Here is a 144,179-nt window from a genome sequence, read left to right as displayed (position 1 = left end):
ATACCTAGTTTTTGGCTGTGGCTACTAATTACTAAAAATTCCAATTGAATATTTTATGTAACTAGGCATTAAAGGAATCCTCAGAAAAATATTTTTAAACATTAAATTTTGACATATGTATGACTTAAACTATTTTAGAATATTTATAACTTATAACGTTCTGTTCATTGTAATATGCATTTCACTAATTCCAACTACTTTTATACACCCAATTATACATTAAAATTATACCATTTACATAGTAAAGAGTAGCAGTATTTAAACGTATTTATAAAAAACACTTTAAAAATGTAGTCGCAACCGAATTCCAAAAATATTGTTAAACTCATACCTTTTACTGAAAACTACTCATCATAGAAAAATAAGGAGAAATATATCTTAATCATGGGCAACGAAGGAAAAGGTCAAGATGAAATATTAGTACTCTGATGTGCCTATTCTTACCTTCCAAACGATATATGTGCCAGTTGATAGTTTTATGTCAAACGCTCTGGCTTGCGCCAGCACACACACATATAGACACACACATATTCATCTTTAGTATTAGTAGAAATGGAGATAAGGGGAAAAATTGAGATGTGATCTACGATACTTTTAATCTCTGTATTTAGCAGAGAACGAATTTTGACAAAAAGGACCTGAGCATAGCGAGAAAAAAAATGTCCATTATTGTACTGAAACATTTGAAATTCAGAAATCATAACGCTGAATAGAATTATACCGGATTTTCTCAATAAATTTAAATGTTTCCGTCCTGTAAAAGGCAATTTTGGAATTCTTGGATAGTTGCTACGCAGATAACAAATAGTGAATCTTCACAACAAAGCTCATTTACCATGATTACATTTGTCTGCTGAAAGGCTTAAGTGTGAAATAAAGGGCAGATCATCTGCTTTTTTTTACATGCATTATGTTTTTATCACGAAGCTTCTACCTTCCTAAATTGTTCCCACTCCGGAGTGATCGGAATTGTGAAAGGGTTCTCTGTTTCAAGGCTGCGGAGACAATGGCGAGCTTAGCATTGTGTTTCCTGGAAGTCTTTTGTGTTCTGGATATTCAAGTTTGGATGCAGAATTTTGAGAATAAAACAAATCAGAAAAAAGCAAGCATGGCGCCTGAATCAACATTTTTAGAACTACTAAAAGTAAAAAAAAAGAATATTTGTAGAATTAACGCATGGCGTGGCATAAATGCTGGTTGTTTTTGTAACAAATGAAGGACACTTCATCTCATCTTTTCTTTGCGGTTAAAATCTAGCTTCGTGACAGAAAGTATATCTACATATTTTATTTTTCTTTTCAAACTCTTATTTGACGTACGAATTTTGTAAGGTTTGCAGTGAAATATTGCATAACCGATTGAATAGTGGTGGAACACAAAAGACGGATCATTGCACGTAAAATGAGAATCAGTCTTGATGTTTTGGAATGTTTCTCTGAAACTAAGTGTAATGCCACTCACGTGTCACAAACGCATCAGCCATTGGCCATCCTCAGTCACCATCATTATTGTACAGATTTTCTTCCGCGTATCTTAAATTCGTCGTTTTTAATTTTGAAGTGAATTTTAAAAAATCTGAAAGTTAAATGTTTAAAGCAGTTTGGTTGTTTCATCGAGGTAAAGTCTCATTTTAAAATAACTCGAGGGCCATTTGGACCTCATGATTTTGTTGAGAAAATATTGTCGAGCAGATGAAGTTAGCGTAGATAAACCGTTTGCTAACTAAAACCAAAAATAAAACTCGCTCATCTCAACTCGAGATTTTATTCAAGGAACTAAACCTTGCATCTCTTTTTATCCAAAAGGCGAAATGACACGAATCGTCCAGATTTAGGAAGATACAGAAATTATAAGAACATTCTAGAACAAACGAGAAATAACAGAAAGTCCATCAATAACAAAAAAAATTTAGTAACTTGCCCTCCTTCAGATACGAACTGTCGCTATCAGTTCATGGCACTCTACCATTGAGCCATTCAGTCCGCAGCAGGTTTGAACAAGTTTTGTTACCATATGAACGATACCTCAGCTGACAACTCGTCTTTCAAACTTCTACACTACATTAAAAAGAAGACATTAGCTTAAAGATAGCTGCAACTTAATAATATACTTACAGGAGGCATATTCATGATAATCGCAATGAATATATATTTCTCTACAGACTGTCTCAAGCGAAATAATACAGTCACTCAAAATGCAAAAGATCTTATGTAAAAAAAAAAAAAAAAAAAAAAAAAAACCTCTTCTTACATCTGTTATGAGTCATTTTCTGATCTCCAACCAGTTACAAAAATCTCTTATACTATCAAATGATCCAATAAAAAGAGCAGCCGAATGTAAAAAGTTTGTGTCGCCGATAACAATGACTATGAATGATCGAAAGTTGGATTCATTTAAATATTCGACATTTCGTTATTTGAATGGAGAAATAATTCTTTTATTTTACTAAATTGGATCATTTAAAATATCTTATCTTTTAGACAATTTGAAAACATGTTTGTGCTCCTCATTTCAGATAAATGATATCTTAAAAATGTTTGGATCACAAGCATACCATTTCTGTTATTTCATATTATGTTCGAATTCATAATAAAGGGTCTTTGTAAGCACCATTTTGCTCACTCACATAACTCTTAATAAAATGATATAGTATTTCAAAAGCTTTATAATAGAGAACTCAAACCTTGACTGTACGCAACTACGCTATGGCATGTTTATTTAAAAACAAGATTATTTATATATATTACGTTTATCCAGATGTATATAAATCAGTTATAATTTGATCAGTGCTATGAATGAGTCCCCCATCTTTGTCGCATTTATCAAAACTCATTAAGCGAAGATAATAATAATGAATGGATGTTTAAAATATGAATGGAAGTATGTAAATGAGAGATGATTATAAATATGTAAATAGGATTTAATATGTATCAATCATGTGAAATAAAAAAATAAACCGCTATTTATTTTTAAATTTATTTTATATTTATAAATTTATATTTTGGAGGGCATATTTAATTAAATAATAACATGCTGAGTTGAAATAACTTAAATAGATTAAATGAATATCAGTTTTATTCATTTTACATAAAAATATTTATTTCTCTAGAGATAAATGTGTTTAATGGCAGTTAAAAAAAAGGTAATTTTTTTCTTCCCTCGATGATTGTCTTTATAATCAACTGATTTATGTTTTTCAATGTATCTCTAGCTCAAGATTCAAATCTTTCACCACTGTCTGTAACAATTCCTTAACTTTAATGAAAGTGATTATTTAAAATACGTCTACAATTTCCATACCTTTGTCTTTTTTTCTTTTTCAATATCTTTTTTGGCATTCGTAATTATTTCAGGAAAAGAGCTTTCGCTTAGATATTTCATACAAGATTTCAATAAATTTCCAAATATTTCCCGAATTGTCATATTTGAAGCCAAAAGCAATTTTAAACGCACTCGAATCTCCTAAAATTTCGTCTCCCGTTTCCAAGCATGAACACGAGTGCATGAATATTTTTTGGGTTTGCCAAAATGTTTTCGAGTTCAGTCCGTCTCATTCATCTTCGAATGATTTGGTTGTCACTGTATTCTGTGGTAACGATTTTTACACCCCACAGTTTACAGAAATAATGTCACCCACCATCTTGTTACGTTAATAAAGTAGAAAGAGAAAATACCCTTTTGAAATTCCTGTCCGATATTTTTTTTTCTCATAATGTTCCAATGATAAAGACACTCATGCAAGTGAAGATTTAATGAAAAAATAAAACTGATTTTAATCTCGTCAAAACAATAAAAGGTATCGTTACAAATAGTGCTTAAAAGTGGCCTTGAAAAATCATTAAAATGAAAGAAAAAAATGCATAGAAATATCATGCATTTAATACCTTGGAATTTTTTTTTTAACTTTTACTTTTAAATTTCAAAGTGATGCGAAAGTTACTTTTTATTTGATAATGTGCTCCAAAGTTATTGAGGGCAAATACTAACGTTTGATTCATTTTTAATTAATTTTATTTAACTAAAAATTAATAAGAATGTTGAATTAATCATGAAATAATGAATGATCACTTTTTTTCAGTGAGCACCTTCTGCCTGAGACATATCTACACCCAAATTTAGCAGCTCTCAGTCCACTGCTCTACTGTGTAGAACATTGTATGCTACTTGTTACAACTTCCGCTTTATGGAATTAGCATTTAAACATTTAAGTCTAAAACATTATCAAGTTCAAATTTTATCATTTGTTCCAAACTTCATTCACTTCAACTTTATAAATAGTTATCAAAATTATTTGCCGAGAGATTCTGGTAAAGTAATTGGCAGCTGTGCTTTGATATTTCATCAAACGAGTCTACCGCTGCTTCTTACTGTCAAACTTTGTGAGTCTTCCGTGTTTTTCGATAAACTGTATTTCCTAAGTATTTAAAGTGATTCATTTGACAAGTTCTACTATAGAGTATGAGGCAGCTAACACTCTTTTGATCCAATTTGTTTCGAAGGAAAACACTTTTTTCGTTTCGCGATGATGAGTTCAATTTAAGGAAGATTACGAGTCTTATCCGCCCTGATTCACATACCAATTTATAAATCATCTACAAACATTAATTGAAAATCAATGAATCTTTATCAATCGGAACTACATGAATTTAAAAAAAAGTAAATACTGATACTTGTAAATTAAAAAGACAGATAGTGATTTTGCTACGTATTTTTAATGCTAAGTAATCATCAATTTTCAAAATAACTCTGGTATTTTGCACAGAATTTATGAACTACATAACGAATTTGCTTATTTTAATTTCCTTTTTCAATAAAAAATGATTCAAATAAATCTGTAAGAGTCAAATTTTAATTTATTTTAAGATGCTTACCAGCTTTTACCAACAAATTTAAATAATTTCTGAGGAGAATATGTTTTAACAATGTGTCAAAATTTTTGTGGCCAAAACAAATTGCGATTCATTCTAAAATAATGCATAAATAAATCTTTGACCTTTTAGATATAAAATATTGTTTGCATTAATAAATACTATTTTTAACATAATCCCATCAGTAAGCTTCCTTTATTGCAGGTTTTCTTTTTTAGTGTAATTAAATTTCATAATGTCTTATCAAAAGCTAACTATATTTACAATATTTATTTTAAAAGAAATTAATAAATAAAAGAAAAGACAATAATAAAAGAAACAATAAATAAAAGAAATATTAATAAATAATAAACTAAATTGAATAATAAAAGTAAGAAAGAAATTAATAATAGAAATGAAATATTAGTCATGATTTTTGTCTAGTAAAATTCATCAAATTATCAAATATGCTGCACATTTAACCCTGGATCAAAATAAATACATTGCGTTATAGTTTCTGTGTCATACATTCTCATAGTTAATAAATAAAAGGAAAAAAAAATGTTTGACTCTTTACATTCTCAGCACTTTGAGTAGTATTAGAATACAATACTATGCACTGAGCGATTTCCTTAATTGCTTGTTTTCAATACATAGCAACCTTTTTAAAAATATTTCCTCTCTGAGAATGTTTTTTTTAAAAAAGTCTGTTATAAAATATTATGAAAGGGAAAAGAGAAAAACTTGCGTGTTTAGTATACTAAAAACAAGTTATATTTTTTCATCTGCTCATCCTCTTTTTCTTCTCTTTGTAATACATCTATCACATGAAAAATATTCTATATGAATTTCATGCGTTGTTGTGAGATTGTTTAGTTAAACATAGTTTTTCTTTTATATTTTATATCCATTGTCAAATGTCACGCAACCAAATGTATTAATGGATATTTTCTTGCAACGCTTTAAAAAGAATAAAAATTATTCACATATATATGATATTTATCAATTCAAATACTAAAATCAAATCGATCCTCTTTTTAAAAATCATTGAAAAGAAGATAGATTAATTGGAGTTTAATTATAGCAATAATTTATAGCTTTTTAAGTTGAAATAAAATAAAGGCATTGTTCATTTGAAAATATTCATGCATCATACACATACATTTTTACTTATGATACAGATAAATGTATGTTTGTGTCTTCGTACGTTGGCGCTCTACAGGCTAGACTATTTGTCCTAGAACTGCCAAATTCGATACACATTTTGAAACTCTGGAGGGTGGGAATATGCATCTCGAAATGTCTTTTAATATATTATGAATAAAATAATGAAATGAAATTTTAATTAAGAATTAAAGAAAATTCTTGCGTTTTTCCACGATTACTTCGGAAACGTTTACAGATGAAAAATGATTTTCATTTTCTTAAAACTTAAAAATTAATAATTTCTCAATGATACCAATTTTTATACCATATAATATTTTATGCATTTAATCAATTTTTAAAAATATTTTAAGCATATTTTCGAGCAGAATAAGAAGAAGCATAACAGCGATAATACGAAAGCATAAGAATCCTGAGAGAATACACAAACTTTTGATAATAATCACTATTAAAGTTTTCGTTTTTGTTTCACAATCCGAATTATTGTCGATATTAATTAAAAAAAGTAAAGAAATATGTAAAATAGTTAAATTAAGCTTCTGTCCTTAACACAAATCATCAATGACAAAGCAAATTTTACATATATTTGCTAAATTCTCAGAAGAATTCGCAAAAGATTATTAAAATTTGAAATTCTATTCACATGAAGAAAATGATAAATGTTTCATTGATTTAGGTTAAAAATAAGGTTACGTTGTTAACAGGCTAGAAATAGTAAAGTGTATCCATTTTTTACGAATTCTAGTTGTGTTAACAAAAAATAAATATATTCGGAAAATGCATAGTAAATTTAGTAGAACGGTATGAATTGAAATGAAGCTGAAAGATATTTTGCTATATAAATATTGAAGCTTAAAGATATTTTGCTATATAAATATTGAAGCTTAAAAATATTTCCCTAGAGAAACCATTAAAAGCAAATTACATAAAATATTTAATTTAAAATTTAAGGACCATTAATACCGGCGAACTAGCTGGTTAAAGGCGCCTAGTAACAATACAGGGACCATTTTTATAAAGCACAATTATATTAATTTGTTGAAAATAGAATTTTACTTTTTAATTATAAAAAAATTCATTCAGTTTAAATACAATGGAGTTTTGATATAAATGTTTTTCAAAAATTCACAACTAAACCCCCACTATGAATACGAAATCGAATTTTAATCAAATTATGATTTCATTGCTTTCCGAAATATGAAAAATCTTAAAATAACATATTGCCATCGAAATATGTAAGAAAATCTAAAATGCCTAGTATGTTAAATTAAGGAGTGAAAAAAATTCCATTATAAAATTTGAAATCTAGCTTTATGCATATAAAGTAGGTCATATCAAGTAAATTGTGAAATAAATCAGTTTTGAATTACTATTATTTCTGGCGTACTATTCAATATTCTATGTCCTATTAGTGCATGCGTCTACTTACTGTCTTATAGGTAAAAATGAAATAGTAGTTTTTAATAGATTCGAACAAAACTTTCTTAAAAACAACAACAGGTAAATACATTCTGTTACCTGTTGATTCAAAAACATCTTTCTGAAATATCTTATTGAAAGCGCACAGAATTAGACAAGATATTAGTATGTTCGTATATCAATTCTGAATCTAATTTAAGAAATTTCGGTGAATTTTTTTAAATTTATCATTGCGAATGAGGGTTTCAAAATGATGTCTACAGTTAATCATCAAAGCTTGGTATCAACTGCGTCAGTGGGGTGTCATCATCTCATAAATGAATATTGTTGAAAAGAAAATATTTTACAATAATTGATATGCACATATGAAAAATGTCTTCTCGTTTTTATTAGTCAAAATATTCTTCTATCCAATAACGAATATTAGATAATTTTATAGAATTAATAAATTTATTAAATAATAATTCTCATGCAAAAAAAAAAAATCAAATAAGCCTCATTTTCTGAAAATTTCATTCTCGTGAATGAAAAAGCGAATTTCTGAAATAAATGTAACTACTAAATGAAATATGTTGATATAAAAATCACACCTTGAAACAATAGGGTGATTCATTTGGAAAGGGTGGACATAATTGGTATCATTAGCTGGTGAAGACAGCACTTGATTTGCTTCCACACCAAATGAAACAGAGAAATATCATTTTCGATATCTTATTTTAAGTTCCTGCTGGCTGGCAACAAGGGAAATTTCTAGGTAGAATAGAATTCCGAGCCTTTCACTGCGATTGCTTTTTGCATTCCTCTTGTACAAAAGCGCCTACGTTAAAATCCAGCGAATAAAGTAATTATACAGACTTCAATTTAGTTAGATTAATAATTATAGTTCAGTCAGGTATTTGCATTTCGAAGCTATAGGAGAGCTATGGTCAGACGCCGAGATCGATAAAGAGAAGCTCAATGAATCTTCTGCTAGCCAAAACAACCTTGGAGCACCTAGACAGAACTTACGTGGTGGTGGTAGAGAAAATCTGAATAAGCTCCAAAACATAGGTACAGATCATCTACTTGGAGGATTTTCAAGGAAAATGCTCACATTTACGTCTTTCTTGGATGGAAACTCCTAATAATTAGACTAACCTGCAGAGAGAAATCATTGCTGAATCCCTTTTTGGTTTATCATTTTTTGAATAATGCTGGTGAAGATTATAACCAGAGGTTAGACCTTATTTTCTCGACTTATATTCCTAACACAAAATGCTAGTTACAACAATGTTGAACCAGAATTTTTTGAAAAATTTGCCTCTTTATCAATGTAATATTTTAACTCATTTGTGTTGTTTTCCTTCTCACATCTTCCATCCTATCGATTGGGAAAATATCGCAATTCACCATCTTTAGTCCTATCATCCACAACAAATCTTCTTTTAATGATTCTGTCTCTTTACCCATATAAGAATGGTTGCAAGGAAATGTTGCTTTTAGTATCTTCTGAATTTCTATTTCTTCGAAGATCGAAAAAATTTTGAAAACAGAAATTGGAGTTTCATCCAGATTTTTTAAGGGAAAATATGAAAATATCAGATTTACTATCGGAGTTTTTTACTTTTTAAATAAAGTGTATTCATCGAAGATTAAAAAAGCACGCATTCTATATTACTTTATATTCATTTAAATCCATCTTTATAATATTAATAAAAAATTTTTTATAATAGAATAGCTTATCTGCGATTCGTTTAATATTTTTAGTATCTAAATGAATAACAATAAATCTAACTATAATACCATTTCAATAAAAAAAAAATTTAATTTATTTGAATTTTGCAATTTCTTATTTTACAGCATTGCTTTAAAATTTACTATTCATACTGGTCCGTTTTCACTAAACATTGTAAGTTCTTTTGTTGCTGACTAGCTCTATTAAAGCTTCGTTCATTCGGATTCATTCAAAAAAAAATTTACGATGAGTCAATAAATTTCTTGATGACTCTTAGCACCCGGGTTCTTTCAAATAACTTTAAATTTGATTAGAAGTGAAGACTACTGTCGAGGCATATGCCAAAGAATCTTCTTCCATTCTTTCATTACATATATTATTTCCTAAATTTTTTTAGTGAAAAAATATCATCTGCATATTTTTTTAATAATAAATTTCTATTTTCTGTCTTTCTTCGTATATTTGAAAATCCCTGCTAAAACGGAAGATGGTTCCGCTTAGATACATTTTTACTCTCTTATATGAAATATAAAAAGAATCAATCGTGATTTTGTTTCATCTTTACACTTTAGACCTCTTTGAGACCGAAAAAGTTTTCGAAATGACGTCTTTCAGTGTGTCGGTCTTTGAACACGATAACACAACGAGTGACGAATGAATTTTCGTTCGTGGTTTTAATCTGCGTCGTTTTAGTGATAAATGATAATTCTATAACAAAGTTTGAACGAAATCATTATAAAGGAAATCTGTTTTTGTGCTCTTACCTACGTGCACATGAATGTGACAACTCAGAAACGAAACGAAATTAGATGGTTGAAATGGAACGCATGATTTTATCTCTAGAATCGAAGATCAATAGCCTGCGCCAAATTCATCAAAAGATGGATTGTTTTTTCCGTCTGTTCGCGTATGTGTGATAGCGACAACTCAAAAACGACATCTTAATGACGCTGATTTAATTATTCTATCCTTGCGATGTTTCGCTTCATTTACAGAAATTTTTAAATAATCCTGTTCATTGTATAACATGATTCAAAATGACCGAAATGTATTGCTCCTGAAGGAAGATGAAAAATGAGGAACAATAGGCTCTGTTCTTCCAGTCAAGCACACGAACACCAAAAAGAAGAGAATATTACTTAGGGTAATACCAATAAATTCTATAACATGAAGAAATTTCTATTGACCTCAAATAATCACTTAGAGTAAAAAAAAAAAAAAATGCTATTCCAAAGGTGATAGACTCCTGCCAGATATTCAAAACACGGTTCAGTTTAGTTACATTAACGTCCCATTTTAAAGCAACACTACGGCTATTTTGAGATGGACCTCATCCTTTTGAACTGGGGTCAGATGATGAGGACGACACCTGTGTTGGCACCCCCTCTCCAAACTTCCACACCGCACCAGCGGGATGACGTTTGGCACCCGACGGAATTAACGTGCGCCAAGCCCACTTACAGGACGGTTCGTGTCTCGAACCTGAAACCCTCCTATTCCGAAGCCGAGACCTTACCATTAAGCTACCGCAGCCCTCATCAAAATATGGAAACAAAAAGAAGAGAGATTTAGCATTAAATTAGCATTGGGAAAAAATAAACGAAAGGAGCCGTAGAGAAAGACTATTTTATTAATTTTAAAATGCTGGAGATCAAAATATTTTTATTCCAGGTAACATGCGGGTTTACTCTCCCTCCCCAAAAAAGGCATATGATGTAAAAATATGATGATGAAAAAAATGACATATGATGAAAAAAAAATCCAGAGGATGATTATTTACTATTCTAAAAGCAGTCTTTATGAGAATATGTATTTGCTCTTAACATGCTTTAATAATAAAAAAAAATCTAATACTTTTTCCATTCTGAGCTTTATAACCATTTGTTTCCTTTTCTCTGCTTTAATTGCCTTAACTCCCAATGTGCTCTCTTGACATGTGGTTGTAGTATTTCGCTTTATTTCTCTCATAACATAATTCCTTTTATTTAGAGACTAAATAAAAACGAGGTGCTTTTTTCCATAAGAACTTGTACTGATAATTTATTGACATAAAGAGAAAATAAAAAAAGGTTTATTTCCTATTTTTATGGGCGGAAATTTTGAAAGCCAGACAAATAGTGATACAATCTAACGTGTAGAGTTATTGAGTTAAACACTTTGGGTGAGATGAGCTACAGGGCCACTTCCGTGTTTTTTTTACTATCAAATGTTTTCCAGAACTTGTCATTTTCTCGAATAAATTTGCCTTGATACTCGGAATTATAACAGTTTATACACATGAACTACTATTGCAATTGTATGCAAATATACGAATTTGAGGTAAAAAAAAAACTCTATCTTCACCTTTTATTTAAAAAAGTAATACAATAAAGCAGCATTAATGCATTTTTAAAGGAATTGGCATAAACGACGTATAAACGAAAAGACGTGAAATCGAGATTTTAATCAATTCAATTATTACAATTCTAATGCTATCAATATAAATTTCTTTTAAAATAGTGTTTTGAAGTTTTTTAAGATAATGCTAGTTTATTATTGCATGCTTTAAAAATAATAATTAAACTTTAAAATCAAAGATAATCATAAAAATTGTAACTTTATTGCTTATTTTGAGTATTCATTTTCATTTCTTATTTAGTACGATTTTTATGCATGCAGGAAAATGCTTCATTAAAAATAATACTTAATCAACATCTCATGAGTTGATTGCCCAGATGAATCAAATTAAGTTTATTGAATGTGTTTTTTTCTATTGTTCTAATAAATAAAATAAGTTCAATATTTTCCTCTAGAGTCTATGGCATCTTCAAAAGAAGGTTGAATATCTTGTTCTCATTCTTCTTCAACTTCGCTTGAAGTTAGCACCAGACAATTTACCTTCTATTCATTCATTAACTATGAATAATTTAAAAATGATGATACCAGTATCACATTTCACATACTCCCCGACAGTGATATCAAAAGAAAAAAAAAGACGCATTTTTTTAAAAAATAAAAACAACCGAAAAAGAACATTTAACACGTTTTGCGTTATTATTATTACAAAGGTTACGATGGAATCTGGATTATCATAAAATGGGGGTAAATGAGCAACATAAAATCGATGATTTATTGTAAACTTGGAATAAAACTGTAACACGATAGATCGTATCCGACAGATATTAGAAACTGTTCTAGAAACATGAGATAAATGATTGAAACATTTAATATTTTCACAATAATTTGTATTTTAGAAATACGTTTTAAAAATAGGTATAATGTCGAATTATTATTTATTCTAAAAGAAACCTTTAACAAAGTTTTAAAATAAATCTTGATTTTTTAAGAAATATATAATTCAGAAGTTTATAATAAAATCACAATTGGAAAAAAAATTCAATTTAACGAATTTTTAAAGATACTTCTCAATATTTAAACTTTTTGTTTGCTTATGACAGATGCAGAATGTATATTTTGAGTTTCGTTAATCATTTCTTGCAGTGATCCTATGACGGCATGTTATAAAACTAATTTCTGTTTACAATGAATCAACACACAACTACTTTTCTTTTATCCGTATTAAATTGTTTGCGAGTTTGGTTGTACAGCCGATTTTGTTCATTCTTTTTCATCAAACGAACCATCGCTGCTTGTTATAATTCATGCACAGTCAGTCATTTATTTGAATGTATACATTCCAGTTGAGTGATGGTGTTGAATTGAATGAGTGCTCAAAACTGAATCTTTTTTTTTCTTCCATTAATACGTATTCACTCATTGATCTTTACTTACGATAGAATATGATATGATACTTTGAAATTATTTGTTTCTTTAAAAATTATAACATTTTTGAAGAATTGAATTTTTTAAATAACTTATTCTTTGTCAATTATAAACACTGAAATGACGAAAATTTTTTTTTATAAATATAATATTTTTGAGAAACAAGGGAATTAATAAATTTCACTGGAACTTAACAATAGCAAGCAAATCTATGTTAAATTGTAATGTCGCAGTCGTAGTTTTCTTTGCACACATACTATAGACGAAATGACCCGAAATCTATGGAAAGTTTAAAAATTTATATAAATTAGGAGGGTAAATGTGTGTAAACAGGCATCTTTCACATTAATTTACGTGCACTAGTTGGATAAATGCAAATTTTATTTCACGTTACTTTAATATTTGTAGTCAGTGTTCGCTTGGCAGCTTATTCCGCATGATTCATTAGTTTTTATCCTTTCAAATTCCCAGAAAACTTTCTATTTACAATTATTTATCCATTTCAGCATTTTTCGAAATTTTTGGAATTTTATCTAAACAGCTATCTCGCACGCGAAGATCTCTTAACTATATATAGCTTCATGCAAGGTTATCTTTTTATGCTGTTTTTTTTTTTTTTTTTTTTTTTTTTTTTGTAGTTCATTGGTAAATTTGCTCATAAAATAAAGCTAAAAATCCTATCATCTTATAATGCGTAGAATTAAGGTTCAAACTTCCGTTTTTTCCATAATTTTTTTTAAAAATATATACACAAGAAAGGGAGAATAATAATGAATTTCTAATTTATGTTATTTTCTTTTTACTATTTTGCTGCAGTTGTGGGCTTGAAATTCCAAAGACATGTCTGTACACATTTAATCTATCGAGGTCACATATTTTTCTAACGATTAGGAAGAACAAATGGAGAGGGGAAGACGGCAATTCAGATATTAGGGTATTTCCTCTTCATCTCAACAAGGTTCAAAATTATGAAGATAATGCCAAATTTATCCTCAAGTAAGCTAATCATAGACTGACTACTCCGACCCACCTGAAGGCACACGAAAAAACTTGAATGACCGGATCGCAATTCTGGCAAGAATTGGGGTTGAGTCCTAAGAGCCGCCACCGGCCACGGTACAACCCTCCCCTAAGGAAGTACGTCTTGTAATCGATGGGATGTAGCCACCCCCACCTCGAGGGACTCCTCGAGTAGTTAAACTGAGTTGAAACTTGCTAAATAAAAATAAGTGAATTTATATAAAATGGGATGCTTTTAAATTGTTTCGTTAAAATTTTATGTAGCAATTGAGCTTTTGTGCAAGCTCAATGAAAATCAATGCATTTTTTTTATTCATAAATCAATAAACTGACAAAAAAGAAAATATTACGAATTTAAAGAATTGGACGAGATTTTGATCGGAAAATATTGTAACATGATAATGTTAAAACCGTTATAAACCGTTGCATTCTGTGAGCAATAATTTTTATCTCATTAAATTTTGAGAAATGATACGACACCTGACAAACACTGTTATGCTAATAAAAGTGAAAACTTTATTTTGAAATTAATGTTTTCCCCTACCTTCCAATTTCTAAAAAAAAAATCATAGCGATAAAATCGTAGAAAAGTGTAAGTAAAAGTTTTTGGGGAAACAATAGAACTAGTTTGAATTTTTTTACAGTAATAAAAAGCATTATTAAAAACTTTTCTTCATAGCAATTTTGAAAAATTCACGGAATAATGAAAAAATTGCACAAAATTAAAATTGGTATACTTAAAAAATTTTGAAACCAATCACATTAGTATTTAAAATGTTGTAAAAATAATTTATTCACTATAATATGTTCTAAAACTATTGAGAAAATCTAACTCGGGGAAAATCTAAATTTAAATATTAAAATTTTGATGGAAAAAAAACTTTAAGTGAGCACTTACTGCCAAGAATTATATGTGCCAAAAGTGGGAATACTAGGTTCAACTGTCTACCCTGGCAGGCATTTTGAATGATGTTTGCACAATGTTTAAAAAGATTTTGCACCACTTAGTTACTTAACTTCGAGAAAAAAATGTATCTTAAAAGCAATATTATGTTTAAAATGATGGTATTCACGATACAATCAATTCATGTTCTGAATATATAGAATTGAATGAAATCACTGCCAGAACAGAATTACCGGATTCACCTGTCAAAAATTTGAAATGATATTTCGCAAATTTCATCATGAGTATCACGAGTCATATAACATCATCAATGGAAATACGTTGCTCTTTGAAGAATTTCAATAAGTTTTAAAAAAAGGAATCCATGTGCTCGCACTACTCAGTTATTGCATTCCTCTTATGAAGGAGCTGACATCATTTGCTAAAGGACAAATGAGTGGAATGAACATGTATTTTTCGTGAAAGAATAGAGGAAAAGTTATTAAATATAAGGAAATAAAAACAGAGTTAAAAGGTTAATAAATTCAAGGAATATTTCAAGCCGGTTTTCTTAGAGAGTTAAGCCGTATTATTTGCTTGATTTTGATTGAATTTTTCCAAAAAAAATCTTCTATTTAGATTGAAACAAATAACTTGGTTAAATAGATATAGGTAAATAACCTTTAAAAAATGCACTGATTATATGTTACATAAGCATTAAAGGTTAATTATTTTATAGACGATTTAATTTTTAATGGTTTTAAATTATGCCGATCAAATGCTAATTTTTACACTGTTCTATAAACAAAAGTCTCGGATTGAGGCCTATGGATACCGATTTCCAAAGTCTATTCTGCGAAGAATCGAGGTAGACATTAAATCTGACTTCAAGATTTCCTCCAGCTGATTTGCCGTGGAAGTTTTGGGAACTAAGCGTGTCCCTATGCTATGACGCCATGTGCCGTCCTCCTAATCTGATCATGATTCAAGACTATGATTCATTTGCCTAGCAGTTCTCATAATATTTTAAATCGTGATGATAATAAAATTAAACTAAATCTTCACATGGAACAGTGATGATTGTATAGATATACTAGCCGCCATTGGCGCCTAGCTGGCTCACCAGGAATAATGTTTGTGTTTAAATTAATTTAATTATTTTCCACTAAATTTCTTATGTATATGTTTGACGCCCATGATTCACTCAAAAATTATGTTTAAGCTCCAAAATAAGAAATCCTTAAGAGCCATGTTATTTTAATAATCCCAAACATGTACGATTTATTTTGTAAATAACTATTCCTATTGGAGTCGATTCCCGTGACATCTTAAGTGCTATTAAGAACCATTTACCATCCAACTTTCGCAGTGTGGTAACACGATTTTTTTATTCCTCTTTCAAATCGTGTAGTTGTAAAACAGAATCCGCTTTCTTCAGTTTTCAAGGACAGAAAAAATTCACACTGTTAAATATTTGATGAAACAATGAAAAGAATTTGAATTTTATCGCAACAACGAAATCTATTTTTGAAAATTATGGAAAAAAATATTATTTATAATTGCCAAAATTCGGAAAAATGTTGCACGGCATTATTTCATTGAAAGACAATTCCTTGAACTTTTAGATGGTATAACAATCAGCTTTGTACGACAACCTTTTATTGAGTAAAAATGGAATTAATTATTGTGGAAAAATGGAAAATTCTCGTTTAATTTTTTATCATATTGCAGAACGCTACGGTTTATACAAAAATATGCTTCTGCAATTGAGACTAAGAAAGAAATACTTTAAATGCACTATGGTTTGTTTGCATTTTCCGAAATTGTAACTTTACAAGACATAAAGGAAAGAAGTAAATGTTATTTTTCAGGATAAAAAAATGACCCCAATCTACATTTACCTTTGGGAATAATAGCAAATATATTCGACCTTTCTGCCAACACTGGAGGACTTTTGATCATGTGTTACTGTTGCTTGCGCTGGTGCATCAACTGATATGCTAAAATGTGTGTACGGGGAAATTCAAACAGATCTATATTGTAGATGTCGGAGAGCAGTTTGAACAATGAAAGTAAAGGTATCTTTTGAGAAGTAGTTTTTTTTTTATTATTATTATTATTAAAACGTTTTGGAACGTCGCAATTTCGAAAAAAGAGAACAGACAAATGAACAATTTGTTTAATTGCAAATATACAATGGAGTATTTTGTTCTTAGCATTAATGTGCATCAAGTTCTTTTTTGTTCTAAATCGAAAAAGTACTATGCATAGTTGATTTTTTTCCCCTTCATGTTCCGTTTTTGAGATAGGAACATTAACTCCAGAGTTCGCTGTAAGCTGTCTCGTCATGTAGTGTATAGTCATTTTACTATACCTAGACTTCACTGTCATGATGGTAGATGTTGTCGTTCAGAATTTAACGGGGGGTAACGGATTTAAGAGGACATAATTGAATGTTGTGGAATAATCTGGAACTCTGATCATTTTATGAATTTGGGATGCATTGCACTTAATTAGTGTAACTATGCTTTACAAAACTGAAGCATGCAACTCCAGTTCATTATCTAACAGATTACTCAAAACGGAAACAATAAAGTTTGAAAAAACATAGTGGTAGAATATCTTTTATACTTGTTTGTAAAAACAATTGCGTTTATCAGAATGTGTCTTTTGAAATTTTAGTTTAAATTCCCATAACTACGTCCAATATTTAAACTGCCTTTCATTTCTTAAAAGGTATTTTTTGGATAAATTTAGTTTTAGAAATATACCAAAAATTTTATTTCTAAACAGAAAACTTTGGACAATCCTCCATTTAGCTCTAACTACACTGATTTTTATGATAAATCGTCAAGTAAATTAAAAGTATATGCAAAATTTTATTCGATAATAATTTACCAATCTTGGGATAATTATGTAGCGGATTTAGGTATTTGGCAGTGCTTATTATTAGGGCTCTCTCTCAAGGAATGGGTCATTAATTTAGTTTTTATTTTATTAATGCAACCACAGCGTTAATTTTTTTGTTGTCATGAAACAATGGCAGTTTATCTAGAAACAAAAATTAATCAAAAGTTGATTTGAAGGAAATCGAAGATAACTACCAAATTTTAGTTTTATGTAAAAATATTCCCACAACTCGCTGTTCATAATCATCAGAATTATTTGTAATTGAAGGTAAATACGAAATCATTTCAAGAACCATATATTAAGCACTCACATTGGCTTTTAAAAAAACACATGTCATTTAAAAAAAATTTAATCATAATGTTTTATGAACTTATTAACAGTACTGCAGTAAAAGCAAATATAGAATAACAATTTATATGCAATAATCTAAATTTGGAAAGTATTTTAAAAATTTTACAAAGAAAATTGAATAAATAAACCATATGTGAAGTAAAGACGCTTGTTAATTTGAAAAATTAAAATTGTTGTAAAGAGATTTTATTTATTTATTTGTTTATTTATTTATTGTAATCTCATATGAGAATTTAAGTTTTGATAACTTTTTTGGCAGCTGTTGGAATCTACGAGTGAGCAACTCTTTCTGACTTTATTCCATATTCTGTGAAATAAAAATGTGGTGCTATTTTGTGAATTCTCATTTAAGAAATTTCCTTTTAAAAGTAAGCTTATTTATTTGCTTTGCAATTTTATAAGCGGATATACGTATTTCATTTAGGCAAAAAAAAAAAAAAAGCATTAACAATTTTTACAAAGAGAAAAATTAAGTTTTGAGATAAAAACGTGAGTCTTCATTGTTGGATAAGTAGATTGTACAATTAAAAAAATTGTAAAACAACCTCTTTCCGAAAGAAAGTATATATTTTAGGTTTCTATAAAATGCTTCTTAGCAGCATATTTATTATAGAAAATAATGACGTGTTTCTGAAAGACAGCTGTATTTATTTTTTCTTCTTTCATTACGAATATAAAATTCACGAATTATTTAATAGCAAAGTAGAACAGGATGTCAACAATACGCTTCGAATTTCAGCTCTATAGTTTACATTTGCGATCACATAACCACAAGTGTGACACAGCAACTCTACACTCAGCGGAAATATTCCCATTGTAAGCATTTTCTTCGCCCTGGAACACCTGAAATTACTCATTTAGAAAATATCAGCTGCAGCTGTGGGGCTATCCCTCAACGGAACAACCTCTGGACTTTTCGAGAGTGACTCATGCCATTTCCTCTCGCCGCAAAACTCATCCTACGTCGCTACCACTCCGGCCACTTTTCTCCCCCGATGACTCGTCGATCTCTTAACAGGAAATCTCACACCTTCATTCACAGAGGGCAAACAACCAGACAGTTTACCAAACACGTGGTGGCTGGCTTGGCGACAAGACTGTCACTCAAAAAGTCGCCAACTTCTTGTAAGCTGTTTAGCAATCATAAATAACGGATGCGCTATTAAGATACGGACTTGGGCGCATTATTTTGTTTTGGAAGACTTGTACTGTTTTCTTGGCATGCGCGAATACCTGTGGAATCTGCTTAAGCCAGCAACGAAGGGGAAGGATGGAATGAAGTATATTTATGAGAATTTAGGAGAAGGGATATTTTTTTCTTTCTTTCTAAATTTCTAGATTCAGTGGTCCTCGAGTTTCCCACTTCCGTCCTCAGGGCTGATGACCTTGAACACATGAAAATTAACTTAGCAACAAAAGGATTTTGCCCTCTTTGTCATCAGTATATGCATTGTTTTGCCATAGATATAAATAATACGAAGCTTCAATTTGTGTATTTAATGCAAACACGTTCAGAAACGGATAACGAAAAATTGTCAATAGAAAAGGATGTAATAACTTCTTTATTTTCTGTAGTATCCTAAAAAAAACGAAAATTTTAATTTTTAAATGTCAATTTCAATTCGAAATTGGTATGATTTAAATTTTGCGGCCTTGTCCTGTTTTAGAGGATATTATATTTTTTCAGCATGAAAGACGCTTAGAGTATGAAAATGAGAGTAGAATATACAAAGAAATCTCTTTAATGCCTTGCTACTTAGTACCTGATCCCAATAGTGTCTTGGTTCCTTTACCGCTCTATTTAATTCAACTAACATTAACAATAGAGTAAAATGAGCCTGTGTGTTCTGCAGGGCAAACCGCTGAATCTAGCCCAAAGAATTTGGTACGAATATAAGAAAATGAAAAACGGAATGATTTTTTTTAAAGTTTTAATGAAAATTCTGCATTAATGATGAGACAAATGAAATAATTTATACTGTTTTTTGAGACAATATCCTAGTAATAATACTTGAAATATTGCAACATACATTAATATCATGCTATAAAAATAATTTTTACACCATCTGAAAATTTGAAAAAAAAAAAATTATATTTTTAATGATATTAATTGAGTTACACATCTTTTGTCCTAATTTTGACATCTTTTAAAAATATTTTTATGCATGCTTTAAAACAAAACATTTTATTGTTATCATGAATTTCAAAGAAATTGAATTTTTATTTAAATCTTTCAAAAAAAAATTTTTTTATTGTTAAAACTATTAACAAAGTTTGCCTTCTTTGATATACTGATTACATTAGTTCCAAAATAGTTTTTCATTTTCCGGAATTTGGATACTAAATGTTTATTGAAATTTATACAAAATTCAAGGTTACTGAATGAAGAATATTTTTTTAAAATTTCGATTAATAATCTTTACTCCTTTCAAAAATGATTTTTGTGCTTCACCATTATAAATGTCAAAGATCTGATCATGTTAAAAGTCCTTGTCATGGGAAGCAGACAAGCTGCATGTGCATTTCTGTAAGCCACCATATGACCGATTGTCAAAGTATTAAATTATGTATTTATTAGATTGTAAATACTTTAACTCGCAGATTTGACAAGCTATCGGCAATGAATCAGAAAGTCGGAACAAAGCAAAAATTGTTTCACCATGAAATCAAAAACAAAATTCCTTTTCGCATTCGAAAGTTGTTAAATCTTTTATCTTTCAGCTTACCCACACAGACGAAATTCTTAAGAAAGTTACTTTTTACCCTTAGTATCACTTTAACTTGTAACATCAAATATATAAAGAGAAGAAAAAAAAAAAGCGCTTCTACCACCAAATCTTCAACTGATTCACATCTGACAACTTCAAACAATCAGTCAAAAACAAAACATTCTCAAGACGCAAAAGGAACAAAAAATTCAAAACAACAACTTAAGTTAAGGAATTAAAGGCAGAATGGGGAAACAGACGTCACATTCTCTCTCCTTTAACAATGCTTTAGCGAGAGAGTAACGATAGTCTTGAGAAACCACTAGATAAACTTGATGAAAAGATTGACAGCGATCCAGTTCTTTGTTCATTTCTCAGAGGGTAACAAGCCCACCAACGCCATGATAGAATCATCACCATCCATCAGAAACTCTTAATCCCACTTTTTCTTTTTCCCTCGTGTGTGTGTGTGTGTATGTGTGTCATTTAATCATGATATCCTTTGTTTCGTGGCACTGTCGCGGTTTCAAGAACGAAATCTCTAAACTTTAAATACATCATCAACTAGTATATACTGTCTCATAGGAAATGCTTTTAAAACAACTGACATTGTACAAGCTAAACCATATTCTTTTTTGAATAAAAACTATAAAAATAATGAGGAGGAGGGTGGCATTACTTATTGTGAAAAATATTTCCTTAGCACATTGCAGATAAACAAAAATTAGCAGACTATAATAGTATTAAAGTACATACCAACTCAATAATTATATTATTTGTAGCTTATATTTGCCACAGCACCAGCGAATTAATCGAACTAAATGGAACAATCCTTTCTCAGAGTCTCTTATTTTCTCAAATGGCTTTAATGGTTGTAGCTTCACATGGGAAAGTTTAAACTCTAACTGAGAAATTGGTAACAAACTGTTATCTCAACTCATTAATCCCATCAACTTACAGCAACTTTCATTCAATCAGCCTTGACATTTGCTCTCCTTCTAATTGTTCACTTGTGACCTATACAGTAGGTAATCTACCTCTCAATAATGGACAATTTCCTTTAAACATAAATGGTAAAAGGCATAGATACTTTGACAACAACCGGCTGGAAAGATATTCTTTTGCTGTTGCAGATTGAACCCTTTCTCTGTACAGACATCCATGATTTAGGATAAAAAATATCCTTTGTGTCCATCTCAAACTCCAATTTTATATAGCAATAGTCCGGTTACATCGTTCTAAAAAAATAATGTAAATTTTAATGCTTTAATCTTATTGGATACATCCAGCATTGAAAATATACCTTTACTTGTTTTTAAATTGTAAATTAAAGACTCCTGGACCAAATAATATCAGCAACATTATGTTTCAAAATACGATTTTTACCCACCCTTCTAGATCCCCTCTTTCTGATGTGTCTTCTAATGGGAGAAGAAGTTACATAAAATATTTAATTGAAACTTTTAATGATTATTATTCCGGGAAAACGGCTGATTACTAAAGACGGATAGTAAACAATAAAATTAAGTGAAATTCAAAATAAAATTAGTTTCTTTATTTGTGCCACAAGTAAGTTTATGTTTTATAAACTTACTATAAATTTATAAGAAAGACATAAATTTTGTCTTTCAATTTTAATTTTTTTTTATATTTTGAATATTTTTTTAATATGACTCTTTTATTAATTTTTCAAAATAAGATTTTTATTTTTGAGAAATGAATTTTCTTTTAAATAATGGATTCATCATATCCTTTTCTTTCATACTTTGCCCTCTATTTTTGTCTATGGCATTTGCTATTCTATAGAATGCCTGGGTATTATGCATAATGCCAGGGGAAAGCATTTCATACTTTGCCTAAAAATGTCTCCTGGTATTCTATAGAATGCTGGCATTTCATATATTTCAGATAAGACCTTTGAACATTTAAAGCATTCCAAATGTATATAGCTGATAATTGAATTGCATCGGTCATGTTGTGTGTATCTTGTTACTGTGTTATTTATGGTAGGCCGAACCCTTACACGAAGACTGCGTAAATACCACAAAAGGAGGATCGCTTTATTCCCCGACCACTTCAAAGGCAAAGCTGGGTATCATCGACTATACCACAATGATAGCTCCGGATTTGAGGATCGACCAAAAAGAAAAAATGTTTCATCTACTCCAGAAGTTTTCAGAAATTTTCGATCAAGAACGGAAACCAACTCAATGTTAAACACCGAATAAACACAGGCGACCACTTACCTATCAGTCAGAGAGCTTACAGAGTGTCCCCATCCGAACGCCGCATTATCAGTGAGGAGGTAACCAAAATGTTAGAGAAAAACATCATTCAACCATCAGAAAGTCCGTGGTCATCTCCAGTCGTCTTGGTCAGGAAAAAAGATAGAAGCTGGCGTTTTTGTGTTGATTATCGCCGACTCAACAAAATTACCAAGAAAGACTTGTATCCATTGCCGCGTATTGACGACACCTTGGATTGTCTAAAGGGGGGGGGGATATTTCTTGTCTATGGATCTCTACTCCGGTAACTGGCAAATAGAAGTTGATGAAGCCGATCGTGAGAAAACAGCTTTTGTAACACCTGAGGGATTATACGAGTTTAAAGTGATGCCATTCGGCTTATGCAACTCTCCTGCAACTTTTGAAAGGATGATGGATAATCTTCTGCGACATTTAAAATGGGCAATTGCCTTTGCTATTTAGATGACATTGTGGTGTTCTCAGAAACATTCGATGAATATCTTCAGAGGTTGAATACCATCCTTCAGTGTATATAGAAAGCAGGCCTTATCCTTAATCCTAAAAAGTGTCTCAGAGGAGTTTGGAGTACAAGAGACAAAGATCTTGGGACACCTAGTATCCAGTGATGGCATACGATCGAACCCAGAAAAAGTAAAGGCTGTGAAAAAAAGTGAGTGACTTTCCCGTGTCTAGTAATATCCATCACATAAGAAGATTTCTGGGACTTTGCTCTTACTATCGCCGATTTATAAAGGACTTTTGCCATAAAGCCGAACCTCTATAGTCGTTACTGAAGGGGGACACAAAATTCTGTTGGGGACCTGAACAAGTGGAAGCTTTAAATAACTTAAGGAAAGATCTTACCTCCGATCCTGTTTTAGATCTTTATGACGAAAATGCACCAACGGAACTTCACACAAACGCGAGTGGATACAGAATCGGCGCAGTGTTAGTCCAAATCCAAGAGGTGAACGAAAAAGTAATAACTTATGCCTTGCGCACTCTGACGAAGGCTGAAAGAAACTATTCCACAACTGAAAGAGAATGCCTTACGGCCATACGGGCTATAACTAAGCTTCGGCCATATCTCTTTAGAAAGGCTTTCAAGATCGTCACTGACCATCATTCCCTGTGTTGGCTGACAGGACTGAAGGATCCCTCTGGAAGCTCGCTAGATGGGCGCTGCGACTCCAAGAATAGGACGTATCAGTGGTGTACAAAAGTGGAAGAAAACATAAAGATGCTGATAGTCTGTCCAGAAACCCATTTAAAGTCGATGTTTCATGGTCAGGGGACTCCATAGGTGCTACTTTATTCACTAATCTCTCAGAAGAACAGATGAAAGATCCGGAATTGGCAAAAATAATAAGACACCAACAAAGTACCGAAACAAGCAGGCTGGGAAACTTTGAATTAGTCGAAGGTTTGATTTGATTTGATTGTTTTTTTATGGCGCAAGGGCCAATACTGGCCAAGCTGTGCCAATAGTCGAAGGAGTCCTCTACAAGAAGAACTTTGATCCGTCCGGAAGGAAATTTCTACCAGTGATCCCGAAGCATTTACGGTTCAGTATTCTAGAATCTCTCCATGACGACCCTACTGCTGGACATCTAGGATTCAACAGGACGTATGATAGAATAAGAAAGCGATTCTATTCCTCAGAAGCCACCAGGTCATCTCGTGCCTATTCCACCAGCTGCCGCTCCTTTCCATCGCATCGGAATCGACCTTCTAGGACGATTTCCAAAATCTGACGACGGCAACAAATGGATTGTAGTATGCACCGATTATTTGACACAATACGCCATCACCAGAGCTTTACCGACGACGGAAGCTACACAAATAGCCGAATTCCTTCGACTAATTCATAATCCTGAAGCATGGAGCTCCACGAGTTATCATTACAGACCGTGGACAAGTATTCCAGTCCAAGCTGGTGTTCGATATTAATAGACTGTGCAATATCACTCATCGAATGACTACAGCCTATCATCCGCAAACAAATGGCCTCTCAGAGCGATTCAACAAAATGCTAGCAGATATGCTTTCTATGTATGTTGATGTCGAACAGAAGAACTGGGACCAGATATTGCCGTTCGTCACATTCGCCTACAATACAGCCAAGCAGGACACGACAGGTTTTACGCCTTTCTACCTACTACATGGCCGTGAAGCTGAAACGCCGTTGGGTACGATGTTTCCTCTCTGTCCCCACGAGTTCAGCCAAGAAGACGATTACGTTAGCCATCTGATCAATAAGGCAGAAGAATCGAGGCAATTAGCTCGTGCACGAACTGTCGAGGCTCAGAAGAAAGATCGCCGGCATTATGACTCCAAACATCGGATGGTGGCATACGAACCAGGGGATTTGGTGTGGATTTTTATACCAATTCGTAAAATAGGACTTCCCTGAGAAGCTCCTCAAGAGGTACTTCGGCCCTTATCAAGTTTTGAGGCGGTTGTACGACGTCACCTACGAAGTAGCCGATTTCGATCCTAGTTCTAGAAGGCGGAAACCGAAGGAAGTTGTCCACGTCTTACGCATGAAGCCATACCATGACCCAGAAGAACAAGACGACCAACATTCTTATGAAAGTATGGAGGTTCTGGAAAGACACATTTCTCAAGAGACCACTCTCCGTGAAGATGCGACGACTTATACTGGCCCTGTGACTCGATCAAGAACTAGAGTTATAAAATTAAATGTCATAACAGCGAGACGCTGTTCTTCTAAAGAGGGAGCAATGCCGCATTGAAAAGCGGCACATGACTCCCCATGGCCGAATGGTCATAGCACTTATCTCAATATCAAGAGATCGTAAGTTTGAATCCCGTTCGAGAGAATGCTATTCGCTGTTTGTGTAAATATTAAATTCCTTGATTTTATGCTTTCCTTTATTTCATGTTCCAGTAGATTCTGGAACTTTCTTTAGTTTACCAGATAAGTGTTCTGGATTTTTCTTACTGTCCCCAGGAAAGTATTCTGGAACTTTCCCTGCTAATATAAAAGCAGAAGATCTATCAGTCACTGTGTTCTGAGTTCAGAGTTGAGTTAATAAATTAGTTTAGCTCTACTTGTGTATGTGTCGTTGAGTTCCACACTAAAGTACCTACGTGACAATATTGTAAATATATATTCCATTAACCCTAAATTGTACACCTTTTGAATGTTTCTATTTCATTTTGTTTTACTCTTTGTTAAAATCACTAATAAATTCCATAAAAACAAGAACATGTCAAGTTAAATTAATGTTAATAAGCTTGAAAAATAATAATTTTTAAAAACACACATTTATGCATTAGACCATGATATTTTTTATATTGGTTATTTTTTACTGTTTAATCACGTAATCTATTGTTCCTTAAACTCATTCCCAAATTGCCACTAATGCATAACTTATTTACATGCTTATAACTTATTAACATGCTTAAGCTTATATGCTTATTAACTTATTAACATGCATACTTTAAATTAATTCATGATAAACAAATGAATAACTTTAAAAATATTTTAAGCAGTGTATTGTTTAATATAGTAGTGTATATTTTAATAGTGTATATTTTAAACAGTGTAAAAAACAGTGTATTGCCATCGAGAATACTTAAGTGTGCAAAATTTTAAAGCTTTAGCGTATCAGAAAGTGATTGAAAAAACAATTACAAAAATAAAATTTTACAAATATAAATCAGATAAGGTTAAATAAAAGTGTGTAAAAAGAAAAGCACCGATTATTAAACTGCCAGTTAGAATAATTTTTTACGCTTCAAATTAAATTATATAGAACTCTACAATTTCTTAAATTAATTTTATGGATTTACACTAGCCAATATGTAGTACTCGCTTCCATTGTTTGAAATGAAATATGAATGATAAATATTTGTATGATATACATTGTAAGTGCGTGTAAAAGCTATTTCTGGCGCAATATTTCGATTCTCCATTTTTGAAACAGACTCACAAAACAGGTTTCCCATCGCTTCAAAAGAGCACGTCCTTTCATTTCATACAAAAAGTGAAGTTTCATTTGCTTGATATCTTTTGCAGACGGAAAGACAAATTTCAAGAGCAGAGCGTGTGAAGGTGACGTGCATCTCGGATACAGACTTGTTAGTCCGAATCATTCGTTCCTGGGCAACCGCGATGTTATTGCCAGTTTGAAATTGAATACTCATGTAGAAATGACTTCAAAAAGAAAAACGTGCTTTTCAAAGATCTGTTTCAGGATGGTCACTATTACTAGATAATATTTTCTATGTATCAGAAATAGTTATTTGGCACTTTCATTTCATAATAATAGATAGTCGAGAAATATCTCAACGTTTTCACAATAATTAGAATAATAAATCAATGCAGTTCAAATGAATCCTTCTAATGTCAGTGTTGCAATAATCTTAAACAATAATTATTTGTTTAGAGAAAAAAAATGCACCCTATTTTGCCTTTACAAGAAATGGCATGAAATCACTACAATAATATTCAATTGCTGTAATATATTTGAAATTCAAAGCCATCCGATATATATCATAGAATAAAAGTGGAAACCAGCAATAAAATAAGCGGAATTATTAAAACATGCAGTTCTTATTAAAGCAATATAGTACAATGAATTCCAAAACTTTCCGCATGAGAGAAATAAATTGTTTTATAGTAGTTTCTACTCATTGTGATTTCTTTTTTTAACTTTTAAACAAGTATTAAAAACTCCTTCAGGAAATCGCTCTTTACTTTCCATTAAACAAGTTAAAGGAATACGAAATTTATATATACATTTTCTTAAAAAAAACATTAAATTACATTTTCTTCTTCTTTTCTTTTCATATTACATTTTCTTAAAAAAATTATTCAATAGGAATATAATATATATCATCATAACGCAAATTTCATTTAAATTGTATTTCAAGAGAAATGTATTTTATAATCTTGTAAAATAGAATAAATCTTTTACATTGTAAAATAGAATAAATATAAATGATAAAATTGATAAAATATATTTTAATTTATTTAAGCATATCACAAAAATTTTATGATTAATTATTAAATCACTTTCATTGATTAATTATTTTTATCAATTTCACTAAGCCATGGCTATGAATGTGATCTGTGTTTTTGCTTACTTGCGGATTTTACAACTTAGCTGATTTACCGGGAAAACGATTGTATTTAAATTCAATTAAATCTCTTGTGCATAACTTGTTGTTCATTGCTCACTGAACAAAGTAGTTTTTCAAATTTTGAAAGTTTATTAAAGCCGTGTTATTTTAATAGTTTTACGCATGTCTTATGCATTGTATACGTTTCATGATGGTTTAAGTCACATGGCAGCATATTGTCACTGAAAATTGTCCTATTGTTGCCTTCCAGTTCATCTATCTTTTGACTGCACATTGTCATTCACAGTAATGTAATCTCACTTCCTTATTCTCATATAAATTGCACAAAGAATAAGCATTGGCTTTCTTTTTTAAACTTTCAGGAATCACGTAAACTTCAAAAAATCATGAAATTAAGTATTTTTGATACGATTAAAGTTTTTTGAAATGCATCGCAAAAATGCAAAGTATTGTTAAAAATGATGAAAAAATTATAATAAAGATATTTGCAAAGCATAGTGGGAAATTTGAAACCACTAAAGAGATATTATTAAAAGATAATTCTTTAAAATTTTAAAGTGGTATAAAAAATTTGAGGGCAAAAATATCTATGGTTCGCTCAACAAAGAATTTTTAGGAAAAATCCATCCGGTGTGTATATAGTGGTCCACCATGCTCAATAATAACCCTATAAACTCGGATAAGGTATTATTTTGCACGAATTTCGGAAACATGGTAACAAAATACAGATGAAATGTATACAAAACAGCATTGGCAGAAATCCGCGACACACAAGCAGCAAATCGTCATTAAACAAAGGCAACACCTCAATGTGTTCAGAGAGAACTCGCTGGTGATTAACAGTCTATTTATCGGGTATTTATAACCGCCGTGAAAGGGTAAAGGAGCTGCTAAAAGGATATATCGTATCTTTGCTCCTAATCGAGATCTCGCCAAAATTTGAGTCACAAAATGTCGCAAAATCCGTCGCTAAGCCCGAGAGTTATTCATTAGAGTTATCTCCGAATATCTCTTCCTTATTATAAAAATAACTGCGCAGGCAAGTAATATTAGAAATTCGTAGCAATATTTTTAAGTATCAAATTTTGATTAACGTTCATTTCAGTCCGTTATAACCGTTCTATTCAGTTAGCACTTGAACTATTCTATTAATCAGCGGAGTCCAGTCCTGTGATATAATTTCATTCACAATTTAAGTTTCTGCCAATCTTTTTCAAACTGCACGTTATCTTTTGGGATAATTTAGTTTTCTCTTCATGAATTCCTCATGTAAAGTGTGCAGATAACTGGATCTTTTATTTCCTATCTTAACTTTCAACAATGGGTCGAAAAGCACCAAATAAATATTTTATGAAACAACGAAAATGCTTTGAATTTCATTAAAAATGAAATTGGTTCTCTAAACTTAAGCCATTTTAAAAGAAAATATCATCAAAATTCGGGAAAAGAATTGCAAGCAATAAATTAATATCAATAAAAACATAATATTTCAATTCAAAAGCTTTAAAACTGAGTTTTGCGCAATTATATTTCGGAGAGCTTTCACTAAAATGATTTAAAATTTCGCTTAGTTAAAAAAAATAAAAAAAATTTCACTTGAAAAAAAGTTTTAATTAAGTATGTACACACTTGAAACTTCGAAAATCGTTCAAAATATCGAATATTTTTTTTTATTGCTTAATAATGTTCTCTGATCCTTTAGCTTTCAAATGATACCAAGATGTTGTCAATATTCGAAATATTTCTCGAGTTATAATTATTTTTCTTGAAGTGCTTTTATTAAAAACTCTAGTTATGGTGTGTTTAAAACTCATTTTATGAAGAATGATATTTTTCCACTATGTTGCTTCATTCAAACAATCATAACTCAACAAGAAATTAACGAAAGACAGTTATTTATATATCAAAATAATCTGTATGAAATAGCGGATGTTTTGTGCCTCAATCAAAGTTATATTTATAGAAATAAATTTTAATAGCTATTTAAAAGTTAAAATTACAGAAAAAATCTAGCTTTTTCTATTCATCGTTGATGAAAAAATTGTTTAAAAAAAAACTATACATTTTTATAACTTGTTAGAGGCAGACAACATGAAGACTAATATTAAGCATCATTTCCAACTAGAATTGATTGTCTGTACAAATTAGAATTTAAGATATAATGTTTCAAAAAATAGGCTAATTAGCTCATTAAATATTATTTAATTAATTAATAATTAGTGTAATTTGGTTTTTTCTCACTGAAATGAGTTTAAACATATAATAATAACCTACTACGAAAAAACTGGATTTTTAAAGTTAAAATTTTTAAAAAATCTTCAAGTGTGTACGTACACCTCAAAGAATTTTAAAAAATTCGCTTCGAGGTATGCATTCTTACCCTCCGAAATACATATACGCCAAATTTTTTAATTCTAAATCACATGGTTTGTACCATAGAACGCCAACAAATACACACATTTTCCTTTATTGTTAGTAAAATTATATAAGATCGTTATTTTTATTTGAAGGAAAAAAACTAATCCAGAATTTCATGTGATTTTGATTTTATGATAATTCAATGATCAAAGCTTTTTTGTATATAATTTTGCTATTCATATTATTGAAATTGATTTCAAGACAGCGATAAAGGAACAGCAAAAAATAACACATGTTCCTGCCAAAAAATAGCACGGTAACTTTTTTTTTTTTTGAATTCAGATTTGTTGCTCAGCATTCTTGAAGGAGTTCACGATGAAGTCTGAACGAAAGGAATGGTCTAAAAATGTCTAAGCAAGTACCTTAAAATGGACATTAAAAAGAACTGCAAGGTAAAAAGTCATCGCATATTTGTAAAATTTCTGATAACATGGCCAAATAAAAAAAAATCTTTTATTCCAATTTTCAAGTGTTATCATCTCAATGACAGATTATTGGAGAATTCAGTAAGGTTTTATTTAACATTTCCAAATAAAGACTATCATGGGAAGGATCTAAAAGCAAAAGGAGAGTGTTAACATCGTGTTTAACCTCTTTGATCAATTCGAAACGGAAATTTAGTAAGTTGCGGGTTTTACATGCTAGCAAGTAAGGCCATTTCATCAATGAAAATAAGTTTCGATGCTCTCATAAATTGAAACAGAAATGCTTGAAGAAGTTGACTGTTTTAAAAAATTTTCAACGACATTAAAAGGAATTTATGTTAAAAGCACTGATATATTGAATTTATCGTCCCTACATACGTAAAAATAAATCACTCTTCCTAAATTCAAAACTCAATTAAGAATTAAAAATTCGAATTGAAAGATAAAAGAATTCAAATTAAAAATTTTGAGTAGTTTTAAAAATGAATTCCCGCAGCTTCTATTTCTTAAAAGAAAATTATGGACTGGTTCTATTCAAAACTCTAATAACTATTTAGATTGAATATTTATAATATTAGAATATGTAGAAAAAGTATCGACATGATTTTATTTAAATAATTGCTCCATTTTTTTAAATTAAAATTGAAAATGTAGAATTTTTTAAATTTGTAAATAAATACATGAATAATAATTTGTAATAAAAGATACAAATCTGAGCACAAAAAGTTTTTTTGAAGAAAATATTGCGCATTTTTTTGAGAATTTTATAATAAAATATTTAATCTGTACAAACATAAATTTTCATATATTTAAAAGAATCAATTTGTTGACTTTATCATAAAAAATAATTATATTTCATAGCATGACCAAATTGTTTTTGAATGTTGCATTTATTTCCTGCTGTTAATAATGCGCAACAATATTTATGTTAAAAGAACAGATGGGATCAAAATTTAATTAATTATTTCGTTAAACATAGTTATAAAAATTTAAAAACTGCCGTAAACGTTTACATTTTTCTGTCACTTTTAAATAAAATTTTTCTAGAGAAATTTATTTGAATAATATATTTTTCTAGGAAATTTACGAGCTAATATATTTCGCTCTCTAATGAGCTTAAAAATATAATTTACATAAAATAAATGGAACGATGTTTTATCGATTTTCTAAGATACTTTGTGAAAATATTGTTGTTTTATGTTAAGCCTCGCAGTAAAATGAAGAAAACAGAGTATATATTTTTGATTTCCCCTCTTTGAATAATTATGTTTAAATATCATGCAAATCTACAATTTTGGTATCAAGACTGCATATCAGATTTAATTTATTCCGCAATTTGAGAGTTTTTGTTGCTGAGCTCACATACTACGTAATTTTGCATACACCTAAGAATATACAGACATTCAGTGAAATCATCAGTGTATTTGGTCCAAAATTTAATAAAGATTGTGCGATAAGATTTTTTAAAAAATTTCAACAGGTGGCTGTTGCATTTTTGTTCCATCACATTCATGAGTAGACTAAATGACAATGACAAAATGAGTAGACTGAAAGACACATAAAATCCTCATAACAAATTTTGTTCATCTAGTTTGTTCTGTTTTCGAGTTATCATTTATTTAAATCGATTTCATTCCAAATATGGTATACTATCTGTGATCTTGAATGCTTCATTAAAAAAGTATCTGTTGATAATATCGTGTGCAAATTTTTATCAAACATTTTTAAGACTTCTATAATCATTTGAAACAATCAGAAATTCATTTTTTTTAACGTCAGAAAATAAATTTGTTTTTAATTTTCATTCTGTGGGCTTTCTAAAATATTCGAATTCCAGATTTAATTCCAACTTTATATTTAATTAATTATACAGGCTCTCTAAAAAACTGCTCCCTTCAGCAGGTTCTCATGCTCTGAGCGAAGGGATAAAAATCCTTAATGCTTACCAAATTTTTTTAAAGATACCTAAAATTCCCTTGCCCAAAGAGACACGTGGCAAAGAAATCCCTATCAAAATCTCATAGCAAAACAGTGAAGGGAAAATTTTTGGCTTCTTTTGCTCTTCAGATCTTGTTTCGCAATGTGGACTGACGTATTGATGCATCGCTTATTCTATGTATGAAAATTATGCCTCTCAGAATGAAATAAATCGAAGTTTCAAAAGTTTCTTCTATTCGGCCACGCAACTTCTAAAATATGTGTACACACACACATACAAATTTTTAAAAAATTGGTCATAGATAAAATTACTCAAAGATTAAGATAGTATTCTTATTACTTAGAGTGCGGGCTGTATTTGTTACATTATTTTCTTTTCTTCAAATGATTTCTCTGGCCAGAAAAGTAACATGGTAAATGAAAAGGAACAAATCTTATATTTAAACCATTTCTTGCTGAAACTTTTCTTAAAAATTCAGCAATTTTCTATGCGCTTATTATTATTCATTTTATAATAAAAACAATTATTAAAAACACATTTTTATTAACGTTGCGATTATCTTAAACAATTCCGTCTATTTAGATTTTAATTTATTATACATTATAAAAATTGCAGAATCATGAAAAAAATTAAATTCTTTAATAGAAAGTTCTATTCTTTTTTGTAGATATTTTTTTTCTTTGTAGATTTTTTTTAGATATTTTTATTCAGGCTCCAGAAAACAATTTTAAGTTCTTCAGGATCCCTGAAGACAAAAAGAATATTTAAGTTTAATATACTGAAATTCCATAGAGAGTTTTTAGAAGAGAAACATACTCAAATTAAAGAAAAATTTAATAAAAATATTCTGTCAAAGTCGGTTCTAAAGGAAAATATCTCAAGTTAAAAAAAATACTTTCAAATGTAACTGAATGTTTTTCAGAGACAGTGCTTATTTAGAATTCGTTTATTCTTTTTGGAAAAATTCCAAAGTCTAGCAAATTTACTTCTTCTAAATTTAGATTTTTTTTAATAAAAGAGAAAATTCATATCATTTCTTTTACGAAAATTTATTCATGCTCTCTATTATTCGTTTATTATATTGTACCTCTTTCAAGAATGAAAATTACATTTCAAACGAAAAAAAAAATTACACTTTTTTTATCAAGTTTCCTTTTTCCTCATTAGATATAACTTGAATGCAAAGTCGTCAGTTTATAACATTTTGCAGGAGGAAGTTGATACATTTTCGTTTTCGTTTAAAAAACCAAAATCTAATAAAAAAAAGATTTTTCTGAATATTTAAAAAGTAAAGCTTAATAAATCTTTCACCAGTAAAATAATTTCGTGTGCTTTTCACCTCGTTCTTCTCCATATGTTAAATTAAAAATTGCGTTTAATATTAACAACCCCACATCAACAGTATCAGAACTTTAAACATAAAATCCCTCGTAGCCCTTCTAAAATCATAAAATGCCGACAAAATTTGCTGAGGGATCAATTTTGAAACAGAAGTTACGAAAAACAAGTCCTACTCAAATATTTGAGGAGTAATAGACTTTGCCTTTAGTGATATATGAATGCTAATTGTGGAAAGGCTTAAGGATTAGATGACTTAATTACATACTTTCTTCGGGAGGTACAGAATCTGGATTTATAGATAACAGTGATTTCGTTTCGGCATTAAGGTGGAAGTTTGCCAGATTTTGTAAAAAGTTAAAATTAAACAAACAAGCAAATTTCATTTAATCAGAAATCATTTCAAAAACAACTTTATTTTGTTAATAAAATGAATTTTGATTGCGGAAGACATTTAAGTAATGGTGGTTAATAAAACATTTCCTTTCTTTGAATAAATCACTATTGTCTGGGATAATAATAAGAACATTTTATTGGTAGAACTTTGCTTTACAAAAATGCTTGCCGACAATTGTTTTCGACAGATCTCATTGTCTGCAATTCGAGACGGCGCATTGATTCTGGAGAATAAGCAAATTCACGAAAGTGAAAACAATATGGGCGTTGAACCTCAGGATGATTGATTGACGTCTTACACTTTCACCTCATTCGATTATGGAGAACCGTACATCTCTCGCACTTTTCTCAATATCTTATACAACCGTCGGTTATCCATTTTGTTTCGGAGAGTAATAACCTTTGCCCATTTTCGGCCAAATTTGCCCATTTCTTTTCTCATGCGCGTCTTGAATTCAGCCTTCATAAGTCCTGAAGATTTATAATTTAAAAATACAGTAATAGAATGAACGTGTGTGTGTGTGCCTTGTAGCTCTATAGATTTGATTGTAAGTTTAAGTTACCCAATTTAGTTCAAACATATTTTGGAGATTGGAAATGTGATCATAGGAACGATTTTTTTTTTAAATTTAGTAATTAAACATTAACTTTTAAGTTTTGTCTTCTGAAAGTAACTTTTAAAAAATAACCTTTTAAAAATGTAACCCTAAAAATAATTTTTTTTCTTTCATTTTAGACAATTTTTAAAAATATTTTTATGTTTAACTTACAATGACACTTCTCTTTGTTGCAATGTCGTATTTTTAATTTTTTTTGGGGCAATGCTAAAATGATTTTTCGCTTTCTAATTTTATTTCATAATTATTTTACGGAATTTTTACCTAAGCCTATTCGGTAATCAGTTACTTCAGTTATGGTGAACTATCTTTCTCATTATTTATTTATTTATTTATTTTCATTAGAAGGTTTCAATCAAGCCAATGAATTGTTGATTAGGTTCTCTTCATATATGCGAATAGTGCCATACCACTTATGAAATGAACAGTTTATATTGCTTACGGAATCAGAAAGTGAAAAAAGAAATATAGTTGCTGCAAAACAATATAAAAAGTTTTTTCGTCTCAACTCAAGATTTCCTTGCCAGTATCTTTCCTCCATAAGGTAGAAGAATGTGCAGTGCAAAATGTTCCAATGTTCTAAGATAAAAATAATCCAAAGAGAATGTGATTGGTAAAATAATGAAAATGCTAAATGCATTCAAAATTTCCAACAAACCACCGGGGATAGCCACCCCAACATTTTTCCGCATGCTCTATAGTAAATATATTAGACCTCCTCCTCCCGCATAAAATGATGTCATTTTGGGTTACGCTTTGCACAGCACTGATGAACAATAATTCCGAAATATTACTTTCTCCGTAAATGTAGTATTTTTACTGAATATAGCGGGCTATCACCGTCTTTTCTTAAAGGCAGACTCATTCCTGACATGCGATTAATATACAAGCACCTGAAAATCAAACGTGCATTATTTTACCGACCAAAGGTATTTGAAATCAAAATTTGACTCAAAAAGAAAATTCATTAGGGGTCATTTTTGCTCCTGGTCTTCATTTCCTACGCACCTTTCACTTTCTATTTCAGTTTTTGAGCCATATAAGAAAAATAGTGGATTTACATGAAATAAACAAGTGTTTAGTAAATTGGTTCGATATTTAATATCGATATTTATGATAATAAATATGAAAGATTTTAGAAAAATTCGATTGTATATTTTATCAAGATTTTAGCCGTTGTAGCTCGGCTTTAAATCCAGGACAAAAATGGGAGATATAGGGCAGTGTTTTATGATCACATGATCCCTCTGTTGCCCTCTTTCGTGAGACTGATTAGGTAATCTCTTCCTGAGCTATAAGACATACATGATGTCTTTATTTGTACCCTTTACAATACACAATAACAATTTTTCTCTTACCTAATCGCTTTTTAGAATGTAGCTAAAAATGAAAAAAGTATAGACGTTACAAGCAATAAAAATTTTGTTATGATGAAACATGACGTAAATAAAATAGGAAACTACTCATCGGATATTTGTGGCTGCTTCTTGGGATAGGATTAAATCTATTTCGTAATAAGTTCGAATCACAAAATCAGAAGGGAATGGGGTAGTTTCTCTCAGTCGCAGATGCGATCACTCATTAAATAGTGTCACACAGTTCACTTATTTCTCACAGTAAAACTGATCATTTCTCTTTAAGAACGCTAGGAACATATTTCAAAGTTTATTTAAATCAGAACTGTGAAGAAAGAAACCAAGATTATTATATTTGGGGAGGAGATCTTCTTGCTTTTAAAAAAACATTAGAGAACGAAAAAAAAATTATTTTCTCTGTAGTCTATCGTATTTTACTCACTGGTTTAATTTGAGAGGTTCTTAAAATATATTTAATGTATCGCTTTATAGCTGCATAGTATTTGCTAATTAATTAAAGCTCATAAATTCAAAACCGAAATAAGTGGTGTAAATTTCATAAATATTCAAAATAGTTCCATATTTTGAGGTTGAGTGATAAAATAGTGCTGCTTTTTTTTTCCGAAAAAAGGCAGCATTTTTGTCTTTATTTAATATCGTAATAGTGTTATTGAAATTTCAATAAAGTAATCTAAGCTCAGTCATTGCTCAGTAATTTAAACTCTATTTCTTTATTATTCGGTATTAAAAATAAGGTGTTTAATCATTATTCTAATTTCGTTTTTTATTTTTTCAATTATTACGATATCGATTGTTGTAATATTTTCTTCGATTTCACACTACGAAAAAAAAAAAAAAAAAAGGGAAAGTATTTTTCCTCAATTTCCTGCTCTCCATATAAAACTGTGGACCTTGGATAAGGCCGCGAATAGTTATGATAGTTATGAAATAAAGATCTTTGGCATGAATGTAGTATTTTTACTAAATGTATCACGAGTATATGTAATTTGCACGTCTTTTTGCCCACGAATGACAGCAAAATTTGACATAAAACTACTATTGTAGTCACAAGATATACCTTTTCCCGTATTTGATATTGGTCAATTTAAAAAAATCAAGCAGAATACAAAAAAAAAAAAAATCATAAGTATGTATTTATTATAATTAAAATAAACCGTTGATATTATACACGAATATGTTTAAGTTATAACACTTACATAAATATTTATAAAAACATATTAGTTTAATATTTCAGTTGATTCATCCATATCAGCTTCATTAATTTCATAATGCCAATCAATTTCAAATTTGTTGTTAAACTTCTTTAATTTTTGTTACGCTGAAACAGTAATTTCTTTCTTTAAAGATTAAATGCCAGCAACAAAAAATATGCAATTTTATTGAAACTAAATTTTGATCCATAAACAAAATGGGCATAAACTGAATGCTTTGCAGCAAATGTAGTCAATGATTTTGGTCCATATATTTAACTTTTGATAAGATGTTAAAAAGAAGGACTTTCTAAAAATATATAAATTATTTAAGATTTTTTACCAATATGGTCAAGAATGAAATTGATTTAAATAATTATTCATTATTTAGCTAATTGTTATTTGTTAAGTAACTGTTTGATTTGATATTTTTGGAAAGGAGCTATTATATTGATTATAAGGTTCCAAGCTAAACTGTAAAATTATGTTAAGACAATTATAAATGAACAAAGATTGATGAAACTTTTTTCGATCAAGACTAAATAATGTTTATTCAAGTTAATAGCAAAATATTATGGTGATAATTAATATACATTTCAGAACTGCAAAATACTGTTACAAATCTGTAATGTTGCTTCCCAGCACGGTTAGTTCAATCACTGGAAAGACCGTTTTACGATCCACTCTATTGGATCGGATGCCGAATCAGTGATCTCAGAGTTTGGTGACAAACTCGGCAAACATTTGACGACTTTGGCGACAAAAGAGTTAATGAATCTTCTAGAATTTTGGCGATAGATACTGTGATATGCCTTTTTGTTCCAGAACCTTCTCTTCCCGGCTTCGGAAACTATAAAAGACCGGTAGTCTCAAGCATAAGACAGTCGTAGAAAGGGTAGCCGAAAGGTTTAGAGTGGCATAGTGGGACAATGGCGAATAGTTGTATATCAGTCCAGCGAAGTGCAACGTTGTGTGGAGCTCAAGCGATTGCTGAATTGTGCTGTGTACCGAGTGTTGGTGCTGAAGTGTCTTCAGCTTGGTATCATAGGTAATATTTCAAAGGTCATCAGACATCTATGTAGAAGCAGCATCGAGTCGTGTGAGGAGTAGCCAGTTGTGTAGTAGGGAGTCGGCAGTTGGATACAACTAAAGCGAAGAGACAGTGGGGAATTGCAGGCGTTTGGAGAGACTATAGAGAGTAGCTAAGTAGATTCCTTCCTCCTACTGAATTCTATCTGGTCGCTTTGTGTGCTGTGGTTGATACTAGTACCGATTACTACTTGTAGGCTATTGTTTGTTGTAAGTGTGCTGCTGTGTATTACGTGTGTATGTCTCGGCTGTGTATTTGTTGTCTATGTATTCTGTCTTCGTGTTTAATAAAAGTCCTCGTTCATTATTGAGGCCTGCTGATTGTTTTCACACCATATCCACTACAAGCGAACCCATTGACTTTACAGATTTAGGTGAATTGAAGTTCCGTAATAATACATTTATTAGAAATGAAGAACATATTTTTCCGAGGATACTTTTGCTCTAAAAAAATAAGCAAAATTATCCTCTTATAAAATGTACAGCTAAATATATATACAATTGGAAATAAGAATAGTTATAGCAGCCGTTTGAATTGCTGATCTTGTATGAAAAATTTACCCTGCATAATTCTGAAATATAAATTACCACAATAAGAAACACAAGAAAAGGTTCCGTTACAACCATAAATTACATATTATCTAAAAATGTTAAATCTTTTGGAAATAAATAAATCTGATATATAAAACGATTTTATTATCATTAAAATCGCGTTCTAATGGTTATATCAATAATTGTATGCACTAACTAATAAGATACTGCATAAAGAAATGACAAATTAGTAATTATGATACCTTCTTCTGAGAAGAAGAATTGACATTTGTTTATTAAATGCGCTGTAAAAAGAAATACATAAGCTTCGGAACTTGTGGAAAATCTCTTAAATGATAGATGTTCATATGATAAATATTACGACAGATCTAAACCTGAAACAAAAATTTGCTCATGTAGATCATACAGAAAGATAAACGAAAATCTAATATTTGCAAGATATAACATAACTACCTTTTTTTTAAAAAAAAAAAAACCAATTAAAATTATTGATTTAAATTTATCTGAGGCAGACTGCCGTTTTTAAAATTGGTCAAAAGAAAAACGATTTAAAAAATTAATGAAGCAATGAAATAAGTGTCAACAATTGAAACTACTTTTGAGAATCATATTTAGAAATTATTTGGGTCCATCTAATTACACAATTAAGATGCTTTAAGTGGTTAGATATTCATTTGAAACCTAAGATAATAATAAAATAAGATATAAACAAAAAAAATTTTAATGAATGTAAAAAATTGTTTAATGTAAAATTATTAGAATAGTTGAAATTCCACTCCCAAGACATAAAGTTTCGGGAAAAAGAATATAAAGATTGCAGTTAAAAAAAACAGGATGAAGAAACTGTTTTAGTATTTGCTATAAGCACCAATTCATATAAGATGCAGCTCAGCATTAACTTTTGTATGAATTAAAAATGTCGAAATGGATATACAGTAGCTATTTCTGTCATACTGAGTTTTTACTTTTATCAGTTATTTTAAATATATAGTTGATGGATAAACAGATGGTCGCCAAAGGCGGCTTTTTTATATTAGTTATCTAAATTATATGCTTTTTAAATTTACTTTAATTTGCCTCGATGATGAAATCAATTTTTAATGTACCATATAAGTCGTAATTTTTATTTTTTGTGCATCAGTCATTATATATAATATCAGTCAATTAGTTATATTAAATTAGATTATTCACTGTTTTCAGAAGTGGGTAATTTTGCAGATTCAATAAAAGTATTTTCTAATGTTGCAGAAGATTTTCTCTAAAACTTTTTTGTCCAAAACTTGAATGTATTTTATTTTTGCAAAATTTATTAAAAATTAAGTGATTTGTTTATAAAAACTATAAATATAGTTTTATTAAAAATAACGTTATAGAAATGAAGTTACTTATTTTCAACTGTCATTCAAATATGAATATAACTGATTTTCAGGTGAAATAAAGATGACAGACTATACATTAATAAAAAAAAAACTAGATCACTTATAAGGGCTTTCTTTGGGATTCATTTTAAGCTAAGAAACGAATTATTTATACATTAATTTCGCAACCTATTGAAGACATGCTGGCACAGTAATCGAATTAAAATGCTTCGACCATTCATAGTTATTGTAAAATTTGAAATTTCAAAATAGAAGAGACAAGAGCAGCAGGTAAGTTATTTACATTCATCTGAGTGTATAAAAGAGATTTCAAAACCGTGTTTATGATGTTGAATGTTGATTAAAATACTTCATTTGGTGTTTCTTTACCAGTTTCTGTTTGAACTTTGCTGCGTCCTTGAAATTCGCTTGTTAGGAGAGCGAGAGTGACTAATAGTCCCAGAACTTGTTTCTTTCTGCTGCATCCCGCTGCACTGCTCCATTACTTTCCAAAATTAATAGATACCTGAATATTAATCTGATGAGACATCTTACAGGAAATGCTATTTTTGTTTTTTTATTTTTCTTTCTTTTGAATCTGTGTTTTTGAAGTTACTTCACGGAACTGAACTCGTTTACTACGCCCTTGCTTGTGGTTAAAAGACCCCACGTGAAAGTTCATTCATAATGAAAGCTCACTCCTACTGAAGAAGTATTTATTCGATGAATTCATTCCTCAGAAGGTTGATTCGTTTTTCTCCCCCCGTAAAAGTTGAACAAAAAAAAAGCGAACGAGGAAACTTTTTTTATCATTTTGAAATTTATTTGTTTTGACAAACGGTCGCATTTAATTTTGCAGGATCAAATGAATAAAATATCTTTAATTAAAACAATAAACATTTCTGATGACGGTGCATCTGAAAAGATAAAAAAAAGTCTTATATTATTATCTAATCTTTTTTTTTCTGATAAAATATATTATTTGCATTTAGCATCGCGTTACATGTTGCTGTTTTGAAACAGAAATACACAATAGGTAGGTATAATGAATAGATGAGATTCATAATTTGTTTGATTTATTCTTCTCCCCAGTTAATGCAGAAAAATTGATATAAGAGCGTATTTCAAAATATGTTCTCTTTTTTTATTTCTTTGATGAACAGTTCGCTTCATCTGGTAAATTAATCCAAAACAAGTAAAAATTAAGAATTTTTTTAAATACATATTAAGTAGCAAATCAAATAAATATATAACAAAATTATTGCAAAATGTAGTAAGAAAAAAAGAACAATTTAAGACAGGAGAGGAAAAAAAAAGGAAGATAATAAAGGAACGGAAAGTTTGAAATAATGAAGAATACCTCTTTATTTTTACAGCCCCAGATTTCAACAGAGGTTATTTTTCCTCATTTATAAGACTATAAACACTCGTATGAGTCGAATTTTTGAACAATATTGCGGCGACAAACGACTCTAATAGATTTTTTTAAATCTAAATTGCTGTAACAGGATACGATTAGCATATGTTTTTTTATCTGCAATAGTGTGAAACCATGGAAAATATATGAAACTGTCAGATAATTTCACAAAAACCAGCGAGAATTTTCTGTACGGAAAAATCACGCTGGTTTTGTGGATCTAGAGAGCAGGTAACTACTTTCGCACTTGTCAGTAATGAATGGTGCATTCCGTTCTTTCCTCCTTATATAAATATCCACCTACCTGTGACTTATCTCTATGAATTCGAGAATCATAAGCATTTGGCAATCGATATCTATAACAGTGTTCGCGGTGGACTGGGGCCGCGGTGACCTGGTGGTAAGGTTTCGGCTTCGAAACCGGAGGGCTTCAGGTTTGAGATCCGATTCCACTGAAGAACCGTGGTGTAAGCAGGTCTGGTGCACGCTAAATCTGGCGAAAGTCCCCCCACTGGTGTGATGTGGAGGGGTGGATGATAGCTGAGATGCCGTCCTCGTCATCTGACCGTGGTTCAAAATTAGGAGGTGCATCCCAAAATATCCCTAGTGTTGCTTTACAACGGGACGTTGATATAACTAAACTAAATGTCCGAGGAATGTTCCCTTTTCGAATACCGTATACATTGACACAATATGGCGCATTTTATACTTCGTAATATAATGATGAAATCAGACATCATTTTTTCATTTGACTTATTGGGTCCTAACCGGTTTGTTCCGCTTTTTTGGTCATTAGACGACATACGTATTTCATATGTCTAAATCAAAACATTTTTGCGTTCACATGCACGTGAAGGTACAGGCAGACAAATAAATTCGCTTTTTTTTATTTGGTCCAAAATTTGATGCATTTCTAACAATTCTTACAATTAAATTTTGATCCAGATTTAATGATAAGACCGATTCGTTCATTATTTGACAGACTTCTCTGGGAAGGATTACGTACAAAATTTGGTAGAAATCTGTATCATTTTTGTGTAAAAATCAAATGAAAAATTTCATCCATCTAGTTCATATTTTATTCACACGCATAATTTTGTTTTTTCCCTTCAATTGTGTTCTGTTGTTTGTGTTTCGTGGGAAACAAAACAAAACATCGTTACCCGTTTTTGAGCTATCTGCCGAATTTTTGTGGTGATGACGAGAGGCTCCCATTATATATTAAAAGAAAGTAAAAAAGAACCATTTTTGTTTAGTTATGGACAAGCATGACAACTTGGCGGCCAAAATCGCGATGACATACTATAATGGGTTTTTCATTCCAAAGCCGAAGTTAGATAAATGTGTATACATTTCAGGGTTTTATTTTTTCGTGCAGTAAACTGAGGTTTTTTTTAGCAGTGTGTATTCTCGAATAAACAAAGAAAGAAAGTAAGAAAATATTAATTCGGAACTTAAAATTTTAATGAACATTCATTGATTAAAAATTTTTTAATATTTTATGAAAACTTCATTTTTAAAGATTTTATCACTTCTACTCAAAAATGTAATAAATAAACTATTTTATCAATTGATTTAGTTTAATGTTTTCCAGAATGAACTTTTAAAAGGTTGTAATGTAAATGATGGAGGCAAAAATCACTGCACACTGTACTGTCTCCACGATTCAAAGATTATATCCCAGACTTTTAAGTAACGTGGATTTCGCGAATGAATCAAGATATGCATTGGATTAATGAAATGCTTGAACTCGAGGAATGTTCTCCTCAGGGTTGCTGTCATAACGTGACATGACAAATGTATTTAATTTATATAATTTTAAAAGGGCCATACATGCTATTCTCGAATGTGAGAAAATATTCATCTGTTTGGTTTAGAAATATGAAAAGGAAATGAAATAAACAGGAAAAAACTCTATGGGAGGGGTTTATTCATAAATTTGCTTTCTTTGTCTTTATTTTTTTGGTAGATTCGGCTTCGCTAGGACGCCAGAGATGCAAAGAACAAAAAATATTCCAATGAAATACCATCTCTACTCATAACTCTACAATTATATGAGTTAAAGCATCATTGCTTTTAGATTTTATCATGTAAATATTCTTCGATTGGAAATGTGCAGAATCCCTATTTCATTTTATTTGAAAATGGATGTATGATATTCGAGTTTGGTTTTTTTATATTTAAGTTAAAAGTGTCGATAGTTGAATAGAATTTGCCAGATAGTAAGGGATGACATTCACATCCATTTTAGATATGTATACAAAAATCATATTTGTTGCATTTTAAAATGGGTGCACTTTTTTCGAAAAAAAAAACAAGTTATTTTCAATAACATCTGATACATCTCAATCATTCAAAAATAGATTATTCCATCCTGTGCTCAAAGCAAAGTACCGCTTGTTCTTCTAAGAAGAGCTTTTCCAACTGCTTAATATTTATTTTACAAACAGTGCGTGAAACGTTCTTAAATTTTCCTCTAAAGTGGGAGTAGTGGTAAAAGGACACGTATGAGATTTCAAATAATCTTATCATCTAATTCGACACAGTTTTTAAAAATTTATTTATTCCATTCGCTTCTGGTCTTATTTGAACTCATTCATATTGAATAAGCCTTTCAGCCATATTATATTTCGAAACTGACTCTATAACAGCTGATGGGATGAAAAATAAAGTGGCTTAAAAACTGGTTTACAATTTTATTACACACAGCAATTTTGAAATCTATTAAATAGGCAAGAATAAAGATATTTATTTCTTTATTTGTCACTTATTCCTCGTTTTAAATACTGTTCTAGAACGGTTCTGGCCATTTTGAATGACGGCCAGACGACATCTGAACATACACCTGCTCTTCAAACTTTCACACCACACCAGCGAAATAAAGTATGACCCAGAAATATTTTGCACACAAATGGCCAAAGTATACTTCAGAGTTTCGATTGCATCGGATCTCGAACTCACTTCCCTGTTGTACCGAACTTGAAGCCATATTACCCAGCCACCACAAATTTAAGAAGACGGGGTTTTTTTGCTTGATACTTCCTTCTTATATTTCTACAAGACTGATTAAAATATTAGATTAATTAAATATCAAACTTAAATATAAAGTTTGTTGAATTCAAAAGAATCATCTACACAAAACATTTCTGCCAGGCAGAAAATTGAAAGGAAATTTTACTCCTCCAATTTTGAGCTTACTTTTACTTTGTATTCTCTAAATATGCCGTTCGGCTATTTCCTTTTTTATCCAATGCTCAAAACAATTCTTTCATTTCGAGGGCAGTTAAACTGAAATCATCCCTACAACTATTACCGTTTTTGTTCTCATATATACATGAATACTTAGTCCGAAGCTTAGTTTAGTTTAGTTATATTAACGTCCCATTTTCTAAAGCAACACTAGGACCATTTTGGGATGGACCTCATCATTTTGAACCGCGGTCAGATGACGAGAACGACACCTGAGCTAGCACGCCCCTCTACAAACTTCCACTTCACATCAGCGGAGGGACGTTTCACCCCGACGGATCTAACGTCCAAACGAAGGTCCTTCGTTCAATTCGAACCTAAAATCCTCCTGTTCCGAAACCTTAACACCAGGCCACCGCGGTCCACTTCGTCAATTAGTTTAATACAGAACAACAATTTCTGATAATGACCTTCATAAGTAGAATAATTTTATTTATTGAGTTGTGTGTGTTTTTGTATTCACAGACAAGCATCCTTCCGGGGGTATGTTTTACAAGCTGAAGAAGATCTAAATCTGGAGATTCATAAAAATCTTAGGTACGCATTAATAAGCGATCGTAGAGTTTCCTCATTCTGTGCTTCGTATGTGAGAGAGTCAAATGTGAAATCTGGCTCAATATGCAATGATCTATTCACTTTTATAAAGAATTATACATCCAGAAAATTTACTAGCGGACAAAAGGAAAAACATACATCAGCAATTCATCAAAATTGTCACTTTTTGCTGCTTTATCTTTTTACTACTTTCTCAAAGTATTGTAATCGTCAAACATTCGACCTCGAGATTTTGAAGATTTTTTATATTTCGATTTCCTTGAATCTGAAAATCATATTTTTGGATTATCTCTGCTTGTGAACATGTTGATCTAGATGAATGAAATTTGCTATGTGGTCTTAATATCAAATGTGCACAATTTTCGATTGAATTTTTAACAAAATTCATTCACAAGATATTTTTCAGCCAGTCCTGATGCAATTAAATCCCGTAGCAACAAAAGAGCTAAATAACTAAAACTTCGTACATAGTTTTAAAATCTAAAACTTAGATCCATATAAAATCGAGAGCCAAATCCAACGACAAGTTGAAATTCGCTTGATTGTTCATCCACGTAGATGTAAACAGAGTAACACAGAAATGTAAAAACTTAAACATATAAAATTTCATAAGTAATCTTGGTAAATACTGTGTCAAATTTTGTGTGAATCAGTTGGGAAAAAAAAAAGACGTTCAAAATACTACACGGTTTCCTTTACTTTTTTATGAAACACAAAACTGTCAGGTGTTGGACTTTGACAAAAAAAAAAGTAATTAAATACACGGTGCATTTATTGTCTAGTCTGTACTCCTCAATTTTCGCGCTCGAACGTCGTAACATTATCAGTGAATATACGAGAAGGTTTCGGGGAAATTTATATTTGGAGCTAAACATTTTATACCTGGTGCAAACATATGCAACTGCTAAATTATATTTCAATTCTCACAATGCAAATTAAATTCTGGAAATGTTGCCGTCGAGATGATGCAGATCAGCACAAATAACAGAATTTGAATGTGAGTTTGTCTAAATAACTTAAATTGGTAAATATTTTGAAGTATAAATAACTGCCGATTATTGTTCCGCCAAAAATATTTTTTCACAAAATATTTAAAAATTCCTGATTTCTCGTAGAGAGAAAAATAAATGAAATACGAAACGAACGTTCTTCTCTCGGGTTTCTCATACATCAGCATCACGGTGCTTTTTGTATTTAACCGGGTAATAGAGTTGAGAAAGCTGATCATAAATTCCTGCTATCTTCCTATGACAAATCTAGTTCAAAAAGTCGATACGGATTTGGTGTCAAGATGACATATTATTTATCAAAATTGTTGTATTTTTGATCTATCGCTTTTACATAGGCTAATTCAGACACACCCAAATGCAGAATGTGTCCAAATTCTGGCAAAGATCTGCAATACTAATAGTTAAAACATTTACTAAATGTCATCAATATAGCTCAATTCGTGTTTGAAGGGTCGTTTTCGCCTGCATCTAAACGGTCAGGCAGAGAAACTTACTCAGAAATGTTAGTTTACAAATCGACAGAAATCATTGCCAAAATAAAATCGCATATTAAATTTTATTCTTCTAACATATTGCATGTTTGTGTTATGTTGTAAAGCAGACATATTTCGAAATGGTTTTTTTTCTTCTTAATCAGGAAAGTATAAAATAGCGATACACATCAAATCCTAACATTTTTTGACGATTGTAATCATTTCTCTTTCCATATTTCGTAGGCGAGAAAGTAAACAGAGAGGAGGGAAAAAGAAAAAAATTCAGTATTCATTCATTTCCCATAAGATTTGCACTGGCTTAAGAGTTTAATTGTAAAGTATAAAAAAGAAGGAAGAGTGGGGGCACTACCGTTTTGGAATGTTGGTTATAGAAATAATGAGACTCACTGGGAATCGCTTTTCAAGAATATGTATCATATCATCGAAAAAAAACGAAGAAGAGTGGGGTGCTTATCAAGCTTAGATGGCATAAAATCGCTTCTATGTTGATATTGTGCATCATTCAGCACATGGATACTTCTTTACTTTCCCTATTTTAAAGTATTCATTAATCCATAAAGATTATTAATATCTGGCTGAAAATACCTTTTTCTTTCTTGCTAATGAATGAGATTTGTAGTAGAGTACTTTTAAAAAATTCCGTTATGCATTTTACGTCTCTAACTGTTTGTTTAGAGAGTACCAGTTTCTTTAACTTAAAATTGAAATGAGCGACAGTAAATGTGTAAGTACTTGTTTTACATTCAAGAAGAAAGTAGATATAATAGGTTCAAAAATTCAAAACATATTTTACAGGACTGATATATAGATTCAGCAAAATGCAGTTTGTTTTTAAGTAAAAATAAAAAAATATACAGTAATAATACAGTTAACAGTTTAATACGGTTTTTTACAGTTTCAAAATACAGTAAAGTTTGCATTTAAAGATTAAATATAACAATCAATTAATAAATTTTGCCTTTCATTTTTTTAAATAATGCTTCTGGTTTTTGTAGAGTCCTTGTAAAACTTCAGAAAGCTTAGAAATATTTTCATTTAATTTATTTCGTAATATATATATATATATATATATATGACAAACTTTCTTAGATAGTTAATTATACAGTCAAACCTCTCTCAACGAATGAGCGATGTTATGCAGAGCGAACAATAAGGAGACCCCATAAAGTCACTTTCTGAGTCGGCCTGTATTGATCTGAGTTTAGTATTTGATTGAAAAAAAAACTTACATTTACATGGAAGAAGTTTTAGCTGGATAGCGTTGTTGCACGTGATTTCGGGGGGTTTTAGCAAGTGCCCGTTGAAACTTAATAGACAAGATTTTGTCTCTTACCTAGAATTTGGGGCTAGAGGTGTGTGGCAATGACATAAATTAATTGTTGCATCAGAAACTACCGAAAAATTTATAGAGCTGCATTCCGTGTCACAGCCAAAAGCTGCGGAGGGGATTTGGTCAGGAGAGGAAGAAACGGTCAATGCAGCAGAGCATGTGAATAAGAGAGATCCAATGAAATAAGAGAGATGCTGAACGCATAGGAAATGATTGCATCGTATGTTGAGAAGCATCACTCTAAAAGTAGGTACTAAAAAGTAGGACTAATCAAATTCTCTATTCGCTGTGTTTCATTTTTACAAATTTGGAAGCGTAGTGAAAGATAAACGTCTTTAGACAAGCATGCACGATAGTAATGTTTCAGCATGCCCATAAATAATAAATGACATTATTTACAATTTGTTTGAGTATTTTTTTGATAACTATTATAAGACTATTTATCTTATTTTGCATGAATTCTATAGAAAAATTGTTTCCCTTCACAAGATTTGGGAATGAATTAGGCTCGTTAAGTGAGATTTCAATGTATTTATAAAAGTAAACTTTACTATTACACAACGTATTAAGCATTTTCCGCAAGAGGATGCATAGAAAATGAAACTTTTGAAAATTCTCTTCTGTCAAAACCATAATATGCTTACACAATATCCTAAATATTTTAATGTAAATTATAGGTATGTAGAAATATATATATATATAAAATTTTTCTTTTTTTAAAAATTCTGAATAGTATTGAAATCAAAAATCTAATTTCAAGATTTTGATTTTAAAAAATCTCGAGAAATGTTAACGGAGTCAGATTGAACCATTTATATAATTCTATCTGTTTGTTTATCTAAATCTAACAATCTAAATCTAAAATTCAATAAGCTAAATTCGTAAAATTTAATATGTGGTCGTTAAATTTTAATTGTATCTGTGTATCATAATGTTAGATTTAATACGTTTAATGGGAAAAAATACTTATCAAATATGTCATTAAAAATTTCTTTCATTAAAACAAAAAGTTCCTCATTTCCATCGATATTTTATGCAATGCAAACTTCATTTACCTTACATCTTAATGCTTCTTACACATTTAATGAATGCAACGCATTACTGCTCCATTTAGAGCTGCCTTTACTTAATATTAAAGTAAAAATCATCGAGCTAAAAAAATGTAAGGTAAAATAAATTTTTTTTAATTCGATGAATTAAGAAACTTTGAAATGACATCATTAAGAAAACATTTTTTTTATATATTTTAAGGTGGAGTAAAAACCATTTTTTGTTTTCACTTAATGATATTTTATAAGGGACATTCTAAATTTTGTATAACCTCTCAAAAAGAACGCTTCAAGAATCAATCGTCATATGATAAGCATTTTGAATCAATCGGTGAATCGAGATCGCTTATAGAACAGTTTCATGATCAGAAGATTCCTGGTCAGACCTACAATATCCATTGTATTCGAAGCCTTTAAAGCATGGATTCCAAAGGGCATGCAGTGGGCGTTGGAACTTTCCATGGGGACGGTAGTGAATTTAGAGCTAAATCAAAGATGCTAAGAGACTCAAGAGAGGCGACCGTGGTCTACCTACGTTTATAAAGAATTAATACAATAACATGCTCGTACATACAAAACAAGAAAATTTAATTTCTTATTGGCAACAACTTGAAAGTTCTTAGTACTGATTTTATGGCGCGCTTCCAGGATATTTTAAGCTTGAATATTTTGAGTTGGAACCTTTCATGAATATGGACACAGCAGTATCATCCATTTTATGAGAAAATTTCAAAGATCTTACAACTAATGAAGAACTAGAAGTAAAATTCGAAAATGGATAACCAGGATTCTGGCTTCAAAAATCGATACCTAGATTGTGAGTAAGAGTGCAGTCATTTTTTATTGTTTTTCTTTCATTGTGTTTGGCTGAACATGTGTTCCGTTCACTGGCTTATTTACTGTCCAACACGAGGAGTTTTGTATTGACAAATTGTTAAAACTCGGCTATCTCGTTAATTTTTCATTTATTATTGATTTCTTTGTTTATTATTATTAGTTTTTATTTCACTTGATGTTAATTGCAGTTCCTACTTTATGATTCTGAATAGATAGACAGACAAATAAAGATTTAGATAAAGTGTAACAATACTTAATATTTGGTACGATTAATTATAATGGAAGAACGAGCGTTGGGATTTTTTTTCATGTATAACGTGAGGCCATTCAGAAAACGTTAAGAACTTTTGCTTTAAAACATTGAATTTGTTGATGGCTTAGAAATTTCCGGGATATAGCAGAATACAAATTTAGTTGTCATTGAAGTGTCTCCTTTCCATCTAACCACCATTCAAAAATACGATTTAGCGCACTTCATCCTATAGCGCAGATGCATAATTGAAATGTGAGAAATCAGGTCACTTAGAACATTCTCGATAATCGAAGCTTCATGTACCATTAGCGCATCATTTTCACGTTCGCGTCACACAGTTTTTTATTCCACTTGGGGGCGATTCTAATGTCACCGAAGAGAAATGAAAGAGGAATGTTTGTTGGACGAAGGCATCCAAAAAGAAATATCCACAAATATATTTAAGCACATACACATGACAGTACACCTACATGCATGAGTTAAAGCGCATAATTACATATTTACAAATAATGTGTTCCGTTGTTTTGGCTTTTACGATTCACAACACAAAGGACTTCATCCTTCGTCTGTGCTTAAAGGATAAATGAATGAATGTAAGAAAGTTTCGATTTCGGACGCGTGTCGTATATCCTCCGTTGGACAGCCTTGAGACGCGACATCACATTTGTGATAAAAACATTTTTTTATAATATAAATCATTTTATAATTAAAAAAGAACAAATAAAAAATATCAACTATTTACTCCCATTGGCTTTTAGAAGTAATATTATATAGAATAAGTTTTATTTTATGAGAGAAAGCATCTATTTAGAAAAACTAGAAAAAATTTCCCATCAGAATGACTTTAAAAAAATTGTAAATACAAATATTTAAACAAAGATTTAATTAGAATGAATATATAATACAATAGAAACAATAATTTTGAAATCGAGGAGACATTTTTAATCCAGATTTTCAAACTAGCTTTCAAAAACAGAATCGCCACCAGAAAAGGTTATTTTATCACCAAATTATACAAAACGTGTTCATAAAAGTGATAAACATGAAGCGCAGCTACATAAATGAATAATTTATATTAGTACTAATAAATATTGGGTTTATTAAAATGAGTTCTTTTATTTACATAAACTAATTTTATATAAATTCCTAATAACGATCGCCTTTTGCGGACTCAAATGAAATTTTGATAGCAGTTTATTATGCTTCATGTCATATAATTAAAACTTTCCAACTTCTAACGTTCCTGTTTTTTGAAATATTATGCGACAAAATAGGCACGTAAAGCATTTTGATTCATATATTTATAAACTTCAAAGAAATAAACAATGGTTATTTCCTTAGATGTTTTAAAATTCTGCTGAAAAATTTTGCTTGCTAAACTTTATGCAGACAAAACCTTTTTTTCACATAAAAAAATAAATTTTAAAGATTTTATACATGTTTATACTTTTTAATTTCATGTTTAAAATTTATTTCGCTTTTATTTTTCCTTTTATAGAACTTTAAGTTTATCTGTCATTTAAAAATGCTTATTTTTGTGCTTTAGAATTAAAGATAAATTTCCACCGGCCTTTATTTATATATATTGAAAACCAATAAACAACAAGCTATGCAAAATGTGAATTTCGACATACCTGGGTATCATGCTAAGAGTTCAAAGCTCTTCAAATGTCTGAACACCCGAGTCTTGCCTCAGAGGACAAAGACTCCAACCATGCAAACCACAAGGCTCAAAATGTCACCCGTCTGAGAAATTAAACTTCTAACATCTTTTTCTTTTCCTCAATTTTGGTAAAAATTTTGAAAAATAACTGCAATCTATTATTATCTCATCCATAACATTTTACAACCCGATGTATTCTTTTTGAGTTCAAAGCCTCGCGTACCTATATTTTGAAAATAAAAAAGATAAAATAAGCATAAAAATGTATTGAAATAATGTGCATCTCCTGTGTTTTGTTGTTTATAATATCATTCCTCAGAAAAATTTACGGAAAAGAAAATGACGGAAGAATTTTTTATTATTTTTGACAGTCGTCTTTATTCACGATTCATAATTTCCTTGAAATTGGAGAAGATTCACCCGGGCACTCGATTTTCCCCTTCTCACGCACGCAGTACCACTTAAGAGAACCATAATTTACGGAGAAAAACGTTATCTTGTGATCTCGCCAAGCAGTGGCGATAAGCCGCTGAGTTTGGCACTCGGGTGTATAAAGCAGTCGCTGTCAAAAAGCTGCGGACAGCCGGAGTTCCAAGGCAAACCTCTTTCAACTCTACTAGGTGGTAGGTTAGCTGCAAGGCGCGGGAATAGGGTAAAGTCATTCACATTGTTACTACTAGTCAAAGGGGTATGCTAGCAATGATGGACCTGTGCAGGTTTCAGTTTCATCTTTTGCGCGTTTTTGCGGCATGTGTCATCTTTGTTCATTTTAATTCATTGGTTTCGGCTGCGCCGGTAATTTCTTCAGAGATTCAAGCCATGGTAAGTTTTTTCCATTAAAAATGTTTTAATATAGAGATAATTTTTACAAAGTTGGAACATAATCGGTAATTAATTCTTTGAGTACACATTGCACAGTGCACTGCTTTCATCTACTGCTTGGAAGGAACTTTTTTTATGAATCCTGTAACTGTTTTTATGAATGTAACAGAGCTCTCTCCTATTATCTCTCTATATGAACAACTTTCATTGCTATTAATTTTTGTGAATTTGATTAGTGATTTACAAATGATAAAAAAAAGCATATGATTATAATAAAATTTGTCAGATAGCATTCAGATACATCTAGATACATTTGTTTTTTTTTATATATATAATATTGACCGTTATAATTTATGATGTAAAAATATTGTAAATGACATTTAATGCTTAAAAAATAAAATGCTTTTGGTGTATTAAAAAAAAAGATGTAAATGATATTAATCCCTTCATTTTATTATAAAATAGAAAAAAAATGTCTAAGATAAATATTAACTCTGAACGCAAATTGTTTTTAATAATCGTATAAAAACCAGAATAATAAACTACTTCTTTTAATGCTAGATTGTTTTGAAACATAAATTCACTCTATTAATGCATTGCATATGCAAAACAGATATTTTCCATTTGATGTATTCAGAATTTTCACGCAATTGCTGATATAATCTTCAACGAGATTAAAGATGAAATTTCAGGTCGCTAAATAAACTCTGGCGATTCCAATATTCATTGTTCGGTTAAATATCTTAGTTCTTTGTAGCTTGACTTCTTTGTCGTCTCTAATTATAAGATAGTGAACATGATGTTTCACATTGTTAAATGCCCTTTGCGAGGTGCAGGGAGAAATTAGAAAATTCCGGAGTCTTCGAGGGCATTGTCAGCATGTTGATTAATATATATTTCGTAATTATCAGTTTGCGCCTATAAATAAGAAAATAAAAACATACAATATCTTGTTTCTCGACCTAGAGAAAATGAATAAGTAATGTTTCTTAAAGTTTTACAAATATTAATGGGAGCATTGCTTTCGCACTTATACCGTAAAAAAATTAAAAATTGCATTTAAAACGCGGTACTGTGCAAGATGCTTGCGACTGACAGATGTCGGCCATTACTGTTAATTTAATTGATTTTCAATTTTATGTAAAATTAAGCTTATTAAATATTAACTTTGATTTTATTGGTAATTGATGATGATTTTAACATAATTTATTTCTTCGCTTATAATTCTTAAGAACAAATTCATTATTATTATTATGTAAAAGAATATATAGATAGAAAACAGGAAATAATAAATAGTAGAATAAGAAATGTTTACAAATACACTTTAGTACAATACACTTTCAATTAACTCATATAAACATGCTTAACACATACGAGCTGATAGAAAAACGTTTTAATATTAGTATAATTGTATGACTGTTTTGAAGGCATTATCTTGCTTGTTCTCAAAGGAATCAGACATAAGCTAAATCATAATACTAATGATGAACATTTTTGATGGGATGTAATCGCATTAATATACCCATTGTATAGCCGAATGTTTTAAAATCCCTGTTATAATATATAAATGCTTATTGTAATCGTCATTGTTAAAATTTAATGTGATATCTTTTTAAGACTTCTGTCGAAATAATAAATAACCCGACGCATTTTTTAAACTATTAAAAAAGTTAAACTCGTATTCCGTAATTTTCTAATTTAACACAGAGTGTTCGTAATACGTCCTGCATGAAAATTGAACTGCCGATTTTATTTGCCCTGAGTAAACGACATTGCCTTTTAACGCACTTTAACAATAGCTTAGATCTTAATTTAAGAATTTCCCCTTTGGCTAGTTTGTGCTGAATTTTCATTACTTTTATCATACCTTCGCTCTCTTGGATAAAAAACAAACAAACATTTTAAACCATATTTTTTAATAATAAAATGAATTTAAATTGTATTTTTATTTGAGGGTTTATTGCTTTGGTTTAATTTCTTTCTTCCTAAACATTTGTCACTGTAGTTCAAAGACTCAGCTTAGTGAAATGTATGCTACAACAATACTCCTACTAATGTTGATATGAATTTGAATTTTGATTTTTCATAAAATTTGTAATAATGAAGGCAATGAATTTTAATTTTAATTATAATAAAATTTTAAAAATGATAGTGATCTTAAATAATCTTTATATTTTATATGTAGTATTATTAAAACTAGATACATCCTATTTTATGTGAAAACACTTTTTAAAAGATTAAAATTTCGAAATAAGTTTTTTTACGCTTATTTTTCAAACCAGGAAACTATTATTGTATTAAAGAGAATGTACGGTAAAGAGGAAACTTTATTTATGAATCGGTTTTAGTATTTGACTTTTGAAAATTGAATTCTTTTTTCAATATTGTTAAAGTATTATATTTATTTAATTCGTTTTTCATGCAGAGGAGCCCGAGGAGAAAACAAATTTGATATTTCTTGTTAATTTTCATCATTTAAAAACTCCAATAGAATTGGAACATTAACATATATTAAAAAAAATGTGAAAAAAGGCAAATAAAATTGAATGTATACGTATTTTTTATCAAATATTTTATATTTATACGTAATCCTTCTATTGGAAGGATTTAATATACGGGCGAAAACCTTCCTTTGGCAATATATCACTCACTGTGCGTTCTGTTTCGTAACACCTGTCAGTAGCAAAAAGTAGCATGAAAATTCGCATCGGTCCTCTCCAACTTTTTATGAATGAATAGGCGTAGTACTACCATTTGCGGCAGAAAAAAAAAATTGTAACTCGAGTGCATTGTTTATCCATGTGTTTGATCTAAGTCTTCAATGAATGAGTCAGCAATCGGTGAGTAAAAGTCAAAAGAGTTTAATCGAGATGGTGTTACGCAACGCTTTTCTGCTGATCTTCTTTCGGCGGGTCAAAGAGAATGACTCAAGCCGCGTTACTCATCTCCGGTCAAACCCTATAAATATTACTTAACATGTTATTTATTGATCTCCTTACGGCCTTGATTGACGAGGCCGATATCCATGTATTAGTCAGAAGAGAAAAACTTTGTATATGTTACTCACCTTGTTTATGTTAGTGTTTAACTTATTACTGCGGTTTAAAAGAACTTCTGGACACAAAATACACTCACCCTATGAACATGACAGTTGCTTCGATAAAATAGAAATGCAATTAATGCATTTAAATACCTGAAGGAATTAATACACCAAGAAAATTCAGTAACTTATTATGCCAATTTTAAACTAGAATTTAAGTTGTTTTTTGTTTTGTTTTGTTTTTTGCTTGCTTACTGTAAGATATTGCTTTGAGAATACCATCTTAGACGAAAGCTTTTCAAATCTAAAATGTATTTATATTTTAGCTTTATTCATTATTATTTGATGTTTTGATTTAAGATTTTAAAAAAAAATTTGGAACAAAAAAATTCGAGAATCAAGTAATAAAATCTTGAATATACTTATCATAAAAATTCTAACCTAGTGACAAGAAATGACTCCTTTATATTCAAAGAAACTGATATTTTTATATATTAATCGAGCCATTTATAATTGGATAATAGTTTAATAAATGAAAAATTTAAATATTTGATTTAAAATTAATGTAATGATCGGTAAAAAAGCTATCTGTTTTAATGAACTTAAATGGGAATTAATACCGAGTGAAACATTCAGTTTTAAACAATCGGGCTTATCTGCTGTGAGATAAGGGTAGTTTCAACCATTGAAGCTTATTTCGACTATTATTTTGAACATCTTGAACATCATGTTGTTCGCCTCTTACATTTTGCCTCTTAACAGAACAAAAAAAAAAAAAACTCTATGGTTAATTAGCTTTAAGTTAAGTCAAATTTAAATCAAAAACGATTTTTGAAGCGGTTTAGTAGAAGGTTATATAATTAGCTTTTCAAGTTAAGATTATCTTTATTCGTTCCTGAATCTGATGGCGTGGTAAATTATTTTAGAAATTTTATAAAACAAAAATAAAAGAACTTGTCATTGGTAGAATTACTATTTCTTTAATTGTTAAGTAATCAAATAATTCTGTATTAAGATAACAAATTATCTTTTGTTATTTTAAAAAAACATTCGATTCAAAATGTATAAATTTCATTAAATTTATTTATACTTAAAATAAATTCAAAAATATGTGAGAATACTTTTATAATTAAATACTTTTCTGCCAGCATATTCTGTAAAAAATTTGCGTTTTACGAATTATGAATTTTTGCTTTTTTAATTTATTTTGTCAACAAGAATCTCTATTTTTTAATTTTGATCTGGAAACAAAATGAAAGCATGCCCTTGTGAAAGTAAATGTGAGAAAAAGAATTTGTATCGCTCCGTCTCTGGCAACAACTGCGTTTGATAAGGAAATGACTCATTATCACTTTTCAGCTGCATGACACATAATTAAATGATGGTTCATTCGTGATAAATGATGGTAGACATGTCGAACGGCATGCAATTTAATCCGGAGCTGTTTGTTATTTTATGAAAAGTTTTGCTTAGTTTTTCTCAATTCAACGTTCTAAAATTTATAAATCCGTTGTAAATTCCGAACATCTTTGACTTTTTTCATCTTTGAATTTCCGATTCTCAAAAATATAAACATTAAGCTGTTATTTTCAATTCTGATTGTCTTATTTTGGTTTAAATTCATCCTTTAAAATTTTTTTCATATGAAATCCTTTTTTCCTTTGGCAAGAAGACTCTTTGGCGAGCCCTCCTGCCGTGTTGGCGACATTCATGCTGTGAGGGACGTAATGAATCGCGCCAGGCAACGAAGCTTTGACCGCTTGCAAAAGAAAATGGTTATTGTGTATTGGGTTTCTTCAAGGTCAGTTTTTAAAAGGAAAATTTTGAACTTACATCCTCGTCACCCTTTCGATCCGAAAATAGGTTGTTTACTTAACAAGTAATAGTTTGTCAATTGCTGCTTTTAGTTTTAATAGGAAAATAAAGGGAAACACTTTTTCCCCTGTTTCATTTTTGCAATTTACTTAACGTGGCTTTTCCATTTGAAAAATCTAATAAAGAATAAATAGCTGAATTTCTTGAGGTGGAAATACAGCATTCGCATTCAGCTGCTTGTTTGTACACGAATTATTCTGAATACTGTGTATTTATGTATTCATAAATGTGCTTAAAATTATATTTTAATTTATAAGCAGGAACGCGCTGAAAATTCACGATTCAATTTATTAGGCCTATTGTAAGTTAAAGCTCTAAATTGACTTCTGCTTTAATCGTAATGGAACGTTAAGCTTGCAGATGGTCAGATCTGTTTGTATGCATGCATTTCGTAATGACTCAAACTTGCATACTTCACTAATAGCTGGACATTTCACTGTGATGGATTGATCGTGCATTATGTGCATATACGTGTTATATCTTGCGTAGTATCGGGTGTGCAGGATTGAAAATATCTGCAGAACATGCAAGCGATACTCCGATCTAGCCGCCGAAGAGCAACCCCCTCCTAACACGAAGGAACAAACGACACTTAATGGCAATGGACACTTGGAAACAACCAAGAACCTGTAGAGAAATCGCATATTGATAGAAAATAAATAATAATAATAAATATTACATTTTACATTACATATTAGATTGTGAAATATTAAAAATGCATAAAATGCATTACTGTACGTTAATTCTTTACATTTGGAGAGAACTGAAGACAAGAGCTTTGACAAAATGTCCCCAAGAGAAGATTTAATGTCTGGAATTTTCGAGTTCTTCGACGTCAACAGAAATCCATTTTTTTTTTTTTTTTTTTTTTTTTTTTACAGTCTGTGTCTGTATTCTCGCCATAGTGCGCAGGTCTTGATCACGTGACTTATAGACCCTTCTTCGGTGCCACATTGACGTGTCGAATTTTTATCAAAGAAAAAAATCTGCAGGACATAACAAATATTTTTGAAAAGTGTTTTTCCAAGAGTTTTGGATGGACAACAAATCTAGCATTATTTTTGTGAAATTTGGTTTCAGCACAAAGAAAAATGTTGTGCTCCACTCCACTGTCCAACGCCAAAACTTCGCATTTGAACCTTAAAGGAATAAATCTGAGAGCTTATCTATGTCTCTACTTTTTCTGGAAGTACCTGCAAATTGAGGTGTTCAGTACCCCTCATAAATATTGAGAATAATGCGCTACGGAATTTTAGGCTCGCTGCAAAGAAGTCCTCCGATTCTATGACACGAAAATGCCAAGCATGTGCTAAAACGTGAAGTGCACGGATTCAGATTTATCTTGAGCGTTCTACCCTCTCATAAATTGTGCACTGGATAATGAAATATCCTTTGATTTTTCTTTAACAAAACAATTCAATGAATATTTACCAATATTTTAATTATACACTATGCTTATGACGAGTTAACTATAAAACCCTCTTTCATAGTATAATTCTATTATTATCGAAAGTGATTTTGTCTTCCTGAGCGTGCTGGAAATCTTACATTTTCGAATTTGTAAGCAAGCTTCTGAAGGAGGCCCATTACTCTTGCTTTGTTATCACGCAAACGCTTAATTTATTCTTTATTCTGATGGAGATTACCTTAAAGGGGATGTCAAGCTGGGAAAAACGCCGGTGCATGGCTCTGAGAGAAAACAGAGATGCAATAAATTCGCTTCTTTGACTTCAGGTGCTAGAGCGTTAATGCAACGATGTTCACTTTGGTTCAGAACATTTATCTTTATAGACCGTTCTAGGGAAGAAAGGTATTTCTTCGTGACTATGTTCGTGGAAATTGTTCATTCTTATGTGATGAAAAAAATATTTAGAGAATTGTTTTACATTTTCGAACTTCTTGTCATTGCAAACTTGGAATTCATTTTATTGAAGAAGATATTTGCAGAGTATGGGCAAAATGAAATCTGTTATCTTTAGCCTCTCATGAAAATATTTAGCTTTTTTTTTCTTTTATTTGAAACTCTCTTGTTCATTATTCTGAAAGTTCCTCAACACTAAAAAATTCTACGATAGAAAAGTTTCTTTAAAAAAACTACAGCTTTTTTTATATTTGAGTAAATAACCGAGTTTAGTTATATTAACGTCCCGTTTTAAAGCAACACTAGGGCTATTTTGGGACGGACCTCGAAATTTTGAACCTCGTGCAAATGACGAGGACGACACCTCAGCTTCACTCTCTCTCTAAACTTCCATACCGGGAGGATGAGTAAATAACCAAATTAACTAATTAAAGCATTAGTAACATTTATAATAAGCCTCTAACTGATCTAGTTCTTTTTGTTAGAAAACATCATTATTTATTGTTCAAATCTTGAAATTAGTTTTGTGGGAGAGACAACAAAAGGTCATCAGTCCAGGACACCTGAAAAGAAAGAAACGTTTATTGCAAACAAGATGTTAAAACTCCTTGTGTTTGTATAGTTTTTGCATCTACATAAAATTGTACTCTTTTGTTCTATAATATTGTTTTTTCTTTCTCATAATCTGCGAGAATTTTTTTTTTAACAAAAAAAAATCTATGTTCTAGACAGACAAATATATAATAGTAACATTTTATTTACATTGTAAAATCAAAAATTTTCATTAAGTGCCAAAATATTAATTTTGTGAATGACGGGAAAAAATTTTGCAAATTAAATATTTGTATAGCTAAAATAAAAGTTATCTTTGTGGTGGTATGTAGATTATCTGATCCGTGCAGGAAGCAACAGGACGAATGTTTTTAGGAACATTTCTTTTAATAATCACATTCACACACTGAACAAAGACAAGACATTCACGCGCGTGGCTTCACAGTTCAGCATTACATCTCATTCTAATGACAATCGCAATGCACTATGGGATGGCCTAATCAGGCATCGTCATCTAGTATCCAAAAGAGAAGAGTAATGCAACTGCTACATCTTTAAATTTCCAATGGAATGGATAATAGTGGTGCATCAGCATTGCCGTACCATTTTATTTTTGGTTTTTGCAAAAGATTCTAATTTCTTTTTCATATTTAAGTTTTTATGGTTGTGTATCGTATTCTCCAGCCTTTTTATAACCATTTCCGGTTTATTGTAACTCAATAAGGGGGAATTAACGCCGTGATGTATCTATACAAATTCACCCCTCCTAATTGTTGAGAATATTAAAATTTAGTAATTCTCTAATCTTTTTCTTTCTTATTGATTTCAGTAAAGATTTATAATTTCTTATAAAATGAGCATTTTACCTTTTTTTTTTTTTTTTTTAAGAAACTCTAAGCATCTTATCCGGTTTGAATGTAAGGAAGCATATTATATGGTGTTTATCTTTTGAATGTCGTATGGTTTAGTTTTCATTATACAAGTTTTTTCGCTTTCAATCATCATGAGGCATGTTTTGTGAATCGCAGTCAAATGACATGGGCGCCATATGAGGCAATACTACTTTTTTAAACTTCTAGGCCTTCTCAGTACGATAACACTTGATCCTCAATGTCGGATTGAGCATTCATTAAGCCAACATACATGATAGATCTTCGATGGAATAGGTTTTCCAAAAATGTAACCCTCTGGTTCCGAAATATTAATATAAGAGAAATATAAAAAAAAAATATTAAGATAAAAGTATGATAATATACTATATACCCTTTGCTGAAATGTAAAGTAATTCCTTAGGTAAAACGCTGTTGTTGGAAATGCTTTATTATTCTTGACTACCACTTGATAGAAATACCGTCAAGTGACCACATGAACCTTTTAATTTCAGCAAACTAAAAGTAAATCATCTGTGAATGGTTGAAATGTTTCTTATTTAATGCGATCGAAATCTATAAACAAATTTGGCATGGCATGGCATGGAATCTGGACAATAGGTTCCCAACCCAAATATAATATTCTTCAAACCACTATGATTCATGATTATGAGATAAAAAAAAATTATCATTCCGCAAATAGCTTTAAAACGGGACTTTTTAAATGACTCGAGAAATGTACTTATTCCTGACCCGTTTGCCTCTTGATATATAATGGCACGTGGTACTCACGCGTCGATCTACTTAATTTTTAGTATTTAAAAAAAATCACTTGACCAGGCTTAAGCATCCTTTACATTGATATAAGAATTGAAATAAAATATTCGTTTAATTCCAGTGTATAATCTAAATAGTAATTCAAATAGATACGTTCGTCTTGCGATTAACACAATTGCGGATATGAATACTATAGCATTCATTTTCATTGTGATACAAAATAATATAAATGCTAAAATTTTCAAATGTATGATCACTTTATCATGCATTCGATTTCACTAATCTTTAATCTTTCTAATCCACAGTGTATTTTAGTTTGTTTAGGTGGCCGCGATGGCTTGGTGGTGTCTCGGCTTCGGAGCCAGTGGCCTTCAGGTTCAAGACCCGATTCCACCGAAAACCCGTCTTATAAGCGGGTCCGGTACACATTAAGTCTATCGAGGCCAAACGTCATCCTACTCGTGGGACGCGGAAATTAGGAGAGGGGGTGCCAGCTCAGGTGTCGTCCTCGTCATCTGACCGCGGTATTAAATTACGAGACCATCCCAAAATAGTCCTTGTGGTGTTTAAAAAGAGCAGGACGTAAATATAACTAAACTTACCATTTGTTTGGCGAATTATGGTTCTTGCCCCAAATCAACACTAAGCAAACTGAATCGTTTAAAATTATATGCACTAATAAAGGTTAATTGATATTTTCCTTTTTATTTTGTCATTTTTTATGTAGTTAAAAATGTCTATTAGATTGCAAAAGAATAAATTCTTTCTTTCAATACTGCGTTAATCTAATTGAATTCAATTATAAAAGTACGCATGTCTGCTACGGGACTGACTGGAAACGAAGCATACATTTTTTCGTTTTCTAGAGTTTATGAAAACGTTTAATATTTTCAATTTCGTCATCTAATCTGAAATGAATTTGGTTTCCACTTGCACAGTGCCCAATGCGCAGCTTCGGCATTTGTTTACGGTCCAGATTTCTTAGACTCTCACCCTTTCCGACAACACATGTCTCTGCAGTGAGAACGGAGTCCAAAAGCAATGGGCGTAATGACACTTTTAAGGCGTAAAAGAGAACAAGCCCGGGATGCCGCAGGAAACATCGACATCAGTCTTACCGAAGCGACACACCTCATCGAGTTCGCGACCTTCCGCGCGGAGCGACGCACTTTTTCAAAAACCAACGGTTTCGCTCGCTGCCTTTTTCTTGTTTGGTGTTGAGTCTTGGGCTTATTATCGGAGTTGCGAAAGCTTTGTTTCCGAAGTTGAGTACGTTTTGTCAGATGGGTGTTGGTGGCGAAAAAAGTCAAAGGCATAAAAGCAAGGAAATGTTTTGTTTCTGCTTTCGATGCGGGAAGAATATTTTTAGTTCTCTATTATTTTTGATTATTTTTTATATCAGTGAAGGGTGTTGGTTTGATGGAGTATTAGACCAGGCTGTTTGAACTTCGGATTAAGTTAGAATAATGAAGTTTTGACATCAGGAATACTACATTCTGTAGCCCAACAAAAAAAAAAAAAAAAAAAGATTTTCTTTTTAAAATTATACAACGCATATTTCATTTCTGAGGTTAACGGCATATCTTTAGACTTGTAATTAGGCAATGATTCTTTTTCTTATATCTATATTATATTGCTTTATAATATCAGTAATATAACTGAAATTCCATTCTAATAGGCTAATGTCATCCCCCCCCAGAAAATAGTTCAATAACGTTTTCTCATTAAAAGATTAACTATTATGATGATAATGGTGGCATTTGTTTCGGTTATCTTTGTGTTTAATATTTGCATTGGTTATTGAACAATTAAAAAATATCATAAATGTCACAATCTTCGTCAAATTTATTTCAGGTTATTAGTTTATAAAATTTTTGCTTGCATATTTATTCATTTTTTTAAATTTAAAAAATATTGAAATTTGAACAAAAATAACCCTGATGTCATCACTAATTTTTCGCAACAGATTCTTACGAAAATTTGCCTGAGAAATCTTATTGTTGCCCATTCAGCTGCCTATTAGTGATAATAAATAGTTTTAAAAAAATTGACTTGTAGGTAACGAGTGATTTCTCCCTTCAGAAAGTGGAACTACATTATGAAAAGGAAAATATAAATTACTTTCGATTCACCATTTTAAAAATCTTTTTGCATTCGTTTAAAGTCGATGGTCTGAAAATCATGATTAAAAAGTTTCATTTCTCATGATATCAAAGGTATTTTTGAATCGGATTCCATTTAAATATACAATCTCTTATAATCGCTGAAACGCACATTTAAACTGTTTTCTTCTGTAATGAAAGTGCTACTTGTGTTTCATTGTTGCGAATCTGAAGTGTTAACCTCAAGTAGCTCGTTGAGGGCGAGCCAGTATTGCGCATAAACTAATTTGAACACACGTCCCTGTCTTGAAATTTGGAAAACTCTCTTCACAACAAAGACTCAACGAAACTAGTTTTAAGACTCGAAAAATGTGGCTTTTTATCTGGCTGCGGGTTTCCTTGTCAGAAACAAAGAACTTCTGATAATGCTCTTATTGTGAGGAAGCGAGGAAAAGCTGTATGGGCAAGAACTCGTGGAATGACGTCTAGTATTTAAGTGAAAAGTGGCCATGGCCACTTTTCTTTCAAGGTTAGAGAAGAGGGGGAGAGTTGAGGTTAAACCACTATGTTAAGTGCAACGAATTAATTATCTGATAATAGCCGACTTTTGAAAGGCATTTATTGCAAATTCTAAAGACTTTAGATGATGTTTTGCTTTATTTTGTTCAGCTAAATTCAGATTGTTTGTTTACTTTTCATAAATTGCCGTTAAGTGAATGTTATCATATCCATCAACAGGTAACCTTCTGGGAACAGTGTGGATTGTAACTCTATTTATTAATGGACAGGCTGCCATTTATTTTAATTAACGACTGTGAACTAGCGTGAAACTTGTAATATCACGATCCCTGTGATGTTGTAATTGTTTTTTAATTTGAATTTCATACAAACAACAAGTATAAATTAAAACTATTGACTCATATCCATTAATATTTTATTCGCTCCTGCATCACTTTAGAAAAAATCGTTGATAGTGGAAATAATATATTAAATCTCAGCTTTACATCAATAGAAGCTTGGAAGAAGAAAAAAATCGATTATGAAACTGTTATATTCGAAATAGAATATTTTCTAATGATGTAAGATTCGGCAAAATCGACCATCACTTTTTTATGCTATTTTAACCCATCTATGTTCCAGTATCACGAAGTGGACTATCATGAATAATCCGAAATTTTGAGCTCTTGTCCGTGATTAAAAAAAGTCGATTAATCCCGAATTTGAATGAAATCCCAGATTGTCTTGAATTTTGTGCCTTAATAATGCTCTTATAGAAATTTAAAAAAATTGATTTAATTAAAAAAAGAGTTATGAAAAGTTAATCCATACATGGAAAGCAGTCATTCTAATTTTATGCGAGAAAGAAAGTGATTTTCCATAAGTGGCGTTAATAGTTTGTCGGGACAGCCTTGTTAGTCTACTTTTCATTCCTATTTCAAAAATTCTTCCGTGTCGAAATTCTAAGTTTAAAGTTTATTCATTTTTTTAAATGTTAATTAATAAACTTCATTTAATATATATAAAATTTGAAATCTGCAGCATTTACCTTTTCAGCTATAGAAAGTTCTCTCTATAGAATGTTCAGTGTCAATGAATAAACTTGAAATTAGAATATTTAAAGTTAATTGCAAGTCATTATCTGTTTGCTTCCCTTCCGTTTTCTATGATAACCTTTTAATATGAATTATTTTAGTGGTTTTGATGTATATTATTTATTTGTTGGATTTCGTTCACTATTTTTCTTTAAACCGAATTCTATAGCATCTTGAACGGAAAAAAATCTGGTCACTTTAATTCTGACCATCTGTTTGTCCAAAGAATGGCCTTTTCGTAATAAATCCCATTCAGTCAAATCATTAAATTACGATTACTCTATTAATAATATTATATAAACCAATCCAATATTTTCATTAATTGATGCAATAATTTTACTAGGAATATTTTAGAATATTTCTTGTATAATATTTCATTTTTGCAACTCATTTACCGTGTTGGTTTTTGTGCCGCGCCTCATCTGCAGCTGCGAGAGTGTTGTCTTCAGAATGGGTCGTAAATAATTTAGACTTCATTACTTCAATTGATCCGAGTGCGCAGTTTGGCATGCAGATGATGTCACCATTGGCAGCATTTCCATCCACCCGCAAGGTCACGGATTTTTATGTAACATCGCATTTTGAGTTCATTGCTGATTTTCTGCATAAGTAGGACCCCTGCCCTGGCGAACTCAATTAACTTCGACATTGCGATTCCGAAAGCATTTACTCCTCCCGTAAAATGCGTCTTTTAACCTTGGGAAGAACCGCAAATGTCGAAGTGAAACAGCAGAAGTCCTTAATAAAATGACACTTTCTCTCTCGCTCTTTTTCTTCAAAAGATGTTTAAAATAATTGGTTAGTAGGTAATGATAGTAGGTCGAAATTCTGTAGCTACGCAGAGTCCTTTTTGCATTCATTAATGATGAGATTTCGCTAAATAAATATTTAAAACATAATTTAATACAGCTGAAACGTGAAATTAAAAATAGTGCATGCATATCAATGAAATGTGAAAATAAGTAAATAAAGATAAGCACAAATGAAAAAATATATAAAGAAATAAAGACCTCATTAATTTCGACGAAATATTTTTGTTCGTTATCGGAATCTGTAATTATTTCATTATTTATAAGCGCTGAAAAATGTCTTGCCATCAAAACAGTATTCGTCTGTTAGAAAAATTTAGAAGGTTTTTGTTTATGCATTCAAGGCACTGTAGATTTCTATGTAAGAAAACGGTTTTTGTGTGTATTTGTGATAAATTTTGCTAATAAATGTTTTGAGCTGGAGTTAGTATTATTCTTCATCGAACGCAATAAATATTAAATATCATTAATTCTAATGAGCTTCATAATTGAGAAATACGAGTTTAATTTTTCCATCATTCCGTTTTCCTTTTTAAAAGTACCCTGCTTCTTTTTCATATTTTTAAATGCAATTCTACAGAAACTAGTTTTAAAGGATTTTTATTTAAAGGATTATAAAAGTTTAATTATATGTAATTACGAAATAACGGTAATTTTTTTATATTGTCTGAAAATTCAAATGATCCCTTTCAGTCATTTACAGAATCTTTGAGGAAACAAAAGAAATTACATTTATAACGAATTTTTAACATTTATATTTTTTCTTTTTTAATTCCTTTTTATGCATAAGGTTCGAAAAAAATGATTTTAAATACCTCATTTGAGTTATTTTCTGATTGAATTATTTTATTTTTCCAACTGTAACTCTTATTTATCACTTCAGTTCATTTCGAACCATTTTAAAAATATGCTCCGAAGTTTAAAAAATTTTTAAAGTAAATAATCAAGTTAGGAGATGAAAAATGTTCTGAATAGGAACGATAGCCTGTATATAATAAAAGAGAGGATTTTTTTCATTTTCCCCCTCTTTTTTTTAAAAAATCCTAATGGATGCTTTTTTTATAAAAAATAAAAATTTTAAAACATTCTGGAGGCTAAAAATGAGCTCTTCAATCGTAACATATCTTTGAATCTATTTAATTTTATTTAAGTATGAAAAAAATCTAACAGTCTTATCGTTTTTCCTTATTTCTGTATTAATAAAGTATTATCGAAAAGATCGTCACAAAGTTTATAAAAATGCTGGTCCAATTAAAATTTATTTATTCTTTTATCGACACAAATGGCATAAAAAATTTTCAGGTACCTACAATTCTCAGTGCAATGAATGTTACACTACTAACTGGGAAAAAAAATACTGTACACTCAGTTACTGGGAAAAAAATGATTGAGTGGTCGTTATTTTATGGTTTTGAACGGCCAGAATTCAAACAATGATACACGTTTAGTATAAAGACACTTTTTTAGTTTCGGACTTACAGTATCCATATATATCAAACGAACAGGTTAACACTCTCAGAGATAATTCCAAAAGTACGCCTTTCGGAATGTAGCGAGATCTAAACCATAGAGATTATTAAAACTTCTAGATAGATTTTATGACAAATAGAATACTTTCCATATACTAGAAGGTAAATAAAGCTTCATGTGATAATCAGTTACATTCTGTGTTTTGTTATTTTCCAGTACGGTCTATAGGATGCAATAATCCGGGCACGTGAACAGATGAGTAATGTATTGAATATTCTTTTTATGAACCGAAACTGTTGACCAGCAAGCACAGTTGTTTCACCGGGGTCAAGGTAGAACGATTCCGGTGCCGAAAGCTGTCACCAATCCCTTTCCAACTTGTCCATTTATGAGGGTAATCTAAGTATAAAAAGCACTCGACTGTAACAACCTCACTTGCATGTTTCTCTCTTTTCGTTGTAAAACATTGCGACAAACTTCTGCAATAAACGTGTCCAGCTCTCTTCTGAAATTCTGCTTCCTTTTGAACTTTTATAGCTGAGGTAGAAGAGGAGGATTTGATTTTTATTTGAAGCAGACGATTTCAGTGAAATCGCCGCTTGGAAGAAAATTTCGTCGTCATTGTTTGTTATCATTGTTTTTGCCATTTTAAGTATATCATATTCTGAGATTTTATCACCGAGAAGAATAAAGCAAAGAATTCAAGGTTTAATTACATAAGACGCGATGGATCATCTACGGTGTGGTTTCACCGAGTAAAAGTGACACCATAAAAAGTCACGATTGAAGTATGCTCTTAATTGAAAATTTTCTAACATATAATCTTGATATATTGTTAAAAATTGGACACTATTTAAACATTTTGTTTTCATATGAAGCCGAAAAATATGCACGTTAATTTTCATTAATTAAAATATATTATTTTATCATTCAATCTGTTTTGAAATTAAGTTGTAAAATCATCGTTACTGTTACTATATTGCGAGAAAATAAGCCAACTTTTTCTACTTTAATAACAAGCAAAACTCGCACGGCATTGTCCATGACAGGATGAACGCCAGCGCAATCAAAACTACAATAACATGAAAATTAAGATATGTGAAAGTAGTAAGGAAAAAATAATTAATTTCACACGAGTTTTTTTCCCTTCGCGACAATGTCATTCATGGTTAAAAATCGAAAAAAAAAATGAAATTGAAGTAGCTACTAGCTAATTAATTCTACAGATAATTAATACTACATATTTTATTAGACTCGCAACTGAAAGCTTACAGATTTAATTAATTACAAATATACCTAACTAATTAAATTTACTTAATTAAAATTTACAAAGTTATAATAATATTTTTATTGATACTATGATGTAAAAAACTTTTTCGTTAAATTCTTATTATTGAATGATCCATCTCATTTGTATGTAAATCATGCAAGTAATCTCATGGCTATTTCTTCTGCACATTTTTTTTTTAAATTAAGCTCTCTAACTAAACGTACCATCTCTTACATGACTATTTCTTGTGCCGTTTATGCTTTCCCGATTTTATCTCAAAGACTGCCTTCAGATCTCGAGTAGTCAATTGAGAGAACCCTCCAGAGTCTATGCACCAAATGATTTACTACACGAAAGGAAGGCCACTTGAACAGAACAGTGAATTTATTTACCTTTAAAGGCAATTATCTTTGCCATCAACTTCTAGTAATCTTTGTCATTTTGCTGCGACAACGAACCCTTGACATTAATTCTGTAGACTCTTGTGAATTTTCTACGAACTTGATGTTTCTTCTTTTTCTTTCTTTTTAAATCTCAGTATCCACTTTCTCTAATGAAGGACACTTACTCTACAAATAAAATAAAGATTTAGAACCTGAAAAAATGAGCATCCGATACAATGTACTTGTTTCATGTCTTCCTTAGAGATTAGGACATAGGTTCAAATATAGTAAACAAGCGAAAGAATATAAAACCTATAAGTAAATGTAATTTTACTGTTACTACTCAATGCAATTTTAGTTATATTAATGTTATTATGAAATCTATTTTTTAAATGGGTCTCTTAATTTTGAAACCTATCGGATAACGATATGGCCCAACTTCCACTCGCACCATAAGTATGACGCTTACATTTAACGAATTCAACTTGTACCTGGCCTGTACACACGAAGGCCCTTCGTGGAATCGGGTTTCACGTTCATTATTACCCGGTAATCAAACGAAGGTCATTTCTTGAGTAAAGAAAAAAAGGGATTTGCTCCATAAATTGTGTGAGCAGTAGAAGAAATTCTTTCAAATATTATTTATAAAGCATCAAGATTTATGCACTATTATTTTTTTGATTACCATTTTGACACGAAAACTAATACTTGTAAATGAAGAACTGCATTTGTTATTGGCGGATTGTGTTGCATTTCCGTCAGTCACCGAACGCTTTATTAAAATGCAGCAATGTTGGGTTTTAATTCCTATTATTTGGGCTTCTTTCTATCAAAGCATCCAAGTGACAGACAGATCCAAGTTTGGGACAATATTAAAATTTTAATTTCTAAGTGCATCGTCATAATCTTTCTGTGCGCATTAAGTGCATCTTTCTAAGCATATTTCAAATTTAAAAAATAACATAATTCAAAAATTATAGAAATATATCGCTTTTAATTTTCCAGTAATAAATAAATCTCATTTCCATGAAGGAACTAATATTATCGTGGCAAGATTGTTGGGACGGATTACTCAATTGCGCGCGGAAATTCCAACTTATTTCTACTTCCTAAAGCATTTTGGATGGCACTTCCTTCCGTAGAAACAACTGAATGAATTTGCCAAAGATGTGGAAACTGCCGAGGAAGTGCGTCAGAGATCCTTTAAAATGCTCTTCAAATTCGAAATTTATATCGATAACAGCATGATAGGATGATATATGCACAATTCCAATTTTATTTCATCTTTTTAACTTGAAAATTTCTTTTTCAAATTTTCTAGCATTTTAGTTTGCAACTTGTTTCAATGGAATGATTCAATGATTAATAAATTCAGCAAATTAACATTTTTTCCCATTTAACTTATTGTAGTCTGTAATGGTTTCATTAAAGTCTAATACAGCAATATAATTTTTCCCTGTAATTTTTACAACGTAAAATACAAGTCAGCATATTTAGATATGTAGAGAATTTTTGGTGTGAATATCGTTGTCACAGATTCTTTTAACGAATAAATATGTATATATTACTCAAGATAAATCGATATAATAGGTGCAATGAACTTTCTTTGAATCCCAGTGGCAGAAGGTGTGTTTTGGTAATAAATAAGTTTTATACTGGTAACTCAAAGATTAAGAAATCAACACTATATCCTTAACAACTGTTATATTTATTCTACTTAAATTCGAATGCCGTAAAAATAATTTAAGATGGAAATGAATAAACATTCAAGACGTGTGTTTCTTCTGTTAAGTCTTCTATAGTGTTAAGGCATGTATGATTAGTTTTTACAAATTAAGTAGCATATTTTTTAATAAAAGAACAATGAAATAGGGTTATATATTGGCAGAAAAACACTAAATTTGATACAAAAACTCCCCTTGACCTAAGAATTCTTTATTATATAGCACATTCTATTTAGGATATTTATTATTTTATTTCGTACTTTAATATAAAGGACATTTGATAAATTGAAGCGCTTCTAAGTGATTTTTGCATTTTAAATTATGTAATATTTTCATTTTGCAGATTTGAAATTAAAAATTCAGTCATTCGATGCACGAGTCAGACTCATCATTGTATGTGAAGGGAAAAGGAATCATATTTCTAAGAATAGCGTTTTCGTTGATAAGTTGAATAAGTTTTAACGAAATTTGAATGACTTTTAAATCGATGTACATAAAAGGCATATTTTCGATTGTTTTTCCCCCTTTTTTTAACATATTTTTTTTTTAAATCTTAATGTTATTCATTTTACTCTGATTAGATAGAAAAAGCGTTGTTCACTATAATTTATGACCAAGGTGCAGAAAGTGCATAAGCTCTTGATTTATTTTTTTTCCTTCCCCCTCCCCTTTTTGCCCGAACCTTTTGAGCATATGTTCTTTCAACCACTTGCCTCTTTGTTTATTTCGTCAGTTCATTCACTCTCAAACCTCCCACCAGCAGTTAGAGAAAGCCAATTCTGTCCTTTTGTTCTTGCTGCTCTGTTCTTTTTTCCGTAGCGTGTCCGTGAAAGCCTATAGAACTCTCGCTTCTTTTCTTCTGGGATTCTAATAAGAGGGTGGTCGCTTTTTTCTTCACTGTCTCCATGTGATAGGTTGCTGAGTCTGTGTCAGTTCAATGCTTGGATTCAAGGTGAAGACCGTTGAAGCACGTGTTGAGAGATGGCTTTTATTTTTCTGCCATCATTTGCAGAGAGCCTTAAAACCGACAATAAGGGGAATAAAGATTGAATTATGCTCTCTTAAGTTTTTAATATTTTGCATTTTAAAATCCTTGGAAATCGCATTTAATCTTGATTTGTTTATATAGTGTTGTATATACATCATAATAGATTGAAGGCAGAAAGCTCTGACGATAAAGGCGATTCGCCTTGCTTGCTGTTTTGATTGCCTTATAAGCTACTTCAAATGTGGCTGCAAAACTCGATCGTGATCCGACCTTCAGAGAGGAAGTGGCGCATGGGATGATGGTCTTGGGTCCACTTTGGCATCATTTGAAGCGATCTAGAATACATAATTGGACAAAAAACTATATTTACAAATGCCATCATTTTTTCAATCTGTTGTTTTCATTATTTTCCTGTTGATGCATTTATTTGGAAAACCTTAATGCAATTTACTATCATTTGTATTTTTTATATATTTCTTCCTCCTATTTTCTCTTTCAAACACTGTTGATTGCTTTTGCATTGCATTTTTCATCGCGATGTTTTTAAAAACAATTATATAAGACGCCAATCATGATGTAAATCATACATTATTATGAAAAGAAAGTAGGGATAGAATATTAGATGTTTTATCAAAATATTGCTATAGGGAATGTTTATTTCTTTAACTATTTTCATTTTTGTATGCATTTTAAATTTATCTTTCTCCATTTTTTTCAGAACAAAGTGAAACTTAAGTATATTTCAACTTTTAAAAAGTCTTTAGATATAAATACTCCTACTATCTGTTGATATACAATTATTAGATCAAGTTATTCTAATAAAATTGGATGTTTTAACGATACAACTATACGATATTAGTATATTATAAAAATGAAGATAACATATCGCGGGTATTTTCCTAGGCTGGTTTCTAATCATTGAATATTGGCCTTTTTTGTAAACAACAATTTTATTTTCGAGCGCAGACAAGTAAATAATTTCTGAAAATATGTAAATCTAAAAAAAATCTGATAATAATAGTTTGTAGACGTCCCATTTAGTAGTACTGTATTTGTATGGTATTTCTCATAACTAAATCAGAAAAAGTAAGTAATTTTTTATGTATAAAGTCCTGTTAGAAATGACTTTATTGGAAAAATATTTTTGCTATAGTAAAAAATACAGTGTATTATGAAAATTTAAAATTCCAAAGTTTGTATGTTTTATAATGCAAAAGTAAGAAATTGTTATTAATACGTCTCGATACTAGAAGCAAGAAAACAGATTCGTTAAATTTAAAATCATCCATTGTGCATACTGTAGTAGAAATATTTATTATTTAAATTAGTTTCTGCTTATTATTCTACGCCTATTTACTTTCAAAACTGCTGTCATTTTGTTATCTATAGTGTTTCCAAAATATTTAGGAAACACATTAAGCAAATATCTGAAATTGCTTAATGAGGTTTTTTTTTTTTTTTTTGGATTATATTCAACCTGTTATAAATGCTCAAATATTGCGATTAAATTTTAAAGATTATAGTTTATTTCTCTTGAGTACAACTCAAAAATGTAAATTGCTTCCATTCGTGCATTTCTTTTGTTCTTATCACTTAATTTCTGGTAGCAGTTCACGGACGAACTTTCTGTTTCTCATCCAGGACGGTATACACAAAGATTTAAAGTGAAAATGTGTGATGAGTCATTCAGTCCATTGTTTCCTGAAATCAAAAAGAAAAATCGTAAGGAAGTAATACTATATAATTATATTTATTTTATATTATTATTTTAAGAAATTGCTTATTGGTGGCTTTTTCTAAATACGCTGCTCATCAAATTAGGAACACATTTTAAAAGAAATTTGAAATGGTAATAAAAAAGGAGAATTAAATGAGAACACCAGAAAAGTGAATATTAAGCCAAAAAGACCTTATTTGATTATGTACTGAGAAGAAGAATGTCTGACCAATACGCCATGTCTCTTAGTTGGAAGTTCATCTGAAGGGAAAAAAAAATGACAGCGAAGGCAGTCACACTCATATTAATGTTGAGTTTTTAGTGAGGAGTGCACGAGATAAGCTCTCAACTTTCCATCCATTATCCGTTTTTAGGCCTAATATGTCTCTCCAGATAGCGTTTTTAGCAGTCACTAGTTGGGCTTTCATCTGGAATAAAAAAAAATGACAGCAGATCCCATAAGGACTGCTACACAATAGGATCCTGAGTTGACTGTTGTCAGTCACACTCATACTAATGTTGAGTTTTTAGTGAAGTGCGCTAGATTCAAATTCTCAACTTCCCATTTATTATTACTCTTTAAGATTAATTGCAATAATATCACCAAATTGCGCTTTTGGCAGTCTTAAGTGACTAGGCACATAATTGCAGCTTTTTCTTCAAGTGTAATGTGGCCCGTTTCCTCATTACTAATATATTAATTACTATTCCATTACAATAATTGAATGTTTATCTTATTTTAACATAATTATTCTACTTTCTTTTGATTTGTCATTGGCTTTTCTGATGCTTTTGTTTAATCATAAAAAAAAATACAATGCTTCCTTTTTCTTTAATCCTTTCTTCATTTTGAAATATTATCTAATTTGTTGACAGCAGTTTATGAATCATTGTTTCTAATGGCACTTGTCATAGACAAGCTCACTGAATTTAGAAGTCAATGATTTTAAGCCAAGGGTGCTTCTCTTGTTTTTTCTGTAGCGCCATCTAGGACCAAGAGTACGACTTAGCTACACACACGTCACAACCTTTTTTACGGGGCGGACTTCATTCACTCATCCACAGATCGTAATTTAGACCTGAATCAGAGAACGATCACCTCTGATCCAGTATCCCCAGTGGTATTACTCTCGACATGGAGGACTTTGTGACCACGACAGGTTTATACGTGCGCCAGCCACCACACACACATAGTCTTCGCCGGCGGGGTTTGAACTCGTAACCTAAGGGACGCGAATCCAACGCCCTACCAACCAGGCTATCCCGGCCGTTTATTAATCGTGCTCATGTTTGATCGTGTGTAAAATAAGTGGATGAATTATGGAAAATGCTGACTTTCGTTTTTATATATGGATATTTTCGAAATTCTAAGGAGATCGTATTTGTTTTTCGTTTCAGATGTACCTTCAGAAATATGGATACATGAATGAATCGAGTTCCAACTCAGCCTCCCTCATCAGTCAGAAGGCGGTTCAGACGGCGATCATGGAATTCCAGAGATTCTCTGGATTGCCGGAAACAGGTAACATTTCAGTCCGTTTTCATCGACAGGCCAGCGTTTCATTTGTGCTTTGAGACTTCTGTACATTTTAAAATGGTCGCCATTATAAGCTACCATTTGCTATATTTGTAAATTGCATAGTGAAAACAAAAAATAAATAAAAGTAAATATTATTATATAAAACTGCTATAAGACAGACAGACATTTCTTCGATGAATTTGATCATTCTGGTTTAAAACATTATATTGACACAGAGTTTCAGATTTTTAAGTTCCAAAGCATCTTGTTCATTTTATTATTTGAAACTTGAAACCGTCTTTATTTTTTTGTCGTTTTCTCTTTGTTCAAAAGGCAAACTCAATTAAAATACGACAAGAAAATTCGTTTCATCATTTATTGTACGGAATATAAAACAAATATTGAAATATTCCCCCATGATTTTCATTTACGGTATATTTTAATAGTAAATGCGTTATTTTTTGAAATAGTATAAATAAAGTTTATCATTTAATGTCAATATAATAACGAATTCTGCAAAAAAAAATTCAAAAAAAAATCAATGAAATTTTATGTATTGTTTCTTGTTTAAGAAATCGCGTACGTTTAAATTTTTTTCAAGAAAATATTGTAATTGTAATTGTATTTTAGTTGCTTCATGGTAAGAAGAATGTAAATTTATTATTGAAATGAAATTTATACAGAAGAAAATCTCTGAAAATTTGAATAAATAAAATAAAAACATTTTTTTACGTTAAATTTTTTTTCTTACTTTTGGCATCAATTACATTTGCCACTATTTCCATTTTCTATTTATTTTCCTTTCCTATTCCCTAAAAGAAAAATTAATACCCTAATTGTATGGTTTATAATTAACATTACTGAACTGACAATTTGTTATACGTCTTTCGAGGTTTACCGAAACATTTTCCCCATAATTCTCACGAGAAAATTTTGATGACTTCAGTTATTAACAGAAGAAAATTAAAACTCAATATGTGCCGAATGAATGAATCAAAAGAAATCAAAAACTTAATTTCTTTTATATAACAGACATGGTGTCGCCTCTCTATTTTAAGAATAGGTAAAATTATATACTCGAGCAGTTTCTAATATCTGAAATGTACTTGTCTTAGACTTCATTTAAATTTTTCATTTATCAAGATAATTTATTCACTTTAATAGCGCTTTCTACTTCATATAGAAAGTTGAAAGAAAAGAAATTTAACTCCTCCTAAAATTTGTGATGGCATGCAAACTTACAAAATACATTTCGTTTTGTATTAACAAAAAGGAAATATGTCTGGCAATGTACTTCCTATTTGAATTTCGCTGTATTGTGAATCTTTTAATGTATTTTGAAATACATTGTGTCTGCTTGGGCTTCAATGCCAACCTTACATTTTTCGGTGGTGCTACTGAACCCATTCAACATACCCCTTATTTCCATATTGCTATGGAATGGAGATGGGCCGTGGTGGCCTGGTGGCAAGATCTCGGCTTCAGAACTGGGTTTCAGGTTCGAGATTCGATTCACCGAAGAACCTTCGTGTAAGCAGTCTGGTGCACGTTAACTCCGTCGGGGCCAAACGTCTTCCCATCGGTGTGGCGGGGAAGTTTGGAGAGGAGGTGCCAGCTCAGGTGTCGACCTCGTCATCTGACCGTAGTTCAAAATGACGTGGTCCGACTCAAAATAACCTTAGTGTTGCTTTAAAACGGGACGTTAATATAATTAAATTAAACTAAGCTACGGAATTCAGTGCACATTTTATTTTTCCTTTCTGTCAATTACAAAATTTCAAATAACTTATAAGAATATTGTGCTTTTTCAGGAGAACTGGACAACACGACACTTAACATGATGAATATGCCCCGTTGCGGCGTGAAAGACAACGTTGGACATAGCGGGTCTGCCCGGAGGAAGCGATATGCCCTTCAAGGTAAGAAGGATTGCGTCACTTTCTCGATATTCGATACATGCGACCGGTTTTGAAATTTTCCTGCCGCACTTCCCTTATTGACGTAATCGTCCATGCAAATTAGTCTGCGACAGTGTGAGGGGAATCTGGGTTTCTAGGTACTGACGATCTGTTGACGAAACGAAATTGGTAATGAGGGGATTGAGGAATTTCATGACTGATGGATGATCGTGAAAATGTTAAACTGAAAAATAAAATTCTGACCAGGATGCTGTGAAGAGTTTTGAGAAGTGCGCCTCCCATTTTGAACTCTACCCTTGTTAATGAAATGTTCGAGATATTGCTTTCTATTGCGTCGAACGAAGAAAGCTGTTTTCCCCATCACGTATATGATTAGAAATACTTATAAATAAAATATCTATAAATGTGCCAAATGTGTAAAACTTTTTTTTTTTTTTGGAAAAACCATAGGAGAAATTTGTAATATTATATTTATATTTTTCTTAAAGCGATGATACTGGTCGGATGATCAGTTACAAAATAATCATGGGGTTTAGCTATCAATAATGAAAATAATTCATACCTAATAACAATAGAAATATATTAATTTTTTAAAACAATTACGGAAGTTCTTTTTACTTCGCAACATGGGTAATTCAGACAAATTCTCCCCAGAAACGATTATACGAATTATGGTCCATGTTCGTAAAAGCAATGTTAAGAAATTCATTCAGTATAGCTGGAAATGATAGCACATAAACGATGTTTTACAGTTACTTTAAAAGAAGAATAATTAACGTAAGATTTGGAAAATCGCAGAGAAATCTAAAGAGGAATCAATAACATATGAAAATGTCATTTGATGCACTAAGTCTCCCTTCTCATTTGACATGAGAATACGTTTGAGCTCCATCTAGTGGAAAGGAGTGAATATGCAAAAACTAAAATTTTAGCATCTGCTTTATTATTTTTCTCCGATTAGGATTGAAAAAGGATGTATATGTATGTATGTATGTATGTATGTATATATATATATATATATATATATATATATAATAAATGTGTGTGTGTGTGTGTATATATGTATATGTATGTATATATGTATGTGTATGTATATATGTATGTATATATGTATGTATATATGTGTGTATGTATAGGTATGTATGTATGTGTATAGGTATGTATGTGTTTCAAAACGATTGATTTGCAGTTACCATGTCCAATGTATAATAACATGATGATCGCTATCATTTAAAAATGTATAGAAGCTTTCACCTCTGCGGATATATTAATGCAGTTATCGTACCACTAAGCTATTAGTTTCACTACTTTTTGGTAGAGTATCTGCAGGGCCCATAATCACCTTGTAGATAGTTTTATATACATACTGTACGACATGAGAAAGAGCTGAAACGAAATCGGTAATCTTACAAGCAATCGAAAGGGAGGCAAGATGTTTTTCTTCGCCTTTATCTTCATTTCATATGGAAGTATAAATTTCGTTTAATAGTGATTTAAAATAAATTTTATGAATTAAAATGTAAAAATATACGATAAAATAGATATTTATTTTCTTTTTGTTGTAGAAATGAACAAAATCCATCCAGTTCAGAGATATAGATTATACTTTTTTAGCATTTCGATATTTTAATATTTAATATATGGTTATTACTATATTTAGTTGTAAAATTATAATTGATTTGTAGATAAATATATATAGAAATTTTGTTTGGCAAACTGCTACTGATAAAAAACATGCTTTGAAGATATTATTTCATTTTATTATCCTCCAGTTTTTTTAAATCCTTTTTATTTTATTTTATTATAAAATTTCTTGTTTTTATTTGTTAATATTTCTTATTTAAAAAACTTTGAAATGCGTTTTAGTACTAATGTTTTTTTTAAATGCATTAATTGAAAAATTAAAAATGTAGTCCCAATTATTATTAAATTTATTTCTATATCAAGCATTACTCGAATTTAATGACCGTTCCATGAATCATCAATTTATACTTGATGTCGGATAGAAAAGAATTTTTCTTTAAAGAAAACAGGGTAAAAAGATTAATTCTTTTTACCTTGCATTTTCTTTTCAGTAATATTTTCCTTCGCGCAAAAATTTTGATAAGGAGAAACCATCCAAAACAAGGAAATCTTATTAGAATAATTTCCTTAAGGCACATTCTTTTAGATAGAAAATAATTACTAATATATGAAAATTACGTTCAAATTCTAAGAAAAAGTTGTATTTAAATTTAACGTAAACATTCTTAAAAGTAATAAAAATTGAAATTTTTCTTGGAATAAAGGTTTATGAAACAGAATATTTTTTTTTCGATAAAAGGTATATAAACGTTCTAGTTAAATAAGACTCTATCAGAAGGAATATTCCTTTAATCTCGAGAATAAAGATAAAATTAAGAATTCGAATTAACAAGATTTTTTTTTTACTTAAAATTGTATTCATTACTTCTTTTTATTTGAAATTTAGTAACTTTTATATTCAGAAATAATTTCCGTTTCTGGATATTTTTAATTATTTGCGTGTTTATTTTACATTTTAGTTAATATTAACTTTAAAAATAGTGCACATGTTTATTTAAATTTTATCAAAAGGTTTTATGTTTACTTATCCCTTTTATCAGAATTAAATAAATTAGAGTGCATCAAAAGATTATATCAAAAGCATATTAGATGAATGAATGAGATTATTTTAAAGAATTAAAAAAGAATTGAAGAGCCTCGCATCTTGTTTACTAGATAATCGAATAAAAGGGCTAACAAAATGTGACATCCAGGTTTTCTAACAGTCTGCTTAACATTAAATGGCTATCTTCGCTTTAATTAATAAATGGAGAAAGTATCCCCTTGTGAATATTTTCTTAACTTTTTTAAGAATTGGAATAATTTCTTTTTAAATAGAAGCATCACTGATTTTAGTCTTTGAAACAATATTAAATATTGAATGCTTTTTCACACAAAATTTCGGTAAAGTACGACTTTGTATTTCATCATGATTTGATACTTTTTGAAATGAAATAAATGGAACCGATTCAAAGTATATAAGAATTCGAAGACTTTGTTTTAACCTTGAAAGTATGAGGAGCTAAACTAAATAATTCGAGAAATAATCAATAATATATTTCTTCCCTAATTGGCGAAAAGGTGATATTTACACTAACTTGAGTTAAATATATAATTATTGATCAAGTGTTTTATTAAAATTTTGCATACTTTTAAGGAAATGCTTCAGCTATTTTTTAAGCAAGTTGATACCGTCATCGAAAAATTTAAAACTTTTTGTAGGATTTATTGAGTTTTGTGAGAATCTTGCTTTCATCTTGGTAATCTTTCGTTTCAGTCCAACTGAGCTGCAAAATAGTGTCAGCTTGGCTACTCAGCTTCAAACTTGGTCCGAATTGTAATCTAAATTTTTGTTTCTTTCATCAATTCTTAATGATGAGCAATAACTTACTGTATTAAATAACTGTCCATACTTATTAAAATTTATATTTCATTAGATTGTCAATTACACTCCTGTGAAAGTGAATTGTGAACTGAATTTTTGTTTCTCATATTAATTCTTAATGATGTTTAAACATAGGAATTCTACGTCAATAGCTCCTGTAAACTAAAATTCACACTTGAGTTGAGAAAAACGAATCCGTTATTGAAACGAACTTTGTGTCATTTTATTGGAATAAAACATTTTATGCGTATTCTGGATGCCCCCTATTTCAAAAAAGTTTTCGAATCTTCCCAGGAACATAAAACTCTGATTCGAATTACTTTGCAGACTGATGCAGTTTTTAATTCGACTGTTCTGTAAGGCGAATGCCAATCGGCGTATTTAATGTCTACTTAAAGATTTATTTAACTCATTCTGATCGGATGATACCATTTGGCATCGTAAAAGTAATCTGCTTTTAATAATAACAGATCCTTATGACTCGCAGATAATAATCAGCATTACGCAGGGGCATTGTGGAATTTTGCTTGTAGAATACTCGGCGTACTTATGATAGAATACTCGGCGAAAATCATAATGCGCGTGGCGGAGAATATCTATATGAATATAATTAAGAGAAATTAGCATAATATTAAAGACTTTTGAAACGAATTATTGCTGAAAAATGTATAACACCAGATATAAAATTTTCATTTTTCCCAAGGAAACAATGAAAATACTTCTGAAGGATGAGTCAAATAGTTTAAATCAATAACATTATTTATCTGTTTTTAAAACAATGTCGCATTATCCAATGCATGATACCAAGGAGTCCAATCTGCAACATTCAAATATTTCTGTGAACATATTTTTGCTCTCGTAGGGATATCGCTTTAGCATTCATACTGCAGTTATGTTTCTAGATGTATAATTTCAAATTTAAAGTCTTTCTAAATTGTGTTTTTAATATTTCATTTCTGTTGTTGCTTATCCTCAAAAGATGAGACATGTGTCAGATGAGCACCAGTAGGTTGTTGACCGCCAAAAAAAATCTATAATCATAAGGGGATCGGACTTTAAGTCTCCATTAGAATGTCCGATGCAACCCAGAATGTGATCCGGTGAGGTTGAATGGCCACAGCAGTTTTTACAAGTGGAATGGATTTTTCTGCCACTTTCAAAGGAAAAACGCTTAAGGTGGCCACTTTTTAGTCTAGACAAAGCAGTGTGAGAGCCACGGTCACATTTGATTTCTTAACTAACAAATAATAATTTCGGCAGAAGGGAGTTAGTCAATCTAAACGTAATTTTCTGTAGTTGTATTTAATGCCCATCTAGATATTGTTTTGATGGTGCTTGTAGTATTTAATGGCTCGCTTCACAATGAAGACTAGATTTTAAGCTATATAATATTATATAAATTATTATTAGGGCTTTATCTATTTAGCACTATGTTCACATCTAAAAACTATGATTTAATTATTTAATTAAAAACACAGTTCCAATCTCCTTAGCTAGAATCGAACATGCAGCAGCTACATGAAAAACCCATCTCTCTCTTTCTCTCTCACTCTCGGGTTGCGCACAAGCCCCTTGGTCTCGCTATCTTCGAGCCTGCTATCTTTCAGCATAAAAAGAAATATAATAACGCTTATCTCTAAAATTGCTCATTCATCCCATCTGGATTCTCTAAGTACTATAGTGTTTATGTTTAAATGACTGTATTTGCGTGCAACTATCTGTGTAATAAGAAATACGAGACATAACAAAACACAACAGTTTTTCATTTTTTTTTCCGCTATAATATCAAATAATATAAGCTATATTTTGTTACTGTGTGATCATTTCTTGCCAACAGATTAATTTACTTTAATGCATTGTGACCGCGTATTTTTAACAATGCTCTTCTACTTCACGTGGAAGTAGTATCCCTTCCCCAGTATACGGCCTAATGTGGCGGAAGGGTAGGCCGCATAGCAAAGAAGCCGGATAGACAGAAATTCCGTGGACTCATTTCTTTGCTCACAAATACTAGAAGACATAGTTTTTATACCGAAACTCACTGTTTTAATATGTATTTTCTCGCTTCTTATTGAGTATTAAGTCCTCCGTTTATCTCAAAGCAAGTAGAATGTGGGTACGGTCCAGTGAATCATAGAAGAGGGTGTCGGTTTTCGCTGCTACAGTCTGATTCTAGTCGCTGTTTAGCGAGTCATTTCTCCTCCATAGTGACTTCAACTTTGTTTCGTTCAGCACTCATTTTGATATCTTCACTGTGGTACATTTAAAAAACATTAAGCATACATCTAGAACACTTTACAAATATTAGACATACTGTGCAGTTATTATCAGGAACAGTGGCAACAATGGAGGTCCATTTCACACTGAACGGAACAGTGAACAACGACCAGAACGCTGTTCTTTTCCTGTCACATCTTATATTTTGCACATGGCACGTACAAGGATCGTACACTTCTAGTGGTTTGGCAATATTGCCAATACAAGTCTAGCTTTCCTCGTGTAATTACGATGAAAACTAGGCCGGATAATCGCGAATCGGATACTCGGGAGTGTACTGCATTCTAGAAAAGGGGGGATTACAATTGCAATATTAAGAAAAATAAGATAAAGGATTGATGAAAAGAATAATAAAGGATGGATAATCTTTTACAGTGCAGAACGAAATTTCTTGTACACAGTAAAAACAAACATATTATCTACGTCAAAAAAAACAACAACAACAATGGAAATACCACAAAAAAATTTCTTTTTTTTATGATTCATAATTTCGAATCAGAGGCCAGCGTCACATCCCAGCGTGAAGAAAAACGTGCAGCGGATATCCTTCTCCAACCTATTCTTCACATTCTTCGGCCTAGAGTGACCACTTTTAATTTTCTTTTTGTTCTTCTTACCTTCGTTAAATTAACATAACGCCCGTCTTATTTTTTGTTCGATGCAACCCTCGGGAGCATCCCTCGCGACCTTAATATCGCGTTTTCTTCGCCTATGACGTCAGCTCGTTTCCGTCTGCTTTTCGCCGTTTTGTTTTCTCTCCATCCGATTTATCCCCGGATTTGGAGTGAGTCACCCGTGTCCATTAACTTGGACATCACGTGGTAATGACAAAGCAACCACTTGTTTCATTGCTATTACTCCTTAAGTCATTATTTTGACAGTTAGTTGGAGCAGTGTACTTTTATGCTGCTATTATCGCCTTGAGATGAATGAATCAAACTTAGGCAAACGATATCGTTTTAAATTTTTATTCTATTTCTGCTAGCGGAATGAAAGAAATGTTAAAATTTTATAATATCCGTGCATATCTTTATTCTGTAATTGTGTTGCTAATACAGCTCTTGAAGAATTAAATATTATGGCCATAATACCTTTGTAGATTTTTATACTATATATATTTGAAGCAGAGTCGTGGCCGATTAGAGAAAGAAGACACTTTTGTAATTTAAAAACTTCGCTTTGTTTCATCCCAGGGGGCATAATTTATATTCAAGCTAGAGGCGATGAGGTACGTCAATCTACAGCGCGACACAAGAGCGAAAAAGAGTAAAGAGGGACAGAAATATTTTTCCGGGTCATTATATATATATATATATATATATATAATATGCAGTGAGATTCTGATAGGGATTTCTTTACACGTGTCAATTTAGGTAAGGAGGAAATATGTATGTTTTAAAAGAATTTGCTTGGTTTGACAGTTTTTTATCCCTTTACTCGGAGTGCATGAAAGTACAGATTTAAGCATTTTTAGAGAGCTATATGGCGCATTAACTAAATAAAGGTGGAATTGGATCAGAAAATAAAGAGAACATCTTAGAATTAAGTTAATATGAGCTAAATAAAGATAAAATATTTGAAAATTATTTAGGGTTTTACATTAGATTTATATATATCTCAGTTACCATGTTATAAAATAACTTTTTTTAATGATTAGTAAATTGTAGTCAATAGTTATTCAATCGGGAGAAATGAACGAAAAATGAACTAAATCATTTTAACATTCTGCAGATATTTTTAACAATTAAAATGAAAGAAAATCTCAAAAGGATGCACAATCTTGAATGGTGTCTGAGAGAAGACATTCGACTGAAAAGGGTTAAAAAAAGAAATGTTTTTCATGATTTAAATGTAGTAAAATATTCGTTTATTGTACTTCATTTGTATGTATGTATGTATGTATTGAAATGGTCTTCTTATTATACATTTAACATCTTATGTCACAGGTGAGTATTTTGTTTTAGGATGTGTAACCCTTCCTCTTAACACGAAATAATTTAATCCTTATATTTGATTTTTATTATAAATTGAATCAGTGGATTTTCAATCGTGCATTCTTCATACAGTTTTCAAGTAAAAATCAGTGGTACGCAATATCCTTTCCTCCCCTCAGCTAACATCCTTGGGCTCCATAGAATGTCGGAGTGAAGTTCAGTAAATTTGACCACTTAACTTCCACGATCTCGCTTTTTTTTTTTTTTTCCAAAGTTGAAATCTGATGAACAAGAAAATCTACCCACATGTCGGAAATGGGGTTTTTTGACATCATTTCGCCTACATACTCTCTTAAACCTGTAACCTTCTAAACGACGTGAGGTCCGCGTACCTACGATGTGATGCTATTGTTGTCTTCCGGTTAGATGACTGCAGTCTCTCACTTTAAAGAATATCGCGAGTTGCTAAATCTTTCTTAGTAGGCGATTTGAATGATAACTCGGCAATTCAAAATGAGCTTCCTGTTCTACAAACTGTTGAAAGATACAAGTTCTTATGTCGTAGAACTATATATAATACTGTAATTTTTTTTTCAGTTGTTACATTTCCATTTTAAAGTCTTATTGACAAAAATATCTTGATGATCGAATCCTCTTTTTATTCAGTTGGTGTTTTGTGTGATAACATTGGAAACTGCATTTTAGCATGTACGTTGTGTTTGTTGAATGATGCAAGATGCTCTTTCCGAGTCACTTCTCTATTTTGTTTAAACATGGTCTTTTATGTAGCATTTTATGCTTTGGAGAAGTAAAAAAAAAAAAAAAAAAAGAATGCAATAGGAGATATAATTTTCTCACTGCATGTAAAGCATTTTCCCAAAATATAGTTAAAATCTATTAGAGAAAAAGGAGATTTTTTTTTATACCAAAGGGGAGGGATACTATTAAATGACTTAGAATGCTCTTAATAATAATAAGATGGATAAATTATAATATTGAGTATTTCACTAAATATAAAAAGTTATCATTTGCTCAATGTAGACAAATGAATATCCTTAAACCTAATTCATTATTCAAAACCGTAGAAAGTAATCGTGTATTTAAATCATTAACATGAATATCCTTTTACGAAAAGGTAGTGAATTCTCTTTGTTTCGTTTAATTGCACGTTTGAAATAATGGTTAAGAAATATGTTTTATTAACTTTGAAATTACAGTTTTATTAATATGAAATATTAACTTTGAAAATATGTTTAACTTTATTTGTAAAATTAGTTCTTAAAGATTATGGTTTCTGTTTTGTTAATAGGGTAAAAAGATGTAGAAATAACTGCTTTATTGCTAAAAAAGGAATAACAATTTACTCAAATGTGCAATTCTAATGATATATTATTTAAGTGTTAAATGTAAATTTATGAGACTTCAAGAGCAGAAAGTCCTTTATCGGTATGTATTGTGCTCGTAACATCTTCGAGTTTGTAGAAAATTCGTGAAAAGAATTCTTAGCAATTGTGACATTGTTGTTTAAAATTTGTGGTTTCTTAGCACGTGTTGTATGAGATGAAACTGCGTCTGCAGTAACTGGCATTATTTACCTAAAACTTAACCTCAAAATTATTAGCTTATGTGCCTTAGTGGAGGCTAGTTAAGTGGTGCGATAACTCATTAAGATGAATCACCAACCACACTTCTGAGCAGAAGACTGAAACAATTGTTATAAACGATTTTATTGAAAGAATTCATTGTATGGTAAAAATAAATTGCCTTTTCAATTCTGAAAAATTTTCAACTCTTTATGATCGAGCGGTTACAAAACTAAAGAGGAAATGAGTTTTTTTCCTCCCTGTGCATTATTCATCTTCATCATTATTCGTTATCTCTATGATACGTCATCGGTTTATCGAAGGCTGTCTATGAATTCAGATAATATTTGCTATATAAATTATAACGATTTTTATGCCTTAATGTAAATAATTAGCGATTCTTATTTTTAATCTGTGATGATACGGGTTTGTTAACATGTCGTTTTAAAATTAGTAAAACTTTCTTCGAATCCAGAATATGCTGAAACTAAATTCATGCAAATATTTCCTTTGAATTCCGAAAACCACAATGATTGGAAAAGGGTACTTTAAGTATATTGTGTGTGTTTTTGTTTTTGTAATTTCGTAAGATTTGAAGATGTATCTAAATCCTATATATTAACGTATATTTTTTCTGTGACATTTTCACAAATCGGAAGTGATCAGATGTCATTTTCTACAGTTTTATGATCTTAATGTCTTTTATCTGCGTTATTATTGATACTGAAAGATTAATTTTACAAATGTTATATATTTGAATAAAGATTTTCACATTTCAATTTTTTTTTGTAATTTTACTAATTATACAATTAACAAATCGAATATCGATCCATTATGAGAAAATGTAACCATTTCTTATGCGGTCATTTTTTTCTCTCGCAGGAAGCAAATGGCGCGTGACGGATCTCACTTACAGAATCAGCAAATATCCTCGACGACTGAAGGACAAGCAGAAAGTAGACAAAGAAATCGCCAAAGCATTCAAGGTAGCTATCTGCCTGCCTTTCGATCTGCCCACTGTTTTCGCTTTCAGCCACCCATCCTTGTGCTGAACGAGCAGCTGTTATGCGAAAGCATAACACTGCATCACAATTGTGTAGACCACAAGTTTTCCTTGAAAACAAAAAGAGCTGAAAGTTAATTAGCAATTTTTACTTCCGCTTTGAAAGCTTGAGGTTAAAAGGTGCATTTCATCATCTCGTTTGTTTTTTTAGTGAGCCAATGTCTTAAAAATAAAATGAAATTTAATATCTTAATTTCACAATCGAAATTAAAATTCAATTACATCGGATAATACCCTTACCAGTTTTTAATAAAAAAAAATATAAATATTTTTTGTATCTAAAGTGAAGTGTGAATCCGTGACATTTTATAAAAGCATTTCAGTAGAATTATTAGTATTTATTGATTTTAATTATTAGTGCTTCATTAAAATTGCATTTTTTAATTATTTATAAGTTTCTGTTTAATTATTTTATGTTAACTGTTTTTTTTTTTTAACTTTCAATAATATTTATTTTCTCTTGTGTATCTGTCTACTGATTTTTTAAAAAAATACTGGAGATTTCAGTAATATATAAAATTTTTAATTTTAATTGAATGACTTTGAACATTTTTCTAAATTTGATTCAGATATCTTTTGTTTTTTGTAAATGCTTCAAAATATAATTTTATGATTACTAGATATAATTAATTTGTATTCAAATTGTTTGTGTGATTTATAATTTATGAGTTATGATATTGTTTTAAAGAAAATGGTTCTGTAATTACAACTTATATCAAAATAATTTTCATATTTATAAGCTTCAATATGCCAAAAAAAAAAAAAAAACAATTATGTTCATCTTTATCAACAGTAAAATAATTTTCTATTTTACCTTGTTGTTCGAAAACTCGGTAAAGCTTATCAAGTTCATCGCAGCTATTGTCATGTTGATATCATTTGAAATGTTGAATCTGTATTGGTAATAAAATGCACATATTTAATGTTTTATCATAATTGGATAATTTTTGTTTCCCATGATCAACATTTCTTCGATTCAATTTTTAAAGAAGACTCCGGTGTCTACGTTCTTCAGCGATAGTATTTCTCTGTCAACCTTGAACAAGCAATGCCATAAACACGAAGATTTTCCCTTTTAGTTCATAAAAAATTCACCGCGTAGACATAATCATTATCCCATCTTGTCCTTCTTCCTCCTACATCTATTAAATGCCCGTGACAGAAAAACCAAAGGTTGAAGACCTTCATAAAATATTTAGCATCGATCCTTTCAATTTTTCTCTGGGTAAAATTGCAACTCGATTGTTCGAATCCACCGAGGAAGCTAAGAATCGAAAGCTGCAGACCTGGAGGATAATTTTGCCATTCACGCCATTAGGAGCTGTGTTTCCTGCCTCTGAGTAATGGACTGTAGCCTGATTCGTTTTCTGTTTTTCAGCTGGAGGTCAAACTTGAGTAGCCGTTTTAACTGGTATAGTTAGGAAGGAGCTGAAATTGCTTGCTCGGTGACCATACATTTTCGTCTCGGTTTCTTCATTTTCAACAGAGAAAATGTCATATTTCTGTATGCATATATTTTATCTTATGATTACAATGGGGATTTGATTATTGAAATTATTAATAATTTATTTGAATTTATTAATAATTTATATAAATTTCTTTTCTAAATGTTAAATGTTAGAAATTTTGTAATCGAATGAAATTCACCATTCACTTCATCAGTAAAAATATCTGATCCATTCATTTATTAGCTTATGAATTTAAAGATGAGCGTATAGTTTTTTTATAAGGAATAAAATTAAATTGCACAGAAACAATTTGTGATCAATTTTTTTTAATAATATTACTTAATTATAAAGCTACGCCAGTGTTTGAGTTGAATCTCGCAATTTTAATTGAGGATCAAATAATCACCAAGATATTTTAAATAAAGCACTTTTTTTTTATATTTCTTCTGCAATATGAAAATGTGTGACCTATGTCATCGGATTTAATACTTATACATATTTTATGTATAAGTATTTTATGGAAACAAGACACGAATTGCGATCTCAAATCTGAAGTCTTCAATAGTTGATTATAATTTTACGAAACGGCTTGCGAATGTTTTTGTAGTTTAATTAGTATCCCATTTTCAAGTTTTAGTATATGTCTGGCCCAACATAACCATCTTTTGCGACCTAAAATCGTGCATCAACCGAGTCATTTTGAGTTGCTCGAGGTATATAGTAGAAGTAAATGTTTTCAAGTTGCTAGTTAAAAAAAAAAAAAAAAAAAAAATACATTTCTGATATTTTCATCGTTATTTGTATTAAAAAAAATCCTATACTTTTTTGTCTGCTTCTTAAATTAAATAGTCTTTTTAATATAAAGTTTTCCGAGAAGTGGAAAAAAATCATTTTTATTTCCAGAACTACATTTTGATGTAAAAAATTTCTCTGCTTAAAAGATAATGTATCTATTTAAAAGTTTATTTTAAAAGGCTTTATCATTGTTCAGTTATCCGATTCCATGTTCAAGGTATTTCTGCTTCAGGCGTCCTTTACTTGTCACCTCATATTGGGAGTTGTTGAACCGTGCTAATACATCCGCCTTACCATTTATTTAAGTTCTTTATTTGGGCTGTACGTCGTTAGGGTGTTAATGGAGTCAAGGATCTTTTGGTGGACATTAAGCTGATATTTTTAATCTGACACGTGTTAATAGAACAGATCTATTGTTATGATTTTAAATGTGAGAAATCTAATTCGAAATTTCGAAATCTTTTTCTTGGAATTGTCGGTTATCTATTTTAATACGCGAGTGGAGGGGATTACTTTAGCGCAAGAAGTCTGTTTGCAAACATGTTAGATGAACTATACTGTGTTCTGTGCTTTCAAAATATTCATTTTGTATTCTGTGAGTTGCTACAATATATATATATATATTAGTCGTGTTATTCTCGTTAGATAATCGTTGTCGACATTCGTTGCATTCACCAGTATTCATGTGTTCGTAGCATATAGCTAAGGCACATGAATCGATGGAAGGAGTTTGTCAGTTTTTAAGCATCAATAAAATGTGATATTGCAATGTGCTCTGTGGCAACGAATGGCTTGTTATTGTTGTAGGAGCTGTAGAAAGTTTTTGTTGCACTTTCTTTCGGAACCCAAATGAGAACCAATTTCCTCTGAAAATACTCCATGAAGGTAGTCTTTTACTATACTTTATCTGTCTGTGCCCACTTTAAACAAGAGAAAATACTTTATTTCCGCTTTATTATGAGATACTCAGACTTTCATAAGGTACATTAAACCATGCAGGATTACCTTACTACTTTTGTTGTTACTTTGCCGGTATATTTTACATCGTGAGGTTAGAACCTCCACCATTTTTCTGTTTCAACTAGTTTTAAATTATGTATATATAATTGTTATGTTAATTACACACTGAGAAATAAATCCTCTTTCAGTTTGCTGAACATTTATATTTTGCTCGAAGCATTTCCCTAGACTGAAGGGAGAATGTGTCAGATAATATGGTATGTGCATTCTACTGGCTAACAATTAATACCCTTATTGATTGTAGCACCTAGAAAGGGTTGTCTTCTTTTATTAGCAAACATGGCGCACCTGTTTACGAAAAAATAGAGATGACACCTTCTCTTCGCACCCGGCACAAACTAGCCTCATTCTAGAGGCGTATTAATGAAGTCGGTTTATATCTAAATCGCCCAAGCTATTTCATTTCGGAATCCATTGCGTATCTTTGATGTTGAAAACAGATTAGACGTCACTGCCCAGAGTAAATACATCTTATAGTTAGACATTAGAAGATGTCCGCAGTCTCGCTTATCATATGACTGATTTCACCACCGAGTTGAGTTTTCGAGCACAGAAACTTAACAATGAATTTCTCTTGAATAATGCCATCGTGTATATATTTTCATCTTTCATCATATGACAATACCATTTATTTCGTACAGGTCTGGAGTGATGTCACCAATCTCAATTTCATCAACACCGACAAAGGACGCGTTCACATCGACGTCCGTTTCGAGGAGGGGGAGCACGGTGATGGAGAACGCTTCGATGGACCCGGAAGAACGCTGGCGCATGCGTTCTTCCCTCAGTATGGCGGTGACGCCCACTTCGATGACGAAGAGAAGTGGACCATCAACCAGTATTACGGTAAACAAATGCTTTCATTCAGTTTTAATTATTCCTTCGAATAAAAATAATTGCACGGTGTTTTTTGATGCTAATGCTATTTTAAATGCTAATTGCAGTAAAATTATGGGATGGAATGGAATTATAATTTTTAGTCTAAAAATTTTTAAACTGTAGCTAATCTGAAAATTAACTAATAAAGCTTTTAAAATACGTATGTCTTAATGCTTAAAAAATATCTGATAATATGTACGTATTATGTATCTATCTTAATATTTGTCTTAATACTTATATCTTAGCACATCTTATGAAAATAGTAATATTTGTTACATAAACTCCTTCATTGCAGCATTCTTTACTAATATTATTTAAAATATTATTTGAACTTTTTAAAAACTATTTCCTTTATTTTCTTCCAATCCATTAAATTTCAAATAATAATAATTATAAATAAATCCAAAATGTTCATTAAAAAATAACTTTGCAAGAGCAATGCTTGAAAACGAACTCTAACAATTTAAAAGAATTTTAATAGACAACCAGTTATACAATGCATTACAATTACACAACAACAATTCCACTTTTAGCCAATACTTAAATTTACAGCTTAACCTAATGAATTCTCGAAGTCAGTAGGTTTACATGCTCCACAGTCTTGCATCTAGCATCGTACTGCCATACTTCGGATTAGCGAGGAGTTTGGCGCTTGGTTGGCGCACTGGCATTATTAGAGTGTTAGTTTTAAATTTGTTTAAACAAATAACTTCCTTATTCTTTCTTTATTGGGAATTTGAGTTCGTTAATCTCGTATATTTATGTTTATTTAAATGATTTAATTAATAAGTAAAATTCTTAATACATAGGTTCTATAAGTGAGTTTGCTTTCACTCGCTATTTAACTATTATATTTCTCCCTAAATATATTATTCACGGATTTGTTTTGGCCGCGACAAAACTTTTTCTCTCGACAATATTCTTGTCGGACCAAAATAATGTTTTAAAACTTATCATTTAAGAACGAACATTTCACTCCATGAATTTCAGTCCCATTTTAAGGTTCATGATGAGCTGATGATGAAGTCTCGATTTCAGAAGCGAGATTCCATTTCACCAGGGCCGCAATGGCCTGGTGGCCTGGTCTCGGCTTCGGAACCGGAGGATTTCATGTTCGAAGCCCGATTCACAAAGAACCGCCGTTTCCAGTGCACGTTAAATCCGTTGGGGGCACACGTCCTTCCGCTGGTGTGGTGTGGAAGTTTGGAGGGGAGGTACCAACTTGGGTGTCTTCCTCGTTATCTGCCCGCGGTTCAGAATTACGAGGTCCGTCCCAAAACAGCCCTGGTGTTGCTTTCAAACGGGACGTTAATCTAACCTATCTGTAATTTTGAGTTATTAAAAAAACTGTTTGCAAAAATGTTTACTAATCTGATTGCAATTGAATATTACCATTCCATATTTAAAGAATAATTCTGTAAATATGCTTCCCTGTTGCTGAACTTTACAGATTAGAATTTCAATGTCACTATGTATAAAAGCTGACCCTGATCAAAACAATATTGGATGGGGAAATTCTACTATTGGAGTACTAAAATAGAACACGAAAGTGAGATGACTGCAAATCTAAATAAGCTATGAAGCAACATTTTAAAACTAGAAACCGTTCTTATTTATAATTTTTTTTCATTTTTTTAAAAGTTTATTTTATAATTGCAAAAAATTCAGGTTGTTAAACATGTTTGCGATTAGCTTCTTTCAGTTGTCTTGCAAGAAAATAAAGTCAGAAATATGATAACTAGCAAAAATTAAATGTGCTTCCTAATCCTGTTAAATATTTCCAATGTAAATTTATTCACGTTTTAATTTTCATTTCCAAATTCAATCTTCATCAATTCATTTTAATCTTTTAATGAAAAAATTCTATTGTTTAATTATGATTATGCATGCTATTTTTAATGCGCATGTTTATAACGATCCGTCTATGTCATGCCACTCATTTAAATATCTAATTAGTTTTTTTCTTCTTAATTGTATTTTGAACGACTAAATTTTCAGTTCCATTAACTCAAGTGTTTAATTATGCAGTACATTTGTCGTCTAAACGTTTTAATAAAAACAAAGCTATCGATATATGTGTGAGCTTAAATCTGAATATTTGATTTCTGAATTCTCCAGATATCTCTGAACAGTACAGAACTAAATCATGTTAATATAGAACAAGGTCCAATAAATAAAATGAAAAGAAATATGGCAAACTATCTGGGAAAACTTTTTAAAAATTTCATTACAAGACAAATTATTACTTTTATCACCAAAATAACAAAAAAATGATTCATATTTAACAAAATTTAATTATAGAGTACAAAATGCACTAACTACTATGTTGTCGAATAACATACAAAACTGCTGGATGTCGTAATAGCAGCTGGGAACAACATCCATTTTCATAGGGAAAGAAGCACTCTGCGAAACGCATTTTTGATTGTAATTGTCAATGGCCAAATGATAAACACCAATTAAAAACAGGCTTTATATTAAGGCAACTTAGGCGGATAGAGAGAGGGTTGATAGAGAACAGTTAGGGTAAAAGCCAATACTAAATATTGCCAAGAAATACAGTCTTAATATAATTTTGCGTTGAACCAATTGTATACAAATTTGTCGTAAAACCTATAGTGCTATTATCAATAATTCATGAAAAAATAAAAATAGAATGTAATTATGAAGAATGGCATTTAAAAGTTTTCTTATGGGGTCGAGAGTATTTTAAACATAATATCCATTTCAGTTTCATATTTATATTTGAACTGTAAATAATAGCAGATAATTTTTCTTTCTGAAAAAATGGATCTACGTGCACAACGGGGTTTGAAAAAAAAATTTAAATACCTTTTTCTTCATAATTTGGGTTTTACTGTTTTTCGAAACAACCTAAAAATATTTATTGGTTCGTTTTTAATTTGTGTCGCAAAAACTGCGTAGTTCTTGTTTATATGACATGTTTGGAAGATAATAGATTTTACTGTTACTTGAATATAATTTGTTCTTTTTGCAGGTACCAATTTGTTCCAAGTTGCCGCTCACGAATTCGGTCACTCCTTGGGTCTCTCTCATTCCGATGTGAAGGCTTCTTTGATGGCTCCTTTTTACCGCGGATACGAACCTTCATTCAGCTTAGACGAAGATGATATCTTAGGCATACAAGCTTTATATGGTATGTGTGTGTGTATACATACAACTTTTTTTTTTACCAGAATAAAACATTTTTTAAATTGTAAAATGATTAAACATCCAGATTAACAAGGACAATCCTAATTTTCGACTCTGTCGTGAATAAATAAATAAACTCAGATTTTATTTCTCTTTTTAAATTTTTCAGTGAATGGTTCATGTTTAAAAAAAAACTTTAATTTGAGCTTTTGATGAATTCTTTTTCCGAATTTTTCTTATATATAGAATATGCCAATCCTACTATTATCAATATGTATGAAAAGAATGAATGAGAAGTAATTGTTGCAAAACATATTACTTGTGCTTTTTTAACCTCTAATTAATTTAAAATATTAATAATATTGTTCGGAAACTTCTCTTGTTAGGTCTTTCTTTCCCTTATTTCAATTGAGAAAAACTGACTTTAGTTAAGACGTAGGAAATTTACTTGAATTTTCCAGAAAAGGACTAAAAACTACCATAAGGTGAAAAGTTAACATCTAAATTTATGAATCCTATTTTAACTGTTGAGCTCCAGTTCCAAAATGATGTATCATTATATTTCTTAAAACTATGTATATGACATTTGTATTACAGCGTTTTTTCTTTTAACTATTAATGTTAAAAATATTTGAATGTTAGAAATAAAGAGTTTAATTTAAGAATAAAAAATAATTTTTTTAATTGATATTGTTTATTTATTATTTTAATGTAAGAAATATCAAGGTTCCGAATTTTGCTAAGTATATAATTGTTCCGAATTTCTATATAATGATGGGAAAAATAATTCAATTTATGATTTTAGAAATTATATTTGATTTTATATATAATCAAATTACATATATTTACCACTACAAAAATCATCTTGAAATTTTTTTATAACTTGAAAACGATGTATCATGTTTATTGTATGTGATGATGCAATATTATGGAACGCTGATCTAATTCCTTCCTTCTATATCAGGCCGTCCCAGAAAGGAGGTAGTAGCGCCAACTCCTGGTTACAAACCTAAACCAACTCCTGACTACAGCGACGGTTCCCCCGATTTGTGTCAAGATGCATCCATCAATGCCGCTACCACTACCGAAGATGGAAGGACTTACGTTTTCAAAGGTAAAATAGTTTTTCGTTTGTAACTTATTTAATAGGTCTCCTCTCGACCTTCTCATATAATAGGTACTGTTTAATTGATTATAGCAACATATTTAACGAGATTAACGAATCTCGCACCAGAGGGAGATTTCTCCCCTCAACTTTCTCGTAAACTTCGACATCAGTTTGCATTTTGTCTTTAGCATTGTCGTTCAATGAATAAAATCGAAAATGTGTTCTAAACTTATACCCCTAGACTAATTGTCTTTAAAATTAGATACAAGCATATAGTTTCAGTGCTAAGACGATTTGCTAAATTTTATTTCACCAGGCGATTTGCTAACCCAGATTCATTGAATTATCATTCTCGTATACACAAATAGACCAGGAGATCGTTTCATGAATTTGATTCAGAAGTTTACACAAATATATAATTTTGAAGTGACATATGCGTAATTAAATTAAATCACCCAGCTTATTTCTGAATTATTGCATTTTTTCACACAAATATAACTAAACCGATAGATAGTCCCTCTTTAACTGATCTAATCAAAAATGTAATATAAATTTATAATTTTAATGATAAAACCATATTCAAATTCCGTCTATCTAGCTCGCTGAATTCCCATGCTCATGTACAGAAAGAAGACTAATTGTTTTTTGCCGATTATTCAAAAAATGCTGTAAACATTTTCCTTGCCGTAAATGCATAATATTTAACACTTTCTTTAAGGACGACTGAAAAAAATTTCACCGTAAAATTCGAAATGCATAACTTCTTTAAAAAAAGAAAGAAAATGGAAGCGAAAATATATTCCAATAGCACAGAAAATAAAATTGGCGACTTCTGAAATAGGTAACAACTTTTGGGAGATGTCTCAATCTGAATTGAATTCTAAGTTTCTAACCTATAAACAAAAGAGAAAGAAAATGAGGTTAACACAATCAGAAAAGAAAAGGAAGTAATTAAGAGTTTTTTTTCTCCTTATGAACTACAAATAATTTTTTAGAACCTCAATTAATTCGCAATTTTGTCGATAACATTTAATTCTCTTTTTCCACCTTCATGATCATCCATCATTGTCTATTTTTTGCAATAACAAAGTGTAATAAATTGTTAATTACGTTATATTTGTGAAAAATGCATACAAGTTCGAGATGATTATATGTTATAAATGTGTTATCTTATATGTTTATGCATGAATTATTTTATTTGAAACTGCATCGAGTAGTGCTGATTTTTGAATATTCTTCTAGTAAATCCTTCATTCTATCTATTTATGAAATCTGTCAAATGTGTATATTTTATATATATATATATATATAATATGTATATATATATAATATAAAATAATTTAAGCAGTTTAAATTAGCATCAGCTGATTTAGTTAATAAAATACCCATAGGCTTCATGTTTTGAAAATTAAAAATAGCGTTGTGTGCATTTTGGAAAGATTTCCAAAATGCTATTTTATTATTATTTCCAATGAATGCTGGATTATGTTTCCATCGTTATTTATTATTATTTCCAATGAAAGAAAATGTTTTGTGGTTTACATTTTAACGCATTGTTTAAATATTCATGAATAGACTTAGATAAAACATTCATTCATTGATATGTTTTAAAATGCTACATTCTTCCTTGTAAAAACCAGCAGGGCCGCTAAACTTCCATGCTGCTCCTCCCTAGACGATTCAGTCTTTTGTTGGAATACCTATTAAAATATATACATAAAACAATAAACACAATTCATTTTATTGTTCAAAATTTATTGATTTATTGATATTTACACCATTTTTCACAGAATGTAATATTTTTTGTTTGTTTATTTTGTCATTTTCGGTAGTCAAAAATATTGTTAGATTAAGTGACTTCTAAAAGGACTATGTAGACAACATGTTTTGCATAAGTTACTTTTGAAAAATATAAAAAAAAAGTGTGAGGAAGCTACGCATTCATGACGATTATAATATTTATGGAAATATCAACGTAGAACTTTTTTATAGAAAAATGTATTTCTAATGAATGCCTTATTTTCATAATGCCATTCATTTACAGTAAGAATTGTATAATTTTCCCGTTCAACTAACGTTAAACGCTCGTGTACGACCCGTTCATTAATAGATTATGGACTCGCCACAATATCTGTGATCTTTAAATTTTTCTTTTAAATTAAATATTAAAGAAAAACTGTGCAATTTAAGATAATCTGAATCGTGAATGTAAGTAAAAAAAAAGTCATTCTCCACTGATATTTTATGTAAGTATTGGATTAAGAAAACAATGATAGCAGAAATCTTATGCGATTGCAGTATCTGCATTGTTATTCAATTAGCAGTGTAAGTTTTTTTTTCTTATTACGTTTTTTTTAATAACTGAAATGGGACATATATATTTATTGATTTTAAAATGAGTTATAAACGAAACGTATGCCAATTTGTGAATATATTTCAATCAAGAATTTTCAGTTCTTTTCTAAACTCAGGTGCCGCGTTGGCCTGGTGGTAAGGTCTCGGCTTTGGAACCTGAAGATTTCAGGCCGATTCCACCGAAGAACCGTCGTGTAAGCAGGTCTGGTAAAATCCGTTGGGGCCAAATGCCCTCCCACTGGTGTAATGTGGAAGTTTGTAGAGGGAGGGGCATGCTAGCTCAGTTGTCATCCTCATCATCTGAACGCTGTTCGAAATGATGAGGTCCGTCCCAAAATATCCCTAGTATTGTTTTAAAATGGGACATTAATATAAATAGAACTAAAAAATGAATTCAAAACTCAGGACGGTTTTCAAAATGCAAATGGCTGCTTTAGCATTTGTTGGTCATCTTAAATTTCAGTTATTGAAATTTCACCTTTTGAAATCTCAGGTGATTATTACTGGGAGGTGAAGCAGACGGGCATTGCTGACGGCTACCCAAGGAAAATCAGCGAGGACTGGGGAGGCTTGCCCGGCAACTTGGATGCGGCTCTCACCTGGACGAATGGGAAAACATTCTTTTTTAAGGTATCTATATATTTAATTACATTTACATCTATACATGCAATTCTGAAATCTCCTCTATCAAAAAGATGCTCTTTGGAGAGTCCCACCTGCTCACCCTTGATACTTTGATAAGAGTCCTGGTTGGGTCACCGCCTGAATATCTCTAGAAAACAGCAAACGGCTCTCTCTCTCGTTTTTTGAGTGGACACACCAAATCCCTCACCTTCCAACACGAACGGAGGATCTTTGCTGAATGTTTTTGGTGCAAGGCAGATCAAGCCTTCCCCAATCACATTCTTAAATGTTTAAATTTTACGATTTTTTGAGATTTTAAAGGATCCACTATTGTTTTTGGACTTTTTAGAGATCTTTGGTTTCGTGGAGGTGGTATAGCGCAGCTATAACAAATGGGATTAGAAACAACAACATTTAATTATCGCTAATGTTTAATTGACTGTGCTTAAGATTCAGATTTATTATTAATCATCATCTAATAATCGTAATAAGCAAAAGACGATTTTTTTAAAAAGTTAATTTTTTATAAACGGTTTATTATTCAGAAATCGTACTTCACTTTATATGGTTAAATTCGCATGATATGATGACAAATAACACTTAAGCGCTTTTGACTCCTTTTATATTGATTGAAATCATATGTATTTGCACCCTGATTCTATTTTCCGACGATGTGAAATATGCAAACGCTTCTGAATCCTTTTATATTGATGTATCAAAATCATATACATTTGAATGCTGATTCTATTTTCCGACGATGTGCGACATTTAACACGAGAAAAAATGAGAATGAACAAAGTTCTTAGTTACAAAATGGCACTATTTCAATATTTATCATTTACGATTAAAATTTTGATTTAAACCTTTAGAAAAAAAATGTAAGCATAACATTCCTTGTTAAACTTTTCATTTTACTTTACGAATTATATTAAATAAGTCAGAATGGAAGAGGGTTTATTGTATTTAAAAATTCAATAAATTCTTAACTTCACATTTTAAGCAGGACACAATTTTGAAGAAACGAATTCCGAAGTAAACCGCAAAATGAGCAAAAAGGGGTGAGAAATCAAAACGAACATGTTTGGCAACAATTTTAATTACAATAGAGGACTTACGCCTATTTTTAAGGCTTAGTAAACAATGGACTTCTGTACTTATGATTTTTTTTGTTTTACCTTTTTTTTTGTGTGTGTGTGTGTTCTAAAGCATTTTTTTAAAACTTACGAGTGAATTTTTTTAAACTATGAATGAAAACTAACAGATAATAGAGAATGACACTTTAAATATATTCAAAGATTTATTTAAGACCTAACATTCTTTTGAATGATATTTTTACATTCCCCGTTTGAATTCAGAATATGTATCCATTAGATCTATTTTCATCATCAATAAGAATAATTTTCATTAAGTTTTAACAACCTTTTTCTATTAAAAACATATTTTTTAATTATAGCAATAATTTTAAACCAGCCTAAATGATACATATTATATATATCATGCTTTATAATAACGTGGAAATATCCGGAAATTCATATAAAGAAACTAATCTCTTGATCAACATTTAACTCATGTGGGCACTTTTAAGGAAAGTCTTAACACCGAATCGAGCCTCAGTCGACCTTTTACTGCGCAAGATACAAATCGAAATCGCAGAGCTTCATCCAAGGTACTTTAAAAAAATCAACCCTATTATTAGCATCTACCTGTTCTTTTGTTAGCGATCTTCTTTCATACAAAGATAAATTCTCGAATTGACTTGCACCTTTTTCTGTCCTACAAAATATATAATTTAAAAAAAAAAAAGCATGTTTTGGCATCAATGGAGCGGCAATCAAGCAAATGAGTAATAGTTTTTTTATGGGAGGGGGACGCGCCAAATGCTTTCAATCATTATTTCGTTCTTCCCTCCCCGCTAACCTTTTCTTTCTAACGCTGGACCTTTTCCAGAAAACCTCGGGAGTGATATCAGCTTTCGGAATACACAACAGACAGTAAAAAAAAAAAAAAAGTTCTATTTCTTGTTTTCCAGGAAATGAACTACTGGAAAATGTAGTATTCGAAATGATTTTGTGACTCGTTACTAGATAGTAAATGGATTCTTATTCGTTCCTGTTTGCAGAAAAATGAATATTGGAGGTTCCGAAACAAGAAAATGGATTCCGGCTATCCCAAGCCGATTTCTGTCGGGTTCGAGGGAATTCCGAACAGCATCGATGCTGCTTTTGTTTGGAGCGGGAACGGGAAAACTTACTTTTTCAAAGGTTTGTATTAAGTCGCAATATATTTGTACAACATAAAATAGAAAAAAAGAGAAAAAGAAAATAAAAATATACTTGATTTTTTTTAAATTAAATTTTAACTCTGAGAATTTTGATTGCACTCCTTACATTTATGATACTCTTATTAATGTATTTATTGGAAGTTGGAGTATTCTGAAAATAGCCTTATTTATTAGATATAAACGCTATCTTTATTTATACTTTTTAATAATGTATCGGATTTAAAAATTTCATAATGAAAGAGGACAGATAATAAATATTTTAACTCAATACCTATTTATTTTAATTTATTATATCCATTTTTAACATTATTTTAAAATATTGTTAAATAATAAGACTTGAGTTTGTACCAGAAAGATTTTTGCTCATCTGAATCTATTTGTTTATATATGTACGATTCTCATGTATAAAAGTAGATTTTCTAAAATGCAACAATCGATATAACAAAGGCATTATATTTCAAAAGACTGATTTCATTCATTTTTTTTATATAGAATTACCCATCATTGTGCACTATCAAGGGAAAAGATAATTATTTTAAAATTTTCAATTTAAATATTCAAATTAGGTGCAACTGTTTAAAAAATAATTCTCAAAATTAAGACTTAATTTTCTGCAATCTTTTGTCACAAATCAAAAACTGTGTGTTAAATTCCTTTCAATGAAATGATGGTGATGTTTGTTAGTATTAAATTAAGATCCACTTATACGTTTAGTGCACCTACTCTTTTTCCGCAAACATGATAATTGAATAATAAATGACGAGCCACAGGTTATCAGCTTGACGTTGCATTTCTTAATGAGTGTGTGACCCAGATCTCTATTGTTCCAAGCGTTTATTGAAATAAATATTTTCGCAGGCTCCAACTACTGGCGCTTCGACAGCCGCAGCGAGCCCCCCGTCAGCTCCCGCTACCCGCAGCCCATCAGCAACTGGGAGGGACTGCCCAACAACATCGACGCGGCCTTGCAGTGGGTCAACCAGAAGACGTACTTCTTCAAGGGAAGGAGCTACTACAGATTCAACGACAGGCTATTCTCGGTACGTCACTCTCTTCTTGAAAAGGAAAACCACCCTGCGAATGAATTATACTTTATTCTCACTGACTGATTATTCATAGAGTGGTCTTTTTGTAATTATTAATTAATTCTGCTCATTGATTCTGCTTTACTCTTGCAATCAAATGCAGAACGCCATAGGGCTTCTTAAACTGTAGGTTGAAAATGAACTGGTAGGTTCATTGTAGGCTGCTTGAAATGAAATTAGGACAGGTACAAAAAAGATGTGCTGGATTTCACACACCTCTCATCAATTCGTATTTACATACTCACATGTGTAGCCAATTGTAATATAACTACATATAAACAAATGTGATATAAAAAATAGTTTTTAATTTAAAGTGAGAAAAATAATTTTAACTTTGAATTCTTAAGTAATTATTATTTATTGTTAACACACGCACACACACACATTTAATATTTGTAGTAGGAACCAATATAAAGTATCGCGCTTTTAATGAATATGACATTATAAATTGAATTTGACAAATATTGCTGTTGTATAGTGGATAACATTGACAGATTTGCAACAGGAATGAATGATTATGTTATCATTTTTTCTGTTGCGCCAGTTTCGTGTATAAAATATGACGAAATCTGGGGTGGAACATTTTCAATGACCACTTACGTATTATTGTGCAGATTTGATAAGCGTACCGCACGAGATATTAGTCTTGTTATAAAATGGCATAAAAAAAAACAAGTCCTTGCATGCAGCTTATATTAAGACCAAAAATAAAGCTTTTTTTACATTAGGAGGGAAATCGAAAGTAAGTATTATGTATGCATATGTGGCTGTTTTTTTTTTTTTTTTTTTTTTTTTTTTTAACATGCAGATGGACAGACATTGCACAATCAAGCCTAATTTAACGAACACAGCATAGAAAAGGTTACTAAAGGAAACTTTAAAATATTGTATTTAAAAAAACACACACAAAAAATGCCGTTTGTTCAAAATCTGGTTGTTGGTACTTCTTTATATCGCCAACAGATGCTAAGTCTCCATGCCGCCTCAAGATGATCGTTAATGTACATGATATGGTAACATAACCTATAAAGGTTAGAAAAAAAATCTATGCATTCCGAAATAAAAAAAAAAAAAAAAATTTAACTGTAAGCCCTTCATCTTTAATAATGACTACTTTATTATCATATTTGCCTTAGCAACCATCTTGCTTTTTGACACTGGCGACTTGGCATTCTTTGGCGAAATGGCGTTGCAGTGGATTTCGACCTATGTAATGCTTAAAATACCGCCTTTTGTATTTCCAGTAACAGTGCATCTCATAAATGTACAACGTTTGAAGTACATATATTGTAATTAGTAAATACAACTATGATAAGATAAATTCGCTGTACAATAATGTATTTTTTTCTAACAGGTTGACAAAGCTGATCCTGCTTACCCTCGCTCTACTTCGGTTTGGTGGTTCGATTGCAAAGCTCAGTCCGCCAGCAACGAAGACATGACCAAGGCTTCCCTCAACGGTGGTGACAGGCATCCCATTTACATCGGCGGGGACGACAACATCACGTCGTCGACTCAAATCCCTGTGGAGAATGACTACGTGGACGCAGATGTTGTCGACGGTTCCGAGAAACTGGACGTCGACCTGCAGCAGAGTGGTGGCGATGACTTGTCGACTCCATCTCCACGGAATGAGGCCCTGGATGCCAATTCCGCAGCCTTCTCTTGCGCAAATCTGTTCCTCTCTTTGCTGCTGGTGGTTGTTCTTCAGGCCCACAGGCGGCAGATCTTATGACTTTGAATGGCTTTATGGAAGTGTCGCTAGTTCCGACTCGTTTTATTTCGTGCTGAAGAATCAGGGCGAACTTTTTTTTTTTCTGTTTTGATTTTGTGCCATTCTTTAGGGGGGGAAAAGCATACTGTGTGATGAAATCTGGAAGAATTGCGGATTCATTAACTATCATATTGTGTTTGCAATTCCCAGGGTCGAATTATCAAGTAGGCAATTGCAAAAGGGTTCTGCAATGAAGGGGAATAATTTGGATTTAATTTGAGTAATTTAAGTGTGTGCCTTTCAGTTGCAAAGCCTGTGCACTCAAACTTATTCAAATTAAAATAATGTGTTGTTTTAAATTTCAGACGATTAGTTTGAAATCAGTGCGATCCTTATTATTGTTATTATTTATATTTAGCTGATTAATTTACAAACAAACGACTTTTGCAACTTTAATATTCGAGTATGTAAAGTGCTTTTTAAAAAGTCTGCGATATTTTTATCTATTTAATATTATATTCAATTTCAAATGTTTTTTTATATTTCAAATGCTGAAATCTACTCTTTTTTATTATTTTTCGCAACATTGGTTGCTTAACAATTGCTTATATTAACATTAGATTGAAATCAATAGAGAAATATCTAGTTCTTAGGGAAAAGGACCCTCCCTCCTTCGAAACTTTCATCACCCAAGAATCCGTATAGCGTAATCCGACCCTGGCAATTTTCTTTGTATTTGTTCTCAATTTGTTTGTCTATTACTATGGTATGCATTTTTTTCTCTCACTTTTCCAGAGTCATACAAATATTTTTTATACTTTGATTGTTTGTTAACTAAGTCTTTGGATTGTTGGTTGAGGGGAAAAGTAGTCGCATCTTTCTGAAGCTGATTTGCGTGCTAATATGTAATGTATCAAAAAGTGTAACAGTTTAAATTCTCTGCTCAACATATTAAGACTCAGTATTTCAATTATTCTTTATTCTGCTATTAAACAAGTTGCTGGCAACTATTGAAACATTCTTTTGACAATTAAGAGTGTTTCTTTGCTGTTATTTTCATTCGCATATTTTCATAGTGCCAATTTATTTTTGAGCATCGGTTCATGTCGCCATCTATCGTAATTAGATTGTACTAATCAGTATTATTAAATTTTATTCCGCTTCAATTTTTATTGCATCAGATCGAGGCTTCTTAAATTATAAGCCCCAATACCAAGTAGGCAGATAGAAAACGTTGTTTCTTTAAATGTTTTGTTTTAATAAAAAAAAAAAAGACTTCGTAAAATTATCCCAATTTCCGATATTTTTATAAGAAGTATTACATATCCATTTAAATTGAAATTTTTCATTTAAAACTAATTAACGCGTCGTTTTATTGTTTATATATTAATTTTGAATTCGAGTTAAATTCTTTGATTGAAAATAGTTATCTACTTGAAAAAGAGACGTGTCTTTGAAAAAAAGTTAATGAAGCCATCCTTTACATCATAAAAACCATCTATAAATTCAAAAAAGATCAACAGGTTATTTTATTTGATTTTATCTAAAAAAATAATTATCTTCCTATTGGTTTATTTATATGTGTATGGATTTATATTCGATTAAATTTGAATATACTATTATAGTTAAATACATTCATATTCACGTTTTTTACAATTGACATTTGGATTTTCAGGTTTTTTCAAAATTTGATTCATTTCACTAATAAATATTTCATATTTGGTAGAAAAGACCCATTTTCGCCTTTCGGTTTTCATGTTAGAATAATTGTGAAAGTTGAAATCATTCATAAAATTCTTTGATCTTTAGATTCAGCTATGGCTAAATCTTTAACTATGGAGCAATTGAGATCAAATCAATATTTTTCGGTGAAAAATCATTTACATGTAGTCATTAAATACATTTCACACATTTATTAGGATCTCGTTATCATACCTGTTTAAATAATTTTTTTTTCAAATAAATCTGAGTTTAATTTTTTTCAGTTCATTAGGAGTATATAAAAAAGCAGAACAGTTTTGTTAATTCATAATTTTAAGCATTGGAACAAATTGAACCACCTTTTGAATTTATCTACATTTTATCTACACCACCACAAACGTTATGCTTTGCATTCGAAACTTTTATCGCTGCATTTCAAATTTTGTACGAGCATTGTTTTGTTGCTTAAACAAGCACTTGTCTTTATGTTTTGATCTGATTTTTTTTTTTTTTTTTTTTTTTGGCATCTTTGTTCTTTTAAGTTTATCGTATCTAACAGCGAAATCTGTGATGTTCGAATTCTTGGAAGGTAGTTTACCCAGTGTTTATCGCTTGGACAATCGATTGTTGAGTCAACAAATTTTGAAAGTGAAATGAATGAGAATGTGAGAAATCAATAAATGTTATTTTTATGACCGATGAACCATTTGTTTTATCTAATGCAATTTCTGAATGGATTTTGTGTGGTGATCGAGTTTGTTAGTGATAGACGCGTGTGTGTTTGATGCAGATGTTGGAAAAGAATCGAATGGTTCGAATGTTGCTTACCTAAAATTTAGTTGGTTAGATGAACCGTCAACCAAAGTAGCTTGTTAACAAATTTTAACCGCATAATATCTTTAAACATGAAAAAATAAAAATTTGCAATATAAAAATTATTTTTAATATAGCAGGCAAAATTTTAAAGATTTCAGTAATTTAATTTTCTTAGATAAATAAAAATGTTTATTTTGCTTAATCTTTAAAAAAAAAAAAGAGAATTATTTGCTTCAACTTATAATATTTATTTAACGTATAGAATAAACATTTAACACTTTTTTCATATTTCACTTATTAAAACCTGTATGAATTCTGCTATTTTAATTTTAAAAAATGAAAAGATAAAAGTCTAGTTTTATTGATTTAATGATGTTTGCAATACAAATATCTTATATGAAAAGTACCCGTATAGTTGGTTATTCAATAAACATGTGTTTGAAATTTTTAAGTAGTTTTTTTCGAACAGTCATTTCAATTCGGCGTATTATTTCTGTGAAGTAATATATTTTGAAATTGAAATTATTTTTTCGATAAAACACATATTCATATCGGATAATTGTTACGCGGATATGCATCCACATATGTAGGATAAAGCAATAGTCCTATTATTTCTAGTCTTATTTAGATAAGCAACATTCTTCCTGTGTTTTTAAGTTTATTTCATACTTAAATTGTTTCCGAAGGTGCTTCACTCGAAATTTTGTTCATTTTCAAACAATATTTAAGCATTTGATGAATGCGAGTTTGGATACTTCGATAAGCATTTGATTCGGCAACATTCTGTATTCAAGTATTTATTTGTATTTATCTAATGATGAATGTTATGCATTTTTCCTTCGTTAAGCATTCACAAAAATAACATTTCGCCCGTCCTCCGAGTCGCCTCGACTTGAAAAATGGGCGAATTATTTGCTGCACAATATTTCATTTTCAAGGATGAATCCGTTACATTCATCATGTACTGTCAATTGTATATATAACTTATTGTACATGAGCACTCTTTACTTGTTATTCGTCTGTCATATTTCCAATAAACTTATAAAATTATGACTGTGTCGAAGTGTCTTCTTTGGGCGATCACGTACATAACTTTGATATTAATAGAAGAAAACAAAGGCTCATGACTCGCAAATCTTAAAACAAAAGATATTTTTAATTTTTTTTATAATTTATCATTTTGCGCAATATATTTTTGTGTTAAATATATAAAATCTTAATTTGCGTTAAATAAATTTTATATTTCCCGCTTTTTAATTTTGTTTGAGACTGAAAAAAAAGTTAATTATACCAGTTTTCTTATGGAATTATTTCTAATTATATCTCCTGTCTAGAAAACAAAAAATATTTCCTTAACTTACCAATGCAAGAATTATAAATGTGATTTTAAGTTCCTAATTGGAGAAAAAAAATTTAATCCTTTCTTTAATCGTAGTTAAAAATGCAGTAGAATATTTTATAACATTGTGTATTTTTGAGTCCAATTATTTTTTGAAAATGCAAAATAGCAATAAAGAAACGAGATTTTATCAAGCGACGAAAGACGGTTTATCACAAATTTTTATTTGTACTTTCTTGAAAGGTGAAAGATTAGAAAATATCCATAAATGTAAAATGTTAAAAAAAAATTACAAATTTAAATTTATTAGAGAATCATTATTTCCAAATATTCATGCAAGTTCTACATGTATTGAAAATATTACTTATTTTTAAAAGGAAATCATATAAGCTGTTAATTTTTTATTCATATACATATTATAACTTGAGCACGTTCCTTATAATTAGATAAATATGTATGATTGATGTAATTTAGGTTTCAATCTAAGAAAACAAAAATATTCTTAAATGTTATATTTTATTATAGAATCTTTTTGCCTAACATTTTATTATAAAGGCCACTTCATTCATGCAGAACATTCAATGCAAATTCTTCAGACAAAATTTGTTGACATAATAAATTTCAAATTGATGTTTCACACTACTTATTCGGAATATGAATGAGTCTTTCGCTGCATTATATATTGCAATAGATTAAATAATAAAACATGTATTAACTTTTTTTTTTAAATTAAGAAATGGTGAAATCATATATTAATTGATGTTCTGGCAGAAATTGTTCGCAATAAACTTCTTTGACATCTGCACGAAGTTCCGTTCTTCTAACAACACATGCAACAACGTCACAATTACATACAACACTTCAAAACTTTCCTTGTTGCTGAAATATGTCATTTATTTAGAAAACTTTAATATCATGTATTTGATTGCGAGCAAAGGATTTTATTTTCTTGTTCAGAATTCCACTGCCAATCTGAAATATCTTTCATTTCTCCATTTCTCTTTCCTTCTTTATTAAGTCGAAATTACAATTGCCAATCAAAGTAAAACAGTACGTATAATTGACAAACTTCTTTCGAGATACAAATAATGTACTAACAAGCGAATATTTACATTTAACGTTTTTTTATATTGAATAAATTTACATTTTTAAAACAAAAAAGTTTTATTTCAATTCGGGATAATTTCTTCTAAATGAAGAAAATAAATCTCTGCAAATTTTGAAGACAGAAGCGTGAAAATATTGTGCCTGCGTAGATGAATGCGAGTTAAATATTTTTCTCGTTGATTCGTTTACACAATTTGGGACATATAAAAATACTTTTTTTAAACTTTTTATTATCTAACGCCACAAAGTCAAAGTGATTTCATACAATTCTTCCTCCCCCTAATATTTAATATAATAAAACAATTGTATTAAAAGTATATATATATATATATATATATATATATATATATATATATATATATATATAATATTATAAAGTGCAATGTTTACTAAAACAAGGATTTTCTCCAATTTTTGTGGATACTTTGTTTTTTTTTAAAGTATGTTTTAATCATGAAAAGTATCAAAAACTTTCAATAAACAGGCAGGCATAGGGTCGAAATAGGCCATACTTGAAAATATTAAATTCTAGTACTTATTGCTCGAATTGCTTTCCCCTGTATTTCCCATTTATTTTTATGAATTATTGATTATAAATATCATAAACGTCAAACATCTACGCTTATAAATACTATATTTAGAATAACTATATAAATTTAATTAAACAGTTAAGAATCTGATTAATTACACTTGCCAAAATGTTAAAAAAAGAATCTGATTAATTATAATGTTAAAGTTGTTCTAATATTTTATAATGCTGAATATTCATAGTTTTTAAGAAATTTATTTATTTCGAAACTAAGCTAAAAACTTATTTAACCCCCGATCTGTCTGCGGTTCCTTTCCGCCAGAGAACTGCCAGAGAACAGAATTTGAAAGGCAAAGTGCTCCACCATTCACTAGTGAAAGTAGTCTCCCCAAAACTTTCTCGCATACTTTCTAATAAAGGTATTATCACAGAGAACGCCTTGTCTGGCATTAGCGTACATTAGTTACAAAATATTAGTCTTTGGCTTGAATTTAGCATTTTTGCTGAGTTTATCGTGTCACCCTCGTTGGGTTTTTTTGGCGATTAATCCCTGCACTCTTATTAATAGTATCCGAAAATCGAATTTGTGTTTTTGCCGCTTTTTTTTTCAACCTTTTGAAACCAAAATTTGGCACAAAACTAAAATTGCAATCATAAAATCACAGACGAAATTTGATATATTGAAGTCATGAAGTTTTTGAGTTACCGTGTTTTGCATACTTCTGAAAGTACAGACCGACAGACGTTCATCTCCTTTTTGGATTTGGCTCAAAATTTGATATGTGTCTATAATATAGCGACTAAATTTGCATACTGGATTTCATCCATCTAGCTCACATCATTTTATTGTTATAATGTTAAGTTATATTCGAACAGCCGGACACGCAGACTTCCTCTGAACGAATTTTGCCCAAAATTTGATGGAAATCTACAAGTTCGGTGTAAATACCGCATGCTAAATTTCATCCGTTTAGTTAAAATCATTTTTGAGTTATCTTTATCACAAGCAGGCAAACGGACGGACATTTTCTAAAAATGTGTCTCAGGGATGTGACAGGGGAAAACATGAGGATTCATCAAAATCTCGAGTTCAGATTTTCTGACGTTACAATATTTACTTTGTATACGAGAAAGTAAAATGGTTTATTTAAATGGTAAAATGATTAATTAAAATAATCAGTTATTCAAATGTTTGCGACTGTTTTATTTTCACGATTGAACGTTCAATCAATCTGATAAATAATAAATTATATGCATTATGATACTAATTTGACTATTTTGCGAAAGACTCTTGCATCTTTTGCGTTCATACTATGAAATAGCAATGTTGTATTATGCTGCGAACCGACCCTTGACCCATTTGAGGACGTCGTTCTTATCACAGTGCCAACCTGAGAAAATCAAGTTATCTGTTTCAAAATAAAGTTCACATTGTTTGAAAAGGCATTGATTCTTATCGCAGGAAAAAGCACTTGAAATGCTTTCACCTGCCATTTTTTTATCATAATATTTATATTAGAGAGAAGATAACATTTTTAAGATTCACGATCCTCGATGAAAAAAAAAGAATAACATTCTAAAACCTCAATATCGTTTTCAAACGATGTAATTTTTTATGCTGGTCAAAGTCGCTTTTTACAATAAATTTTCCCTTAACTGATTATTCAGATTAGTTATTACATATTATTATAATTTAGACCACATTTTATAATTATGAAAACTGGTAATGGCCATTATGACAAGTGGTAAAATAAATAATGATCACATATTTATTTTTTCAATGGAATATTTTTTTTATCATTATTCTTGACATTTTTATTTTCATAAAAATACAATAGAAAATACTTGTATATGGTGGATCCAATTATTATCAGTATTTTCTATTTATGTATGTATCTGCGTAATTATTTTTCTCTGCATTATAATTTATAATAGATTTTTAAAAGAAAATGAAAATAATATTTGGAAACTTATAAATAATAAATGTATGAAAATAATAATTATTATTTATTAAATCGACAATATTTACTCACTCAGTTAAAAGGCAAAGTAACCATCGTATAGCTAGCTGAGAACTGTGAAAAATTTCCTAGATGGATAGATAATTAATTACCTGTTCATTTCCTAGATAATTATCTCAGAAATTTTATTGATTCAATTAAAATTCCTGAGTCACTATCATCAAACTGTTCAATGGCAGGGTTGAAAACTGATACGAAGGGATGGAACAAAACCGTAAAAACTGTTTGGTTTAAAACAGGTATTGACCTCTTTATTATGTCATTCAATAGCAACCATTAAAATTCTTGTGTTTTAAAAAGTACAAAAGCGTTTAAAAGTGTTTATGTATTATTTTAGTCTACCTATACGGTACTAGGAATATTTTTTGTACAGGAATCTAAGAAGTCTGAATTATTACATTACTAGTTCATCTTCGCATTTCATGCTTGTACGTGGTTGAATGATAAATGCGATCAGTATCCAAGAAATATCAAGTTAAATAATTTTTTTATTTTAGAATGCAATATTACTAAAAAAGATTCGTCATTAGAAAATATTAAAAAAACATTAATTCATTATTTAACGATAATTAATCTTTTCTTATTCCACTACATCTCTTTTTTTCTTCTTTTCATTAGAGTATAGAATTTACGAGTTGAAAAATGTTTCATCTTATTTAAAGGTTAAAAAGTGTTTAAAATATTATAAAAAGCGTATTAAAATCAAACCGTGCATTCATAAAAACATTAAGCAAATAAGGATGAAATACTTAAAAAGAATTGAATATACACCGAATCAAAATTTAAATCTCGCTAAAAATAGCTCATAATTTGTTCATTCGGTTATTTTATATTTCACAAAATTTTAATAAAGTTAAGATTTTTACTTTCGTAGTTTATTAAAAACGCACTGGCTCTTATTTCAGCATGTAATTTTTCGGAGAGATATTTTTCAGCGCAATTCCAATTTTAAAAAACTTTTTTAAAAATATATGAATTATTAAATTGTATGGCTGTATACTATGCAGTGGGAATGTTTGTTGGCAATTATGAGTGAAAATGCTACAACATCCTTAAAATTCTTTTTGGCATGCGAATAAAATATTAAATTTTAAAATGAGGACATTCCTATTTATTATTTCCTGTTCAGGGTTTTATGGCCTAATTGACATTGCGCAGCAGGACTTAAAATGGTGGGAAGAATATAAAACTGCATTAAGTATTCAAGTCATGAAAACTATTAAAGCACACGTGCGGGTGCGCTATCCAATTGTTTGCTTTGACAAGGAGAAGTAAAAATTGAAAGCGAGCATTCAATGATTCCTGAAAATATTAGCTATTCGATAAAACACAATCGCAGCTATTTAACCGTTAAAATTACCGTTTATTTTTGTAATTTTGTATTAAGATAACCATTTATTTTTGTAATAAGAAAACCATTTATTTTTGAAATATTGTAATAAGAAAACCATTTATTTTTGTAATTTTAACTTTTTGTTACAATAGATGCAATTAAACAACACTACGTTAAAGACATATCTTAATGAAAGTAATTATGGCTATTTACACAAATATTAAAGAATAAAAAAGTCTATTATAATAATGATATCAATTTCATTTTTAATTATTATATTCGTTAATAATTAAAAATGGCTTAGCTTTTGGTAATAATTTCGGAAATATAACAGACACTTTTTTAAAAAGTTAATTAAAAAATATAAACGACAACCAGAAGAAATTAGCTGACACATAAAAATAGCTTGCAATAATGAACGATAAATTATTTAGCATGAATAGTAACTAGTTGGACAGTCCTTAGATAGGCAGTACTTAAATTTACAGCTTAACATAATTAATTTCCGAGGTCGGTAGGCTTAGATGCTCATAGTCTTGCAGTGCATTGTACTGCCGTACTTTGGATTGGCGAATAGGTTGGCGCACTGGCATTATTAGAGAGTGGTAAAGTTCGAGGGGATTGGTGCATTGGCATTATTAGAAAGTGTTACAATGGGATTTAAATCCGTTGATTGTGGAGGAGAAGGCTGCTGAGCTTTGATATAGTATAGCAGCCTGAGCTTCACATTGCGAGCAGTGCGTTTAGGATCAGTGGCCTGAGTAAACCAAGAATCAACTCCAAGGTTTAAATACTGTGCGTTCTGTTTCAAATTTTGTTTTAAATTTGATTAAAAATTAAATTTTTGATCAAAGGAGATTGGGAGGGATGAAATTTTAATTTCCCTTAATTTTCTATTAACTCTATTACCTTAAATCTATAGTGGGGAAAATTTGCCTTTTATGCTCATAAAGAATAATTGAAAATTTCGTTGTAATATTGCAATATCTTGAAGCGTCACAAAAAGCTTGAAATGTGAAAAAGAAAAACTGACACATTTTAAAATGGGCCTTTAAATTTATTTTTTCGATCTCAGTTTGGTAATAGAGAGGAAAAAGTGTCTTTTAGGTTCAATTTTTTTTTAAAATTTGGTTGCAATACTTTAACATCTTGAGGTGCGCAAAAAATTTAAAGTTTGTAAAAAATTGAAAAATTTATAATACAATAACTTAACTTTATAATATAATAACTTATAATTTATAATACAATAAAAATTTATAATATAATAATTGAGTATATAATTTAAATTTATATACTCAATTTTGGGAGCCACTGTATATATATAGCCGATTCAAAAATTATATTGACGCGGCACAATTGGCATAAAAACACAACTGTTAATTAGTTTTGAATATCAAGTAGTCCTGGATTTGAAAGTTAGCGATATATGATTAATGGAAGTTTGAAATTAAGTTTTAGATGTGCATTTTGAAATAAGAATTCGGCTTCCATCGTCATTGAAGATTTCTTTGGTAACCAGAAAGCAGGTTAAGGTCCATTGGATAACAAAAATTAAGTCTGAAAATTGAATAAAAGGATTTGTTAGCTTGATATCTAAAAGATCTGTTGCGGCATAAATCGTAAATATTTTATTTAAAAGTAGCTAACGATTATTTTAATAATTATAAATTTTATTTTGTAAATAGTTGTAAAATTCAGATTGGCAACAGTGATACTTTTGGAACTTGTTGTTTAAAAAACGATGCTAGAATGTTGAATGAAAATAAGGTGATGTAAATTTGATAATATTATCTATATGTAATATTTAGTTTTATAGTACGTTGTCTGCATTTTATTTTTGTTGATGCACGAACACAACAATTGGTGACCCTGGTTTTACGATGACAACGGATAGCGAACATTCTACGACTGAAACAACTACTGTTATGGATGCCGAAGCAAATAAAGTAAGCATAAAAATTCCACCATTTTGGTGTGAAAAACCAGACATTTGGTTTTATCAAGTTGAAGCTCAGTTTGAAATAAATAAAATTTCTACTGAAGAAACTAAATTCAACTATTTGGTTTCCCAGCTTGAACCGAAATATGTTGAGCATATATGGGATATTATTAAGGACACTAAGCCTAATAAATATGCCCTGGCGAAAGAAAGACTTTTAAATATGTTCAAAGAAAGTGAAAACAAGAGAATTCAGCGCATAGTTACTGGAATAGACCTTGGCGATAACAAGCCAAGTCAGCTTTTGCAGAAGATGAAAAATTTAGGAGCGGACGATTTTTCAGAAAAAGTGTTGAAATCTTTATGGCTGGATAAAATGCCTGATTTTATTCGAAATATTCTTCTTGTAAGTGAAGAAGGTTTAGACAAACTGGCTACGATGGCTGATAAAATTCATGAGATGAAATCGGAAAAGGAAGTTTGTGCTGTTTCGCCAAATGTTAACTATACTGATGCTTTATTTGCAAGAATAGCTGCTTTAGAACAAAAAATTGATTCACTGCAAATAAATGACCGTTCTAGATCCAAATTTATAAATCATCGCCGGAATATATCTCGAAGCCGCAGTCGTTCAACTAAGCGATTTAACCAGAAAGGTAAATATTGTTTTTATCATTTTAAATTTAGCGATCGTTGCCGACCTGAAAAATGTTACTCGCCATGTGCTTGGGGCGAAAAGGCGGGAAACTCCAAGATGCAACAGGATTAGCGGCTACCGCTGTTGCTGATATTAATGAAAGCCGCAAGTTTCGTTTATTTGTAAAGGACAAAAACACAGGACTGTGGTTCTTAGTGGATTCAGGAGCTGATGTTAGTCTTATTCCTGCAACTCATCGAAATAAAACAACAGATGATTTTAAACTATATGCGGCGAATGGAACAGAAATTCCTACTTATGGAATTAAAATTTTGAACTTAAATTTAGGACTTAGAAGAGAATTTAAATTTCCTTTTATATTAGCTAAAGTTGATAAAGCAATAATAGGAGCTGACTTTTTGAATAAATTTAAGCTTTTAATAGATATTCATAACAAACAACTTATTGATGGAATAACTAATCTGTCCGTTCGACACCACGTAACAACAATATCTGTTGATGATGTTATTAGTACTTTGGATAAAACTTCTAAATATGCTAATTTGTTACAACAATATCCAAATTTAACTAAACCTAATTTAACAGTATCTAAATTTGAACATGATGTTGAGCATTTTATCACAACAAAAGGACAACCTACTTATTCCAAAGCTAGACAACTGGATTCCAAGCGATTACATATAGCAAAACAGGAATTTCAATACATGTTAGAAAATGATATTATTCGACCATCTAAATCACAATGGTCCAGCCCTCTTCACATGGTGCCTAAGAAAGATGGTTCCTTCCGACCATGTGGGGATTATCGACGTTTGAACGCTCAAACCATACCAGATCGTTACCCTATACCTCGATTAGACGATTTCAACCACATTTTAAAGAATACTCGAATATTTTCTAAAATCGATTTGCATAAAGCATATTTCCAAATTCCGATTAATGAAGCTGATAAGAAAAAAACTGCTATTATAATACCTCTCGGCTTGTATGAATTTAATGTAATGAGTTTTGGTTTGCGTAATGCTCCTTCCACCTTTCAAAGATTTATCAATGAAGTATTTAGAGGACTAAATTTTGTTTTCCCATATTTAGACGATGTTTTAATTGTGTCGACTACAGAAGAAGAACACGTAAAACACTTAAAATTAGTTTTTGATAGATTGCAAAAATATGGATTGAGACTTAATATTTCTAAATCTATTTTTGGAGTTAAAGAACTGGAATTTTTAGGATTTTTAATTACAAGTGAAGGATCAAAACCTCTTCCTGAAAAAGTTAAAGCAATTCTCAATATTAAACTGCCAGAAACTATTCATCAACTACGGACTTTCCTTGGAATGGTTAATTTCTACCGTCGTTTTTTGAAGAACGCCGCTAGTACTCAAGCCATTTTACACGAATACTTAAAAGGATCAAAGAAAAAAGATAATCGGAAAATAACTTGGAACAAGGAAGCCATTGAGCAGTTTGAAAAATGTAAAAAAGATTTGGCAAATGTTGCTGTGCTATCTCACCCAAATCCTGAATTACCTCTTTCATTGTGCACAGATGCTTCCAATACAGCAGTGGGTGCAGTTCTACAACAACTTGAAAATGGTAGTTGGAAACCAATTGGATTTTTTTCCAAGAAGCTTAACCACGCACAACAAAATTACAGTGCATACGATCGGGAACTTCTCGGAATTTATTTATCCATTAAATATTTCAAACATATTCTAGAAGGAAGAAAATTCACAGTGTATACTGACCACAAGCCATTAATCTACGCATTTTTGCAAAAATCCGATAAAGCATCTCCACGCCAAATTAGACAACTTCAATATATTTCAGAATTCACAACAGAAATTAAATACATTACAGGAGAAAGTAACGTGGTAGCGGATACTTTATCAAGAATGGAGGAAATTGCCTTAATAGATTATGAACTAATTGCCAAGGAACAAGTACAAGATGATGAATTTCGAACCTGTCAAAAATCTACAAGTTTGTCATTTAAAAAATATCCCCTTCCATCTGGAAAATATTTATGGTGTGATACTTCAACACAGCATATTAGACCTTATATACCAAAACATTTTCGCATGAAGATATTTCATCAATTTCACGGATTGTCCCATCCGGGAATTAAATCAACAGTAAAATTAATTTCTTCAAAATTTATATGGCCAAATATTAAGAAAGATGTCCAGCAGTGGGCGAAGTCGTGTATTCCATGCCAAAAGTCTAAAATAACCCGCCATACAAAATCAGTATTGGGTGAATTTCAAAAACCATCAGGAAGATTTCGAGAAATACATATCGATATTGTAGGTCCACTACCACCTTCAAATGGTAACACCTACTGTCTAACATGTATAGATAGATACACGAATTGGATGGAAGCTATTCCGCTGGAAAACATCTCTGCGGAAACAATATCAAAAGCTTTTTATAACAACTGGATAGCAAGATTTAGAGTACCTTGGAAGCTTATTACTGATCGTGGAACCCAATTTTCATCCGAGATATTTCAAAATCTGTCAAGAATCTGCGGCATTAAGCTTTCACATACTACAGCCTATCACCCTCAGTGTAACGGAAAGGTAGAAAGACTACATAGATCAATAAAGGCTGCTTTAAAAGCCCACAATAATGTATCTTGGAGTGAAACGTTACCAACAGTACTTTTGGGTTTACGAACTGCGATCCACGACGATACTAATTATACAATAGCAGAAATGGTGTATGGAGAGAATATCAAACTTCCTGGAGAATTCTTTGATGCAAATATACCACATATGTCACCAGGAACATTTGTAAATGATTTACAAAATGTTATGGAATTGATGAGACCAAAAGAAACTCAACAAAAAAGTCATCCAAAAATATTTGTGCACAAAGATTTAGAATCAACTTCTCACGTTTTCCTTCGCATTGATAGAGTACGAAAGCCACTCGAACTCCCTTATGAAGGTCCATATTTTGTTATCAGCCGTACACCAAAATATTTTACTCTGAGGATAAAGAATAAAGAAGTGAATGTAACTATAGACAGATTAAAGCCAGCGTATCTACTACCACAAGAAAATCCTGAAGAGCAGCTTGCAACTCCAACTTGTGTGAAGATTACACCTGCGTCCCAACCAGCTAAGATTCAAACCAAGGAAACTGTATCTCAACCTGATCTTAAACCAGCCTTAAGACAATCTCGAACTGGTAGAATCATTAAGACGCCATTGAGATTCAAAATTTAAATGTTGACTTTTTTTGCCTCCTTTATGTTACTACTAAAATATTTACTTCCTACTTTCTAACGTAACGTTCGTTACTGGTAGGGGAGTATATGTTGCGGCATAAATCGTAAATATTTTATTTAAAAGTAGCTAACGATTATTTTAATAATTATAAATTTTATTTTGTAAATAGTTGTAAAATTCAGATTGGCAACAGTGATACTTTTGGAACTTGTTGTTTAAAAAACGATGCTAGAATGTTGAATGAAAATAAGCTGATGTAAATTTGATAATATTATCTATATGTAATATTTAGTTTTATAGTACGTTGTCTGCATTTTATTTTTGTTGATACACGAACACAACAGATCCTTGAAGAGCAAGCGGAAGGGGTGAAATGCAAGCCATGCTCTACCTTCAAATGATATTAACGGGCCAGGAATGCAACAATTTAGTAACAAAAAAACTATTTTAACATCTTAAGTTTAACTGTCCAGTTGCGTATCCCACGTAATGGAAATCAATCTATTTTCTATTGCATCCCGCGTTTTTCGCAGTTTAGTGTATTTATTTTTACGATTACAGATTTTTATTATACCATATTATTATCTTGTAACAGTTCACTTTCTTTGAAAAATATTTGAACTTATTTGCAAATATCGCATTTAAGTAGTGATGTGATTTTAAAAGATTACACAGTCAGAGGGTTAAGCATATAAAAGTCAACCTTCTTATTTAAAATAATAACCATTCAAAGCAATTATAAAAAACGATTTAATTAACAATACTGATTCCTAATCTACTTAACAAAGGCATTATCTTCAAAATTTAAATTTTCAAAATCTTTAAATATGTTTCAAAAATGGAAGAACGTGAACAAACAGAAAATGTGTCTTGAACTTTCAAGCATTTTTTTAATTGACTCGCGAATTTAAATTTCGAAAATCCTTAATGCAGAACTCTGTTTAAAAAGACAAAAAAATCCCCCTTTCTGCTTTGAATGCATTGAAAGGGAGAAAAAAAAAAGAAGAGGAAAAAAAAAAAAGAATTTTAATTTTACTGTATTCCCCAAAGAAATTTCTTCATATTATTCAGCCCCATCCCTTTTAATTTTATATAAAATTTCGTGGGATATATAAAGTTTATAAACTTATATATGCATACAGATCGTCTATTTCGATCTTATCCAGTTTGGAATTGAGCAATAAAAAGTTTACTTTTCATCTAGAAGTGAGAAATGCATTTTTTCATTCCCGTCTGTTATTATTATTATTATTTATTTGTCTCCGGTCTAGCACTTTCATTCTTTTCTTTTATGTAGGTGTGTATTTGATTAGCTGCTCAAACCTGAGCTAGGCGTAAACGTTCTTACTGAATAAAAAAAGGCACTGTTTTTTTAAAAAATAGCGTGTTTTTTGTCGTTTTCAATGAATGCGTTACAACGTGACATTTTGCAAAAACATCCGCAATGTTAACAAAATTTCACTTAAAAACTAGTTTTTATAAAACAAGTTGATAAAAAAGTTTTTAATAAAATTAAAAAGGAAAATTAATTGATAAAAATTGGCCATGAATTAATCAACGCGAAATCGTTACTAAAATTTTTTTTACACTTCATTTAGAACAAAATTTGAAGTGCTCATTGCGGAACAGAATAGTCTCATATTAAAGCAACTCTTGGAGGCAGGGCCGACCATCTGGAGGGGTAACGGATGCTTTTCACTGGGGGCCCACGATTAAGAGGCCACCAACGTGATAAAGAATTAAAATAATGCTCTGAAATGTCATAGCGGGATGCAACGAAGAAAGGAAGAAATTTAACTGGAACAATCGATGGGTTTTGAAATATACGAAGTTTACAGATATATTAGAATTTAGAGCAAAAGTGCAACATATTATAAGCATAAAATACGGTCATTTACCTCAGCTACTAAATTAAATTGCATGCATTACTCTGATAATTCATACTATAAAATGTTTAATATTGTTAGATCCAATCATATCCATGCCAAGGAAGTATCCCTCTGGGTGTCAAGACTCGGTTTCAAAAAAGAAAATTAGCATCAAAAGAAAAGAAGAAAAACTACACTTCAAAAAGTCACGGGCAGATGTGTTTTCTTGTCTATGAAGTAATTCTGGCAATGAAATTTGGCATTGGCAATTTTAGAAGTTACAATTCAAGATTCAACCGATTAAGAAAGTTCCGCACAAACTACACAATGAAGCAATAAAAGTGTAGAATTTATTGATGCAAATAACAATAATACAGTAGTGTCCGAAGTTAAAAGTCTATTTATTCAATACAAGAAATGACATTTATTTTATGTTTAACTCTCTGCACTCGGATGATGACTATCAATCGCCATTCAAAACGGTGCATTCAAAGCTTTATTTATAAAGCTTATAAGTAAAAACAATTGTTCTCGACAGGGCTTTTAATTTAGCCAATAAAATTAAAACTAGAATCCAAAATTTAACTCATTTATAGACGAAGCAAAAGCAATAGCACGTAATTTGAATCTTTCAGAACGTTTTCCTGAAAAACGAATTTGAAAAAGAGAAAAATTATAATTCAAAACAGCAGAATATGAAATTATAAAAAGCCCAGTTGTGGAATTTAGATGCTATTTTTTTAACTCTGTAACTGATACTGTTATTGTACAGTTAGAAAATAGATTTAAAAGTACTTCAAATTAATCACTGATATAAAACTTTAGAAAAACATGAATTAGAAAAATGTTTCAAAAACTTTGCAACTTTTTATAATAACGATGGGTAATCCAGAGCTCGTAAGTTTGCATTAGGGCAAAATAAACACTTTTACCAGATGCTATTTAAAAGTGAATTAAATAAATAAAAAAGTAATAATAAAGATACAACAGATAATGTGCGTAACACAATTCCGTAATAATACAAGACAGACACAACAATAATAAACTTTGTGGTAAATTTAAGTGCATAAGGGATCTGTCGTCTGGAGCGACTACGTAGTGCATGTTTCAATTCGTGCAGCTGTGCAATTACGCTATTTTCAGTTTGCAGTCGATTAAAGTTGTTGTGTGCAATTATCTTTAGAGGTTTCTTGGCGCAATTTTGGCATCTCACTATTATAGCTTTGTTTACGTATTTTTAATCGAAAAAAAGAATGCACAGAAATAACGATACTTGAATTTTCTCTGTACTTCAAATGTCCAACTTTGAGTTTGACTATGAAGGACTGGGATATTAAAGTGAATTTTGTGGTAGAGAGAAAAATGGTATTTGGTAAAGGATTTTCATATGTTAGAGACCCTTGGATTCTGATTCTGAAGATAAAGCAAACAAAATTTTGAAATGGGAAACTGAAATTTAATGTTTAGTTTTTTAAATGCATAGTTAATAAGTTGAATATCAATGTTAGGCCGTTAAATTAAATGCAGAATAAATTGAAAAAATTCATTATTTGTTTTTTTAGTTCACAGTAGCTTCGATTTCTTTCCTCTGTAAGTAAATTATCAATATTCCATTTTTTTTTATCATGAGAATGTTTTTAGACTTAGTACCTTTTTAATAGTGATTTTAATAGTAAAATCGTTCGAAAGCTGCAAAATTTGGCACGTAGTTAATTCTTGGCAGAAGGTGCTCTCTAAGAAAGAAATTTTCAAAATTTCAATAGGATTTTTAATTAAAAATTAATCAAAATTTTAAGCTTTTTCTGTCAATAATAGTAATTCAGTTACAATAACAATGAAAAGCTAATTTCGAAATTAGCTTTTCATTCACCTCAATTTTATTTCTGTTAATTTTTATCCTTAATTTTAATAAATTTTTAAAAATTAATTTTAAACAGAATTTATAACTAGATTTTCATTGTTTTAATGAAATCCAAACCAATTTTATTGTTTCAACAAATCTTTCACTTGTGATAATTATTAACATCATGATTAAAAAATTTTTTTTCTTTTCTTTTCTTTTTTTATTTCACTGAAAATCAATTTCAAAGCTCTCTTTCGTTATTATTAAAGTAATGATTTCAATGAAGTATAGTATCTATCTAGTAAACTGCATAAAGTAGAAATAATTATGTACAAAATACAACGGTTAATACAATCCATCCAGACAGAAACAAGTGGGATGATTCAAGCCTAAAATATTTCTACCCTGAGACGCTTCAAGCCAGAAGTTCGAATTCCCTTTAAGCTTTTATACTACACGCCTTGTTGTATTTTTTCAAGTCTTAGTGAAACGCATAAAAGAAAGCTAAGTAATGTAAAAAGGGACATTAATGAACAATCGAAAACTACTTAAAATAATTTATTAGGATAAATATTTTAAATGAATTCTTTTTATCAAATTTCATTAAAAAATTCAACAAAATTTTAATGTCATCATCGTAGTTACGAATCTATAATATTATTTCCCAATAGTCTCAAAATGAGGAATAGAGATGTTCAAATATTTTAATGGATACTAAAATCTTCCGACTTAAATAAACAAACAAAAAAATATTTCTAGATGAAAACCAAATATAGATTATTGGAAGTGTAATAAAGAGAAGAATGTATCGAGAAATAGCTAAATGATTGTAAGAAAACAAATTTTTGGCCGTCTGGCAGAGCAAAGGCTACAAATTAGAATAAAATGCCAAAAGAAGAACTGAACACTTTCGCACTTAGGGAGAGAAAAATGAACTTGGCTTCGAAGATCTATTTGTTATATGCTTCGTTTGTGATTCGCAGACATAGGCGCAAAAGTAAATTTTAAAAATACCCTCGACTCAGAAATGTTGTTTCTAATGGCACTTGTCATAGACAAGCCCACTGACTTTAGAATTCACTGATTTTAAGCCAAGGGTGCTTCTCTTGTTTTTTCTCTAGCGCCATCTAGGACCAAGAGTACGACTTAGCTACGCACACGTCACAACCCTTTTTACGGGGCGGACTTCATTCATGCATTTCATTCACTCACCCCCATATCGAAACTTAGACCTGAATCACGGAACGATCACTCTTGATCCACTACCCCAGTGGTATTACTCTCGACATGGAGGGCATTGTGACCATGACAGACTTACATGGGCGCCAGCCACCATAGCACACGGAGAGTCTTCGGCCATTGGGGTTCGAACTCGCAACCCTAGGGACGCGAATCCAACGCCCTACTAACCAGGCTATCCCGGCTCTTGACTCAGAAATGAAAGGAGTAACTTATCTATTAGGCATCGCATTTTTTTAAAAACTGCTATTGGTGGAAAGGCAAAGATCCATGAATCGAACGTAGTTCTAGAAAATTCTTACATCCGATTTATACAACTCATATCATCGATTCGATATATTCTTGGATTTGAACTTTTCTCAAAATTTTACAGTAGGTTTAGGAGAGAATAAGAAACAGACTGGCAAAGACTATTTTCCTGCATTTTTTGATAGTGTATATCAATTAAATTTATGGTCTGAATATTAAAATGAAAGCGCGATAATATCTATGAGATCAGGATGTCTGATCCGAGGAATTCCCGAGGTTTCTAGACATTACAGGTCTCGTCTCCCATGAAGGTATCATTGTGACGCTCGCACTCGTCGATTTGAAGAGAAGTTATTCCTGCCGAGCTCTGAATTTGGACAATGAACGCAAACCTATAGGAGAAGAAGATGATATTGTGGCATGGGAACCAATAGTGATTGCCACTTGTCTTCCAGAATCTTTTGAAGTACATGTTCCGATAGTCTTCGAGAATCTCGAAGGACGAACAAAGAGCATTAACAGTATTACGAAAGTAATTTAAAGAATATCAGAACTTGTTTCCAACTTATGACGCTCATGTTATCCTCTGTAATGTGACACTGTACACTGTATAGATTAATGCAGGTGATTATTCATCAATAAATCAATACCAATAGCATTTGCCCTTTGCAAAAAAAGAAGAAACTGAATATTTAGTTAAAGAAATGGTAAAGAACTTACTAATTGGAGAATGGTTAGTTTCTTAGACTTCTCTTACAGTGCTTATGAAGAAGAAAATTGGGTCATCAAATTTGTGGGTTAACTTTAAAAAACTAAATGAAATTGCGAACAATTGTCCTCCTACCAAGAATAGACGATACCTCAAATACTATGAATTAGAGCCGATAATTCTCGACATTAAACTTTAAAAACGGATACTGACAATCAAGATACGATCTGAGATATAAAAATTACAGCCTTTACCATCTGACAAGAGCTTTAATATTTTATAGTAATGCCATTTGGAATGTGTAACGACCTGATACATTGAATTATTAATAGAAACACTATTACGTGGACTTTTTTTAAAGATGTTTAGCATATTTAGATGATATTTTAATAATTGATGAAAACATTTGAAGAACGTTGAAATAATATTCGTAAAGATTTCAGAGGACTGCACTAAGTTTACCTTAAATTAAACATGAAGAAAAGCAAATTCTTTCGAAACGGGGTTGCTCATCTTGCACGTTATATCGACGGAAGGTATTAAAAACAATTCGGGAAAAATCCTACCACTATTAGATTAGCCTTGTCTAGAGAAAGTTTACGATTGCTACAGTTTTTTTAACTTTGCATCTATTTGTTAGAAAATTCTCTGCAGTAATAAATCTTCACATAAAGCAACTGAAGCTAAGGTGAATTTCAGGAGAGGAGAATATGAGAAATCTTTCAGTAGTTTTAATCAAGTTCAACAACAAACAAATTTTCACTTGTTTTAACCTAACCCTTAGAATGAAAGAGATTTCTTCTCGGATGCGGATGCCAGGAATAAAGGAAGAACCAAAGAGTTGAAAATGAAGAACATGCATGTCATAGCTTATTTCAGCAAGAGCGTGGGTAAATATGAAATAAATTACTATGTCAAAAGTAGAATTACTATTCATTGTTAAATCTATATAGCATTTCTCTGACTGCCTCAGTGGATAAACCATCTAATCATGAGCGAATAGAAAAATTATTGTAACAAATAAGATTTTAATTCTCTCATTAAAATCGAAACATTTCTGGACAAAATGGGAATTTTTTTTTAAACCCCAAATAAAATCTTAATTTACCGTCTTAGCGGGAATGGCTCTGCTCTTTTTATTGGCATAGGTTTCATCTATGGTACTCGGAAAAATTCATCATCAGACATGAGGCGAATTCAGAGCATTATATTTTTGATTGATTACCACAAAGGATTAACACCTTAAAATACTTGCCGATGCACGAGAAAAACTTTGATTTTGGGATCATCAGCAAAATAAAATCACTATTAAAATGACCGAAGCTTTTATTATTAACAAAAGTATATGTGAAAGTTTCGAAGACATTGTTTAATCAACCAATTTATTAGTATATTTTTATTCTTAACATTCAAAATTTTAAAATTATTAATTTTTAAATTTTATCTAATCCTTATTATTATTTCAGATTTTCTGAAGGTTTTATCTACTTGATAGTGGAGCCTTATCCTTGGTTTGTCCCTTATTCTTTATGACTTTTTTATTTTATTTTTGCTTTTTTTAATTTTTAAGCATCGCTTTTAAATCTTTGATTTACTCCTACTCACTATACTTTATTTTATTGCTGCTAATTTGAAATTAGCTTAATCTTCAATTTCATTTTTAACAACGATATCTGCGGATTCCTAGCCTTCTAGTGAAATGCAAAAAGTGCAGTTGGAATATCCAGATCTCAGGCTAATTCAAGAAAAGAAACTAAATTCGGAGGATAGAATAGAGATAAGAATTTGAAACAAGAATTGGTTCCTGAAGGTCCTGTCACGAAAAATAAAGGCATCATTGGGCTCTTTATATCTTAAAGATGGTGTTGTGACGTTTTATATCATAGTAAAGAGAGTGATGATTGAAGCTTGTATCGATGGCACTTGATTATTCTAGAAAGCAGAATTCCAGAAGTTCTGCGTCAGACTCATAGCAACGAAAGCGGAGGGCAGTTTTGATTCTCGAAAAACTTTATATAAAACTGGAGGACGATTTGACAGATTTTATGCCAAGGTTGAGAAATGGTGCCGCAACTGTCACGCTTGCGAAAACCGAAAAGGACCTAAATAAGTACTGGAGTCCCTTGCAGCACTATAATGACTTTTGATAATCTAGGTTCTTTCACTGTAATTTCAAAATGCTATCGATATGCTTTAATATTGAAGGAACTATTTTACCAATGGGACTTCAGCATTTCCAATTCCCGATCTTAAAGCTTCGACTGTGGCTGAATAACTCTTTCGAGGCTGAATTTCTAGTTACGGTGTCCTTATGATATTATAATCAGATCACAGCATATATTTTAAATCTACTGTTTTTTTTTCTTTCTGAATTTTCAAACATTAAGAAATTCTGGAGAGTCGAAATATAACATGCATCCTGATTTTGATGACATGATCGACAGGTTTAAATGAGCGGTTTAAAACTTTCTATCTCCATTTGTTTAAAATAATTAGACTGATTGGGGTATACATTTGCCATTTTTTCTCTTGGTCTATAGAAATACGATCCATGAAATAACTGGATTTTTTTTTAATGTTTTTGCTTTCAAAGTATTCACCGATCACAGTGTAATAGAGTCAACAACAGCTTCAAGAAGAAGAAAATAATGCAATTTGTATCTGATTCATTAATTTTTGGTAACCATTCATGTTAAACTTTTTTGTTTTGTTTTGCCATAAACTGAGAGATGTCTTTCCCTTTTGAAGAATTATTGAAATAGACTTGACAAAAAGATTTCCCCTCACCTTTTTAACTTACCTCTTTATTTATGCAAACTTTGAAATAAATTTCAAAATTTCTGCCTTTTCTCTGGTTGGGTTTCTCAGTTAGGAAACGAATTATTTCGTTCGTAAACACTCATACATATTTTCAGATTTTTATTCACTTGAAAATAAAATTAGAACCAGTAGAAATGTTAAGGTTTTAAAAAATGAACTGAAACAGGTCGAAATGAATTTGTTAATTCATTTTTTTCTTTTGAGTCATCCAACATTAAAAAGTCTAAAGCTTACTTTTAGGGGGAGTTGGAACTAACTTTGGTTAGTTCGCACTAATTTAAAGAGAAATTAGCTACAATAAGGAAAACAAATAACGGGTAGAATAATATTCATTAGTTTATGACTCTTTGATCAAGGAACAGAAAATTGAACTGCAGGAGAGTTCAAACACTATTTACTACATAATTTAAAGGCAAAATTTTCAAATTTGATAGTTTCATTTTGTTATTTTTCCTCGATCTATTTTCTTCTTGCTTATTTTAAATCATCATAATAATAAGATTAATTACTTTCCGCAGTAATAAGATTAATTTACTTTCTGCAGTAAATTTCTTTATGTTTCTAAATTGCGAATCAATTTCTTTTTGTAATCAAAATTACTCTATCAGCGCAAAATGCCGAACCGCATTGTTACGATAGCTTCCCGATATCAGCCGACATTCAGAATGCAGAACAATCTCGTAGAGGTATTGGACATCTTGTGCTAATAGGTATGCGTTGAAGAAATATTTGTCGTTGCTACTGCATTTTGCAGCACACCTTTTAAAAATGAACCAGCAAATTGTATGAAATTGCAATATAAGAAATACTTTTTAAGCAAGGGGGTCAGTGTTATAACGTGTTGCTGGTTCAATGAAAACTTTGGATGATAATCAAAATTGGAAGAATTTAGATTTCAAAAGCAAAAGAAATTTATTTTTCATTTTTTTAAACAAAAAGTTTAAAATCTGTGAAAAAGGATCCCTCTATAGTATGTCTTATCCCCAAAAGTGCTTTTTTATGTGAGGAAAAAGTTAATGGATATTGGATTGTAAGAGTTCACATAAATGGAAACATTTGCGATTCAACGCATTACCAATTTAACGCATTTTGAATATGCTGGAGAAAATTCAGAAAATTAAAACAAGATTTGCAACTTAGAAATGAGCTCTTCGGAACAAGGTTAAGAATTGTAAGAGTCCTTAGACAAGGGAAGTTCCAGGGCTTCTGTTTCCCCTCTGAAACTCTTAAAACCAAATTTGCTTATTGATTTGGATTTTTATTTTTTACTCTGCATTCGTGATTTCTATTCATACTGAAACTATATATGCTATCTATATTTATTATATTTTTTATTAAATTATATTATTTCAATTGCTTACGCAGACATCAGCAATTAAAAGATAATATAAAGCAATCTGAAACAGCGACACATTTAATTCATTAAAACATTTAAGAATTGGATTCAATTTCTCGCGTATAAAATTGAATATGAATTAAAAATACTTTTAGACAAAATTATAAAAAGTTACAATATCATTTTTTACATTGTCTGTATATAGGCTCTAAAAATAAATTTAAAAAAATCTGACTTATGAGTCAGTAAGTTAACTGCAAATATTTTAGCAAAACTAATCTGCGAAGGACTGGGAAATATGGGAAAGAAAATTTCTAAGAACAATATTCTGAAATTAAAAGATATGTGATTTTTATTTGAATAGTACATGACCCTTGAGAATCAAATCAAAGCACGAAAATAATTTACCTTTGAAAGGCCATGAAGAAATCATGGTCTTGGCCCGCCAATATTTTTCGGAATACCTTGGAAATACTTTGCCGCTTTGATAGCCAATTATGCTTCTCTTAATCAATGAAAACTGATTCAATGAATATTTCGAAATGACATGAGGTCGTTTTAGGAAATTTAACGTAATAGAGTTGCAAGTAAGGAAATTTTATATAAGTTTTAATCGAATGTAAAGTAATTTTTGAAAAACTTTGGTTGAAGTATTTAATCCTAAATATATCTAAGATCATGATGCAACATTTTAGAACTCGTATATCATGAGTTATTAATTATTTGCATTAACTTTAGCTTTGAAATTCTTGCAGTTTTCCTAATTCTGTGATCTACTAATCCCGAAATAGTGGGGAGCCATGGAGTAAAATCGAACGCTAGATTTATTGAAATAAAAATCTTCAGTTAAGTACCTTTGTCTCTTTCGAGTTATGAATTGACTGAAGTGAATACTTTTCGCTTTGGTTTTATTAAGAACCGCTTTGATGTGGGTATCAAAAACTAATATAAAATCTAGTTGTTTAAGAAGGAAATGTATAATAAAAGAGTGGGAAACTTTTTTTCTCTTCGTAAAAGTATTAAATAGTAGGCTTCTCTTTTAGTAATGTCTTAATATTTTTTGAATATACGAAATGCTTAGATTCTTTTATTTGGAAATATGCTGTCCTTTTAAAGGAAAACAAGAAAAAGTAAATTATATTGAGGTTATATGAAGGTCATTTATATCGATTATTTCATCGTTATCACTAGTTCTGTCTGTTCTGCTGCAAAGGTTAATGGTTAAAGAGAAACTTCAAGTCTGTGGCGGAAAAGGAGAGACGAGAGATAATGGCGAGTTCAGCTTTTAGAATTCTTTCGAGGACTGTTAATATGGTATTTATTTAACTTCTTATATCATAATATTGAAATGCGTTATAATTATTTTAAAGTTTTGATGCATTTAATTTAAAAACTTTTCCAAAACCTTATGTGAATTCTTGTAGTAGTACCGGAAATGAACTATTATCCCCATTCGGGGTGTATTTATTTCTTTTGAAATACCCTTTATTTCAAGATTATTTCTTTTAAAATTTATGCTCTAATGTAATTTGTAATAGCTATATATGTAATTATATGTATATTTTAGCTAAACAGTGACTAAAATGGAATAAAAAAGCATTTTGTTTTGTTTACGTGTTATGAAACAATCGCCAAATTTGGCGAAGATATGTATAAATGGTGCCAATTTGCAAACAAGCGGTATATTTGATATGTCAAAAAAACCAATAACTTATAGGAATTTATGAAATTGATAAAATTATCGATATTTGAATGAAACTGGGGGTGGAATAAATTAAAGTGGTGGAAACAGTGGGGAAATAAATATGATGTAGTACTTATGAAAACATAAAGATAAGTCCTGCTAGTGAATTTTTATCTACTTAACATGTCTTCAAATTTGCTTTTTATTTTAAATTCTGTGCTGTTTAATTATGATAATTAAACTGTGTTTAAAAATATTTAGTAAATAGCCCTGAATAAACATTATTTTTCTATTTCTTTTTAAGATATTAATTTCATTTTGGAACATTTCTACATATTTTACGTATGACATCTCAGGAATGAGATCCTTTCTTCTGAATAGGATTGTTTATAATAATATCGCAAATTAAGACTTCAAAATTTTTAAATTATTGTAACTAAAAAAGTTAATAATTAGCTTTTCTGAAAATAATTAGGTTCTTTTTTTCCAAAGACTAAAATCTATAAATTATTATCACAGATTATTTTCAAAACCATTGAATATAGTATTTATATTTAAATTTTTTTAAATGCATTATTTGTATTATATTTTGATAACTGTTATAGGTGTATTCTTTGAAATTATTATTTTCAAATGAAATGAATATAGTTCTTGTTTTTGTACAATTATGATTTTAGGTGAAATGTGGCAAACATTATGTTCCTCAACGAAACTTAAATCTCCATGAACATATCAGTTTGAGCTTACTAGCTAGTGCTGGTGTTAAGGTGCCCAAATTTGGTGTAGCCAAAACACCAGATGAGGCTTTTCAGGCTGCTGAGAAGTTAGGTAGGAAAATTTAAGTATGTTTTATAAACTTTCTATATTAAATCTTAAAATTATCAATTGTTACTTTTTTAAGATTTAAATTTGACTTTTTGGTTAAGAAGCTATCATTTACCAACTGCTTGCACTTTTTTTTTTTCTTTGAAAAACAAATCAAATTATTTCTTTTCACTTTTAAAACATTTTTTATGTTGACTCATTTACGATTAATTCATGATAAATTATTTTCTATTGTATTAAATTCACATCTGACTAACCTTTTAAATAATAAATTTTTATTGTGCTTACTATATTGCAGACTTTCTTCTTCTGACATATTTTTATTTCTTTGAAATTTTTGTTTTATTAATATAGGCAGTAAAGACTTTGTAGTTAAAGCTCAAGTATTAGCTGGTGGAAGAGGTAAAGGTGTTTTTGAAGGGGGATTGAAAGGTGGAGTGAAAACAGCTTATTCGTAAGTAAAAATATTTTATAGATCAAATATTGTAGCTTAATATTAGAAATGGAACTATTTTTAAGATGGACTTTTTTTATTTTAAAATATTTAATAATTTGAGAACAGTATTCATTAAAAGGGTTTATTTTTGCTAAAACTTATTTGAATACATATTTTTTAATATTTTGATTGCTAAAGTGTAGAAAAAATAATACAATAAAAATTTTTAACTGTCTACTTAAGGTTTACTTACTTTAAAGGGTAAAATTTGAAATACAATTTTAGAGGCACACACAAAAAAAAGTAATTGAAAAAGTACAGCATTAAAATATTTTAAAGTTCTATATGGCAAATTATACACCTACAGTTAGATGTTTCATATACAGAATTTGAAGTTCAAAAAATATTATTTATGTCCATTTGAAAAGACTTTATGTAAAACATTGAAATTTAAATTATCTTTCTTTTCACATGGTAATATATATATAAAATAGTAGTGATAAGTTAAGATAATTTTTTATTTTTAAAAAATGCTTTAAAGAATTTTATGTATTTATGATGATAAAAACAAGTCATTTTCTGTTATATAATTAGTTTTTCTTGTATGATTTTGCATCTTTGATTTAATTATTTCTTTCAGACCTCAGGAAGCTAAAGAAATAGCATCTCAGATGTTAGGAAAACGTTTAGTTACAAAACAAACTGGTGAGAAAGGAGTATTGTGTAAAGAGGTCATGGTTGCAGAAAGATTATACACGCGTCGAGAATATTACTTTGCGATTATGTTAGAAAGAGATTTTGGGGTAAGACAAAATGAAAGTCATTTTGATATTAACATTTTTAATAAATTATCATCTTTTGTACAGAAGATACATATGTCTTGTACAAATCAAGTATTAATTTATAATCTAAGCGTTTTTATTTACATTTTTTTTTCAAATAGACAAATTGATTAATAGATTTTTTTAGAAAACTTTAATGAATAATTGTTTTGAATTTATACTAATATATAATTTTAAAACTGAATGAAGGGTCCTGTGATAATTGCCAGCTCTCAAGGTGGAGTAAACATTGAAGAAGTGGCTCGAGAAAACCCTGATGCAATAATTAAAGAACCTATTGATATCATGACTGGACTATCTAAAGATCAAGCTTTAAAAGTAGCTAAACACCTTGGTTTTAAGCAAAATAATATTGATCAGGTTTGTATTATGTGCTGATTTATAAATTTATTTTTAATATTTAGTAAAAATAAAAAAATAAATGCTACCTCTAATTGAGTGTTTTTAAAACAAATCAATAGTTCCAATAAAAATTTTCAAAAAGAAATTATTTATTTATTATCGTAAACTTATTCTTTGCCTTTTCAAACTTTTTACCTTTTGAAGCAGTTTATTCTTTTTAGTTCTGATTGGTCTATTAATCTGTCATTTATGTATTTTATTGTAATCTGTATTCGTTACATATTTTATGAAATCTCTAACGTTGTTGAAAGAAAAGAAATTGAGTAAGCAAAGGCAAAGTTAATGATGTTTACTCGGGTACTCTTCAAATCTTTAATGTCTGCTCTTTTTTTTAATTTCTTTTTTTATATATAAATTATTAGTGAAATTATTGTTAAAAATGTGGGAATTCTAATTTTATTATAATATCAAGCTGAACATGGAATAAAAATTAAAAAACAAAAGTTTAACAAAAAATATAGTTAGTTTAAATTCTCTAAAAATACAAGTATATTAATATATAGATGCCTAAATATCTGCAAGCATCTGTTTTAATGATTTCATTTTATCAAGGCTATCATTTATTTTTTTTTCAGCGAGTGCTTTATTTTTGTTGTGTGTAACTTTTATAATTCATTGATGCCTGCTATTTATTGAAATAAAATATTTGTTATATTATCTGCGAAATTCTAATTTCTGTAAAGTGTTTAATGAACTTGTGAAGTGTTTAAATTTGCTAATTTTACTTTGAAGATAGAACTGGAAGGTGAGGGAAAAAGTTTTCATCATTTTGTCTTAAAATATCTGAAGCATATTTTTCAATTAATGCAGAACTAACTGACAAACTATAGTATGCTGAACTATAAAGATAATTGGAAAATGAAGCTAATTAGAGTTACTGTCATTGTTTTCGAAACTATCATCATATAAATGTTTGATTTTTCATGATAAATTATCTGAATTTTATCAAGATGTTTTTGTGATCAGTGGTGTTAATTAATAAATTATTCATTATAACATGCAATATCTTTATTACATAAAAAGGTATTTTTTATAATAATGCAATTGTTTTTTTTTTTTAGGCAGTTGAAATAATAACAAAATTATATGAAGCTGTTTTGAAGTATGATGCAGTAATGGTCGAGATCAATCCACTTGTGGAGGATTCTGCAGGAGATGGTTGATATGTTATACTTATGTCATTTAAATTTAACTATACGTAGAATCATCTTTCATTAGTTTTATAAATTTTGAACGATTCTTGCAGATGAGGAAAATTTTTGTACTGATAAGAGATTGTGTATCTGTTCAGGATAGATTAATGGGGCCCAGAGATATCAAAGATTCTTATTTCGGAAATTAGAAATGTGTACATCAAATAAATTAAAAAATAATTAAAATAAAGTATTTTCTTCAATAACTTTCATAAATATAATTACACAAAAATGATTTTTGACTATCAAAAATTTCAGAAAATAAATAATAAAATGGAATAAAATAATGCTAATTTTACTCAGCAGATTTGTTCCTGATCTTGATTATTTTTTAAAAAATATTTTTATGTATAATTTATCATATCACTTTCATTATTTTGCTAAATTCCAAATTTTCTGTTGCTTTTCTTCTATTGTTAAAATACGTGGAATGCTTTCTATCAATCTGTTTGGACCTTCATAATTTTCAGAAATTGTTGTAATGAATTTTTACCTTTTTAATTTTGTCGTATTTCTTTTAATATATAAGCAAACCCTACTATTGGATATATTAGGAAGTAAATTCTGTATGTTGAAGGATTATTCTTTGCTATTTACAATCTTTTATTGCCCCAGCTAACATGCTATTTGACGAGGTTGCATAATATATGTAAAATGCATGGCACTAATTTAATATTGGAATCAATGGAAAATTGTTCCTGGAGAATAAAAGAGTGGAGTTATATTTGCAATAAAATATTTTGCATGAGAATGGCAAGTTTGACATGACAAGTGTTTGCTAATATCGATAATTGCAATTTTCATGCAATTGCAAAGGTGACTTGACTCCATTAAAAAAAATTGTCAGATGAGTAGAACAGTTGTAAGGCTACTAAAATATTGCTTAAATTTCTGTCTCGAGGTTTAAAAATACTCTGAAGGAATGTGGCTAGTTTTAAATAGATCTAAAACGTTATTAAACAAGATTCAAAATATTAAAAGTGTACTGAATAAAATAGGTAAATTTCAAAATTTCTGTAAAGATGGTTTATATTTTTTTTTAAAAAAATTATAATCGTAAATAATGCAGCTACCATTTCAATTTACTTAAATATTGACTTTTTCCATTATTTTTCTGATAAAGCATATTGTGCATATGTACTACTCATATTAATGTCTAGTTATCTGAATAAATAATTTTCATGAGATTATAAAAATAAGAAGTTCTAATACACTGCTAATTTGTTATTCTACATTATTTGGTAATTATAATTTTTTAAATTTTAGTCTATTGCTTGGATGCAAAATGTAGATTTGATGACAATGCAGAATTTCGTCAAAAACAATTGTTTGATCTCAGAGATTGGTCTCAAGAAGATTCAAGAGAAAGAGATGCTCATAAACATAGTTTAAATTATATAGCTTTGGATGGTGATATTGGGTGCCTAGGTATGTTAAAAAAAACTTTGAATCATATAAAATTTTGAAAATATATTAATTTTTCTTATATATATATATATATGTATAATGAATGTTTATTATTCTTTTATGTATTCTATATAGTTAATGGTGCTGGCCTTGCTATGGCTACCATGGATATTATCAAGCTTCATGGTGGAAATCCAGCCAATTTTCTTGATGTTGGCGGTGGAGCTACAGTGACACAAGTCACAGAAGCTTTCAAACTTATTACATCGGATCCAAAAGTAAACTATTATTGTGTGGAATTTTTGCATTATTCATATCCTTTATAAATAGGAACATAGCAACTCTAAAAATTAAAGAATCATACTTTTATTTATAGAAGTGTGTATTGAAATTACAGCTGTGAGAAAAGGATAGTGATTTATAAATTGACAAGAAAATATAAATGTTATCTTTTGTAAAATATGCTTGTTTCAAGTTTTAACATAATATCATCTGTGTGGTAATTATTAGAAATATTGATTAAATAGTAAAATACATTTGAATTCATTCTTCCAATAAGATGTTGGATAATTAAGACTGATGTCATCAATTAACCATATGAAAAAGTATAAGCTATATTTTTCTGATAAAATATTTAGTTGAAGATGGGTATTTAATGTAAGTTAATCTTCCCTTTACATTTTTCTCAGATTGAAATTTTAATCAATGTTTTAATATTCTCATTAATATAATTTTAAATGATCTCATGTCTTCATTATTTTAATAGTATGCCATCAGGATGAAAAAAAAGTTCAGTTTTTATATTAATATTTTGATTTTGTGTATTAATATATTCACTCTAGTAAGTTTGTAACATTTATAAGTATATTTAATGTTTAAATTTCCTTGAAACTTAATTTAATCTTGTTTAATTTTTTGCTGTAATATTTTTAAAAAATATTTTTTTTATTTGAATTCTAGAATTAATATAATTTAGATAATATAAATAATAATAAACATATTTTAACTTTTTTTATTAATGTTTATTGGATAGTCCCATTTTTACCTTCAAAATTTATCATACTATAGTTTAGAATTTGTCATCATTTTAGGATATCAATACTTAAAACACCTTAGCCAAACCACAAATTGGTGTGTTGAAATTGCATTGTGTATAAAAAATACAGTTTATTGCATTTTGATGGGAAATTTTAGTAATTAGAAAAATGCTTATTATTGAATTTTGGTAATTAAGAAAAATGCTTTATTTCTTTAATTATTTTATTGTTGCATTTTGGAGACTTATTCATTTTTATTGGTATTTTGTTTTTAGGTCCAAGCTATTTTAGTAAATATATTTGGAGGTATTATGAGATGTGATGTGATTGCTGAAGGTATAATTCGTGCAGCTGAAATGTTGAACTTAAAAATCCCTATTGTTTGTAGATTGCAGGGTTTGTATTCTTTTTTAAAGCAATTTTTAATAAGATATTTTAAAAGTTTATAAAAAAAAATAGAAAGAAAATTATAAATTTTGGATAGAATTCTAGATGTTAAATTAAAACCAATTTTGGATTCTGAATGTGCCTTTTTTTTTAAAGCACTTATATGTTTTAATAATAAAAACAAATATGTACTTGGCAAACTATTTGATTTAGAGTTGTCAAATTTGACACAAATGAACTTTGAAACATGAGAATGGGCACCTTGAGGTGGCTTTTAAAAAATTTTAATTCATTATTAACTATAAGTAAATTTTGTTGGTTTTTGACTGTGAGATTCTAAAAATATTGATATAAATAATTTTTAAACCATCTTAAAATTATCTTTGGAATTTAACTATAAGACAGTACCTTCTCCCGAATTTTGAGTTAAAAAAAAAATTATATATAACTTCGAAAATACTTTAAGTTTTGTAATAAGCTGTTGATATTTATCTGAAATTTGTGTATGTCCTTCATTTACTTTAAATAACCGTTACTTGATTTGTTTGAATTGTAAAACTTTTTAAATTTTTTATGCTAAAACTGATTAGAGGGCAGGGAACTCAATAAAAATTAAGACATCTCTTCAATGGTGGATTTTACAGGGTTCCCACGATTCATGAAAACTTGAATTTTATTCCTTTAAACTCGGGGCTATGGAAAAGAAATTGATTTTCCATAAGATCCTTGAAAATTAAGTGAAATTTATGTCTATTTCTTTCTGTATTTGCAGACTGAAAAAAGAATCCTATTCTTAACGTGTTGCTCTATAATTTCAGATGACATTATAATCGATTTTCAGAAAAGAGAAGTGCAAATTAAATTTGGAATGAACATTTTATCTTAGTTATTAAATTGGAACATATTTCCCGATGATCGATACTATCAGGAATACTACTATTTAACGTTTTGCATAGACCAGTCACCACAAAGTAAAATTCTTCTTTTATAAATGTATTTTCAACCGTTTTGACAATAGATTATTACTATACCATCTGAAATCATGGAATATTTTTTGAATGGACCCCCCCCCCCCCCCCCCCCCGTCCATGGATACAGATATATAGAAAAATACTTAATCATGTTTCAGTAAAGCTCAATTTTTCAAAAAAATTATGCTGATATCAATCTAAAATTTTTGTTAGGTATTTCCTTCTGTTTAACATATCATTAAATGAAACTACAAAAAATTCACTTAAATTGAAAAAAAAAGTAAAATTTTTAAAAACAAAGAGGTGTATACTTATGCTAAAAACTTAATATTGGATTCTTTGGAGATAAAATGCTAAAAACCAGAAAACAATTTATAATAATATAGTCGACAGATTTGAAATCTCAAGACTTGATATTTATCTTCATTCATAAACTTTAAGATTACTTTCTTCTCAAATATATACTTGCCAGAAGTATGAGTGCTTAGATTTGAGAATAGTCAAAGAAGCCTTACTATAACAAGAATAATCAACATAATGAAATCCATTCTTTCTGGTTTTGTGAATTGCAAGTACCTATAAGGAAAAAAAAAAACATGTGATTTTATTTTAATAAAATTGAGGAACTTTTTGAATATGTAGCTTGTAATTCAGTAGAATTTGAAAAGTTTGAAGTATCCATAAATGAACATAATTGACAAGTTTTTATCAACAGTTATAGAAAGTAATTAAAATTCTGAGGATGCAATATCATGGCTAGATCTCAGTTGAAAGTCCCCCCCCCCCTAATTAGAGATATTGAGGTTGAAAAAAAAACCACTTATATACAGAAAAAATAGGCAAAATGGGCCAGCGGCGATAACAATTTCAAAAGAGTAAAAAGAAAGGAAAGAAAATGCATTCCAGTTAAATCAAATGTTTTAATATAAAAAAAAGGATGAACAATTTGCAGTGAATAAACTAGTTGAAAAGGCAGAAGATAATAGAAATTTTCAATGCATAGCAGAGTCAAATAGTTTCAGGAATTAAAACTTTAACAGAATAATTTAAAAAATAATTTTTTTTAATAGCATACTATTTCTAACTTATTTGTTTGAATATAAATAAAGATTTCTTAATTTATGTCTCTTGCATTTCCTCCATTATTCTGCTTAGCACTGGTCAAAAGTAGAGTTAAGATTCTTATGAAATTTTTTTAATAATTTAATATATTTCTGAAGCCCTTTAGTAGTAAAATAATATTTAGTAGTAGCTTTTTAGTGGTTAATTGCAAGAGTGGTTTCATTGTGATCTTGAAATTCATTTTAAATTGCAAGTTTTAGCTTATTAACTAAGATGAGTATAATTATATAACAGTTTAGCCTGTCATTAGTGTGAACACTCAATATATATTTTTAGAAAGTTTTATTATTTCTATGAAATATATTCATAAATATTAAAATTGTATACAATATTTAAAGCTTATAGTATAAAGTTGGGAAAGGAGGTACCATTGCTCATAACGATTAAATCAAACATTATTGAATAATATGCTTGAACTAGAGGGATGAATTTTTCTATTAAATTTTTCCCATTTGTTTTTGAATTTCTATTCAAGAAAACTTTTATCCAAATAATACATTTTCTTTTCAGGTACTCAAGTTGATGATGCTAAAGCATTAATTGCTTCTAGTAAACTACGAATCTTAGCTTGTGAAAATCTTGACGAAGCTGCAAAGATGGTAATTGCTTTATGAATATTTTGATAATTAAATAGGAAAAGTAAAATATATCAAATTTCTTTGATTGATCTTAGGAATCATTTACAAAATGTAATAATTTTTATTTCATTTTAGGTGGTAAAATTATCTACAATTGTAGGTTTGGCTCGTTCTGCAGAAGTAGATGTAAAATTTGAACTTCCTTTGTAAATGATTTTGTATTTATGTACATAACATAATTTACCAAAAATCAAAAGAGCTGGCTGACATTTAGAAGTAACATATTTATTGTTGACTGTGTTAGTATAACAAGATGAAACCAAAAACTGTTGCTAGCTTTAAATTATATTGTCTAGTATGTTGTTGCATAGAGCTTTCCATTATGTACTAATTTATTTGTCATTCTCCTCAAAATATTTCCTCACTTCTTTTATATTTTTTGACAAGAATAGTAAAATCTATTCTTTTTTTAAACTTTGCAATTGATGATGCATGTGTTGATCCAGCAATGTTATATTATATATTTTTTTCATCCTGATTATTTGATATTTACCTTTATTTCCTAAGTAACTTTAATGCTTTGGATGTCAAGTATTTATTAATTATGAAATAAAAATTTTTATAACTTATACAATATACAATGTTTCAAAATTTAGAACAAAATAGTAATTACTTTTTACTTAATATTCAACTTTGTTTGGCATACGATTCTCATTTATCTTAAGTCAGTATTAAAGTCAAAAGATTTCATATTCTTAAATGTATCAAGACTGGAAAAAGTCTTTCAGAATTTTATTAATTAAAAAGTTTTTTTTTTTACTGTCCATATAAAGCAAAAACAGTTTTTTTCAATCATCGATCTTTCGGAAGCTTAACAAACATTTTTATAAATATGTTCATTGTTAAAAAAGAAAGTTAAATCTGTTTCCAGAATTTTTTATAACATAACATCATTAACTTTTTTTTTTATGAACTTGAAATTCTTAAAATTATCAGAATACATAAAACCAAATAAACACTGAGTATTGGATTGTTTAGGTAAAGTATCTACTATTAGTATAGTTGGTATGTAGAATAATGTCATATACTGATGGATAGTTTCCAATATTTGATAGCATTAAATTCAAGCATTTAATTTATATTAGAGATAAAGGGAATCAGTTGAAGACTACAGTTTATTTTTAATTCAGTGTAAATATAATAAATGAAAGAATATTCTTAGAATTGATTTTGCCCTGCCTTTCAGGTGAAATATTTTCATTTTGCATCTATGAATAGAGACCTGTACTTTTAACTGTTTTCTAATAAAATTCTTTATAAAGGCTATGATTATTATTTTGTAATTACACTACAGTTCTGATAATTAAAGTCCCCCTCCCCCGAAAACATTTATATAAACAAATTAAAAAAGATAATTCTGAGATTGCTAAAGATTTCTATTATATAAAACTTAATTTTTCTCTTCTTACATTATTTTTATTTACTGAAAGTTCTTAAAATGGAACTAAAGGAGAAAGGTTAAAATGCAAATCTTTTCTTTAAAAGAAAAATCATCAAAATTTCAGTAAAAAATTAAGGAAATGTTTTTTTTTTATAAAGCCTTCATTTAATAGTACTGAATTAAAAAATTTAGTATAAATTTTGCTATAATTACAAATGAAACTAAAGTAATATTAAACATAAGGAAGATATATTGATTTTTATTGTCTAAATTAAAATAACCTGTCTTTTATTATGCTTTAGCATCATCAAATTTATTGGTAAATCTCTTGTAAATTTGAATTTGCATGTTAAACTAATTTAGCCTGAGAATGCTTAAATTAAGGATACCTTTCTATTGCAATAGATATTGTAGTGGTAACACAACATTTTATATACCTAAAGAGAAATGAAATTTCAAACAGAGTAACCTTAATTTCTTTTTTCTTGATCAAGTATATTTTACTGCAAGTCCGAATAGTTGAAAGCAGACTTCCAGTTATATGGAAATTGAAAGTGCTTAATGAAGAATTAAATAATTCAGTATTTTTTATACGCATGAAAAGAAAATTATTTTTTTCACCTTTGCAAGTTTTCTTATTTTAGAGGCAGTAATAGATTTTTTTCTTCTGGATTCATCCAGTAACTTAGAAGAATTTAAGCAAAGAAAATTGTGTAAATCAATTTACATGGTAATTATGTCGTGCCTCCTATCCTTCTTTTGTGAAAAAGATGCATAGATATGTATGCCAACATAAAGTCAATGTCAATCTCCAGAATCCTCAATAATTTCATCAGTTGTAAATATTGTAGAAATATAGTTTTTATACCTGTAATGTTTACCAATGATAAAAGATGTATGAATTCCCATATTTGGAAAAAAAAAAAAAAGTTTTTTAAAGTAGAAAGAAAATTTATTTTAATCCTTTCAAATGAAGACACAACTTTCAACAGATACTGATGTTATTATTCTGTTTTTCAGATACAGATTTGCCTTGGTTACAATTTGAAAATTAATTTGTAGAGTGTAATCTGGAGTTGTAAAAACTCACAATACTACTTACCAGATTCTAAAGTAGATATGAAATTGTAAAATTAAAATTTTTATTGATTTAAGAACTTGGATTTTTTTATTTTCAGATAATAAATGAGCATGAACAAGTAACAGTTGGTTAGTGAAGCTGCTGAAAGAAACCGTTTTAATTTTTCAAGACATTATAGTGGCAAATCCTATTTTATTTTTAAGTTATTAAGTTACACACAATTTATTTAGCAGGAATGATTATCATATAAAATTTTGGAAAACTATAGAGAGTCTAAGTAATTTTAAACCACAGTATATATATTCTTATACAGACATGCTAACAAAAATATATCAATTATTTCATTTGGCTGCCTGCTTATCTTTTTTATTTCTACAAATTTAGCATCCTTTCCACATTTGGCTAGTTATTTTAAGTTCTCAGAATTGTTGTGTACATACATATATTTATTCATTCTTCCGAGCACAACTTAAAAGCAGGAGTACGTAGAAAAGTGCATTACTTTAGTAATGACATAGCAGGTTCAGTATGATCAGCTAGGCATGATGCATATCAAGTATTAGAGATGAACTATTTGTTAAATTGTTCAGCTGTTCAATAAATTTTTTCAGATATTTTAAATAAGAAGAAACATACTCTACCTTTTGTTATGAGAGTAAATAATGCTTCATAATCTATATATTTTAATTATCAATTTTCAAGAATATTTTATATTTTTGTAAAAAAATATCCAGGTATCAATTATTGGATACATTTTTAAAAAAATCTAGAACTTCCATATTTGAGAAAGTAAAAAATCCAGAATTCTGGATTATAATAATTCTTGAGTTAACATTTTTATAAATATATAAATTAAAAATATTAAGTATTAATTGCATTTTATGTTTTAAAATATAGCAAAATTTTCAAGGCAAAAAAAAAAAAAAAAAAAGGAATTTTATTCTAGATTGTATTATTAACATTTAAAAACAAACTGAAAAACAGAACAGAATTTAATAATTTAAACTGTTAAATTATTAAATACTCTTAGTGAAGATTCAAAATCAGAATTAAAATGAGTTCCAAAGTTAGTATATGCTCTATCATTCTGACCAATGTTTTCAAATTAATGCTACAAAAATATAATTTAATTCTAAACTCTCTTTTCTATTCAAATGGTTTTGACTTTTTATAATTGTGTTATTTTCAGCATGGGGAGAAAATATAAATCTTGATTAATGTCCTCATATTAAAATTGCACTAATATATATCTAAAAAAAACCCTCCACCTATTTTTAATGAAA

General features: G+C 30.2%; 3 protein-coding genes across 4 annotated transcripts; all 3 read left to right on the top strand.

The window, feature by feature from the left end:
• Positions 1-25,065: 25,065 nt before the first annotated feature.
• LOC129975469 (uncharacterized) lies at positions 25,066-25,780 on the top strand. The gene is made up of 2 exons (XM_056088535.1): positions 25,066-25,395; positions 25,442-25,780. The coding sequence occupies exons 1-2, from the start codon at positions 25,066-25,068 to the stop codon at positions 25,778-25,780; spliced, it is 669 nt and encodes a 222-aa protein (XP_055944510.1).
• A 24,834-nt stretch (positions 25,781-50,614) lies between these two features.
• LOC129963441 (stromelysin-3-like) lies at positions 50,615-108,314 on the top strand. Of its 2 annotated transcripts, none has more exons than XM_056077819.1 (11): positions 50,615-50,755; positions 75,941-76,064; positions 77,873-77,980; positions 88,105-88,208; positions 92,190-92,394; positions 95,426-95,584; positions 96,545-96,694; positions 99,537-99,673; positions 101,787-101,928; positions 102,807-102,988; positions 104,388-108,314. In XM_056077819.1, exons 2-11 carry the CDS (start codon positions 75,941-75,943, stop codon positions 104,766-104,768), a joined length of 1,692 nt encoding a protein of 563 aa, XP_055933794.1. In that variant the 5' UTR covers positions 50,615-50,755; the 3' UTR covers positions 104,769-108,314. The 2 variants fall into 2 exon arrangements, with proteins under 2 accessions (XP_055933794.1, XP_055933785.1); XM_056077810.1 differs by lacking the exon at positions 50,615-50,755 and adding an exon at positions 53,282-53,513.
• A 22,335-nt stretch (positions 108,315-130,649) lies between these two features.
• Positions 130,650-141,700, top strand: LOC129963637 (succinate--CoA ligase [ADP-forming] subunit beta, mitochondrial-like). The gene is made up of 11 exons (XM_056078128.1): positions 130,650-130,804; positions 131,852-132,002; positions 132,354-132,453; positions 133,076-133,238; positions 133,467-133,637; positions 134,741-134,837; positions 136,139-136,300; positions 136,415-136,557; positions 137,592-137,712; positions 140,307-140,395; positions 140,510-141,700. The coding sequence occupies exons 1-11, from the start codon at positions 130,760-130,762 to the stop codon at positions 140,582-140,584; spliced, it is 1,317 nt and encodes a 438-aa protein (XP_055934103.1). The 5' UTR covers positions 130,650-130,759; the 3' UTR covers positions 140,585-141,700.
• The last annotated feature ends 2,479 nt before the right edge of the window (positions 141,701-144,179 follow it).

Source organism: Argiope bruennichi, chromosome 1 (assembly GCF_947563725.1).
Source record: "Argiope bruennichi chromosome 1, qqArgBrue1.1, whole genome shotgun sequence".
NCBI lineage: Eukaryota > Metazoa > Arthropoda > Arachnida > Araneae > Araneidae > Argiope > Argiope bruennichi.
Note: the sequence above shows the minus strand (reverse complement) of the source record. Positions and strands in the feature narration are given on the sequence as shown.

Excerpts from the sequence above, each read along its gene's own strand:
- LOC129975469 (XM_056088535.1), top strand. The coding sequence starts at position 25,066 with ATGCTTTCTATGTATGTTGATGTCGAACAGAAGAACTGGGACCAGATA. Across the intron at positions 25,396-25,441 it reads CATACGAACCAGGGGATTTG|CTCCTCAAGAGGTACTTCGG; the intron begins GTGTGGATTTTT and ends TTCCCTGAGAAG.
- LOC129963441 (XM_056077810.1), top strand. The coding sequence starts at position 53,382 with ATGCTAGCAATGATGGACCTGTGCAGGTTTCAGTTTCATCTTTTGCGC. Across the intron at positions 101,929-102,806 it reads GAAAACTTACTTTTTCAAAG|GCTCCAACTACTGGCGCTTC; the intron begins GTTTGTATTAAG and ends ATATTTTCGCAG. Across the intron at positions 102,989-104,387 it reads TCAACGACAGGCTATTCTCG|GTTGACAAAGCTGATCCTGC; the intron begins GTACGTCACTCT and ends TTTTTCTAACAG.
- LOC129963637 (XM_056078128.1), top strand. The coding sequence starts at position 130,760 with ATGGCGAGTTCAGCTTTTAGAATTCTTTCGAGGACTGTTAATATG. Across the intron at positions 130,805-131,851 it reads TTTCGAGGACTGTTAATATG|GTGAAATGTGGCAAACATTA; the intron begins GTATTTATTTAA and ends TTATGATTTTAG. Across the intron at positions 136,558-137,591 it reads TTATTACATCGGATCCAAAA|GTCCAAGCTATTTTAGTAAA; the intron begins GTAAACTATTAT and ends TTTTGTTTTTAG.